The sequence below is a fragment of the Puma concolor genome, chromosome B1 (genome assembly GCF_028749965.1).
Source record: "Puma concolor isolate L17-30 chromosome B1, mPumCon1.1.hap2, whole genome shotgun sequence".
NCBI lineage: Eukaryota > Metazoa > Chordata > Mammalia > Carnivora > Felidae > Puma > Puma concolor.
Window position 1 is genome coordinate 187,545,129 of NC_141670.1, and position 122,501 is coordinate 187,667,629.

Sequence of the window (122,501 nt, forward strand, 5' to 3'; positions counted from 1 at the left end):
AATTCTGACCAATAGGTGTGAGAGAAGTGATGTGCGTCACTTCCTTTGCAGAGCATTTCAAACCCAGCGTGTGACTCTCCAGCTTTTTGCTGCCTCTTCTTCAGAAAGCTCTGAAGCCATGTATCGAGACAGGGCAACAACTGCAACCTCTAACGGCCCGAGTCTTTGCGTGGCCAAGTGGAGTAGAGCCTCCTGTTTACTTACAAGAACTGAGCAAGAAATGAGTCATTGTTGGTTAAGCCACTGAGATGTGGGTTTTTAAATGTCACTGCACCATTGCCTAGTTTATGCTCACTAATAGAGCCGCTGATCTACCGTCGATCAAGAGTTCTTCTCCCGGGACTCAGAGTCTTGAGCGGGTGCCTCTATGCATGAGTAAATGCTTGGAGAACATTCGCCATCCCCACAGTTTGTTCATTAGACTGTTCCTGCAACAAAACTGGACTCCACAGTACTCCCTGTCCGGCCACCCAGGGTTCTCTTTATTCCCGTGCATTTCCTCGTCAAATTCCCCAGAGTTTTGTCAACTCTGCGGGTCTCTTCATATTCCTTGAATAAGTTCCCCTTTGCTTAATTTAGCCAAGGTCTGTTTCTTTTGTACTCGGCAAGGCTCCTCCCCTTGGCCTCGGCACCACTGATAATGGGACTTTGAAAACACCCACCCGTGCCCCTGATGACACCACTCCTGCCATAGACACTGCCCACTGCATCCCAGAAATTATCTCGGGGACCAGGCCCAAGCAGGGGGTTATAATTAGACCTGCTTATCTTCTTCCCCTGGGAGACCATCAGGACCAATCTCATTACCTCAGACACCCCCCCAAAAGTGCCAGCCTCCCAGACCATTCCTGACTCATCTGATGCCCACACAGCCCTGGGTATTTCTTAGTGTTGCTCATGCTGCCCACCCTTCCCAACCCTCAGGTTCTTCCAGTGCACCTCTAAAACTCATGTTTGATCAGCAGCAAAATCCCCACTGTCCCCAGCCATTTCTCTTGTTACAGCCTGCCTTTCCCTGTGAATGTGGTTTCCCTAAAGCCCTCTCCAATCATCACTGGCTTTCTCCTGGAGGCGCAGGGCATTGCCCTCAATTCTCCTTCTAGACCACTACGTCCTATCCCACCCCTGCCTCCCCATCCTGCACACGATCCAGCTCAGTGGGAGCGCACAGACCCACTCCTTTCCTATTGTGCCTATCTACCAGCCTCCAAGACATGTCTCCTTATTCAGGGAAGAGGAGAACTAGGTTGGCCCGTGGTGTTTTTGTTCCAGCACTCCTTGTCAGCGTTCTTGGAGGCTTCAGTACCTATGTAGATGGCGCATCCCAACACTCTGGCCTCTCGGTTCCTATCCTCCATTTGTCTTTTTTCTCATCTCATCTCAGCTACCCATTCCCAGAATCATGTTCTAGACTCCTACATGATCAATAACTCCACCTTCTCCAAAATCTCTATTTCAAAAAGCATCCCACTTTCTAATTACATCCTCCCATCTTTCCAGCTCATTCTTTCTATTAGTCTAACTCCAACCAGACCCTTCAGTTCCCTTGACCCTACACAGTCTTCACTGTCCATCACTTGCTTTCTGTTTCTACGTCCCTCCTTACCCATCCCTATAGCCCCTCTGGAGAAGCATTGCAGAGGTTAGCAGCACAGGCTCAGACTCAGACTGCCAAGGTCAAATCCTGGCTCCGTCACTTATTAGCTATGTGTCCTTAGATAAGTTACTCAATCTTCTGTGTCTCAATTCATCATCTATAAAATGGGGGATGGGGGTGCAAACAATAGTATCTATCTTTCTAATAGGGTTGTTGTAAAGATTAAATGGGTTAATATTTAATATTAATATTTAATATACAGGTGCTTACATGTGTCTGGTATGTAGGAGCCACTATGTAAGTGCATGTGAAATAAATTTGTAATACTCCTCAAGCATTTCTTTTAAATGCATCTCATTCTCTCCGTCTTACCCACTTGGCAAAAACCAAACTCTTGGATAAACCCTATTCCCCCATGTGCTCCATATAACCAGGTACAAATGGCTTGAGAAAAACACACAGCAATAGTTTACTCTAAATTTACAAATGTGTAACCACATACCTCGTGTGGGCTCAGAATTCTGCCTCATTCCCTAAGGCATAAATTCTTCGACTCTATTTTTAAAGCATTCTCCTCTCTCTGTAAGTCTTTAATATCCCTACCTAACCTTTAGCTGATGACCTTCTTTCTCCTTTCATGGAGAAACCAAAACAGTTACAGAACTTTCTCATATTTCAACCACAATATCAACCAATCCATTTGCATTTCTATCTACCTACTCTTCTGTCTCAGGCCAACCCTTCCTCTTGGGCATTGGCACTCATCCCCTCCTCTCTCCTCAAAGACTTGCTCTATGCAAGTATTTTCTTCCTCCACTGGGATATAAATTTCTCCCCATCAATGACGGGCATTCCCATTGTGTAAAAACATGCTCTGCTATTGCTCATCTTTTTAAAAAAACTGAAAACCTCCCTTACCTGAAGCCCCTGCTGACCCATTTCTCTCCTGCCCTTTTAAGCAAAAGTCTTTGCAAGAGTTGTCTATCTCAGCAGCCTCTGCTTTTTCATCAGTTCTCTTCTCCTCTCTACTGCACTGAACTTGCTCTTGTCAAGGTTGCCCAAGACCTCTGCCCTGGCCAAAGTCAGTGCACCCTCATCCTACTTGACCAACAATACCAGCAACTTGGTGAGCACCGCCTTATTCTTGAAACATCTTTTCCCCGGCCTCCAGGACATGCCAGCCTTTCGTGTTTCTTCTCGCACTGGTCAACTCTTTTCTGTCTCTTTTGCGGGTCTCTCTTCTTCCTGACCTCTGCAAGCTGAGAGTCCCAGGTCCCATTCAGTCTCAGGATTCTAAATACCAACTGTGCATTGATGACTCTTAACCTTGTACTTTTACCCCTCTCCCCTGAAATCAAGACTCATATATCCACCAGCTTAACTAAAATCTATATTTTGATTTCTAAATAGTCACTCTGGGCTTGGAATATCTAAAGCATGTTTTTACACGATGGGAATGCCCGTCATTGATGGGGAGAAACTTATATTCCAGTGGAGGAAGAAAATACTTGCATAGAGCAAGTCTTTGAGGAGAGAGGAGGGGATGAGCGCCAGTGCCCAACATAATTCTCTATTTTTACCACCCTACCCCCAAACCTGCTCCTCTTGTATCTTTTCCATTCCAGCAAATGGTAGCATTGTTGACGCAGTTGGCCGGGTCAAAAATCTTGAACTCAGCCTTAATTCTGCTTTTCCTCTCGCTTCGATATCCAGTCCATCAGCAAGTCTTCTGGGACTAACTTTAAAATACATCCAGAATCTAACATATTCTTGCATGCCCCTTGCTTCTACTCCACTCTAAGCCACCATTGTCTCTCACCTGGATAACTGAAGGGGTCTCCCAGCTGGCCCCCCTCCTTCCACCTAAACTGCTTCTTTCCTCTCATTCATTTTTCACACAGCAGCCAGCCTGTGTGATCCTTCTGACACCTGAGCCATTTCATGTTACCCTTCTACAAGAGCTTCTCATCACATTTGGAGTGACGTATAAAGACCTAACCATGACTTTCAAGGCCCCTGGTAATCTGACTGTATCCCTGTTTCCATTAACTGCCTGTTTATTGTTCATTCTTCTTTAGACACATCCCCAGAATCTTTGACCTCTTTGTTAACCTTCAGACAAGACACACTATGTATATTCCATATCGAGGCCTTTGTCCCCATGGTTCTAGGGGTCTGTCTAGAGTGCACCTCCCCCCCCACACACACACACACACTCATCTTTGTCATGGTTCAACCTCTCTCCTCATTCCAGTCTCTGTTTAAATGTCATTTCCTAAGACCATGGCATCTAACACAGCCCGCTCCCTATTCCAGTCACTCTGGGTTGTAGACAGTTTCTGACAATGGCTGCCATCAATTCTGCCCATCAGGAGATGGAGTCTTTTTGCCCACCCTTGAATAGGGGCTGGTCTTGTGACCTGCTTTGGCCAACAGAACACAGAGGAAGTGGCAGTGTGCCAGTTCCAGGACCAGTCTTTAGCAAGCCTGGAAACTTCCAGGCTGTTTTCTCTGGGCAGGCTGGCTGCCATACTATAAAGAAAATCAAGCAAGACTACTGAATGATGAGGCACCCTGTAAAGAGAGAAAGAGAACACATGGAGGGCCATGGAGGCACCAAATACATGAATGAATTCTTGGTTTTCTCAGCTCATTCGGCCAGTGAATGTGGCCAAGCGGTTGACCCCAATGGGTCAAACGAGCTGGCTGAACCATCCCCAAATTTCTGATGCACAGAATCACGAAAAATAATAAATCCTTTAAGACCACTAAACTTGGGGATGGTTTGTTACAAGGCAATAAATAACTGAAAATATTTTCCTTACTCTGTGCTATCTACAGACAAAATGTGTCCTCCCCAAATTCGTATGTTGAAAGCTGTTCTCCATTATGATGGGGAGGTGAGACCTCTGGAAGGTGATTGGGTCATGAAGGCAGAGCTCTCACAAATGGGATTAGCCTCTTATAAAAGAGATCCCACAGAGCTCTCTTGTTCTTCCAGCGAGTAAGGACACAGCAAGAAGGCTGCTGTTACAAACCAGCAAGTGGGCTCTCACCAGACATCGAATCACCAAGCACCTTGATCTTGGACTTCCCAGCCTCCAGAACTGTAAGAAATAAATTTCTGTTGTTTATGAGCCACTCCAGCAATGGTATTTTGCTACTCCATATTATGGTGTTTTGTTAAAGTAGCTTGAACAGACTAAGACACCGCTTAGTTTTCTTCATAGTAATTATCTCAGTAAGAAATTACACAATTATTAGTTTTTCTATCTACTGTTTATCATCTGTCTGCCTCCAGAATATAAACCTATAAGGAAAAGGACTTTGTCTTGTTCACCACAGCATTTCCAGTGTTTGGAAAAATCTCTGGCCTATTTTAGGACTCAATAGATATTTGTTGATAAATTAATATACCAAGAACCCTAACTGATACATGAGGCTTACTTTTCTACAAGAATCATATCTATCCTCATGGAAACATTTTCCTTCAAATCTTAACATCCAATGACATTGGCCTTTTATTTTTATTTTATTTTTAATGTTTATTTTTATTTTTGAGAGAGAGAGACAGAGACAGAGTGCAAGCAGAGAGAGAGAAGGAGACACAGAATCTGAAGCAGGCTCCAGGCTCCAAGCTGTCAGCACAGAGCCTGATGTGGGGCTCAAACTCACGAACTGTGAGATCATGACCTGAGCCCAAGTGGAACGCTTAAACGACTGAGCCACCCAGGTGTCCCTGCATTTGTCTTTTTTTTTTTTTTTTTAACGTTTATTTATTTTTGAGAGACAGGGAGAGACAGAAAATGAGCAGGGGAGGGGCAGAGGGAGAGGGAGACACAGAATCGGAAACAGGCTCCAGGCTCTGAGAGTCAGCACAGAGCCTGATGCGGGGCTTGAACTCGTGAACTGTGAGATCATGACCTGAGCCGAAGTTGGACGCTTAACCGACTGAGCCATCCAGGCGCCCCTACGTTTGTCTTTTAAATCCGAGATCTCTATTAGGTTGCTAGGGAAACATCAGGTTGTTTTTTTTTTTTTTTTTTAATTCCAGAAAATACTTTGGGCCAAGATCTGCACTGCATTTTAAGCTGACTTGGGCATTGTTACCACTCACTGGATAGTGCAGAGCAATCCTGTGGGTTGGTTAATGACAAAGTACCACTTTGTCCCCTTATCTTCTCAGGACAGACTTCTTGTGCTACCCAGCCCCTCCCATTTAAATACATACATGTCACCATTTTAGGACAGAATATCCAAGCAGGGCTGATAGTTCTTATTAATTCCTGCAATCCCACCAATTTTTCCATCAGGGCAACATGAGAACAGCCCCTTCTGTGTTAGTCATCGAAGATCATTTTCTGGTATGTTTCCTCCCTGACTCACTGGCCCTCACCCCACATAAGATAGCGGACATCGCCACATTGGGCAATGCCTTTCTCAGAAATAGGTTTACTGTGACTTCCTTCATGCCTGGTTGGAATACGGAGTCATAATTAGAATGAGGCTCGTCTCCCAGGTCATTGTTCTGATGGTTCTAAATTGGTTCCCACTATGCCATTTCTTTCTACATGAATAGGACCTTTGCCTTTCTGATTGCAGACATGTAAGACTGACCACCAGGTCCCTGACACGTCCCTGTGACTACCATTTTCCCTGGTGTTTTTGGGTACTCTGCCCTATACATTTCATTTGGGGAGCCACATTGCTAGGTTGTAATTTAAGTTTTCTAAATTTAGTCTGTAGAAGGCTCACGGCCAATGGAAGGGGATTATAGCTTACTAGGAATCTACATTTAAGCAGGAGAAAGTCCTCTCTGGGGATCTGGATTTATTTACAGAGTTTGGGGACTCAAGTGAAGACCAAATAGACTTAGCAGCCACACTTCCCCAATGCAATTTAACAGTCTCTTAAGCACAAAATCAAACACAATATAAATAAAGTGGCTTGAGTCTTTCCTGAGTGTCTTACCTTAACTTCCGCTGCCTTCTGTCTTGCTATCCCCTAGATGTCCCCAAAGACCCCCGTCTATCTTCTTGAAGAACTGTAGCTTTTTAAGGAGAAACAATCACATCTCCTGAAATGTTTTCTGATACCTCAGGAGCCATGCAGCAACACAGAAAGAATTATTAAAAGATCAGATCTGTTGAAGATCTTAATTAGAAAAGGGACACGTTGTGTGCAATACGTTTCAGAAAACATGTTATGTGCCTAAACCTGTACTTGGCATTATGGGAAATAAAGAAATGAATCAGTTTTATATCTTACTCTCGGCTAATAAGGAAGTTAAAAAGACAAGCCATAATATAGTAGAGTAGTTCAGAGCCGATACTGTGGAAGTAAATTGGCCGTGTTAGAAGCCTGGCTAGAATCCTGTTAGGATACTTAGCCTTTCTGTGCCTCAATTTCCTCACCCGTAAGTTGGAGACAATAAGAGGAGGTACCTCATAGGGTTATTATGAGGATTTAAACAAGTTGATAAAAATTGAAATGGGCAAGCGTCTCACATGCAGTAAGTGATTTCTCTCGATAGATGATAGATAGATATAGATAGATAGATAGATAGATGATAGATAGATAGATATGGGTGTGTGTGTGTGCGCGCGCATGTGTGTAATCTTCATACAATGTGAAAATACCTATTGCAAAGGAAGGGCACATAGAGCACCGTCAGAATCCAGAGGCAGGAGACATCATTTGCAGCTGGAAAGAACCAGGGAGGCTTCCTGGAAGAAGGGCAAAGATGATCGTGCTCACCAAATAGTACATTTGCTTCCCCCACTTCCCAGCTCTTTGTCAGGGTCCAACGACAAGTTTGGGCCAGTGGGATGCGTGTGAAATTAGTTCTGGCCTTAACTGGCCCTTCCCCTCCTGCTGCAGCACATGAGAAGGCTTTGCATCCCGGATTTTGCAGCTACAGATGGTGGAAAGTCTATCACCCTGGGTTCCTGGATGGCAGTATCGAGGAGAGACACCTCCTCTGACCGAAACACACATTCAACCCCCAGAACGGATGTATAGCATGGCCAAAGAGAAGTCTTTCGTATGAAAAGGCACTGGGAGTGTAGGCTTCATTTGTCACTGTAGGGTAACCTAGCCTGTCTTGACTACGTATATGTCTCTCTGTGTGTATAATATATGGGCCTTATATGAGTAGACAGAAACAATTATTATATATACAAATATATAATTAAAATTATGTAAAATTCAAATCTATATACATAACATGGCAGTGGAAGAACCCAGGGAAAGATGGGAAGGATGACAAAATTTACAACATAGTGAACAAATGTTTGTTTGATTGGAAAGAAAAACCAGGGTCAGATCATGGAGGGCCTTACAGTCCGGACCAAGAGTTTAGACTCTATTCCAGAAGGCAACAGGGCACCATTCAGCATGTTTCCTGGGATAATCACACCAAGCAGGCAGCACCAGTGAGAGCTCTTTGAAGAGCAAGAGACTTCCATGAGGTCCGATAGTCTCAGGTGGTACCTGCTTCAGCCAGAGAATCCCTCCCTTCCCCAAACAGCTCAGAACACTACAAGTTTGTTCTCTACGTCAACACCAAGAAGAACGGGGGGCTATGATCGCTAAGACGGAAGTTTTTTTTTAATCATGATTCTTAACCCATCTCCATAAACTCTCCCCATCCAGGGTAGCAGGATGCCCCCTCTGCACTGGCTGTTGGAACTGGAGGAATATCTCTGACAGCTTCTGGAAAGAACCAAAACTCTTATGCTCCCCTTCATTTATGGAAGTGGAATGGTTTGAAATACCTTGGCAACCAAACTTAAAAGAGGGTATGTTTGTGCCCAAAGTGGAAAAAAGCCAATTGCCTAAGAAAACCAAGAATTATAGTTTTTTCGCTTTTTCTGAGAAACCCTAAAACCTATGATATTGGTTAAGGTAATCATAGCTACTATAACAAATAAACCCCTCACTGTGTAATGACTCCAACATGGTGGACATTGGTTTCTTACATAAAATCCTAAATGGCGTTTCTGATTGGTGGGTGGCTTCTCTCCACGTGAAGATTCAAGGATCATGGCTCCTTCTATCTTGTGGCTTCGTCATTTGCCAGATGTAGTGCCCAAGGATACCGTGCCAACCAGCACCAAGCTGGCAGAAGGGGAAAGAGAATGGAGGGTCAGGCATGGAGGTTTCACAGACCAGGTGTTGAAGCGGCATGCGTCATTTCTGCTCCCTTTCCACTGGCCAGACCTCAGTGATAGGGTCTCCCCTAACGGCAAAATAGGCAGGTGTCACCCACCTGTCCGTCCAGCAAAAAGAGAAAAGGTGTTTGCAGAATAATAGCCATACCTGGTATTGTTGCCCTGGGCACCTTTCCTCCTGGTCCATGTCTATTAAAAGAATGAGTTAGTGAATTAAACTTCTGGCTTCTCATTCTTTCAACAGATATTTATTGAACACTCATTGCGTCCAAAGCACATGCTTGGTGGCTGGGGTTCCGGGGGATGCAGAAAATGTGACAAAAAGCCTCCATGGGGGAGTGTATGAGGCGGAAAATGACAAAGTATCCAGGAGAGGTTCAGAAGGGCTTTTTGTACGCTCGGCAGAGGGGACAGGTGGAGGCTTCTGCGATGGGAGTGGGTGTCGCAGGCTAACGCGAGCAGAGGCACAGAGGTAGGTGATCATACAGTCCTCACCGGCAGGAAGGGGGAGTTCAATCCGACCAGAGCGAAGGGTATAGGAAGGGGAGAGAACAAGTGTAGTTTGGACAAGTTTGCCAGGGTCCACGGCCCTCAGACGCTCTCTGATCACAGGTGATGATGTGCATTCCCGAGAAAGGCCATTCAATCACCTCTCTGTTTTTCATTAAGCAGGTACCCCGCTCTCTTTCCACTTGAAATAATTATAAAGATGATTATGGAAATGATAGTGGTGGGGGTGCTTATGATTAGGAGGGAGAAGAGATTTTGTAAAAATGTCCTAACCTACTCAGAAATCTCTGTCTCCCTCAGAAGAATCCCTGAGATCATCATTCATGAGCTGTCGTGGGCCGATTTCCACTCCCTGGGAGCTCACACGAGAAGAAGTCCAGCGGATTCGGGACTGAGAATCAGCCCGATTCTCAGATTCTCTGATTCTCTGATTTTGAGAATCAGCAGAGCAGGGCATCTTGGCAATCACTTTGGAGAACAGAGAAGTCACAGAGCAGCACAGGCCACCTCTGAATGGGCCCCAACAGCTTCCCCAGACCATGGGACTGAAAACCATGGGCGTCGTGACTAGCTTTCCCCACCCTCAGCCTTTCAGAAAAACACCCATGGATAGAGGTAGAGTACTGTGCTAATCAGGGTGCTTATTCTTCCTGTAGGCAGACGGACCAGCTAAGTGCATGACACGGGAGCAACCTGGCCGATAGAGTTGAGCAATAATTCAAATCATTTCAGTGGATCACAGATGTCAACGAAAATAAAAGGGGGGTGTGTACTTCCCAGCCTGTTCTGTGGAGTGCAGCCTGCCCCTCTTGCCCCCCCCCCTGCCTGCCTTCCTTTCTGGACTCAAGGCAGCTCCCAGATACATTAGGGGATGACAAGAAAATGGCTCTATTCGACGCAGACCACGGGACACCTGTCTGCTAGTTTGCTAGGTCAGGCTGCCACAACAATGTTCCGCAAACTTGGGGGCTGAAAACAAAAGCAACTTATTCTCTCGCCGTCTTGGAAGGGCGTTCAAAATGGAAGACACAAGAATTGCTAAGGCTGCGGGGTGGGAAGGTGCATAGGCGGTACGATGGCCACTCAGAAAGTAGGAGAAATACGGGAGGTCAGTGCCAAGCCTTCTTCCACTGAGTCCACCATGCACTCTGTTGGCATTCCTAGGCATCCTTCAAAATCAACCTGTACCCACTTCCTTTGGTTCGTCCTCCACCACTGCCTCCTCCTTCCTGGGCATCTACTGCGTCGAGGCACACACTCCTAATCTTGACCTCTTTGATGCCAAAACATCCAACGCACATATCTCCAGGAAAGCACCTAGCATGCTGCTTTGGACACAGCAAGCACTGAGTGGCGTTTCCCCTTTATCTCTTAAAATCCTTACCACAACGTTAGGGGTTTCCATTGCAAATCAAATTTGAACTGAGTTTTTAGAGAAGATCTGGTTTATGTGCAAAGACACAAAGGTACAATAGAATCCTTTCAAAGAGCTCTCTTGCTAATGCTAAATCGTGGGGAACGATGCATTTCCTGACATTTTTGGACTCCCAGACGAGAGATAGAATATGATAAAGCGGGGAATAGGGGTGAGCGGTTTTATAAAGGTTCTTTTGTCCCATCTTTCTTCCAGACTATATTTTTATTTGTGATGCAAAAGGAAGGAATTCACTTACAGCTCATGGATGTGCACAGGTGTGCGTGCCCTGACTTTTGTCCAAGTCAAGTCTTACCTAAGGAAAACATACCTGCCCTGAAAAGAATGTAAGGAACTCTAAAGAACTCCAGGGAGATACAGGATAGTCTGTGTGTGCATGTGTGTGTGACTGTGAGTGTGCGGTGAGAGAGAGAGACAGAGAGAGAGAGAGAGAGAAAGAGAGCACAAGTGTGAACAAACTTGAATTTGGGTATGTTGAAGAGGGGAGGGTGTGGTGGATCAAGTTAACATAAGGAAATTTAATCCGCATTTGACTGCTTAGCCAAACATATAAGTAGTACCTAGAGAATGACATCATTATAGGGGAAGGGGGTTGTCTGTGAGTGGAATACTTGAGGCTTGGAGAAGATTTCAGCACCTGCTTTAATCAACCTTAAAACTATTTTTATGAAGATTTATACTTATAGAAGTTTGAGTAGTTTTCCTGAGTTCCTTCCTTTTGCTTATAGTTTGGAACTTTTCCATGCTTTTGGACGCAAATAAATGCAGCTGTTTGCTCTGTGAGAGCAAGGGAAAACATATATTTATGCTGCATTTGTAATACAGAGAATGTTCAATTGAGAGTGGATGCGGCTTCTTGCCTTATGTTTCAACTTTGCTTTTTAATAACATAAGATCCTTTCTTCATGCCAATGATGCTGTTGACTCATCAGCATGGCAGAGCGAAAAGAAGAGGGGCCTGCGCATAAAAGCAACTGAGTTTCAGTCCTGCTGTATCCGGAATGACCTTCCTGAATGTGGCACGTTATATTTTCCAAAGCTGGCCCCTAAGTCTCACATCTGTGGGTCTGTGTCCCTGTCTCTACGGTCCAAATGGGCTTGCCATTTCCCTGTAACCAAAAGAATGCCACGGAAGTGACCATCACGTGTCCCTTCCGAGGCTGGGTCATAAAAGACAGCGCAGCCTCTGCCTCATTTCTAGAACAGGAGCATGAGGAGCTGGGCGGCCAGGGGAGAAGTTGGCCTCTCCTGAGGTCACTATGCTGTGGAGAAGGCAAGCAATGTGTAGTGACCACGGACAGGCACTCCAGCCAAAAGTCCTGGTCGTCGATGGGCGATATTTGGAAGCGTGGAATCACTACATTGTACCCCTGAAACTAATATAACACCATATGTTAACTAACTGGAGTTAAAATAAAAACTTAAGGGGCGCCTGGGTGCCTCAGTTGGTTAAGCGTCCAACTTTGGCTCAGGTCATGATCTCGCAGTTCGTGAGTTTGAGCCTGGCATCCGGATCTCTGCTGTCAGCCCGGAGTGTGCTTCAGATCCTGTGTCCCTCTCTCCCTGCCCCTCCCCCACTCGTGCTCTGTCTGTCCCTCTGTCAAAAATGAATAAACATTAAAAAAAAAAAAAAAAAACTTGAACAGAGTCCTGGTCTTTGAGAAAGAGAAACACCGTATAATTTCACTCGAGTATAGAATGTAAAAAACAAAACAAATGAAGAAACAAACAGAGGGTGGCATCAGACCAATAAGTAAAGAGAATAAACAGATGGTCACCAGAGGAGAGGGAAGTGGGGGGGATGGGCAAAATGGGTGAAGGGGAGCAGGAGACACAGGCTTCCGTTACGAAATGCACAAAGCATGGGGCTAAAAGGCACAGCATAGGGACTATAGTCAATGATATTGTGAGAGTGTTGGATAGTGACAGAGGGTAGGTACGCTTGGGGTGAGCGTAGTGGAATGCACAGAGAAGTTGGATCACTCTGTTGTACCCCTGAAACTAATGTGACATTGTCTGTCAACTATACTCCCATAAAACATTTTTTTTTCGAAGTCCTGGTCTTTGAGTTCTTGAAGCCCAGGTGCCGGACAGATGATTGAAGAAGCCTTCGGATGATTCAAACTCTCAGTCATGAAACTTCTCCAGACCTTCCAGTATTTCCAGCTGGGGAACCAGACCTGCCAGAAACCAGCTACCCCCATCATGCCCTTTCTGCCCAGCCAGCCTGCCACGGAAAGGAGGAATTCAATTCCTTCTTATTTGAGTCCCCGTATATTTGGCTCTCGATTACTCAAGCTCAGCTTTAATCCTAATACACCCTTCAAAGGCTGCCGGTACTTGTATGATAAATTCCCGCTTCCAGAATGTGGCTAAGGCTCTGGGCCTCCTTCAAGCCTGATCTCCTGTCACACTCTTTTTCCTTCCTCTCTGTGCTCGGGTTCAGCCAGTCTCCATGAAGTTTCTTTGTTTTCGTGCAGTTCTTTCTACCCGGGTGGCCTGGCTTCTCAGCTTGTCCTCTTGGCTAGTTCACCAAGTCTTTGATGTTAAATGACACTTAACATGGATTCCCCTACAATGTACTCTTATAGCGACCCTGTATTTTTCTTTCGTGGTGCTTATCACTTTGGTGATGAAATAATCATTTGCGTAACTGACACCTGCTGCACCACTCCACTGGAGATATTATGGGGACAAGGCTCCTGTCCCTGTTTCCGGCTCTGTTCCCAGTACCCAAACAGTGCCTGGCACACAGTCGCTACTCAAAGAGTATTTATTGAATTTTACTGAATGAACTTGTCAGACAGCTGACCAAAGTTTACAGGATAGGCTTGTGGCCGTAGAAGTAAGCAAAAGATGAACCTGCCCATATTGGGAGCAACCTACAACCTTGACTTCACAGTTATTATGCTCACAAATCAGCTGAGCTCACCCCATCGGGCTGCGGGCCTCCTGAGTGTGTTCCCTATAGGCTATCTTGAGTGTCATCGGGGACACTTCGGATAATAGAATCTCTCTCTTTAAAAAATTGGTTTATGGATGAAAAAGTCCCAAGTATATAGGATGCTGAGTTTAGCAGAATCTGTATGTAAATTGGTATTTTGCTGGTGATCAATCTTGTGCTAAAAATGGAAAATCAATAAAAAAAAGAAAATCTAAGGGGAAAAATAAGTTGTAGACATTTTTGGTCCAATGAGTTTCCAAGTCCGAGGACACCGCATCTGAGACCAAGGTTACTGTCTATTTCGAAGGGGTGTGCAAGAACACTGGACACCCATCTCGTATACACAGAATATGGCTGAAGCTCTCAGTGAGAGAAAAGTTCAAAGGCAATGCTTCCCAACACACTTCCTGGGAAAGGCCCCGGCAGTATCTCCTTGAGACTGAGAAGGAATTCATCACACGTGAACAGCGGTTCCGGAATCTCTTGAGCTGTAGAGTTCACACAACTGTTGAAGGACAAGAGTTGACTTCACGTGCCACGTAGTGGCGACAGGACCAGCAGTGAACTTAAGGACGCTGAAGTCGCACAAAAAAATAATAAAAATCTGTAAAAAAACCATTTCTTCTCAGATCTTTCAACTATATGGTAAAATGGATTGGCACAATGGAAAGATACAGGTGGCACTGAGCAAGGGCAAACGTTGCCAATTGGCACCAATTCAACCCACTTCTGACTGAAGTAAGGGGGGAAAGCCTCGGGGCTGGTTAAGCATTAATGGGAGAGCTGGTAGACCTATATACATCATGAACTTTCTCCAGATAATTTATGTAGACACCTAATTAACTTTGTTCTACATGAGGGAAGAACATGGGGGAAAGAACATGGGGGAAGACATGGGGGAAGTCTCAACAACAACAAAAATAGTTGTTATGAGCTGAACTGCACCCCGCCCCCCAAAGCATAAGGCAGGAGTCCTAACTGTCAGTATCTCAGAATGGGACCTTATTTGGAAATAGGGTCATTGCAGAAGTCATTAGTTAAAATGAGGTCATTCTGGAGCAGGGTGGGTCCCTAATCCAATATGACTGGTGTCCTGTTGAAAGGAGAAACTTGGACGTAGTGACAGATACGTGTAGAAGGAGACACAGAGAGAAGCTGGTCACCTACAAGCCCCAGAGAGAAGTCTGGAACAGATCCTTCACGGTCAATTCTGATTTCATACCTCCAGCCTCTACAACTGTGAGGCAGTAAATTTCTGTCATTAAGACCACCCGTTCTGTGGTCCTTGGTTACAGCATCCCTGGCTAATGTAGCAGCAAAGCTCCATAGCAGAGTGCGCAGAGCTCAGAGAAGGTCCTGCATCCACCCTTACTAGCTATATGGCCTTGGTCAATCATTTAAAAACTCTTTAAAATTCTCAGCTTCCTCTTTCACATGTACATAATCGGGAATGATAGTCAAAACATCCAACAACCCAGAAGGTACAATACAGAGGCTACCACTCACGCAGGCAGCCACGGGAGAGCCACTGCGGATGCATTCACTCTTGAAGACTCGTTACAGCCTTGGACAGCTAGATGGGCACCAAGCACTTAGCGCCACCCGGGCTCTGTCTACCCATGGTCAACTCTGGCCAGGAAAACCCACGGGGATCGAGCCACTGTGGGGAACCACACAGGGCTCTCAGAACACGATAACAGCTCCCTGGAAGTGCCCACCTGGGTCTCTGCTGGGCTGGGTTATCAGGTGAGGGAGAGGTGTAAGGTATGAGGTTCATCCCAGGGGCACAAGGCATCTGTTATTTACCCACCTGCATGGAAGTATTTTACAATTTCAGGAACCTCCCTGGCTTTTACCTGCTGCGTATCAGGTCGAGGATAATTACAGATATTACATGGTTTTGTGAACGTTAGGCGAAGTGACACACATCAAGTGCTCAGCAAAGTGCCTGGCATATGGCAAATGCTCAATAAATGCTAGTTTACATTATTATTGAGAAGGATGGCATTTAAGTAGAACTCAAGGAACGTTTACTTAGCACCTACTATGTGCTGTGTTCTGTTCTGGGCACTAGAAATACAGAGATGAATGTGGTCCAGTCCCTGTCCTCAAGGAATTTATTTTTATTTTTCTAAAGGGTTTAAAACACGTTTGTTAACTTATTTTGAGAGAGTGGAAGAGAGCATGAGCAGGGGAGGGGCAAAGAGAGAGAGGGAGAGGATCCCAAGCTGGCTTCACACAGTCAGCACAGTCAAGCCTGATGCGGGGCTTGAACTCGCAAACCGTGGGATCATGGTTCGAAGAGGTGGATGCTGAGCCGAGACAAAGAGATGGAGGCTGAACTCACTGAGCCACCCAGGTGCCTCTCAAGGAATTTTATTTTATTCTTTGCTACTTCCCCTGCTCTTCATAATGAAGGGAAATGGAGTCTTTCAACGTTTTAGTACCTGTCTTCGTAGGTTCCACTGCCCTTTCCGCACAAGATGTACGCATACCTTCATCATTAGAGTATTTCCTTAGGGACTCTCCTATGCCATGGTTTGGCTTATGGGATTCCTGAACTGATAGAATCTAAACAAAACAAAACAAAAAATTTATACTGAGGTGCCGGAACTCAATTGATTTCATTTCCATTAAGGTAAAAAAGAAAAACGTCAAGCTTGGTTGATATGTGCCCAGTATTGTTTTTTCAAAGAGGGCATCAAAGGATCATTTGTGATAAAAATCAGAATTGCTCCTGTGGTAGTTTGTTTCCAAAGACGATGGAATTCTTTGGAATCCTTCCGTCCCATTAGGCACATGGATGGCTCCATCCCGTCTTTATCTAGAGGTGAGGTCTATGACTCTCCTCTCTTGAAACTGGGCTGATTTGTGACTCCTTTGACCAAAAGGTTGTGGGGGAAGTGATGCTCTGCCAGTTCCAGGACTGGCCTTTAGAGGACCAGCAGTTTCCACTTTGCTATGGTCTGGATGCTTCTGCCTCCTCAAAAGTCACCCCAAGGTGATGGTATTAGGAGGTGGGGCCATTTGGGAGGTGATTAGATCATGAACACTCGGCCCTAATGACTGGGATTAATGTTCTTATACAAGAGACCCCAGAGACCCAATGCCCCATGGCATTAAGATAACAGTGAAAAGATGGCCATCTAAGAGGTGGCCCGGTCCAGACACTGAATCTGTCTGCACCATGGCCTTGGACTTCCCAGCTTCCAGAAGTGTGAGAAATAAATGTCTGTGGTTTTTAAGCTACTCAGTTTATGGTATTCCATTATAGCCTCCTAGATGAACTAAGACATAGTTCTTCCTTGAAGCACCTGCTCTTGAGAAGCTCCTTCTGGGAACCTGGCTTCCATGTAATGAAAAGCCCAACATGGAGAGACAGGAGTAGGTGTTCAACTTCCCAGCTTCAGCTGAGTTCTCGGCTGACAGGCAGCATTGACTGCCAACATCGACTGCCGGCCATGTTAATGAGCTGTCTTGGACGTCCAATCCTGTTGAGCCTTCAGGGAACCACAGTCCCAGCCTCCATCTGACCTCCACACAGGAGACTCCACATGAGAACGACCCAGATGAGCCCAGTCAACCCACAAAACCCCAGGAGACAATAATAAATCAATGTTGGAACCACTGGGTTTGGGGTGTTTTGTTGCAAGGCCATAGATGACTAGAATTTCAGTCTTCATGAACTTCAAATATTCTCAACTTCAAAGCATTGTGAAGAAGTCGGAGCATTGGAACCGGAAGCTGGGCTGCGGGCATGGCTCTGTCCCTAACAAGCTCTGTTACCTTGGACAAGGTGCTTTATCACTTTGGGTCTCTATTTCTTCCCCTGTAAAATAAAGGGTCCAGATCTCTGAGATTCCTCATATCTCTAACACTCTATGGTGCTGTGATCTTTCTGGAATGATGCTTAACAGCACCTTCACTAACCTTTTGGACAGAGTTCCACCCAAATGTAAAATTCTGCTTCATCTCATAGAACTATAGACCCTCAAGGTCGTCTGGCTCAATCTGCTCATTGTATAGATGAGGACACCAGTTCACAGAATGGTGAAAGTGTTCCAGCTCCCACACTCACTGCTTCCGTTCTCCTGCTTTTGTCCAATTACTACTTCCTTCACCTTGAAAAGGAGTCATCGCTTTATCTTTTTCAAAACGATCTGGGATTTGGTGAGTCAACTCACCCACTCATGTTTTCTGTATTTTTGTAGTCTTTGATCCTGCCCTCTCACAGCTTTCCAAATGGACCTACTTTTTCTTTTTTGTGTGTTTTTAGTCTTTTTTTTCCCACTTTTTTTTTTATTATGGTAGAATATATAGAACATAAAATTTGCTGTATTAACCATTTTTAAGTGTACCAAATGGATCTAGTTTTCACGATTCATTCCCGATTCCTGAAAAGGGTGACTATGTGACATAACATAGCCGTGAAGGACGATTCTGGAACATTCCTCCATGGTTCTGCAGTGTTCAGCTGCTTGGGGGACTTGGCCACTAGACTAAGAGCCTTGAGGACAGAAGACAGGGTCTTAACCTGGCTGTTAGAAGACCCTCCTCAGATCTCTTATACTACCTTAAGATTGCTTTTCCTGTCTCATGGGAACAAACAGGTTAATAAATGGCAACTGTCGTGTCACATGTGTGCATGCATGTGCCTTTTCCCCCAAAGGTAAGCTACTCAATGGAATAGCAGGGACATGGTAAGCTCATAAATACCCTTGTTGACAGTCTCGCTTTAGAAATCGCGTCTCCTTGCCAAGTTGTGTTTCTGCTAGAGAACAAAGAGAAATCTGCCCTTTGGTGACTGAATGAGGTCAAAGCATTATAATCAGTGTCACCAAGGGCTGACAGCTTCTGCCCCGCGGATGTAATAAAAGTGAGCAGATCGCTGCCATTCTTGGAAACATTTGCTCAAGTACACCCACACACCATGGCTGTGGGACTGCAGGCAAACACCTCTTTGTCTGCCCCCAGACCAGGGAGGTGCAGCAGCTCAACCGTTTGGACTCTGAAAAGAATCACAGCTTTGGTGGAAAGCAGGAAGCAGGGCTGGTACTATCTGTCTCTGACGGGAATGAAACGGCAGTAAAACCCTTTGGTTGGCCTTGTATCTTGGGGTCTTGAATCTCCTTGTCTCACTGCCGCTGCAAGTTGCAGAGGAAGGCCGGGCTCAGAGAAGCTATTCTCACACTGGGAAGGGTTCTCTTTGCGGTCACGGTCATGGCCAGGCTGGAGAGGCTGCTACCAACCGGGAGAAGGCACATCATTAGATAAATGTCATGACCCCGTATGAAGGGAAAAGATAAAAATCAACATCCAGGGTTCTGAAGGACAGCCTAATGGGCAATAAATATTTTACTAGCTCCGGCCATTTATAGGGAAGGCCACCTTTTCACCCTGTCAAATTGTTTCCTTTGTGGGTTTTTACCCCCCTCCCCCAAGTCCCATTACTTTTCCAGAGTGGGGAAGGAAAAACAACATTGTTGTCACTTCACTAGTGAATTCTGTACACACAGTAGGTCCTAGATAATGTTAGTTCTCTTCCTTTGGTGTCCCTTTTCATTGAAATAAGCCTGCCCATCTCTACTGGGTAAAAACTGTCCCCCCCCTCCCCGAACCCTAAGAGAAAAATCGGACCCGAGGACAATGTAGGTGATCCTATTTTAGACCATCATCAGACTTTTTTTTTTTCTTTTTTTTTTTTTTTAATAAGCCTTGCAGAGCGACAAGGTCAGTGCCTGTCTTGGCCTGCAGGAGAGGCCAGTGGCCCCCAAATCAGACGTTTCTATTTTCAGATCCCCAAGTCCGGAGAGCGCTAACCTCCAGTGTGCTGAGGGCCACGCAGCCAACCCGCCCGTGGCTCAGGCCCGCAGCCTCTCTGCATTTATATTTCCATAAATTTACATCAAATTTGTGCTGAATCATATCCCCCCACGCAGAAGAAATGAACTACATTATCAATAAGTAAAACAAATTTGAATAATCTGAGAGCAGAGTGCCTCTCCCTGTATCTTTTCTATTTAACTCCTTCCTTGGGCCACCTCTCACACCACTTCCCCCACCAGCCCGGGGCGTTTTTCTCCCTACTCAGCCCTGCCCCACGGTTTTCCACCCTTCTCTCCCCCACCGTCCTGATTTTCTGGCCTCCCATCAGGAGCCCCACTGGGCCCTGCATCTCCCTTTGTCCCTCCTTTCCTCCTCCAGCCCTCCTTGGCCCCTTCCCTGGACCGACTTCTCAGTCCCCCTTCTCAGAACTCCTCCCTTGAAGGAGCTGCCCCTCTGTCTCGGCTCACCCCACCGCCTGCCCCGCAGCGCCCCAGCCAATCACGCCCGCGCCCGCGTCCCTCCAGGATGGCAATTGCGGGTCCCGGCCTGCCAGGCCATCATCAGCCCCACTCAGTCATTTGAGCACCTCAGCGGTGGTTCAGCACGGAGTGGAACTTCCTTCCACCCCCTGCTGCCCGGCTGATTGGCAGCCAGCGGGGCTGGAAGGGGGAGGGGAGCAGGAGCATCTGATTGTTTGCTGCTGGGCGAGCAGGGCTTAGTGGTGGCAGAGAGAGGGCCCAGGAACTCAGGAGGCTAACAGACAGAGGATGCTCTGAGTCAGGAACCCCTGGACATTGTCCAGGTCTGTCTGTTGTCTGGCTCCCGGCCCTGGTAGGGAAATGATGGATGAGGGGCTTTGCAGAGCATCCCCAGGTAGGGGGAAGAGAGGAGGCTTATCTTTTATAGAATTGAGGCCAGTGGCCCAGGGGACCTCGGGTCTCAAGGCTCCGTAGGAGGCCTGACTGCTGTAGGCACCAGGACCTGCAGACCTCTGTCCTCTCCCACGAAAATCAAGAACAAAGGAATGCACTTAGCAACCAGGCCAGGGGGACTCCTGGCAGGATCTGTCTAAACGGCCCTCCTTTGACAAAGGTGAGAATCGGGGACCCTGGCTCATATGGAGTTAATTTTTAAAAATGATATAAATATATAATGCATATATATATATATGTATATGTATATGTCAAATATGTCACTGTAAATCACTATCGTTCTGAATCATTTTCTTCCCAGGCTCATCAGACTGGGTTTCCTAACTCAGGCCAGAGAAGAGTAACTGGGGGAAAGGAGTGGTCGTGAATGTTGCCCCAGTTGTGTGGTTCAGAGAAAAGCTGAGCCAAAAATCTCAACTGGAGATTTGCTGCTAAGTTTCCTTTAATGAGAACACTGACATTTTTGCTTGGGCAGCCAGAATTTGAATTGGAAATACTGTCTGGAGAAGTTGGATCAAAAGCTTTAGGGCCTTCCCATGTGTCTGGGGCTGTTGGGACTTGGCCAAAGTCATCTTGCAAGTCAGTAGAGATGCTGTGACAAGAGGCTAGGTTTCTAACAATAAGTTCCAGTCGTCCTTTCTTTCCAGGTCTCTCCAGAGATTTTTTTTGTTTTGTTTGCATCAGAATCTGCTGGCTCCGTTTCTCAGATGAAGCTATTCTGGATTGCCACATCTAAATCCCTCTCAAACTTTTGAAAGTGAGAAGCATCACTCAAAAGCATCCAAAGCATGCTCTTCTAACACTCCACGTACATATAAATAAATAAATACAACTGGCCCTGGGGCTATGAATAAATATGGAAAAATTGAGACCCTGGAGACTTTTCAGAGCGCTAGGGGTGGATGTGGAAATAGAGGCTAAAGCCATCATTTCATCACTTAGTGCCAGGGTGGCAAATTTAAGACAAGGGCACCTGGTTTTAAATTGGTCCCGTGCAAATGGACTGTGGGGCGGAACATTTAATGTACCGCTTTTTATCAGATATGAGGATCGTTGGTGAGCGGTCTTATTTTTTTCTTTGAAAAAAGTTAACCACAATATAATTAGCTTTGTTTTTGTCAGCCTGGGCTGCTGTTGATGAGGTATCTAGAGGCCTTCTGGAATAGGTGCCTAACAGCTTAAACTGCATTTAATTATTATTATTACTCAATGTCAGGCTACATAAATGAAAAGAGATAAAAAAGAATCGCTTGCAGCTACATTGCCTTGGTTGGTGATTTCATCACATCTCACAAGCTAAGCAGGTTCGAGCTGGCACTTGGGGCATAAAACCTCTAAGGAAAAGCCAGGCAACTGTAGATGCCATTTCAATGGGGTCGGAAGTTTCTCCACGCGCTGGGGACGGTAGAGGCTTGCCACTCTTTGATTTTCCTCCCCAATACCTCAATACCTCAATAACTGGCTGACTTTCTGCAGGGAAGGAAAGCACATAGGGGAAACAGAGTCACACGGAGACTTGTCTTAAAGGTACCTGGTCTCTCCTGTGAAGATCCCTGGGCTCCCAACTGCTCACTGATTACCCTGCCGCCTGAAATACCAGCTGAGTCTCCAAAGCAGCAGGGGTACCGTGAACCTCAGCTATACATGGTAACTGGAAAGGAAGGGCTGCTTTCCTACCTGAATGCACAGACCAGGAAGCAGTGGAAGGCAGATGGACCACGTTCTGCCTGCTCTTCCTACAGTTTGTTTCATCGACAGGTCGGATGAAGCCCAGATGGTTTGCCAGAGGGCAATATATTGGCAGACGGTACCTTGATTCGTAGCGTAAGGCATTGATCGAGGCTGTTAGGAACAAGTGTCTGGCACCGAGCTAACCCTAGACATTCAGCTCAGGGACGAACCTTCTTTCTATCCCTTTGGATTAAAAAGAGAGTGGGTGGGGCGCCTGGGTGGCGCAGTCGGTTAAGCGTCCGACTTCAGCCAGGTCACGATCTCGCGGTCCGCGGTCCGTGAGTTCGAGCCCCGCGTCAGGCTCTGGGCTGATGGCTCGGAGCCTGGAGCCTGTTTTCGATTCTGTGTCTCCCTCTCTCTCTGCCCCTCCCCCGTTCATGCTCTGTCTCTCTCTGTCCCAAAAATAAATAAAAAACGTTGAAAAAAAAAATTAAAAAAAAAAAAAAAAAAAGAGAGTGGGTTAGGTGGTCCCAGCATGGTCAGAAAACCGGAAGCCTTAGGCTGCCTTCCAGCCTCTATTTTCTCTTCTTGTTCCCTAGAACATCCGCTTGCAAAGCCTTGATGGTAAGGCTTGCAAACCCTCCAGGACAGGGCCCATGGTCTACGATGTCGTTGAACATTCCCAGGATGTGTACGGTATTTGTACATAAAAGGCACTGGATAAATGTGCGACCTGGCAGACTGGCTCCTTGTCATAGCCCCTGGCCTGCCAGAATCTATTGCAGAATCTTTTCTAGATGAAGGCCCAACAGGTCCTGATGCCAGAGGCTGTTGCCTTCTACGGGGCCACCAGGGAGAGTTCAGACCATCCAGGCTCCTCGTCAGGAGTATCACCATCCACGTCAGTTATCTGCTGATGCGTGGGTTGCAGACCACCCCAAACCCTAGTGGCTTCACACGCAACAGCCATGTGTTTCACCATGTGGTCTGTGGGTCAGCAAATTGGGCAAGGCTCAGCTGGGTAGTTCCTCCGCTGGTTTCAGCTGGGCTCCTGCGTGAACCTCTCATCTGTGGCACCTGGGGGTCACTGGCTTCACTCACAGCTGTGGCAGCTGGCCAGTTGTTGGTCGTTGAGTCCATCATCCAGCAAGCTCTTCCGGGCTCGTTTCCACGGTAGTGATCACAGGTTCCCAAGAGCTTAAGCAAGGAGCCCCACTACACAAGCGCTTCTTCACAAGCTTCTTTGTGTGCACAGTTGGAAACACTGCAGTAGCTAAAGCAGGTCATGTAACTGAGCCTGGAGTCAGAGTTATAGACAGTGGCTGGGACACCGGCAGGGAATTATTAATGCCGTTTTCTGAACAATGTACCGTGCCAACAAAACAAGGCCGACAATAAAACGCAGTATTTCCATCTCCCAGGTGTGGTACTTCTTTTTCAGGCTTCCAAGATGCTGAAGAGGCCCTCTGGGAGCCAGAAGTCCTAGTTGAGTCTCTGTTTCTCCACGTTTCAGATCTCGGTAGCCACATCTGATAAATGAAGAAGACAGCCATCTCACAGGGTTGATCCAGGATCCACAGGGGGCTAGAAATCATAAAGCAATGTTGGCAGTCAGGCTTCCACAACCGTGCAATAGGTTCACAACTCCTTCTCAACCTACCTGATCATTTGCACAGGTCGCGCTTCCGCGACTGGAAAGCTCACCATTGGTGGTGGTCCGTGAGAGGAGTTTAGGAGACCTCGGGAAACAATCTTGAATAATAATGATTCATATGTTGAAGATTTCCTGCCCTCTGTAACTCTCTTCGGTCCTTCCTCTCAGGGGAAAGTCTCGTTTGATGCCAGTAGGGTTTGTTTGTTTGTTTGTTTTTTAAGCTTATTTATTTTGAGAGAGAACGAGAGAAAGTGACTGCAGGAGGGGCAGAGAGAGAGGGAGAAAGAGAGAATCCCAAGCAGGCTCTGCACTGTCAGCGCAGAGCCCCTCGTGGGGCTCGAACCCACCAACTGTGAGAGATCATGACCTGAGCCAAAAACGGAGTCTGAGGCTTAAGTGACAGAGCCACCCAGGCACCCCATGATGCCTCTAGGTCTTAAATACCTCTCCTGACACATGTGCAGCATCGTGCTCAGAGCATTTAGTCCTATTTAGAATTCAATAGTGTTTTATTTTCAATATTTTCGTTTGCTTCCTATTTATGACAGCTGATAATTTGAGAAATAAATATAAGTAAACACTGGAAGCTTTAAAAACAATGTTAACTATATAATAACAGGAGGTTCGCTCATTCATGTGACCAACACATATTTGTAGAGCACCTACTATGTGCCAGGCCCTACACCTAACATTCATTAGAGAACAAGGCCACCACCCTGTCCCGGTGACGCTTACTTTCTGGAAGTGGGTCAGGGGCTGGTTAGACAGTTGGGGGGGGGGGGGCTTGGTTCTTGCAGGGGACACGCAGGAGTCTGTTGAGCCCGCCTCCGGCCCAGGGAGAGCAGGCATCCAGGACACAGGAGTCACCTGCAGGTTGAGACCACCCGCTGCCGTCCATCCCTTCCCTTTGAGGCCCCGCACGAGGGTCGAGGGTCGAGGGTCGAGGGTCGGGGGCCGGGGGCCGGGGCAGGGGTCAGGAGTCCCGGCGCGGAGGTGGGGGGTGGGGGGGTCAGGAGGCCCGGCGGCGCGGGGCGGGCCGGGGCCGGCGGGGCCCTGGCTGCGGGCCGGGAGGCCGCGGCTCCTCCTCCCCTTCCTCCCGCGGAGGCGGACGTTGAGTCAACAGCGCGGGCGGCCGCAGGCGGCGTAGCGGCGGCTCGGAGGCGCCCGGCCCTCTCGGGGCCGCGCGGGGCGCGGGTGGCGGCGGCGGCGGCGCGGCGGGAGGAGGCGGAGGCGGAGGCGGGCGGCGTCCACGAGGCCGGCCCGCGCCCGCAGGAGGAGGCCATGAACGGCGACCGGACCGAGAGCGACTGGCAGGGGCTGGTGAGCGAGGTGAGGCCGAGGCGCCGGCCAGGCGGGAAAGGCCGGACCGCGCGTCCCCGCCCCGCGCCCGCAGCACGTCCCCCCTCCCCCGGCCCGCGCCCCCCTGGGTGGCCGAGCGCGGCGGGGACGCGCGGGGGGCGGGGGACGCGCTGCTTCCCGCCCCCGCCAGGTGCGCCGCTCCTCGCGCGCCTCCAGGGCCGGCCGGGCGCCGCTTCCACGCCATCTGGTGCCGGCTTCAGGGGAGGGGCCTTCCCCCTCCCGCGGGGCTCGGCCCTGGATTGGAGAGCGGAGCGCGGGGGACCCGGCAGGAGAGGAGCCAAGCCCCACCTGCCTTCCCGGTCACCACCGTTGTGGAGCCCAGCGATTGGACGGCCCGCGCTGAAGCGGAAAGGTGGTGCCCGGTGGGGGGGGGGGGGGAGATCCGGGACCTGGGGTTCCCCCCCGGGCCAGGTGGAATTACCTGCGGTGGAGGTTAGGGTGGGGGGAGTTCGGGGTCCTCCGTAGCCTTCATTCAGTCACTTACTTCTGTCAACACGTGTGTCTTGCGGGCCTACTCTGGGTAAGGTGGAGAGCCATTTATCAAAGGAGTGAACGACAGGTGCGGAAGGCACTCGATTCGTGCAAGCAGAAAACACCAGCCCTCTTCCCCCCAAACCCCTTTGTCACAACCACCCCGGGGTTGGCTTTTAGTCTCCTGAGCTATTGCCTCTTCAGCCCAGCCTGAGTTTTTTGGCCTGGGAGGGGCTGTCCGGCTTCTGCAGGTGACAATGAGGGCTGATGTCTCCCTGTCACAGGTAGGTCACTCGTCCTGACTTACCGCCATATGTGATGGCAGTTCCCGGTGCTACCTAGCCTTGCTGAGCACCCCCCCCCCCCCCCCCCCCCCCCCAGTTTTCCATTCTCTCCGTCCCGAGAACCATCCCTTTGCCCAAAGCCAACTTGGGGCCTCTTTGACTTTACTCCTGTGCACATAATGCAGGGTGTAGTGATTTGCTCTCTTCCTTCCCCTGTGGGATGTTAGAAGGGAAACCCTTATATTTTCTCCTGTAATCATTTCCAGGGCCTCCAGGTCAGGCGTACTTAACGTCTGGTGTGTGCAAAGCGTTGTATTTCTGAAGAGGGATAAGATGTCTTAAGTTCTTCCTGGTTTAGTTTGTTTACTCTTGGTCTAGTAGCTGAAAACTCCTAACTAGACAGCGTTTGGACGCATTGTTTTGCGGCCTGCGCCCTCCCGTCTCCTCTAACTCTCTGGCTGTACGTCAAGGGACAGATCCTCCAGGGAACTTTCAGGAATCAAGAATCATACCCAGTAGTCAAGGAGGCTGGGGGTGCGTCTTCATAAGAGTCCAGGGTTAGGCTCTGAAATGGCAGCAGAATGTTCTCTGCTCCAACAAATATGTATCGAAGGTCTATTAGCAGCCAGGTACCTCGCTAGGTGCTTGGGATTCAGCGGCAAAGAAGGCAGACAACCCCTTCTGCTCTCAAAGAATTTCTGGAACCTATGCTACAGTTTGGGAGAGTTACGCGATAAACATGAAGAGAATGCTAAAGGGTGGAAAACCAGAGGAAGGAAGTGCTTCATTGCATCCGAATATGCCTCCCTGAGGTGGCCTTCCTTCTGCCTTGCGCTGACCACACTAGTGTGGCCTGGTGGCCTCCCCACCGGGATGTATGTTTTACTTGGCTTTGATCCAGGGGCCTACACACCGAGCTCCATACACAGCGGGTGCTCAAAAAATGCTTATAGAATAAATCAAGATCCTGACATGTGCCTTTTAGGAGTTGCCTTGCCTATCCCAGCTGGATTTCTTCAGGGTAGTGCATTCGTGCCTTCCACAAACACTCAGTAAAGGCTCTAGGGCGTGGAAGGCACACAGCAAGGAGCTATGCTTGCCCCTCTCCTAATACCTCATGGCTGTTTCTTGAGTCCTTCATCAGTGTTAAGTATTTTACATAGCCTCATTCTCATAATGTTATAAAGTAGGAATTATTTCTCATTTTGCAAGTAAGGACACTATGGCTCAGATAGGTTAAGGAGCTTACCAGAGCCTTACAGCTGGAGTGGGCAGAATTTGAACCCTCGTCTGACTCCAGAGCTTGGAATCATTAGGCCATACTTTGTATGTTAATCATTGGTTTATCTCTGTGTATCTTCAGCTAGACAGCAGGTTCTCCAAGAGAGAGGACCATGTTTTATTCACCTTTGAATCCCCAGTGACTAAATCAGTGTTCCTCAGAGTACGATCTACAGATCACCTGCACCCCAGTCATTTGGGGAACAAAGAGCACAAAGAGTCACTCTGCATTTTGGGGAAAAGTGCAAGTTTTAAAGTCTCTCCCCAGATCCGTTGTGCATTTCCCCCTCTTCACCGTGGATCCATCTAAGTCTTAACCCCCCAGTAGCTGTGAATGGGACCTTATTTTGAGATCGGGTCTTTGCAGATGTAATTACGTTAAAGACTGTGAGATGAAATCATCCTGGATTTAGGGTGAGCCCTGAATCTAATGACTGGTGTCCTTACAAAAGAAAGTAAAGATAGATTTCAGACACAGAGATACAAGGGAGAAGACAATGGGAAGGCACAGAGAGGGAGGCCATATGAAGATGGAGATCGAGATCAGAGTTGCACATCGAAAGTCCTGGAATGTCAAGGTTTGCCAGCTGCCACCAGAAGCTGGAAGAGGCATGGAACAGATTCTCCCTTAGAGCCTCCAGAAGGAATCAGTTCTTCTGACACCTCTTGACTGTGGACATCTGGTCTCCACAGCTGTGAGAGAATACATTTCTGTGTTTTAAGCCACACAGTTTGCGGTAATTGGTTATGGCAGCCACAAGAAACTGATACCCCGATGGCATGAAAATGCCCAGGGGTATAGCCTAAAATCTGCTCTTCTCAGACACTGAGCTGCCCAGGGGATTCCCCTGCCCCACTCAAGTTTAGCTGGCCGGGTGCGGACTGGGCCTGGCGTGGAGATGCCTGCTACGTAGCCAATAGGATCCAAGGGAGAGAGTGGTCAGTGGCTGGTGGTGTTTCAAAGTGATTTTGGAATCCAGCCAGAAGAACTGGGGAAGACAGTCACCAGGCATCTGACCTGAGCTGAGTGGGCCTTTTGACGGCTCACGTCGATTTCTGCAGAGGACCTTGTTTCTGCCTCCCGCCCTGGACACGCACTCCATTGCCCTTCCTGCCCAGAGCCCTGTGCTGCCTTCCCATCAGTCTGCTTCCGCGGCTCGCCTCTACCAAGCCGTCTTCACTTAAAATGATCCTACAGAGATCAGTTTTATTTTCATATTTTTAGTATAACTAGCTGAAGTTACAGCCCACTCGTAGCCCCCAAAGTAAACACGGCCATGCATGTGAAAGAAGCCTGGCTGATGTTCTCTTTTAGAAATTGAATGTCTGGGGAGGGGGAAATGTTCTTCCTAGCACCACCTGAAGTGATCTTCCAAAAGATCTCTCTCTCTCAGGGAGAGATCTTGAAATGCAGCCATGCAGACAGTCAGTAGTTTTTTATTTCTAAAATAAAAATGCTGGCCACCTCTTGGCCTGCTGCCTTATGATAACCCATGCCTAGTTCAATTTCACTATTTTCACCATTTGACGTTTGGTTAATTAATTAGATAGCAGTCAGCGTCGTATTCTTTGAGTGTGTTGTGTAACCCTGCACCTCTAGTCAGTCAGAATAAAGCCACTGACATTGGAAAGACAGAGATTGAATAGGCCCTATGGTTAATGGTGTGGCTTTGGGTCTCCGTTGTTGACTGAGCTCTGGCGGGTGAATCTTGGCTCTACTTCCCTCTGGGTGCGAATGATCAAAAACCCAACCCAAAGCGGTTCAGCTCAGGGAATTTATCGGCTGATATTGTGGCTTGAATTGTGCTTCCCAAAAACATATGTTCAAATCCTAACCTCCCAAAGCTGTGAACGCAACCTTGTTTGGAAATAGGATCTTTGAAGATGTAATCAAGTTAAGGCAAAGTCATTAGAGTGGGTTCTTAATCCAATGACTAGTGTCCTTACAAGGAGAGGAAAATTTGGATGTAGGGATGCACAGGGAGAAGACACTGGGTGAAGTCACAGAGGAAAGAAGGCCATGTGATGACAGAGGCAGAGACCAGGAGTTATGCAGCTAAGGAGTTCCAGAGATTACTGGAAACTACCAGAAGCTAGGAAGAGGCAAGGAACAGTCCTCCCCTGGAGCCTTATTAGGGAGCATGGCCCTGCTGACACGTTAATTTTGGACTTTCAACCCCCAGGAGTAGAAGAGAATTAATTTCTGTTGTTTCAAGCTGCCCAGTTTATGGCAATTTGTGACAGCAGCTGCAACAAACCAATACAGCTGACCTGTCTAGTAATTCCAAGAGAGGAGTGGTTTGGGCCCCAGCTGGATCCCACACTCAAATGGGCACTTTCTCTCTATCCGTGAGTCTCCTTGCTGTTTGTCTTAAGTCTCAGCCTCCCGTCCTTTTCAAGTTCCGAGAGGAAGACAGCAACTCTTATGTAGTACGTCCCATACAACCGCAGGCGTCCCTCCATTTGAACCCACTTAGATCACTCACCTGGCCTGGAAGACAGTGGCTCAGGAGTGTGGTAATCTGGTTGTGGGCCCTGCCCAGGAAGGCCACGTGGCCTGAGAGCGGGCAGGCAGCAGGGGCTATTTGCCCGAAGCAGAATGGACTGGGAAAGTCCCTGCACTGTGCAGCTTCTCTGAGCCTCGTTTTCCTAATCTTCAGATGGGTCATGAGTACGTACCCCGTAGGTGTGTGAGGGGCTTGTTAGTCCTTGGCCCTCTGCCTGGCCGGTGGTGCTTAGTGAACGTTAGTACAATGAGCATGAACCTCAGGACAGAAACTTGGGCATTCATGAAATGAAAACGTCTGTATTTTGCTACAGCATGTGAATTCTGATTACACATTCCCAGGGATGGAAATGTACTTTGGGTCGGAGTCCTGTGTCTCCCTTTCCCCCAGCCTGTGTTTAAGTTGTAGGGGGCTTAAGTGGTTCTCAGCCGCTGGCAGGGGTGACGGGGTAGGGGTTACGCATCCCGTCTGGGCTACTTTCATATAGTCACAATCTCCTCATGTTTCGTCTAGTATCTAGTCATAGGTCACGGTTGTGTGTCTCCTTGTCCCCCTCTCAGCAATGGCTTGTACCCCACCCGCGCTACTTTGGGTGAACGAAGAACAGGTTGATCATTTGTTCCTTCGTGGCTCTGAGCCTTGCTCAGAGGACCTTGCTGAGCAAGGGGGACCTTGCTCTCTTGCCCAGGGTAAAGGCAAGGGATTCATATTCCACTGCCCCCAAATCACTCCTGAGCTGACGGAAACTTTTGGAAATTATTGTGCAGTTGTCTGCACACATACACCACATGACACCGGGTGGGTCCAAGACCCTTGAGGTTATTGTCTACTTCCCCAGAAAGAAGGGTGAATTTTTTGGGTTAAGTTTAAGCTACTTTAACAAAGATACCTACCCTCAAAATATGTTGTTTTAAATAAGGTGGATATGTTGGTCTCTTTCATGTTACAGTGTGTGGTGGTCCAATCTGGGAGGCCCTGCTCCGTGAGTCATCTAAGAACTCAAATTTTTTTATACCTTCTTACTCCAGTGTGTCTTAGGGGGTGGTCCCCAACTGTATGTATGAAGCTGGTTGTTGCCATGTTTTTGTCCCAACCCATGAGAATGAGGGGAAAAAAGGGGCAGGGAGAGTCCAGGGTGAGGGGCTTTTTAAAATTAGGGATGACTTCTGCTCACATCCCATTAGTCTGAGCATAGTCACGTGGCCACACCTAGCCATGGAGGCTAGGGAGGCTAGGGAATGGAACCTTATCTGTGCCCAGCTTGTACTTGGGAAGGTTCTCTTATCACCACTGAGATGGTTTTTCACAGTTTGGGAGCTTCAAGAGTAAGAAGGGTACATAGGACATGAAAACATAACCACAAAAGGAAAAAAGAATAAATTGTATTTCGTCAAAACTTAAAACTTCTGCTCTTTGAAAAACTCCTTTAGGAAAACGAAAAGATAAGCCACAGACTGGGAGAAAATTTGTGCAGAACAGAAGTCTTATATCTAGAATATATAAAGGACTCTCACAACTGAATAATAAAAAAACAAGCGGCCTAATTTTTAAAATGGCAAAAGAGGGGTGCCTGGGTGGCTCAGTCAGTTAAGCATCAGACTCTAGATTTTGGCTCAAGTCAAGTTCATGGTTCATTAGTTTGAGCCTCGCATCGGGCTCCACGCTGGCAGTGTGGGATTCTCTCTCTCAAAGTAAACAAACTTTTTTTAAAAAAGAAAATGGCAAAAGAGTTAAATAGATTCTACACTCAAGAGATTTGGATGGTGGGGCACCTGGGTGGCTCAGTCGGTTAAGCATCCAACTGTTGGTTTCAGCTCAGATCATGATCTCATGGTTTCATGAGTTCGAGCCCCACATCGGGCTCAGAGCCTGCTTGGGATTCTCTCCCTCTCCCTTTCTCTGCACCCCCCCCCCCACTCACACTATCTCTGTCTCTTTCAAAATAAATAAAATAAACTTTAAAAAATTAAAAAAAGATTTGGATGGAAAGTAAGCACATGAATATATACTAAACAGTGTCAGTCATTAGAGAAATGTACATTGAGATCGCAATAAGGTTCCACAACACAACCTGTCAGGAGGGAAAAACAAACAGATAAAAAATGGATAAACCGAATGCCGCCAAGGATGCAGAGCACTGGAAGCCCCATGCGTTGCTGGAGGAATAGAAAGTGGTTTGAAAACAGTTGTGCAATTTCTCATACAGTCAAACATACGCTTAACCGAACAACCCAGCCGCCCTGCCCCTGGGTGTTTACCCAAGAGAAGTGAGGATGCACGTCAACACCAAAGCCTGTATGTGAATGTTTATAGCCCTTTTTTTTTTTTATAATCACTGAGAATGGAAACAGCCCCAGTGTCCGTGAACTGACGAGCGGATAACTGTCGTGCGTCCATGTAATGAAATCCTGCTCAGCGTTACGAGGGGACAGGTTACTGATCCGTGCAGAAACATGAATGAGCCTCCAAAACATTTGGTACACCTGAAGCTAGCGTAACATTGTGTGCCAACTATACTAAAAAAAGAAAAAAAAATTGGCAAGTGATGGAAACCAGAGGCTCGAGCCAAGCGTACCTACTGTAAGATTCCATTAATACAAAATTTCTGGGGAGGCGCAGCTAGAAGGACAGGAAACAGATCAGTGGTTGCCAGAGCTTGGGAACAGGGTGAGCAGATTGACGGCAGGAGGGCACAAGGGAACTTTGTGGAGTGATGGACGTATTCTGTGCCTCAGCCGTGGTGACGGCTATGTGATTGTACAAGTGTAGTGAAATTCATAGAGCGGTACACCCAAAAAAGATGAACCTTTCTCTGTGTGAATTGTGCCTCAAGAAATCGAATTTTTTCAAGATCTTTTTTAATATTTATTTTTGAGAGACAGAGAGAGACAGAGCGTGAGTGGGGGGGAAGGAGACAGAGAGAGAGAGAGGGAGACACAGACTCCGAAGCAGGCTCCGGGCTCTGAGCTGTCAGCACAGAGTCAGACGCAGGGCTTGAACTCATGAACCGCAAGATCATGACCCAAGCAGAAGTTGGACGTGTAACTGACTGAACCACCTGGGTACCCCGAAATCTAATTTTTTTAAAGGGGAGAGATGGATATTTGAGATAGACATTGCTCTGGAGAGCTTTATTCCTTACCTCTTCACATCCCACTTCATCAGGTTTCCAGCACGACTAGCCGTGCTCCCCACCCTGGTCCCGGGGTTCCCCCTCCACTGCCCTCACCCAGGCAGATTAGGCAGAGGCTCCGTGCTCATTCTTAGAGACTCACTGATAGCCAAACTCTCTTTCTTTGCCCTCTGATTCTGCCCTTTCCTCAACTTTGGAGATCTTTCTAGTCTTTTGGGAAGCCATGGGGGAGGGAGCTACTGGGGAGACTGTTCCATGCCCTGATGTCTTAAGGACCAGACTTCCAACACTGAAGAGCCAATCGCTTTGTTACCTGTGTTTTGCTGGATGCTCCCTTCCTTGGAACACAAAGGCAGAATGTCTGGTTTCTTAAAAAGGCAGAGGGATGTGTAGGGAGAAACAGGGTAGGAATTATAGGAAATGGAGGCAAGGTGGGTAGATAGGACATCAGTTAATATTTCAAAGTATTATTCGTATTAATAATAGTATTAAATGAAAAAACCAGTACAGAATAGCGGGCATATATATAGACACTTGGTCAGGCTTGAGAGGTGGGAAAAAGCTTCCTAGAGGCAGTGGAACTTGAACTGGGTCCCTCCCCTTTGGTTGAAGAGGCCATGGGTGATCATGATAGAAGCAGGCATGAACGCTGGGCTGGCAGCTGACCTTTGAGGAAATGCTTCTGACCTTTGAGGAAAGGCTGGAACTAGTGGGTTGAGGTATAATAGACATGAAGGTTGGAAGAGCCAGGGTGGACCAGATGGTGAATGACCTCAAAAGCAAGACAGAGGGCGTGCTCTAACATAGCTGGTAATGGAGAGGTGCTGGACACTTTTTTAGCTGGGGTACAAGTCGAAACTATCTGGGATAGATCGGTTTCCACCGAACTCAGTGATCACTGAGCCTCTAATAGAGTCTGCGAGGCACTATGCCAGGCAGCGGGGATGTGCAGACAAATTTGGTAACTTTGCCAGGAATCGGGGAAAGACAAGATGAGGGACTAGCAATCTAGTGTTTTCTGTCACCATCAGCATTTCCGATTACTCCTTTGGCACCGAAGCCATGCCACTTACATGGTTTTCTAACTAACCTATAACGTGTCTATCTCTCCGCTGAACCCAAATGATCTTGAACTCCTTGAGAGCAGGGACCATGTGTTGTTAATTTGTGGCCTTAGCTCTCTTTGCACTGTGCTTTGCCCTGTATAGGAATTAAGTAATTGTAGGATATATGAATCTGGATGTTTGAATAAATGAAGTGGTAAGGAGATAACAGCGTCCGTGGGAATAGAGGAGAAGGGATGGCTAAGAGAAAGATTTTGTTTTTAATGACCCCGACAGGATTTCATAGCCAACTGGATTGGGAAGATGAAATGGAATGGGTCCAAGATGACCCGTGATGGGTGGCTAGAGAGAGGCCGGGCTGGGCATGATAGAGGATTGGGAGTGGCCAAGTCTGGTGAGAAGAGATGAGTTCCATTTAGAACTCTGCATTGTTCAGAGTTTCCTGGGAGTACTTGAACTCTTGCAAGGCAAGCTTAGTGCTTACTGGGAGCATTTTGGATGAGCAGCTATCTGCATAGTGGCAGGCTAATTTCAGAGTAAGTTTATTAAAATTAGCATGTGGGGGAAAGTGAGCACAACTGCTATTTTTAACTAATAGGATTCATGTTCTCTCCTGTGCAGGGAAATTCGCATATGCGCTTCTAAAATTGACAATTTCTACTCTTATTATGTTAAAAAATTAATTTAGTGACTTTCACATTGAATAAAATACATTGACTGAAGATTAGAAGAGGACTTTGGCTAGTCCCTGAATGAAAATGACCAGAGTGAATGACATTTCTTACTCACCGCCTGGTTTTCCACTAATAGAACCACACTGGGGCTTTGGGTACCTCATGGTGGAGATCTTTGCTTAGTGGAGAGTCTGCATCTCTCTGTGGCCCATCAGGTGACATGGTGCCCGTGGGAGGGGATAACTGGTTCCCAAGGAACGTAAACCTTGGTTGGTTTTTGTTTTGAAGTCTTCCCATTTTCATTTTCTGTATAAGTTTGTTCAATAATCTACTCTATCACCTTGTGCTGTTTTATTGTGACATCTCATTTATGTCCAGGATATCAGATCTCCTTCAAGACAGTCTATCCTCTGTACAACTAATCTATTATGCCACCTTAAGAAGAAAAGCACTTTTCACTAAGTCTTCTTACTCAGAAACCTTTTTGGCTCCCCATTATCTGGTATTCAAAGGCTCCCCTCAAACTGGCCTTGAGCTTTCCAACTTTATGTCTCACTGGTCCCCTCAGAAACTGAGTGTTCCAGACAAACTGATCCATCCTGCATTCTGGTTCCTACCTCATTCCCACATCCTGATCTCATCTGGGTGGGCCTTCTACTTCCTCCCAGACCACCGCCTTTACTAGTCCTCCAAAGTGGAATAGAAGCCCGCATCCCTCATAAAATCGTCCATGACCACCCAAGCTTGATGTGAACTCTTCAGCCTGTTGCATTACATAGCTTAGACTCCAAGCCACTCATATAGCACTAAAATGCTCCCAGAGAAATATAGGGACCTTCTCTGTGTGTGGATCTCAACTCCTACACAAGTTAGTGAGCTCCTAAGAGAAGGGACTGTGACCAGCTCTGTTGGGTGGGTAGGAGATAGGAATGAATTTCATGCTATGACTCAAGAGGAGCAGAACTGAGTGGGGATACTGAATAATACCCAAGAACCAACCCAGTTCTGACCCATATACAGGACCTCTACTTTGAGGTCTTCACTCATGGAAAAGTGACTCATCAATGTGCCTGCCCACCTATAGCTTTATTAATGGTCGACACACAGGTAGAATGTTACTGATGACATGATTATACCCTCTGAGCAGGGGAGAAATTACCTGGGTGCGGTGGGAAGGTAGCTGATCTGCCAGGAGTCAATGTGATAGGGGTGAGGGTCGAGAAGGACACAGGAGCCCACCTGAGGCTCTTCCTTGTCCCCTTGCTCTCATCCACTCTCGATCCACCTGAGTCTGCCTTCTGCCCCTTCTTTTCTCCTGCAGTGCCCTTGCCACGCCCATCCAAGACCAGACTCCTCTCTGCCATGCACAGTGGTCTGTCCTCAGGTTTCAGCCTATGTGGTCCTGGCTGTGCAGCCTCTGACACTCCACTCTTCCTTCCCCACCTGCTGGGCTTCTGAATCCCTGCACGTGGCCGCTGGACATGTCTCCAGGCACCCTACACTCAATGTGCCCTAACCCGAATCCATCCTCCCTCTGGCTTCCGCCTTTCCTATCTGTCTTCCCTTCTTCCATCCCATCTCGATTGATGATGTCGCTACAGAGTCATCTTTGATCGTTCTTCCCAGCTGCACCCAATCTGATTATTAATCAAGGCCCATATTTTCTGCTCTTGAACAAGTCTTTAATAAGGGCTCTGTGTCGCCATTTCCACCGTCCCACCATGGCTCAGATTCTCATTCACTGTCCTCAGAATTATCTGCTACATCCTGTAAGACCTTTCTTCTGTGTCCTGTCATCCAGCTGGAGTTGTCCTTATAAGCACTGAAATGCTTTACCACTCCTTTGTCTCAAGCTCTCTGATGGCCCTCAGGGGCCTGCAGAGTCAAGGCCAGTCCCTCAGTTGGCCTCCAGGGGCCCTGCTCCTTCCTCACCTCCAATGACTCCCCTGGGCCCCTTCTGCCTATCCACTCCCCCACTCTCCACAGAACTCCTAACAGATACCAGATCGTTCCAGGCCCTGAGGCATCTCTAGGTTTTTGCTTGTGTCCAAGGTGACCTCCTTTGCATACTTAAAGGCCATGGTCAAATGTCACATCACATGAGTGTCCTACCTCCCCTGGGCCTGGTATGTTTTACTTGGGAAGTTGATGGTACGTTTCAGTTGGGAAGATGGTGTGGAGAATTGTTGGCAGCATAATAAGGCAAGGTAATGGGGTTCCTGACAGTGGGGGCCCTCAGAGAGGTGGGGGGGGGCAATAATATCTAGTACAATTCCAGGCACATGGTCCTTGGCAGGTACTCATGGAAGGAAGGAAAGAAGGGAGGAAGGAAGGGAATAACGGGAAGGAAAGAAGGAAGGAAAGAGTTCACGTTGCCATTTCTGATACTGTCTTTGAAGCCAGCCCTGCTCAGCTGCTGGTGTGCCCCACTTCCAGCCTCTCCCCCAGACTGCTCATGGCCCCAAAGAAGCTGGGAGTGAGTGTCCACGTGGTGCAAGCCCATGACCGGTATCCTCACCAGCTGGGTCACGTAAGTCTTCAAGCTCCATCGGTAGGTAGCTACTTAGTGTTGGGCGAATCTCATGACTTCCCCAAGACCTCAAGTTTCTCTGGACTTTATGCAACGAGGATAACAATATCCATCTTGTATCCCTCACCTGAGATGAGGCTAGAGTGAGGTGATATATATGAAAGTATGTTTCCAAGTCCCCGACCCTCTGCAGCCGAGGTGGTGGTCCTGTGCCTTAGGAAATGGTGCTCTGGTCTTCGGAGCCATTGCTAACTCCTTCCCATGTTTGGTGGGGTCCTGAATAAGCCCCTTAGTAGGCCGACATCAGTTCTCAGGACACAGCACTTGCTCACAAAGAACTAACAGTAACCTCTTCCCTGGAGGACATGGCTCCCTGCCTCCTGCACCCGTTTCTGCCCTCCCGCCCTCTCCTCACTGCCTGGTCAAGTGCCTGGAAGCAAAATTGGGATCTGACCCTTCCTTGGTCAAAAGCCTCCATAGCTCCTGCTGGCTCTCACTTTGTCTCAGACTTTATTGTCGTTTAAGGCCTTTCTTACTTTCATCCAAACCAAATGATCCGGCCTTACTTTGCACATCTCCGTTTCACATGTCCTGTGTTCTCGGTAAACAGAAGCACGCTGAGTGTTTGCAGGAAGCCAGCGTTTCCACCCACCTGGGGTTTGCTCAGGCTGTGCCCTCTGGCAGGAACCCTGGTTCTCTTACTTCTTCTCACTCCTCCTTCGAGGCTCAGTCATAACCACCTTAACCTCCAACTGGAAGGTCTTTGGCCTCCTGCGATCGCATAGCATCCAGGTGCACCTCTGTGACCAGGTCGGAATTATTTACGTACGTGCCTTGTCTCCAGCCTGGAGTTACTTGGAGTGGGAAGGGGTGGATGTTTTTTGAATCTGCCATTATACCCAGCACAAAGTCCTGCTTGTAGACAAATCTGAAAGAGATGACAAGCCTATCCGGCTCTCAGTTAATACTTGCATTGAAAACCTGCTGAATTAAAACAAGGACATCCATTTGTTTGCTCGTCAGAACAACATTCTCGTGTGTTTCTCTCCCCAAAGCCCCCTTGTATCCATTTGGTCTCACAGACCTTCTGACTTTCCAAATACAGACTGTGATCTGTAAAAGGTAGTAAGTCAAATCTCCTTTTAATAAGCTCCAAGGGATTTATGAATTCACTAAAAGTCGTTTCCTCTCTCTCTCTCTCCATCCCAACCTCCCCTTCTTTCCTTTCTTTTCTTCCAAACTGAAATTTTATCGTATCAGATATATTGCTTGACAAGAGGCAGAAGCTGCGGGTGGGAAATCATTTGGTTATAAAGAGCTACTTTCTGTAACGGGCTCTGACCTGTGTTATCGTGCGTCGTACCCAGCCTCTGCCTTCGCGCTGGACTAGAAGGGTTTGTGCCAAGGTTGTTTGCACCCACCTTTGACTCTCATGCAAAGAAGCTATGCAATTGCTTTGGCCTCTGCGGTCACCTCATCACAGGACATAATACATAAAAACGGTACCTTACATCTGTCTTTCTTCTACTGATGCTTAAGAGGATTAACCCAGCCTCAGGCACCTTGCTGAAAGTTAGGGTGCAGAAGCCAATGGGATGCTGTCACCTTCTTCTCCATTCCCTTATCCTCATAACCACCTCGTCAGTTAGAATGAGCAGGGGGTAGTGTGAAGAAATGGAAATTCGGAGTCCTTATTGATGGTCACTTGGCAAGAAGCAAGTATGTGGAGGCAGGCCTTTTAACTTCAAGTCAGATGTTTCTCCCACCAGAAGGCTTGGGTTCCTATCCTCTGCATGCTCGTGCCAGCTGACCTAGATCTGAGTCCAAGAACTTGAGCTGAGATAGAGACTTCTGGGGTCGGGTTCCAAATCCCTGCCCAGACTTCAGTAGAGGCTGGAAGTTGAGCAAAAGTGGCGTCGGGGACACCTGCAGATGTGGCCATAACTGGAGGACGGTCAGGATGCCACCTCTGCTGTGGAGGCTGCAGGCAGGTGCTCCAGGTGACCCAGTGCTGTCTGAGCAGGGGCTCCGCAGAAGTACTAGAATCTAATAATGCCACGGATCCACCTCCCCTGGATCCTACCTGCCCCCATCACAGAGAGTTTCCTTGGGCAGCTGTGGGGGCCCTACCCTTGTCGGCCTGAATCTGTGAATGGAGAAAGGGTGGGGAAGAGAGGTGAGTGACTGAAGGTATTACCTAGAGATGGTAAAACTTTGGATCATGATGGATTTGACTTTAAATATCTGAATAAACTTAAGCGGTCCCCAAATTTAGAAAATATATGTATGTTTATTCATTTTTTAAAGTTTATTTATTTTTATTTTCACGGAGAGAGAGAGAGCAGGGGAAAGGGAGAGAGAATCCCAAGTAGGCTCCGTGCTGTCAGCACAGAGCCTAATGCAGGACTCGATCCCATGAACCATGAGATCATGACCTGAGCCAAAATCAAGAGTCAGACGCTCAACCAACTGTCCCTAGAAAATATACATATGTTTAAAAGAAAATAACTATAATTCTAGTACCCAGAGATGACTATTGTTAATATTTTAGTGTTTAATCATTCAGATATTTTTCCAGGCCTTTATTTCTAAAAATGAGTTTATATCACATGCTACACACATACAGTGAATGCACACGGTGAATGCTCAACGCATTTTTGCATGTGCACCACCTAGGTCAAGATATAGAACATTCTCAGCTCCCCAGAAGGCTCTGCATGCCTTTCCTAGTCGACTCTACCCACCCCCCCCTCCTGCACCCATTAAGCATTTTTTTGAATTCTGTCACTGTATGCTGTTTTATAAGGTGTTCTTTTTCTTGCTCAGCAATAAGTCGTGAACAGTTTCCACGTCACTAACTCATCTCCATCGACATCAGTCTCTGTGGCAGCACGGGACTACACCGTGTCGACAAACCAAACATTTGCTGGACTTTGAGCCTATGTCTTAGAAATTCTTAACTGCATTGTTTCCCACTGTCGGAACACCCAGATGTCTGCCATCAGAGTTCTGTTAAACTCTCGAATAGGCTGCAGGGACAGTGACTTTAGGGTTTTCCCGTGGTTTTTTGCACAGCCGGCTTATATCTTCCCTTGCTTACTTAGTTTCTGTGAATGCACATGAGTTAGGCTGAATGACGTAATAACTACCCCTGTGCGCTGGGGCAAGGGTATCTGGCATCTTACCACTCGGTGTAAAGGTTTGTACAGGAGAGCAGATTCTAGGGTGTTCGTTCTTCCTGTCCATCAACTTCTTTTTAAAAATTCATTTTTGAAAAAGGAGAGGAATTCATTGGACAATTTAAACACCTGGGTTTTAGAGAGACGTTCTTTTAAGATTATAAGATTGCTTGGTGAGCAAGGAAAATCACTGCTTTGATTACTGGAAACATTGGTGAGGATTCATGAGAAAAATTCCACACTTCGCCAGAAACAGTCTCCGACCTCGTGCTGAACAGTTAAGTTTTGATCATGTAGGTATTAACCGCACACATTTGGGGACCTTCCTTATTTTCACCCTCTCTGTTTAGCTTTTGATTATTTTACTACCGCTGTTTCTACGACCACTCCTGTGATTGCTACTACTCTCTCAGTATCATTATTATTGTTAACTGCAGTAAAGCTATTCTTTTCATTCTGTTTTGCTTTTAAGTAGGCTCCATACCCAGCAGGGAGCCCAACGCGGGGCTTGAACTCTCGATCTTAAGATCACGACCTAAGCTGAGATCAGGAGTCAGATGTTTCACTGATTGAGCCACCCAGGCGCCCCAGTGAAGTTATTCTTAACAAATATGTCCATTTATTAAGCCCTGTGTGCCGTACATATAAGGTTCATCTAAGGTTTGGTGCAGGCACATATTTGAAGGAAAAAGGATACGTTTATTGGGTGCTATTTAATGTGCCCAGTCCTGAACGCTTTATATATGCATTTCATTTATACCTCACAACAGCCTTGAGAGGCAGCTAGAGTTACCACCATTTCATTTGCTGTGACCAATATGGCTAAGAGTTGATAAGTAAACATAAGAGAATATGCTGGCAATACAAGAGCTGGGATTTGAACTCGGGTTCTTTTTATTCCAAAGTCTATGTTTCCCCTGGTCTACCGTAGCCTCACCAAATGGATGAGTGAGTGAACGAATGAAAAAACATTCTAGTGTGGTGCTCACTTTTAGGAGGTGTGTATTTTGAATTATCAAGCCAAGAAGGAAGTATTCTTTCATTTAAACTCTATGAAAACCTCAGTATAGTACTTACACAGTTTTGTATCATGGATATCCAGTGACACCTGTCAGGGGTGACATAGGGCTCTCTTATGAACTCAGTTACATATCTTACATTAAAAGGTGCCAAATTTCCTCAGTATCAGTTGCTTGGGTGTGTTGGCATATTATTTAGGATTAGTTTTAACGTAATACCAGAAACAGCAGTGGTTTGGATAAGATAGAGTTATCTGTATTTCTCTCTCAAGTACAGTGACTGTAGAGGAAGACCGTTTAAGGCTGATATGGCAGCTTACAGTTTTTCAGGGACCCAGGCACCTTCTGTTTCTTTTATCCACCGTTCCAACAGTGGAGCTTTCCATTTTCGGGATGAATATTTTGCAGGAGGAAGAAAACATGAAGAAGAATATGCTCCTTCCTTTAAGGAAACTTCCCAGAAGTCTCCTGGAACACTTCTGCTTCCCTCTTCTTGGCCAGCACTTTATAGGAGATGTAGGGGATCATAGTAACTCCTACCTCCTAGGGCCTCATTGTGAGGACCAAATGAACTAATGTGTGTGAAGTGCCCAGAACAGTACCTGGCACACGGTCAGTGGTGGAGGAGGGTCTGCCCTTAGTGTTTTGTCTGATGCCTCCATGGCCATATCTGGGGTCTAGGCCCATCAGGCTTGATAGGTCTTTCCCAAAGACTTGTTTTAATTACTTTGGTCTTTGCACCCTCCTACACAGTACGGACAGCAACAGTCCTAATGATATAGCATGAACATGATGATGGTTGATGATGAGGAGGATGATGATGATGATTATAAAGATAAAAAAAATAATAACCTCTTAGCAAATGCCAGCTTCACACCAGTGACTGGACTAGATACCTTGTTCCATTGCCTCCTTTATGTCGCAGACCCTACGAAGGACACACTATCATGGTCCCCCTTTTACAAGTAAGGGGTCTTTGGCTCAGCAAGAGATGGATTAACTTGTTCAAGGTCATTCAGCTACAGGTGCAGGGCAGGGACTGGAATCCAAGAAAGTCTGACCCCCCGCCCCCAAAAAAAACATACTTGGGATATCCACTGCCTTCCATGAGCTTTTAGGTCTCTCTGCCTCTAAAATTTCATCTCCTTTTAGAATGGTTAACCTGGTCACATATTTAGTCAGTCCTATTGACGCTGCTGTCTGTAGTGACCTTGATTATCAGTGACTTTCCTTACTGAAAGAGAAATGCCCACGCCTTGATGCTACCTGCATCAGTGATGTCTTCTCCAAAGGAATCCTTTAAGCGCCAGGTCTTGTGTCTGTACTTGCAGAGGAACAAACTGAAGCAACCCATGTTACTGTCGTTCAGTGCTCTTCTGATGAACCGTGATTGTGGTGGACAAATGGGCTGTCAAGAGAAGCCATAAAATTATGCCCAGTGTTGGCTGTTGGCTTGTTGGTGATGTGGAGACAATGAAGACTTTGCCATCCTCCCTGAAAGCCATACTAAATTGAGATCATCCATAGGAGCCCTTTGCTAGCATGATCGACCCAGTTGCACCATTACCAGCCAGGGAAACAGACCTGGACAGAGCCCTCGCCTTAATTAGTGTTTATAGTTTAGTCTGCCCTCTGAATAAGCCTGCGATTTGAATCAGCAGAACTGCACATCCACCCATGTTCCAGAATGAATCTCCACCTAACTTGTTGCCGTGGGGCCGAGTTCTGAACTGACAGTTCTTGTTGAGGAACATTTCTCACTAATCAGTACTGCCTGGAGGTGGTGGTAAGAAACTGACAATGACAAGCTCAGGAGCAAATTAACAGTGCTCAGGAAAATATGAGCTAGGCATAGAGAGAAGGCAAAAACAGCTCCCACTCACAAGCTTCAGCTGGGGACGCCTTCATCCTGTAGGCGGAAATTGGGGCCCAAGTGGCCCTTTAATGATGACTCCGTGATTCTCATGCAGAGAGAACCGCTGGGGGGAGCCGTGATGATCACGATTGGCTGGCATCTTGGCAGATGGTGGTAAGAGCTCTACTTCCTTGGATAATTAAAATAGTGATGGATTTGCATGTCTGATTTCAAGATCTCTAGTCTGCAGATGACTGCCTTTCGGGGGCAGACAGGGACGGAACACCTCCTTGCCTTGGAGTATCTGCACCTGACTCTAGTATGGAAGAGATGGAAGCCAGGGAATACTGCAAATGCTCCATCTTTTTTTTTTTTTTTTTTTTTTTTTTTTTTTTTTTTTTACAAATGCTCCATCTTGAGTTGAGTCTTCATCTGGAGCACTCTGACACTCTTCTGGAACACTTCATCCCAGCAGGGAGATGATATTTTTCACAAAGGCAAGGTCTGCTGACAAACTTAGGAATGGAGATTGGTTTTCTTTCTTTGAATAGGATGAACGCAGTTCTTTGGATTATTGTGATTATTAATAAGATTGGTGCCTTTAGAATTTATTGAGTGCTTTTTTTTTTAAAAAAACAAAACATGCATTGTCTTATAGAGCCCTTATGACTCTCCTGTGAGAGAGGTGGGGCAGGCCTGGGTTTAAATCCCACCATTTCCAGGGTGCCTGGGTAGCTCAGTCAGTTAAGCGTCCAACTCTTGATTTCAGCTCATGTCGTGTTCTCACGTTTCATGGGTTTGAGCCCTGCATTGGGCTCTGCACTGAGATCGCAGAGCCTGCTTGGGATTCTCTCTCCCTCTCTCTCTGCCCCTGCCCTGCTCTCTCTCTCTCTCTTTCTCAAAATAAATAAACATTAAAAAAAATAAATCCCACCGTTGCCACCGGCAAGTTGCGAGACTTTGTTCTTAAGTTTATTTATTTATTTTGAGAGAAACAGAGACAGCACGAGTTGGGCAGGGGCAGAGAGACAGGGAGAGAGAGAATTCCAAGCAGGCTCCGTCCTCTCAGCACAGAGCCCGACACAGGACTTGAACCCACAAAATGTGAGATCCTGACATGAGCTGACATCAAGAGTTGGACGCTTAACAGACTGATCCACCCAGATGCCCCACAAGTTGTGTGACTTAAAAAAAGAAAAATCTCCTAGGTCCTCAGTTTCTTCATCTGTAAAAGGGGAGAATGTCTACTTTTTGGGGTTGTGATAAGGATTAATGACTTATATATGGGAAATACTGAATCACCTTTGGGCACTGAGTAGAGTCCACTATGGTGATGGTCGTTCACCCAGCATTTATGTAAGAGGAAACTGAGATACAGAGGGGGTGAGTGGTAGGTGATGGCCATGGAAGCCACATAATTTCACTCTAAATCCCAGGTGCCATGTTGTGTCTATCAATAGTGCCTTTGTCTCTGTGCCTCCCAAATTCCCTTTTGTTAAAGGATAGTCCTGGAATCAGTTGGAGTTCTGCAAACGAGTTGAGCCTCATCTGGGAAGTGGAGGCACTGCCTCACGGTGTTTGAGGGCAGATCTGAGAAGTCAGGGGCAGATAGATATACAGCGGCCACTGTGGCTCAACAGTAGTAAGGATTTTAGGGTTTTTTATTATTATTTTTTTTAATGTTTATTTTTGAGAGAGAGAGACAGAGTGTGAGCAGGGGAGGGGCAGAGAGAGAGGGAGACACAGAATCCGAAGCAGGCTTCAGTCTCCGAGCCATTAGCACAGACCCCCAACGCGGGGCTCGAACTCATGAACCACGGGATCATGACCTGAGCTAAAGTGGGAAGCTTAACCGATGGAGCCACCCAAGTGCCCCAGGGTTGGTTGGTTTTTTTTTTTTGTTTTTTTGTTGTTTTTTTTTTTGTTTTTTTTTTTTATGATTTCTTTTTGAGACAGGGGGAAGATGAGCCACAGCAATTTTATAGCTTTCAAAGACAGTTTGACCAAAATGTTGTCCATGCTTTGTTGGCTTTTTATTGCTACCCAGCCCACAAGAAAGGCTTTCTGCAATGGAATTGAATTATTATCCCATAATGAAGTGCCTAGTGAATCTCTCATTACATTCCATGTGTGACTGTTACATGTTTTAATATGTCATTGTATATGTGAGTGTTTGTGATGTGGGCTGTCAGCTACAGCTAGTGTACCCCAGGCCCCTGGCAGCCTGGATGGAAAAGGGTGAACCTCAGATGCGTGGGCGATTTTAGTGCCCCATCCCGAATCCTGGATCTCTGTGAAACAAACCTGAATTGCACGCCTTGCCATCAGCATCTCAGCCGGAGGCAAGGTCAGATCAGCCTAGCGCTGGGGAGAGAGCAAAGTCGCTCTAGGCAAGCAATGGTCTTTAAAAATATATGCCGTCTTCAGCAAATGAGAGGGATTTCCTAGCCCATTTATGGCCAACTAGAAGGAAAGCAGTCTTTTTTCCTTGCATTTCCTCCTAATTTTTATTGGCCTGAAAAGAACAGGGGTGCACTCAGACGTTACAGAGACTGAGAAGGTGGGGACAGGGAGTAAGGAAGGAATAACAGGAGGGAAGGATTGAAATAGATATTCAGGCAAACCCTCGTTATTCCTAACTTCACTTAACCAAGACTGTCAGTGAATTTCATATACCCCCCAGCTACCATAGTTCACATTATAAACTCTTCCAATTACCTGAAATCTCACTTAACTTAAATTTCCAGCACATCCCCTGGGGCATTCAAATCATCAAAGTTTGCCTGTCGAAAGTAATACTGAAGAGGGGGAAGCCGCCATGGTGACTCAGAGAAAGCTAGATCATAAAAAAAAAAAAAAGTCATCTTAGAGAATGGCATTAGAATCATTGTTACCAACCTGAAATTGCTGAAGTGTTATCTAAAAATTACACAGGCGAACACAGATTTGGAACAGGGCTGTGGACGTGCTTAGGAGACTGGGGTGTGATCGTGGCTGGCAAAGGCTGCTCCCACGGGTGAGTCAGTGTGGTGTGGTCACGATGGCCGCAGGCTGGAGGACCTCCGTGAGATGACTGTCCACGTGGGGTTGGCCCCACTTAGCATCTTACTCCATAGATGCCCAAACTCTGCCTGGCAAGGTTCAGTGTGTCCCTAAGTGACAGTCCTGTATATCTGGAGTGGTCAGTCTGCAAGATTTCAGAGAATGAAGGTGTAAAGGAAGTTTATGCCCCTGTGATATGGGGAAGCGCTCATTTTAAGGAATAAAAATGAGGTGAAATTACAAATGCCATTATGGCAATTCTATAGGAACTGTCTTGTGACCTCTCCATACATATCAAGTTTTTGCAACCAGATTTCTTTCTCTACATTTTTTTTTAAAAACGTTTATTTTTTATTTTTGAGAGAGAGAGAGACAGACAGAGTGCAAGTAGGGGAGGGGCAGAGAGAGAGGGAGACACAGAATCTGAAGCAGACTCCAGGCTCTGAGCTGTCAGCACAGAGCCTGACGCAGGGTTCAAACCCACAATCTGTGAGACCATGACCTGAGCTAAAGTTGGACGCTTAACTGACTGAGCCACCCCGGCGCCCCACCAGATTTCTTTTTCTAAATGATGCTAAAAATGGACTTTCGAGAGTTAAGCTTAATAATAAATAATAATTGATTAGCTTCCTAAAAAATATATTACAAATAGGTAAATATATTTCAGCTTAGCGGGAATCAAAATTCATTTACATCTCAAATGTAAAGTGTATTGAGCACTCAACTCTTGGTCAGGAGCTTGGCTCTGGAGATGCAAAGGTGAATGAGTTGGACCTTGGCTGCAGGGAGGCCTCAGTCGGTGGGGAGGCAGATGGGTGGGCTGGTGGCTGTGATGCCCTACTTCAGGTGTACCTGGAATGTCACATGGTTACCAGGAGTCAGGAAGAGGGCAGGAGGAGTCCGAAGCAGACTGCAGCCAGGTACCGCAGAGCTCTTGTTTGCCAATCTCCGTAACAGGGATATTTTTAAAAGTGAGTGAGTGGCAGGACCTGATGTATGGTTTTCAAAGGGATTCATACCTGGGCCAGACAGGTAAGGAGGCAAGAGGAGGCTGTCGTGATGGTCCCGGCCAGACATCACTGGGCAGGGCAGAGTAGGGCTTCTGAGAATGGAGGGAGTGGCTTATTGGAAGTTGAAGTTATGTCGATTGTCGGATACTGTTTGCCCGAAGCCGCATGTTGGGTGAGAAAGGAGGTATTCCTGGGTGGAGGACGGAGAATAGGGTAAGAAGAGGGCAGTGAGAAAGTAGGAAGTAGAGGAGGACCAGAGGGGGAAATACCTCTCAGAAAAGAGGGAGCCTACAGTTGAGAAGTTTCTAAATCATTCCTGAACACGAACCCTTCAGCCACACGAGTTTATCAGCACATTGTGAAGCCTTTGGGGATTAGCAGGTAATATTCTCGAAGCGGCTAACGAGAGCTAGCCTGACCCCATCCGTAAAAATCGCCAAGGACCACGAGTCACTGTTCGAGGGAGAGAGTCACTCGGTGGAGAGGCTCCCTCCCTGACAGCCTGGCCACCTTTATCTCTCATCGCATTTGTCTAGCTGTAAAGCCATCTAAACAGTAATGTGGTATTTCAGATAGTCGTTTAATTATTATGATCTTCCTTATAGCAAATTATGATTTGCTTTATTGCAGATAACAGTAAGTGGGTAGATAAAAGCCACTCAGTGGTGAAAACTGTAGGTCTCGGTTCTTAGGATGAGAGCACAAGGCTACCTACGCGGCGTTTGTATGCAGGTAGGGATTGACATCGACAAATGACTTGTGAGTTGTGCTTTAAAAAATACAATTGAAATGCAGTTCAAAAGAAGTCTATCTTGGAGAGGATAATAAAAGTGTTTCACGAGGTCTAGCACACGTGCTGAAAACCGGGCATGTTTTACCGTTTATTGCATTCATGTTCACTGATTACCCCGTGTACTTGGTGTGTGGTTTTCTCCTTTCTCCAGGTGGTTTTCTCCTTTCTCCAGGTGTTTCTGGGTGTGATTGATAGAGTCTCAGAGGTTAATCAGAATAAAAGGAATTGTTATTAAATGTGCACTGTTTCTTTTTCAACCTTTATTCATAAGCCCCCAGAAGGAGGACCTTGGCAAAGTTGAGGAATAAGCTCAATAGAATGGATCTACCCAGGTTAGTGTGTGAACAGTCGTTGTTTTCTCACTCCCCAGCATTCATTTCTCTTTGCACCAACACCCCGGGTGGGAGGGCATTACCCCTGGATATAATCTGCAGGGACAGAGCACAAGATTATAGTGTGGGTGTCCTGTGCTCCCCCAGGCAAAGGATGGCACATGATCTACTTTAGGCCACCCCTTGAGGTGAGAGATGAAGAAGCTGAAACTTTACCCCGTTCTGCCCCGATCGGTGGCCTCTAACCTCATCTTTCCTGCACTGAGACCTGGTGGTTCCTCGTCCTGCCTGCAGCCACCAGAGTCACCTCGCTGCTTACTTGTTTCCAAGTCGACTTCTCTGTCCTTCTGCCAATTCTATGAGTGCCAATATCCTTCCAGTACATTCCTGCGTTAGAGTATCAGTTACTGTCACTTACAGCTAAAGGGTCCTGTTGCTTAGAACCCAACGCAGGGAACAGTCTGGCTTTGCTACTGACTACTACTTTAGGAATGAAGGATAAATTGACCTCATTGGGCTTCAGTGTTCTCCTGCCTAAAATGGGGCTAATCATACAACCTATGTCATAGAGCAGCTGTATGGATTGAATCTAATGTTTCAAGTTGATCATTGCGTACAGTTTGGAACAAAATGTTCACTAAATAGTGGTCACTATGCCACTAATTACTATTGTTAATGAAATGAAAGTCTACACTTCTCATCGTTATTACTCCTAACAGTGCCTGACACATAGTAGACGTTCAAAAAATACTAATTTGTTTTCTCCTTCTCCTTTACTGAAAACAAACCCAAACCCTCCTTTTCTTGGGCCGAGAAGAGAGCAAATATCCCCCACGCCACACATGAAGAGGGGGCGTGGCCCCCACGCCACACATGAACTTAACAGGCAGAACTACGCCTTGACTGGGGAGCAATGATGGAAGACAGGGAGAACCAAGTGTGTATCCCCTGGCCAGAGCGGGCCGGTTTCGTGAGGTTTGCCCTGCTCGTCTCCGCCCTTTGACCTGCGGTTGGGCAGCCACGTGACCCGTCCGCCCACTGATAAGATTCTGATAGCAGCCGCCGTGGCTGAGGCTAACCCTGTGCCTGCAGCCGGTTGCCTGGGTAGCACCCCGCCTAACAGAACTGTGTTAGACAAGGTGATAACAGAATCCACATTAAGAAACAGCAAAGCCAGTGTGTTCTTTGTCGGCCTGACAGATCAGATCAAACTGCAGGATCCAAAGGTGTGTCGGCAAAGCGGGGCCCTGAACCCCAGCTGCCTTCCCCTCCCCCTGCGAGCTTGGCAGCAAATTTTACCCAAGCTGTATAGTCAAAGATAATTTACACCGCATTGATGTCAGGCCGAAATTGTCTTCCTCAAAGGATTCTTAATGTCACTCCCCTATTCAGAGACCCTCGGGGCTCCTGCTTGCTGGAAGAATCAAATCTGAACTCCTCAACACCACTTCCAGGCCCTTTCTGACCTGACCACCCATCTGTCTCTCTTTCCAGCTTTATCTTAGGTAGCTTTCGTTCCCACTCCTCCCCCCAAGACAGCCCAGCATGCTGCTTGCCATGCGGACAGCCTGTCTTCCGGCATCTCACCTCTGAGCTTTGCTGGGACCGTTTCCCTGCCAGGAGTATGGTTTTCCCATCACCACTACCTGTCACAACCGCAGCTACCCCCCCAGCAAAACAATCCTTCCACATGTCCTTTGGGATCCGTTTCAAACATTCACATCTTCCTCTGACTCTCTGAGCACCTTCTTTGCCGAGCTGTGATCCTCTCCTTGTGATGAAAAATAGAATAGCAATGCACATACGGCACTTACTATTGTAAATGTTTCACACATACTAATTCTTTTAATTCTCACACTAGCCCTATGAAGATACTATAATCATACCCACTGAACGGACGGAGAGACTGAGGCACGGAGAAGCTAAGTAATTGATCACATAGCTAGTGAGCGGTAAAGTCAAGATCTGACTGCAGTGTCCCAGTTCCTTCTGCCATGCTCTCAACCATTGCTTTAAGCTGCCTTTCCTGTGTTTCTGGGAACTTTGTATGTCTTTATAACATTTAGCATACTATAGTTCGTGACTATTAATGAATGATTATCAGGCTACTTATTATCATCTGTTACTCTCTCTTTTATTTTATTAATAATTTTTATTGCTATAAAAAGTACCAGGCACCATTCTACATTTATAGGCACTTATGTCTCGCCAGGGATGCGTGCCTTAATTTGGTGTGTGGAGAGAAACGCACTGGGCTGAGAGGAGCCCTCAGCTTAGGTCCAGCTCTGGGTCCTACTAGTCAGCCCTGGGTAAGTCAGTGCACGGTCTGGGTTCCAGTTTCCACACCTGTATGATTAGGGGTCTGGTTTAGGTGATTCTTGTGGTCTTTACCAGCTGCGAGTTTGAGAATCCGTAAAATGGGGATAAAACCACATGTGTCACACAGACCGTTGAGGCTATAGTGAGATATGGTAAGATAATGCATGACATTTTCTCATTCGTTGTATGTATGTATTGAGCACCAGCTATATACCGTGCATCATTCTGAATGTGGGGCACCTAGAATGAAAAAGCAAAGCACTCGTGGCCATGGAGAGGGAGATGTTGAAAATAAACCAATAGTCATCAGTTACATAACTCAAGATCAAGTATTAAGTGCAATGAAGGAACGTAACACCGTGTAAGAGGATTGAGAGTCTGGGTATTTGCAGACAGGGACGAACTTCCTGAGAAGGAGACGTTAACAACAGATCTGAAGGAAGCCAGGGAACAAGCCTGCAATCCAAGCAGAGGAAGCAGCAAGGCCAAGGCCCTGAGGTTGGAGTGGGCTTGATGTGGTCATAGACCAGCAAGGAGGCCAGTGAGGTTGGAGAGCAGTGAGCAAGGGTAAGTGGGAGGACTTTGGGTTTTGTTTTAAATGTGACGGGAGGCCGTGGGGGACTTTGAGTCACTACATGTCACCATCTGCTTTCCGTTAAGAAGCATCATTCTCATTATGACACGGAGCAGGGACTGTAGGTGGGTAGAAGCAGACAGTGTGAAGCAAGAGGCTGGGGCCACGGTCTAATCAAGAGATGATGGCGGGGGCGCCTGGGTGACTCGGTCGGTTAAGTGTCTGGCTCTTGATTTTGGCTCAGGTCATGATCTCATGGCTCATGAGTTTGAGCCCCACATGGGGCTCCGTGCGGACAGTGCAGAGTCTGCTTGGGATTCTCTCTTTCTCCTCTCTATTCCCTTCCCCCACTTGCGTGCTCTCTCTCTCTCTCTCTCTCTCTCTCTCTCTCTCTCAAAATAAATAAACTTAAAGATGATGGTGGATGGAACAAGAGTGAGAGTGGGGGAAGTGGGTAAGCAGTACCTGATTCAATATACCCTGTGAAGGTAGAGCCCATGGCATTAGCTGATGAAGCAAATGAGGGCTTCGAGCAAAAGAAAAGAGGCAAGGAGGACTCCAAGGTTTAATGGAAAACCAAACATGGTTTGTACCACTTCCCAATGGGGAAGATTCAGGGCAGGGCAAGTTCAAGGGGATAGTGAGGGTTCAGTTGAAGCTGCCTCTCAGATGTTCAGATGGAGACACAGAGTTAGAGACGAGAGTGAACGCAGGTGAGAGGCTGAGCTGGTGACACCAACTTGGATGAAACCAGCAAGAGATGACGGGAAAGCCCATTGGACTGAAGGCAATCCCCTTGGTTGAGGGGGGTAAGGTTTTGAGTGAATGAAGAGAAGAGGGTCCGGGGCCTGAGTCACAGCTTACGTAACCGTGTGCAAGTGCCCTTTGAAAAACTATGCGTCTCATCCACGTGACTCAGCCGGCAAAGAGCCCAGTGTGTTCATCAGTACACAGGCGGCGAGAACTCTCCGGGACCGAGTTGGTTGGTGACCGAGCAGATGGCTAGGTGGCCTCTTGCGCCTCAGTCCTTCCCCGTGGAATATGATTGAAAAGGGTCCCAGGAGGGCCACCTGTCTTCCAAACGAGGCCTCAACACACTATGAGTCAAAATGCACCACTCCGAGTACACAGTTATCTCTGAGAGCGTTTGGTTAAAAATGTAGTTAGACCCTGGGACGCCTGGGTGGCTCAGTCGGTTGAGGGTCCGACTCCTGTTTTAACTCAGGTGAAGATCTCACAGTTCATGAGTTCGAGCCCTACGCTGGGCTCTGCACTGTCAGTGTAGAAGATTCTCTGTCTCCCTCTCTCTCTCTCTCTCTCTCTCTCTGCTGCCCCTCCCCTGCTCTCTCTCTCTCTCTCTCAAAAATAAATAAATAGACATTTTTTTAAATATGGTTAGATCTAAGAGAGGTAATATGTGGACCTGCTACTAATGTATTTGGGACCAATATAGCATACTAAAAAGAGCCTGGAATTTGTACTTCAGACTCCTGGTTTGAGCTGACAGTAGTTAGTTCTGTTACTCTGGGGAAGACAATCTCAGCTCTTTTTTAAAATGAGGAAAACAGTTTTTGTCCCACTTGTCATACAATGTTGACCATCAAATGAGAGAATGTCTGTGAAAGTGTTTCGTTCGCTTTAAGTGCCATGGACGTAGTACCTTGAATTTTGAAAAAGTTTACAAAGTCCAATTTTAGCATAGCACCTTCCGTTTGAAGCCCAGTGAGGGGGGCAGAGCGGGTATTAATTAATCAGGGTTGTGCCTCAGTCCCAAAGAACTAATAATCTCCATGACATAATGGCCTTTATTTGGGCGCCATGATGCCCACTCAACTCTCAAAATGCATCAAGTGCCATCTCCTGTCTGTAGCTTTCCTCCCCTGCCCATAAAGCCAACCTCCATCCCACTCTTGCCTCCCTTGGAGGCCTTCATGAAACATCCATCGAATGAACGAATACATGTGCAGGGTGGCCTTTTACAGAATAGTGGTTTATAGGCTTTTAGAGTGGCAGTCCACGCTCAATGTGTGAAGATATGCAGATACGTGTGTTTATTCCTACACACATGCTCCAAAAGAAAAGCTTGGTGAAACAATGCTTACCTTCATGGGATGCACACGGATATCTTCTGTTCTGTATCTTTTTTTTTTTCTTTTTGAAGAAAATGACATTTCAGGTGAATTAATTTCACTACCCAGACTAATGTGTCGTGACCCACCACTTGGAAAACACTATTAGGCCAGAAACCTTGTTCTTTGCAGTCGGGCAAGTCGCTTGGGTTACCTGTGAGGTTTATCCCAGCTCCAGCATTCAATGCTAATTCTAAATAATAAACAAAATAGGAGGCTATGGGAATAGACACATAGCATTTAAGGCAGCTTGAAGATTTTCTGCATGTAATGTACTTTTAGTTTTTCCTGGCCTATGTGAGGAAGTCAATATCCAATAAATGCTTAGGTGTGGGACAATTATTGTCCAAGAAAGATCGGACTTTAGTCACACACATGTCATCAAGACTACGTAGAGATTTGCAAGGGTGACTTTCAAATAAAAGTCAGGTTCCCTGTGTCTAAACTCCTTGGGCCCCAGAGGCGTTTCAGTTCCTGAAGTTATTGGAATCTGAGAGGAAATGCCTTAAGCATATGGTACATTGTGTATTGGCCCCAGCAGACTCCAGGGCAGTGACTAGTCAATAATCAAACACATTGATTTGTCTTCAGCAAATGTATGAATATTGACATTTAGTGGCATAGAGACCATAAACACCTTCACATCTAGGGTACGTGGGTGGCTCAGTCGATTAAGCATCCAACTCTTAATTTTGGCTCAGGTCATGATCTCACGGTTCATGAGTTTGAGCCCCACATCAGGTCCCACGCTGACAGTGTGGAGCCTGCTTTGGATTTTCTCTCTCTCCCTCTCTCTCTCCCCCTCTCCCTCTCCCTCTCCCTCTCCCTCTCCCCTCCCCCCATCTCTTGTATACATGTGCTCTCTCTCTCCCTCTCAAAATAAATAAAACTAAAAAAAAAAGAATAAACACCCTCACGTCAGCTGAGGTCACTAATGGGATGTGAACATGTCTTCAGTTTTCCGAACGTCGGGAGATTCAGAAAAACCCATAAGGGATTGTGGAAATAAGATTTGTTATCCAGGTATCATGTTTTTCATTTTCAAAATCAACAGGACCATTTATCCCTTGGGGAGACCGGTGTTTGGCTCAGTGCCTCCCACAGAGAAGCCGCCTAGAAAATATTTGTTGAATGAGTGGCTGAGACCAGCTACAGCTTACACAAGACTGTTCCGACCAAGCCTCTTTGGAGGAAACAGCCCTCTGGTTCTTTTCTGACACCCTTAGTTTATCCCATTTCTTGTAAGTGGATAGAAAACTTACTGCTTCCACTTGGCTCCCTCCCAAAAAGCACAGGGGAGAGATGCTTGTGGATCCTCTTGGTTTGGGTTTTTGTTTTTTTTTCCTCCTTCCTTCAGGCCTACAATCTGAGGAAAGAAGAGGCAGGCCCCCTAGATCTAGAGGGGAGGGGGCGAAGAGATAAAGGTTTCACTCATTTGTTCTAGGTCTAAAACGTAGCCAAATTCAGAATTGCCCTCCCATAGCTCCTTGTGCTGGGAATACTGACTCAACGTAGTGACCAACTCCATGAATATTCTGAGGATTTCTTTCTTTCTTTCTTTCTTTCTTTCTTTCTTTCTTTCTTTCTTTCTTTCTTTCTTTCTCTCTCTCTCTTTCTTTTCTTTCTTTTTCTTTCTTTCTTTCTTTCTTTCTTTCTTTCTTTCTTTCTTTCTCTTTCTCTCTCTCTCTTTCTTTCTTTTTCTCTTTCTTTCTTTTTCACAGAATGCTTAGTTTTTCAGGATTTGGGGTTTCAAGGGGTTGGCCCTACAAAGATCTAAGTTCAAATTCTGACTCTGTCCATCCCTGGGCACATTACATGAACTCTTTTATTTCAAGTTCATTTCCTCGTTAGACAATGAATGTCATGATAGCAGAGTAACCTCACGGGATTGCTGTGAGGATTAAAGGCACACATACATGGAAAGCATTTGTCACAAAAACTTTGGTTTTTGTTAATAGTGATGATAATAATACTTGTGTGTCTTCATCGTTGTGGTGATTCAGCAGCAGCACAGTGAGGGGTGGGGTGCACAAATATAATCTCCACCAGGCTCCCTGTGCTCCTTTTCTTTGACATGGACTGTATGAGCCAGGATGGGCTAAGTTATGCTGCGGTAACAACACCTCCCCCAAATCTCTGTACTTTAACAACCACCGAGTTTTACTTCTGGATCATGTAAATTTCTCCGTGGACCCAGATGACTCATCAGGGCAGTTGTCTGCCATGTGGGTACCACACTGCAGGCTCTTTTGTTCTTGTGACGTCTCCATAGCAATATGTGTTGTGGCAGGGGAGGAGAAGGCTTGGGGATTCTTACCTTGGCTCTTCAGTGCTTTCACCCTGGGAGTCCCTCGTGTCCCTTCCAGGCCCACTTTACTGGATAAAGCAAGTAACATGGCTCTGTCTCACTCCAGAGCATGACGAGGGACAGTCCCGCCATGTGCCTGGAAGGAAAGGAGAACTGGACATGTCAGAGGGAGGCACTAACGTCGACCACATAGACATTGGCCTTTTCTCATTTTATCGTACATCGTTATTGCAAACACAGCTTCAGCCCAGCACCCTTTGCAACCAGGTAGTGTCCTTAGCCTCTGCTACCTAGAGATTCTGGAACTGCCACTGTCCTGGCCTGTCTCTGGAAATCGTTGAGCCAGCTCCATCCTAGAGAAGGCAGAAGAAGAGATTTCTGGGTGCTTGAAGTGAGTCATACTTCCTGGACGGGAGCCCCTCACCCCCAGTGTTTTCTCAGACACCCTTTACCCCCATTGCTATTGGATGGTGGTGTTAAAATCGTGGGTTGCTCAAGTTATAGGGCACCTGGGAACCCCTCTCATTTTCCAAGGGAGGAAACCGAGGACCAGGCAGTGTGTGTTTGTTCTGTGGCTCTCCTAGGGTCCCCAAAGTTCATGATTAGCTCCTCACTAGACCTGCTTCTGGATGGAGGCCTTCTGGCTCTGCCTGGTGATTTTCTGCTGTCCACCTCCTCCATCATCCTCCTTTAGGAGCTGAAATGTCTCAAGTACGGTAACTTGGCTTGTCTGGCTTTCTGTTCTATTTTTGCCCCCCCCCCTTCCCTCTGCCCTCCCCTCACACCGCCCCACCACCAGGGCTGGGGCTGGAGTCATGCTCTTGCTGGTTGTTCACAGCTGCCAACAAGGAGGCTCTTGGGGACCTTTTCCTTTCCTTGCAGTTTTTGTTGTTGTTGTTGTTGTTTGTTTCCAATTGGAGGGATACGAAATGGGTCATGTTAACAGCTACCATAGGGACTAAACTATCACCATTTTAGAACGAGTACAAGAAATTCCATCCCATTCCCCAGTATCATCCCCTCCACACACATAACCCTTCCAGAGTTTTCTGTTGTTATTTTTTCTTAAGTGTTTATTTATTTTTGAGAGAGACAGAGCGCAAGTGGCAGGGGGGTCAGAGAGAGAGAGAGAGACAGAATCCTAAGCGGGCTGCGGGCTCTGAGCTGTCAGCACAGAGCTGGATGTGGGGCCCGAACTCAGGAAAGGCAGGATCATGACCTGAGCCGAAGTCGAAGTCGGATGCTTCACCAGCCAAGCCACCCAGGCGCTCCTCTATTGTTATTTTAATAATACATGTAAGCTCTTTGATCAGATGCAATAAAACATAGTCCATGCTTGTACTTATTCAGAACCCTTCTCTTCTACACAAAGTGGCTCAGATATCCCCGGAACAGTCCTGAGAGCCTGCCTCGCCCTTGGACCCGTGGGCTGCCGCTGGCTTCTCAGGTTCTCCAGACTACTGTAGTTGGGGTTCTAACTTCCAAGATGCCACGAGGCTGGAGGTCCCCGGAGCCTGTGTTTTCCAAGTGTAGATGAAGTCAGAATCACCCGTGCCGGTGTGCTAACGATGCATATTCCTGAGCCGGTTCCAGATTCCAAGTCAGTGGGTTCCCTGAGCTGGGGCCGGGAACCCGCATTTTCATGAGCATCCCAGGGGGACACAGAGCAGCGTTTACTAGTGTTCCTTCTTGGTGCTGCCACACCGGGGTCAGGGCGCTGTGGGGGAGGTGTCCCCACCTTCGCCAGGGCAGCACCGCTTTGAGCTGCTGCAGCAATGAGGCTTCAGCCTGAGGGTTCTACTGATAAAAATAAGTGACACAATGCAGTTTTTGCAGTTGGCTGTTCTAGACCATAGTAGAAGGAAGAGCAGTCCAGCAGTGGTTTCCTCGAGACCAGCCTTTTGTTGCTGGGGCTCTAGGTTCCGTACAGAATGAGTTTGCTTTCTTCCCCTTTGGTGAAGGAATAACTGTCCTGTTTTCCATGCCCTGAAGGGACTAGAACTGCAGGACTGCACTCATCAAATCCCAGGTCACGGGGCCTTGGCAAAGGCCTCTGTGCCTATTTCCTGCAGGGCACCTTAGACCCAAGGGAAGGGAGTCCTCTTACTCACAGCTTCGGAGGCCTGATTTGGACCTTGCCTTGGGAGAGAAACAGCTTCTCTCTCTGATCCCATCAGACTGCAGTTCGAGGTCAGGAAACTTGAATTTCCACTTTGCCCTTAGGTGGTGGCCCTTCCCTGTTCTCCTTCAGTAGACCGGCTGTTACAGCCAATCTTGCCTACAGCACCTTACGGCGTCTCCATGCAGCTGGGGTTTTCTTCCCCAAAGTTGGGAGACTGAGTATCTTTGGGGCCTCAGATTTGGATCTGATCAATTGGAGGGACAAGGGTGGCCATCTTCCTGCCACCAGGACTAACAGCACTGACAACCCAGGCCTCTGATCTCGGCCGCAGAACCGGAGGCACAAGGGCAGAACCGGAGGCACAAGGGCAGATCGGCTAAATTGTGTGTAAATGGGATTTTTCCTGTGAAATCCAATACCTCTTTTAGGATGTTGCAGTTTAGGGTTTTTGAGCCACTCTCCTCTGATATTTACTCACTGGGGATTTTACTCTTGAAAAATCACAGTGGCAACACAACCATTTTGCTTCCATGAAGTCGATGTCAAAGTCTTAAAAATCCAGGATGTTTTAAGGCGGGATTCCAACCTCATTACTGCCAGGAATAAGATTCACCCAAGGTGGAAGTGTCCTCCCTTAGAACGCAAATCCGTCTCAGAATGGCTTTTCTTTCCCCTTTGTTTTTAAAGCTAAGCAATTACTTTTTTTTTTTTAAGGAAAAAAAAAAATCGTGCTAATGCACAAAACTCTCTTTTTCCCCTTTCATTTATTTGAAATTGAACTTAACAAAGTCAGTTCCAAGCAAGCACTATATATGAGTAATGCTTTTTGTCCATAAAAGAGCATTGACTCCAATGGTACGGGAGCGCTGATTCTCTCTCTGCTTTGTGTGAGCGTCCATAATGACAAAGTGCTCATGTCAGAGTGTATAATGAAACTATAAATTGTTTTCATGAATGCTCTGAATTTGGTCTTTTACGGGGCAAATTCAAAAGGTATTTAATGCCACATTTCACATATGTGAATAACGCCAGACGGTGCAATATATCCAATAAAAGTAAAAGAGTCCCAGTCAGGCTCACAGTGGCCCAGGTGGTGGATGATTATCAGGTGAGGGTAGTTCATGGTCAGGGGTGGGGGGCGGGGTGGGGGGTGGTGATGGGGAGAAGGAGGGACAAAGATATCCTGTATCTCTGAAGAAGAGTTTCAGCTAGGTACACTCAACTGTTTGGGGGTAATTCAAAGTGTGGCTAAAATACTTAGCTCACAGAGTGGGTCTCTGGGGAGTGGGTCTCTGGGGGTGGGTGCCTGCATTGGAACCACGGAAGTTGTACATATCTTGGTGGAGTTAGTGAACAAATGTTCTCAGGTGAGAAAATGTCTGCTGGGCTGAATGGACAAGTGAAATCTATTGCAGTGATATATAGTTCAATTAAGTTATTTTTAATAACCATTTTTGTATTTTTTAATTATAGAATAGTCATAAGGGCTTATTCTAGAGAACACAGAAAAGCATAAAGAATAAAATCTTTAAAAACACATGCAAATACTTTTGTTACCAAGAGTTGTTAATAACATTTTTTTTTTCAAAATTTGTATTGAATAGTCTTTCTGTGTATATCATTCCATTACATTTTAATACGATTTTACATAATCTTATCTGGATATATACATCCTTTTAAAACAAAATTTGGTTCCAACTATCTATCTGTGTCATTTTTTAAAAAAATATTTTGCTTTTTCCATTATACGTCGGTTAAATGATTTTATCTATTTATCCCAGTTTGCCAAAGTTCACAAACATATAAGGCTTTTTGGTTCTGTCACGAAAGGAATACATCATGTACCGTAGCCATCTTTACGTGCACATGTCATTCACTGATGTCTCTGGGTATATGACCTCTAAAAATAAAAAAGGCCACAAAACGCAACCAGCCCCACGGGGTCTATTAAATACGGCGTATGGCAAACGGAGGTCCATTGATGTTTTTGACCAACGGCTTGGATTTGTTTGTTTTGCAGTACCTAGTGTGTAAAAGAAAGCTGGAGAGTAAAAAGGAAGCTCTGCTGATCCTCTCCAAGGAGCTGGACACATGCCAGCAAGAAAGGGACCAGTACAAACTCATGGCCAATCAGCTTCGAGAGCGCCACCAATCCCTGAAGAAGAAATACCGAGAGTTGATCGTACGTGTTACGTCACGGTGACGTCCTTGTCCCCTTATGACACAAAGTGGGTTACACTGGAATTAAAATTTTAAAAAATAAATAAAGCAGGGATTTTGACATGCCATTTCTTTAAAAAAAAAAAGAAAAAAAAAAAAAAAGGATTGCATTCAAATAGTTCCAAAGTGGAAATATTAAGATGTGAAAGTTGTCACCCGTTTCCTCCACAGCCCAGCCCTAGTCGCTAGCTGATGTATATGTGGTTCCAGGCCACCTGCTTTGGCACCCGTGAAATAGGCATATATACCTATGTGTTTATGTGTGTTTATATGTGCTTACTTATTAATTTATTTGTATTGTACTTTTTATCTTTGTTTTTGTTTTTTTTTCTTCAGTAATCTCTATACCCAAGGTAAGGCTTAAACTCACCAACTGGAGATCAATAGTTGCATGCTCTACCGACTGAGCCAGCCAGGAACCCTTTTATGGGGCTTTTAAAATAGGATTCATATTATAAATCTGCACTAGAAGCCACTAGTAACATGAGATTATTTAAATCTCATTTCACATTAATTAGAATCCAATAGAATTGAAAACTCCCTTCATCAGGCTCAGTCATCACACTTCATGGGGCCAGTCACCATAGGTGGCTGGCGGATGGCTGCCATATTGGATAATGTTGGTATAGATTTCCATGGTGGCCACTGTATTGGACAGTTAGATCTGGGACATTTCCATCATTGCAGAGCGCTGTTGAACAGCGTTGTGTGAATATTGTTCCAACATTTGCCCTTTTCACTCAGTACTTTATTTGGAACATCTCTCTAGGCCACACGTACAGATTCAATTCATTTTTAAAAAACAGTTGCAGAGTAAGTTTCCCATAATTTCTTTAACCTTTCCTTTATCCTGAGCATTTAGATTCTCTCTGGGTCTTCACGTGGCAGGATTTTTAAGGATACAGATCACACTGAAATGGAAGATACCAACTGCAGAGCCCTATTTTGCTTCCTACTTTCTTCTCTCACAGATACAGTCTCTGTTTTGGGGTGCTAACGCTATGGCTAACGTTTAGCTGTCTGCACTGGGATCATTGTCCTGGAACAGAAATAGAATAGAAAGATTCTGCAGGTTAAAATACTGTCGACTTACACACGGGCAGCATCAGATAGAAGAGTTTACTGAACATTTACACATTCACCTGAACCTGAATTCTCTTTATTCCCAGGTGGCACAAGAGAGAGAGGAATCAGATCCTCTTAAGACAGAAAGCCTGTGGACTGGAAGAGCTCAGTTAATTCTTGCTTATTTTGAGCATATCCCTTCTTCCCTACCCGCTAAAAGTGTTCTGCCAGTAGAGAAAACTCAAGCATGTGTGGGTCCACTATTATTCCTTTTGGATCTAACAATTTAAAAGACGAATTCAACTCAACCCAAATGAAATATTATCTCATTTTGGGCTCTGTTCAAAAATAATTGTGATAAATCCAGTTTATTTGTTTGTTTCACATAGTTTTAGAAAGTATAGGGATGGCTGGATGGCTTAGTCGGTTGAATGTCTGACTTCAGCTCAGGTCGTGATCTCACAGGTCATGAGTTTGAGCCCCATGTTGGGTTCTGTGCTGACAGCTCAGAGCCTAGAGCCTGGTTTGTATTCTTTCTCTCTCTCTCTCTCTCTGCCTGTCCCCTGATTATGCTCTGTCTCTCTCTCTCTCTCTCTCTCTCTCTGTGAAAAATAAAAATAATAAAAACATTAAAAAAAAAAGTATATATGTTTCGTTGGAACTATTTCCTAGAGGTTTTTCCAAAATAACTGGTTCAGTTTATACTTTTTTCTTAAACTATATTTGAATTTGGCTCGGGACACTATTGACTGCAGGTGGGTGGGTCTGAATTTAGTTCATAGTTTGGTTTGGTTTTTTGAATCCAAGCACATATATTGTTTTTAAGTAAAATGTAATATTTGTTTCTTTGTAGGATGGAGATCCATCACTTCCCCCTGAAAAAAGGAAACAGGTAAGACTTATTCCTGAAGCTTGGTAACTCTTGGATTATTCACACTGACGCCTTACAATGACTGGGGGATCAGGGAATCCCAAAATGTGTAGAGAGCTTCCTTACCAGCAAAACTCCCACGCCATTTATGTTTTTTTCTCCTAAATGGTAGTCAATGTTGTTTAGTGATGAATCCATTCCCCCGCCCCCCACACATTTTAGGTGCTTACTTTTGTCACTGAACAAATCCTTAGATATTTGTGGATCTGTTTATGAACTTTCTGTTCTGTTCTCTTGAGCTTCCTGGGTAGTTCCGGGGTTGTACCACACTGTTCTAGTTGTTTTGGCTTTATAATACTTGAGACATCTGTTTAGGTTAGTCTCCTTCCCTTTGCTTTTGCTTTTCACAACTTTCTTGTTACTTTTTCCAGATAAAACTTACATTTTATCACACCTTCCTCTGATCCCACCCAAATAAACAGACCTATGGGTGTTTTGATTGGGGCTTTGTTAAATTTATAGATTAATTTGGGGACAGCTAAGATATTCATAACGTTAGGGGCGCCTGGGTGGCTCAGTCGGTTAAGCGTCCGACTTCGGCTTGGGTCAGGATCTCGCGGTTTGTAGGTTCAAGCCCCACGTTGGGCTCTGTGCTGATGGTGCAGAGCCTGGAGTCTGCTTCAGATTCTGTCTCCCTCTCTCTCTGCCCCTCCCTCGCTCACACTCTGTCTCTCTCTCAAAAGTAAACGTTAAAAAAAAAAATGTAAAAAAAAGGATTTTCATAACATTATGTTCAGGAATATTATAAATCACATTTCTTTTAATCCAGTTGTATACACCCATATATATATATATATATATATATATATATATATATATATATATGTTGTTGTTTCCCAAACGTCCTGTTTTGTTCATTGGTGATATACCTGGCATCACATATAAATGTGTTGGGTCCATTTCCCTGAGATTTTTGTTTTTAATTTTTTTTAATGTTTATTTACTTTTGACAGAGAGAGACAGAGCAAGAGCGGGGGAGGGGCAGAGAGAGAGGGGGACACAAAATCCGAAGCAGGCTCCAGGCTCCAAGCTGTCAGCACAGAGTCCGACTCAGGGCTCGAACTCACAGACCGCGAGATCATGACCTGAGCTGAAGTCGGACGCTCAACCGACTGAGCCACCAAGGCGCCCCCCCACCCTGAGATTTTTGATGCTGAGTAAATAGTATGCCCAAGGCGCGCGCGCGCGCACACACACGCACACATACGGGGCATTTACCCTTAAACACCAGCTCAGTCCTATGGTTACCCATTTGGTTATTCGGTTCTGCTCATTCCTATACTCTCTTCCTACTTTAATTTGATTATTCTGCAATGCTCCAGGTTTGATCTAAAGGCAAATTTTGCTATGGAGCTAATTGACTTTTTTTCCCAAACAAAATTACAAGGAGATTTGTCATGAACGGTTTAAATTTGGGATCCTCAGTCTGGAATTGCTACATGTGTTTGTGTTTTTGGTGTCTGCGAACAGTTATCTTTGTTGAAATTTTAAGAGTTTGTTAGTATTCATGAAGGGGTTTTACAGTTTAAGTGAATTCGCGTTCCGTGACTTTATAATACAAAATTTACATTGACTGAGGAGAATCTGATGAATTCCAGTAAGTCTGTCAAGCTGCATTCTTACGGCTCTGAAAAAAAACCAGTTCAGGTCCTAAGCACTGGCTTTTTTAGATTTGCATATGGCGTTCAGTTTCTGTCCCTTTAGGATTTGTGTGATGGTGTGACTGGCTCTGCGTCCTTCCCGCCTGGCTTAGAACCTCTGACTTGCTGCGTGGGATAGAATGCGTGGGGGCACAGGTGACAGAAATTCCAAAGTGTTCAGACAGTGAAGAAATCAATGACCTCACATAACCAGAAGCTCAGAGGTAGCACGTGCTGTTTCTTCTCCATCGCGTGGACACCTTCTCTCCATTGTGCCACACTTAGCAAACAAAAATACAAATAAAAGTACAGGACACCTGGGAAATTTGAATTTCAGATAGACAATTGGTACTTTTTTAGTATAAAAGTATGACCGATGCGGTATTTGGGACAAATTTATACCAAACATTATTCATCATTTATCTAAAATTCAAATCGAACAGGGCTCCTGTGTTTTATCTGATCACTCTACCACTGTGCCGATTTTAACATCAGCTTTCTCTTGATCTGAGTATCAGCTTTCTTCTCAGGCAGGTTTCCCTAAGCAAGAGAGGTAGAAACCCCAGGCATGGAATAGAAGTCCTTCTCTCCAGTCTGACTGGGCGAGTGTAGGACATGCTACCATTTCTGGTCTACTAACATTCACTAGGAGAGTCTCGTATGGTTTTTTTGGTTCGTTAGTTTGTTTAATTTTTTTTTAATTTATTTTTTGAGAGAGAGAGACAGAGAATGCAAGCAGGGGAGGGGCAGAGAGAGAGGGAGAAACAGAATCCCAAGCAGGCTCCACACTGTCAGCACAGAGCCCGATGCGGGGCTCCAGTTCACGAACCGTGAGACCAGGACCTGAGCTGAAACCAAGAGTCAGACGCTTAACGGGCTGAGCCACCCAGTTGCCCTGAGAATATCATATGTTAATTGGCTTAGATTAATCACCCAGGATAGAAGGGCTGCTAGGAAGCCGGCCGTAACACCCACGAAACTAATTGTGTGGCCTCGGGAAGGTTCCTTTCAGTGTCCAATTCTCAGCTTTCTCATCCATAAAATGGGAATCCACATGGTACCCACCATACAGTGTGGCTGTAAGGAACAAATGAGAGAGTGCAGGCAGAGTCCTCACCATGGTGCCTGGCACTGGGTGAGCACCAATAAATATTTATCATCCTTTCCTCCACCTTATCCTCTTTTTTAATCAATTGTATATTAGTGTGTCGAATCTGTCTACCACTGCCCTTGTCGGGACCCTTTTGTTTGCCTTTGACAGCTTGAAGTAGCTCGGGCCACAGAGGAGGTTCCTGGCTCATAGGGCCTCAGAGGGGTTGGTAATTAACTGGTGTTGGAGCAGAGTTTGAACCCCTGCAGTTTACTCAGAGCAGGTGCTCAGAGCCACCGTGACTCAGTACCTATTTATTGAGCATCTCATGGGTGTCTTGTGCTAATTTAGACAGTGGAGACACAGGTGTGAAAAAGTCAGAGCCAACTCCCTGAGCTTATAGAACTTGCATTGTAGTTAGAGTGACCATACCTTCGTTTTTCCAGGAACGTTTCCAGTTTTTCATGGCATAATCTCTATTAGTGCTCCTTTCCTCTCTCCAAAATCTCTTGGTTTAGACAATAAGTAATATCATCACCCTAATTCTAGTACAGATGCTTTGAACAAACAATACAGAAAATAATTAAAATATATTGGATGTCAGTGGCCACTGGTGGCAATGGGGAGAAATGTAGAACCCGATGCAAGAGAGAGAATTCTGGCTTAGTATTGCCAGGAAACGTCTTGATAAATATTGGGGGGGGGGGGGGGTGATGGAGAATAGTTCCATTATTTGGAAAAATAAAGAATTTTACCCATTCAAAATATATTTTGTCAATTTTATTTACTTTTGGTTATTTTATTTATGAAAGCATGTGACTGGTCTTTGGGGAGTTGGTGTTAAGATGCCTTCTTCCTTAGCTCCTTGTGGGGAAGAAAATGCACCATTAAATGCTTAGTCACTGGTGACAATGAAACTTTCCATTCAGCCAGAAGCAAACAGCTTTGGCATACATGTGACAGGATTGGAAGGGAGAAGCACAATGATTTCCTTAACTTTTTCCTCTGGCAAGAAGGGGTTAGAAGCCTGCACTCTGACCTAATGCCTCCTATGTCACATTACATGCTTATCCCAAAGGCAAACCAGTGGGTGACGTATTTACCCCTCTCCCTGCAAAGCAAGTACATCTTATATAAGCAGAAGGTACTGGAACAAGAACGAGCTGTCGGGTTAATGGATGGGACATGGAGGTCAAGAGATCCACCTCTTGGAAAAGGAGGAGAGGCCACATTGAGCATCTCATCGCCCATCAGCCTTGTTTCTTGATTTAGGAGGAAGAATCTCTCTGGTCTCTACTTACTGGCCCCTTCCCCCATTGATTGCTCAACTCAGAGGGACAGATGGCTTGATCATTCTGTTACGGACTGGATGTTTGTATCCCCCCCCTTTCATATATTGAAATGCTCCTCCCCAGTGTGACAGTATTAGAAGCTGGAGCCCCTGAAAGGTAGTTGGGATGAGATGAGGTCCTGGAGGTGGAGGCGTCACAAACGGGATTAGTGCCCTTACGGGAGTCATGACAAAGCTCGCTCTCTCTGCTCTGCTCCCCGCGCTGCGAGGATACAATAAGGAGTCACAACCGAAGCGGGCCCTCACCAGAACCTGACCATGCTGGCACCCCAGCGTCAGCTTGTCAGCCTGTGGAACTCTGCAAAACTAAATTTCTGTTATTTGCAAGCCACCCAGACTGTGGCACTTTGTTATCGCATCTTGAGCTGACTATAAACGTATTTGAGGGTTCTTCTCGAATGTAGGTGGAACCAGTACCACATCCCTAGCCTTTGTAGTGCTTTGTGCTCTTCACAGACCGTAGAGGCACACGCGTTTGTACACACGTGACCTCCCAACTCTCTCCTGAAGTCACACGGGCAAGTTCGGTCTTCTGCAAAGTCGCAAGGTCGCATCGTTGGGTAGCAGTAGGTGGTAAGAGGCTGGGTTCTGGTGTCCAGTCGTACTGATTCGAATTTCACCCTTCCTTCCACTTGCAGCCTGGGGGAGTACAGGGGAGCTGCCTGACCTTTCTGAGACTCAAATTCCTCCTGTCCAAGGTGAACATCGTAACGAGGCGTATTCACAAAGCTCTTATGAGGCATTGGTACGATAATGCTTGTAATGCTCATTGCCTGGTACTTAGTGAGTGCTTGGTGAATGTTTTTCATGTTTCCTGTGACTCGTCCAAGGTCACACAACCAGTTAACAGAGCAGAACTAAAATCCACGTCAGCTGACCCGTAGTTCAGTGCTCTCGTTCAGGTTTTTTTGTTCTAGATTCGACTCTTAGACTGAGTGGGGAGGAAGCATAGTCAACATTGAATCCAACCCATTTTGGAAGTCCAGACATTCAGGTGCTTTAATCAAAGCCCTCTCCTTAGAAGTGGTGGAGAACCAGAAGCAGCTAGGAATTTCTACCTGGGAAGCCAGTGTTCTTTCTTGTGGCAACCAGCATGTGGCCATAGATAACTTTCCTGCTTCGTCTCCTCCACAGAGGACAGACCAGAACTTTCGTGTTTGTAGTTCTAGAAATATAGTTGTCGAGGCTAAAGAAAGCCTTAGAACTTAGCCTCCTTTTTAAAACAACTCAATTTCCAATGTCGAGCCATCCATTCCAGAAGCTGTGAAGAAATCGTGACAACAGCGATGGCCTAATCGCTTCTCCTGGGATGTCGAAATGAAAATTTGTTCTTGGTGCCCCCAGCACATCCGCACACAGGGTACCTCTCTGCACTGCACTGAGACATCACCAGAAGATCTCAAACAACCTTTGAAATCTTTTTCTTCTGTTAAGCAAGCAGTTCCTCCAAAGGAGACAAAGGGAATTTAAATTATCTTGGGTTAATATTCTTAGAAGATGGGACTCTTTGGGGTCACAGCAGCACATTTTCCCCATTCAAACTCCTCCTTGAGTAAACAATCAAACGCATCTTTGTTTTCCCCTGTTTTGATTTTGAGCTGACACATCACGGGAGATAATTCCTCCCGGCTTAAGCGGGAGTCTCTGCTTTCTTCCCTTGTAGAGTGATGGCTTCTTTAGACGGTGACATGTGCCAGAATGCTGACCCTGGAGAAATCAGAGCATGCAGGGGCCCTTTGGGGGATGGGAGGGAGCCTTTTATTTCAGTAGAAAAGTCTTCTTGGTCAACCTTTTTTTCTTCCCCAGTGACTGCAAATCAGAGCAACTTTGTATACGCGCCCTGGTTTGATGCTCAGAACCTAAAACTTCCTTCAAAGATCTTGAGTGCTTTGAGATGTTTCTTTTCATGACTCTTTGAATAGCACGACTTTCCTGTCCCACCAGGGACACTGGGAAGAAGTGCAGGCCCAGCCTGTGGGAGCCCTCCCACATCTCCGTGACAGCAACTCTGTTCTGAGCACCCGTGCATCTTGCTATCGGTTCTGTGAATCCTTGCGAGGGGTTTGGGAGGAAGGTGAGAGCACCCCACCCCCATCCCCCAGTTTATAGATGAGGAAATGTAGGCTCGACAAGTCCAGACAACTTGAGAGTTACTAAGGGGGGCGGGGGACACTAAGGGGCAGGCACAGAATCCTAATGGCCAAGATGAAGCGAACGTTCATCGTAACAGCAGCCTCCCAGATCTATTGAAGAGTGTTGTTTGCCTGCGGGCCTGGAAATGGTTCCTTAGCAAGTGTGTGCTTTGAGATGATGAGGTCGGAGTAGGCTGCTGAGGGCCCCTTGCACAGCCAAAAACTATGTATGGAGTGAGCTTTGGCTGGGTGGGTTTTTTTTGGGTTTTTTTGTTGTTGTTGTTTTTTTTGTAAATAAGAAAACTGTCACTGTAGCAGAGGTCATCATCTTGGCAGTTGCTATGAATAGGGGGTTCCTTGCTCAGCAAAGCGAGCTTCAGTCTGTTACTATTAACACAGGAGCCACCATAGACCAAAGCAGCAGAGTAGAAATTGCCATTAAATTTGCTATCAATCACACCGCTCAAGTATACTTGATGTTTCATCAAACTTTTTTTTTTTTTTAACATTCTTGTTTAACCTAGCATTTTCCCCTATCAAAGGTGTGGGTGTAAGGAGTCCAGAGACTCGGACTTTTTAACACCTTGTCGAGCAGCCTGTTCTAAGTCTGGTCTCTGTCTCTTTCCCACTCACCCTCTCTTTTCCTTACTGTTCTCCCGGAAGTGCATAGGTCAAGGTTTTACTTCTCTGACTTTTACTTATTTTTTTTCCCTCCCGCTTTTAAATTGTCGTTTTGATATGTCAGTCAACTGAGAAGTAAGTTTTCGGAGTTTTTGGTATACATCATTTCTACACTATGATGGAGACTAACTTTTCCATGGCTAGGTTATTGCAACACCGTATAGCTAACAAATTACCGAGATTGAGGATGGTGTGAGAGATTGTTCCTGGAATGTTGCCCCTGCCCCCTTGTTGCTGATCTGAATCATTTAAGGACTTCGTTGGAAACATGTGGCTCCTCCCCTTTTTCTGCTCTCCCCAGCGTCTGAGCTAGTGCAAGGTTAGAAGGTTAACCTTAAGCTTTTTATCGCTTTCTTTTATTTTGTGTTGCCTTTCCTCTATCCTGTTAGGTTCAGTACACAAGGGCCTGCAAATTTAATCGACAAAAGACAGAAGAACAAAAGTATACAATTTTGTGAATATTTTACATGAATGGGAAGGTTCGCAGATGAAGTGAGACTCAAAGAAGTTGTTGACTCGGGGCTTATATACCGTTTTAATAAAAGAAAGAACGTCTGGGCTTCAAGGGATGATAAACTGTGGGAAAGTAACTAGGAAATGTACGAGGAAACTAATGGAAGCTAAGGGTTATTTTAGTAAGGTTTGTTTATGCAGACTCATCGGTGTCAGGGGCTGCTCTCTGGTGATGAGTCTCTTGCTTCTTCCTGGTATGGAAGAAGATGGAACACTTCACAAAGGGAAATTTATGCCCTGCATTTAGGCAGACATGGGGAGGACGGAAGGAAACTGTCTCTATCTATGGACTCTCAATTGCCTTCAGCTCAAAATATCCTTATGGCCAAGTGGAATATTTTGGAATGGCATATTCTGATCCCCTTCATATCCATCTTTTCTTACGTCAAGAAGAATGGTATGTAGTGGATCCTTTTTTTTCCCTCCCATATAAAAGATCCAGGGCTGTTTCTTACAACTAGTGTCCTGAAAACCTCCCTTGTGCATGAGTGTCGATCACTTGATCATTGAAAGCAAGAGTCCTTAACAGTAATTGTCATTGCCAACTTATATATCATTTACTTTTTAAAAAATCTCCCTCCCATCACTTCTGGTAAGTTAAAAAAAAAAAAAAACTGTATTGCATCTAGAATGTAAACTTTTCTGACATATTTTATGGCACGTAGAGGGGAATGGAGACCTAGTGGCAGAGGCACTAAGCTAAGCTAGAGCTTAGGATACAGTGGGACTTGAAGAAAGCCGGAAAAATGACGCCCCCTGCCCATGGGACTCTGCCTCGGTGAGAATTTCTGCCCCCAAAGGCGGAAAGGTTGGGGTGTGAGATCCACACTGCTCTCTCAACTTCCAGATCTTTGCCTTCACATAACTATCGGGATCTGTGGCCCTCACCTCTGTGCAGAGAGAATTTCCATGAGCGCCATGGTGCCCACACCAAGGACTGGCTTTGGAAGCACGCTTCTGCAGACATCGCTTATAATCGGGGGTTGAATTGTTCGTTGCTGAAGGTGTGCCAGAATGTTCCAGCTATGTCCTCATCAAATCTCCCTCTCCTCTCTTCCCCATCACAATTTTACTGAACTTCCAGCCAGAAAGAGTGATTGCGATATATGGGTCCTATGATACATTCCACTGTATTCATTCCCCTATTATCAGAGCTAAAATGTCACCCTTTCACATCGGCCCTGGCTAGATCTGCATATTTAAAAGAGGCTTCTCTTTAAACCTTTTTATGTTTTGCTGTTTAAGCTACCTCCTGCCCCAGAGACTTAGAGGAAATAATTTCTCAGTTTGGTTTTCCTTCCCAGTGTTAGCCTGTCTGCCACGCTTTCTCTGACATTTCCTTTCTATAGTGCTGCTGTTGCAAACTGATGGTCACAGAGTCCTTCTCAATAACACAGAGACAGAATGCTCTGCATAGCTGATAAATTATAAGCAGGAGCCACGTGTTAGCTTGATGGATTGTTATAGTGAGTGTGTGTGAGTCATGGGTGTTATTTTTGGTCAAAAGAATTGTGTGAACTTTTCTCCTCTATTTTGAGTGCTTTGATGAAATGTACTACTTTCTTTTCTCTATTTCGCCCACCCCCCTTTAAGGTATACAGCAAGGGATTAGGTACCATATCAGAACAGTCATGTTCTGGTTCCCAAAGTTACTGTTTTGGAGTTGAAGAGGCGGAAGGACTAAACAGACTGAACAGGAAAAAAGAAATGTGTTGACAGGAAACCCAGCCTGTGAAATGTAAAATTTCAGTCTCCCTGCTTTGAAGCAGGGTGCCTCCCCCACCTGGCCCTCCCAGAGAGGTCAGTTTCAAAGCTGGGGGAGATTTACTAGAACCTAGCTTGGGGGCGCCTGGGTGGCTCAGTCACTTGAGCTTCCCACTCTTGATTTCCCATCAGGTCACGATCCCAGGGTTGTGAGATTGAGCAGCGTCAGGCTCCATGGTGGGCACAGAGATTGCTTGAGATTTTCTCGCTCTCGCTCTCTCTGTCTCTCTCCCTTCCTCCCCCTCTCCCTCCGCCCCTCTCCCCTGCTTTCTCTCTCTGTCTCTCTGTCTCTCAAAAATAAAAAAATAAATTAAAACTTAAAAACCTAGCTTGGAGGCTGTGTGCTCCTAATTCTGCAGCTACCATAGAAATGCCTGACTTCGCTTTAGTAGATTTCTTTTCGGCTGCCTGCAGAGTAAATAACTGTCCCATCACCGGTTCTGCAAGTCACTATTTGCTAAAGCAGCCCTGTCCTCTGCTTCGTGTGGCACTGGAACCTCTGACGGGGGTAGGGGGTCCCTGCCCTGTGCTAGGGAGAGCTCGTTAAGCTCAGTGCTTTCCAAAGTGAGGCCCAGGGACCATGCCAGGGGGCGGGATAAGCACAGAGGTGGAGAAAGTGTTCAGAAACTCTTAGGGCAATTTGCCAGCATGATTTTATGTCCGTTGAATCTAACGAACACTTGGGGTTTTATCCTTTCGTGTTAAGTTCATTTTTCTAGTAATCGATTGTCGTACTTTACAAAAGTTCTGGTCTGGGTCAGGTTGGAGGCTGAGAGCAGGCGGTTCGCCACTGACAGATGGACTTGTATCCGTGTAGCTGCTACGTCAGGCTTCCGAGTGAACACCAGGCTGCCCCCTACCGGGGGCTCTCAAGCCACTGTTGATCCAAAAAGGAAAGGGGTTTTTTTGTTTGTTTGTTTTGTTGTTTGGGTTTTATTTATTTATTTATTTATTTATTTATTTATTTATTTATTTATTTATTTAGGAGGGGTGCGGGTAGCCTTTTATTAAGTTTCCACTGGCACTTTTATTTTAATTTTAATTTTTAAAACTTTTAACGCCAGTATAATTAACACGGACTGTGACATTACTTTCGGGCGTACAGTGGTGATTCAACCATTCCATACATTACAACCTGTTCGTCGTGATAACAGTTGGCGTCCTGATCTCCCCCACCGGTCCTCTTACAAGCGTTTCTCTCCGAGAACCTCTTCCGCCGCCTAAGAGGAGGCAGGTCCCGGGAAGGTGAATTTTGCTGTGTCTCCTGCAGAGGGGGTGTGAGACGCCACTTCCCCGCCCCTCCTCGGGCGGCTCCCCTGCCTGTGGCAGAGGGATCATGCTTGCTGAGCTAATGTCTGGAAGACGTTCTGGGGTTCCGTGGAGGGGAAGTGGGGGCGGCCCCCTCGGGGATAGCTTCGCTAAGGAAGGAGAGCTGCGGCCGGAGGGGAGGGGCGGGGAAAGGAAAAGCAACCACTGAATCATCACTTCACCGCCCGTCCCTGGGGTCAGCCTGCTCTGGTGGCCTTGAACTGCCTAGCAAAATGGGAATCTTTGGGGCACCTGGGTGGCTCAGTCGATTTAAGCATGCAACTTCAGCTCAGGTCATGATCTCACGGTTGGTGAGTTCGAGCCCGGCGTCGGGCTCCGTGCTGACAGCTCAGAGCCTGGAGCCTGCTTCGGATTCTGTGTGTCCCTCTCTCCCTCTGTCCCTCCCCCAGTCGCTCTCACTCTGTCTTTCTCAAAACTAAACATTAAAAAAAATTTTTTTAATGGAGATCTTTGATGTAACGGGAGAGGGAGAGAGGGAAGCCAGTGCCATTCCCCCCTATCTGAGACTTTTCCCTTCCCACCCACAAGGCTCACACTTACTCTTTTTGCTCTTTTAGTCTTGATTTAAATGTGGCCCTTTCCTCGGACACAGTCTGTTCCGTCTGCCTACCTCATTTTTCTCCATAGCACTCATCATCCAACCCCTGGGTCATTATGTATTTTATGGCAAGATAATATAATTAATTTAACATCATCTATTCAAATGTATGTTTACAGGGGCAAGGGGTCTTGTCGCTCCTGCTCACTGCTGTATCCCCAGAGTCCAAAACATTGCGTGATGCATGCTAGGTGCTCAATAAATACTTGCTGTATAAGTAAATGGACGAACAGGGAACAGTGAAGGGGCAGGATCGCAAAGGAGCCAGTTGTGTCCAAGGTCGCATTCGGCCACGTCTATCCAACTGTCCGCCCAGCGGTTGAGTTGGAGCCACTGGACAGGCGCAGTCAAGGGGAGCTAACCACCCTTTAACCAGCACCTACTTTACCAAGCACTGCGGTAGGTGCCCTGTGTTCATTATTCACCTTAGGGATCACATGAAGCATGTATGGTTAGCCTCATTTACAGACAGGGAAACCCCAGAGGTTGAAGAATTCCCACACGGCCACCCAGCCCGGTAAGTGGCAGAAGGTGCGATTCAGCTTAATCCATCCGGTTTCCACAAATTTCCCAGAATAGTCAATTGGCCGTAGTATCTCTTGTCTTTTTGCTTTTTTACCTGTAAGATGGGAATTAATTTTCCTGGTAAGAACAGCGAGCTGGGAAAATCAGAATGCAGTTAGTGTAAAATACGAACTTTGCACGCAAGCGGTTGAAAATTAGATCGCGTTGTTGAGTCACACGGACTTGGTTAAATCCAGCCAGTGGGGATGAGTCCAGTTTTCACGTAGGACTCTGTGCTTAGCACTGGCTTCAGTGTTGGTACGTATTGTTGTTATTCCAAATTCCCCGCTAGGCTGAGACCACAAACTCCAGACTCAGCATATTGTCTCTCATTTAGAAAATATTGATGGAGCACCTACTAGGTGCTCAGGGTAGATCCATCGAGAGGACCAAGTTCCCTGCCCTTCATGGAACTTCTATTTTTGTAGGGAGAAAGAGGCAGGAAATAAGTAGTCAGCAACAATCCATGAACTAAATTACATGGTGTGTTAAAAGGTAGCATGGGCTATGAATGAAAAAATTAGTGTAGGAGAGGGGGCTTGGAAGATCAGGGTGGAGGCAGGCAGGTTGCACTGTTAGATCGAGTGGTCCAGGTGGCTTTTGAACAAAGGCCTGAAGAAGGTGAGAGAGGGAGGGAACCAAGAGGTGTTCTGGAGGGAAGGCATTCCCATCAGAGAGTACAGAGCAACAGTGCAGGGATGGGAGCATGCCTGATATGCTTGGGGAACAACGAGGAGGGAAACTTGGTGGGAGCTGAATTGGAGTGGGGGAGACCCTGAGGGTAGGGACAACCTGATACCCCAACAGATGGGACATGGGAGATGAGCTAGAGTGCGGGGTCAGGGGTGAGCCAAGCCAGGGCTTAATCTTCCTACTCTCTCACCTTCATTCCCTTTTTATAAAAGTACCTGATGTAATTGAGTATTCTCAGAAGTATTAACATTTTTTTAAAATTTTTTTTTCAACGTTTATTTATTTTTGGGACAGAGAGAGACAGAGCATGAACGGGGGAGGGGCAGAGAGAGAGGGAGACACAGAATCGGAAACAGGCTCCAGGCTCTGAGCCATCAGCCCAGAGCCCGACGCGGGGCTCGAACTCACGGACCGTGAGATCGTGACCTGGCTGAAGTCGGACGCTTAACCGACTGCGCCACCCAGGCGCCCCATGAAGTATTAACATTTTTTTAAAGCAACCTTCCTTCTTTCCTCTTTCTTTCCTTTTCTTTCTTTCTTTCTTTCTTTCTTTCTTTCTTTCTTTCTTTCTTCTTTCTTTCTCTTTCTATCTTTCTTCTTTCTTTCTCTTTCTTTCTTTCTTTCTTTCTTTCTTTCTTTCTTTCTTTCTTTCCTTTTCCCTTTTCCCTTTTCCCTTTTCTCTCTCTCTCTCTCTCTCTCCCCCCACCCCACTTTCTTTCTTTTTTAAGTAGGCTCCATACCCAATGTGGGTCTTGAACTCCCGACCCTGAGATCAAGTTGCATGTACTGGCTGAGCCAGCCAGACGCCCCTCAAAAGTATTAGCACTGAGCTTTTTGGAGATTTGGCCACTGCAGTTGTACTAGTCCCCTAATGTCTCTGGATGTGGGTTTCATCAGCTATAATATGAAAGGAATCTTCTAGATAATCTTTAGAAGCCCCTGTACGACTATTGCTGAGTGATTCCTTTCCAGGAGTCATGTTCTCATTGCTTGCTTCTTTCCCTCCTTACTTTATTCATTTACTCATCGTGAGTATTTAAAACATTTGCTGGAACACGAGCCCTCCCTGGATGCTGAGGAAGTGGAGAACAAAATCTCTCGTTCAAAATAGCCTGAGGTCTCCTTGCTGAGCTTAGGTAAGAAGCTATAAGCAAGGCGAGAATCAGAGCAAGTTGCAACCAGCAAAATACAAACCGTGCTGTAGGACGAGCAGCCATGTGACGGCATCTCCAGGTTCGGGCCACCCGTGAAAGGGGGGTGGGCCCGGTAAGAGGTGCTCACGTGCTCCGGGAAAGCAGGCAGTGATGGTGTGACAGGAAGCTAGCTTGAGAGAGGGAGGCTGGTGAATGGAGAGCCATCCACATGGGCCAGAGGGATTTGAGTCTGAGCTGGAGACACATCCTAGGGAAGAGGTGACATCCTCATGCTGGTACTGCAGGACTAGAAGAGGAGAATAAGGAGGTGAGAAAACCAGCCCAGGAGACTGGTGGATTGCCTCTGGACCCCGATTTTGGAAGTGGTCGCTCACCCCTCGTCCCCTCTCTGGCTGCCTCATTTTGTGACTGAAATTCTAGACCCTGAGGTAGCACAGAAAAGCTCTTTAAACCAGTTCTCTTTGAAGGGGAAGAAAACTACCTAAACAAGGAAATAAAGCTTTTCCTGTATCGTTGGCTCAACATTTAGAACTGACCTCTATGGCCATTGCAAGATTTTTAGTGCAGAGCTCTTAAAATTGTTTTCTAAAAAGTCGAATGTGGCAGACTCCCCCCGTTGCTTGTCTGTGAAGCTCTCCTGGAGACCGAGCACGTCCCCGCACCGAGGTTCACGGCCAACGTCGTTTGCCTCCATGCAGCTGTAGAGGCGTGATTTGCACACTTGCTACATTCGTGTATGCGTTTACTCTAATGGGCTTTGTGTGGTTGTGCTGGGCCTGGACGCCAGCCTCAGTGAGCCTCGCAGAGCCCCACTTTTTATCCACTCCTGTGTTTCTGAACGTATTTCATAATATGTTGATATTTCCAGGCTAATCTTGCACAGCTACTGAGAGATTCTCAGGACCGAAATACACATCTGGGAGAAGAAATTAAAGAACTTCAGCAAAGGCTTGCAGAAGTCCAGGGTGACAATAAGGTACCGTGAATATTTAAAGGGAAAAAGCTCTGCCGTGTAATTGTGCACTAGAGGTTTATGTAGAGCACATCAGAAAAATGTAATGCAGCATTTGCTGAAAAATTTGTTATAGATTTTTACATTTGCAATGAAAATTCACAGTTTAGCATTTCTTATCTTTATTACATTGCCTTTGTGTGTGCACGCACGCGTATGTGCGTGCTTCTGGGTTGCTCTAAAATATTGCCACAACCCATTATAGAAGTTTCATTATGTTCAGCTTGGTGGTGAATAACATTGCAGTTGAGGGCAAAATAAAACCCCAAACGCTATACTTTCCCCCTTCTATACAAATAATGGATTTGTGGCTCAGATGATTTGGAATTATTCACATTCAGTTTTGAATTTTAAGTAGTCATCCTACTAATTATGTTCACATAACCAATTTATTTTATTGCTAAATTTGGCAATTTGTATGGAACATTGCTCAAAATCCGCTGCGTGGTATTAATCAAACTCCCCTGTTGGCAACGTTAATTATAAAATATGAACTCATAAACTCCAAACTGAATGTGTGCGCTCTCTCTCCCAGCTGAAGCTATGAACAAAAGTACAATTGAGAGAAAGGAAGAGAAACTATCAAAGTTTAATTCTGTCCCCCCAAATAATTTTCTGTTTGGCCACGATAGATTGATGTTCAGCTCCTTGCCAGAGCAGCTCTCCTGATAGAGATGGCCACTGGAGTTTCACGCAAGAAAACTGCATGGCAGGGAGGAGGTCCTTCCTTGGGAAATGCCTTTTAAATGTTACCAAATTTCCTTGACAAGTGGTGGTGGCATTCACTGTTTCTGGGAGCTGTTGGTTATTGGAAGGCGCCATTTTGAAAGACGCTGGCTCATAAAAAAAAAAAAAAAAAAAAAAAAAATGCACGAAGTGTCTTGAGTTTTCCAGAGACTTCTTCGTAACAAAGCAGAGAGGGTTTTATGCTCCTGCTGGCTTGAGAGGCTCAGTCTGAGGGCCAAGTGGGAAGTCTTCCTCTGTAGCGTCTTCTCCACTTAACCTGCCTTTGAGTGTTGTTTGAAACCTCTTGGATTTAACATACGTATTTGAAAAATTAGGCTTTACTATTCCGGGTCATGAAATTGGGGGTGGGAGAGAATGCCTAAAGAAGGGTTCTAATTAACACTGGACAAGCTAATCAGGCCTCTGGTATGGCTTTATTCACCACTAAAAGGATTTAAGTTCTGTAACCTAGGTGTTTGGTCCATAATTAAGGGCCAGACCTTCTTAGTCACTTCCTCAAGTGGTAACAGGAGGACAAGGTTTTCTAGAGAATAAAATGAGATGTGTTTAACGGTTTCCTTTAAACGCATGAAAATACTACAGGAATTTTGGAGACATAATAAATCCACGGAATACTAAAACATTTTGAAGATGGTATTTTTGGATTTATAGCCCTTCCTGATTGATTTTTTTTTCTTACTTTATTTCTTTCCCCTGCCCTTACATTAGCTACCCCCACCCCCCAACGTTCCTAAATATACCTTCTGCTTCTTGTTTTGGTCACTTTTAATTCTGTCACCTTTTAGACACGTGGTATTTTAGGGATCGATGTTTACAACTGGTATTTCAAGGGAAAGGAAGGTGTGTGTGAACGTGACCGTGTATGCATGCATGTGTGAGTAGGTGCAGGACTCAGCGTGGGGATGTGCGTGCATGTGCACCACTAAGCACAGGTCCGGGCCTCCTTTTGCATTGGCACAGTCTGAACTTCGTGATTTGTTTGCACTCTGGGTCTTTATGCCAGTAGCTGGACACATTTATCAGACTTTGTTTTCTTGCTCAAGGTTTGGAATCTAGTGACTCATATTCATGGCCTATGAAGTAATTCGCTTGCCAAAAGGTACAGGAAAGATGTCACAATGTTCAGCAGACCCCCTGTCTCAGTATCCAGCCTCTCTCCTCAAAAAAACACCAGCTTCAGTGAGCCCCAGAGGTTCCATTTATTCTCATTTGCATCTAAAGTTATAGGGCTGATTTGTTTCAGATCCCCGTGAATCATAGCCACCCTCCCCCCACCTCCACCCCCAGTTGTCAACACGAAAGCCAGATTACTCATTCGATAATGACACCAGGCATCTTGGGAAACTCAGAGGCCCCTGTTCCGAGGTGTGCGGTGTAGAATGGTTAGCCCTTCATTTATTTTTTTCTAATTCATCATGTCGCTAGCTGCTCCAACCTTTCCATTGCCTTCCAAATCCAGTCTAACCTCCTTGCCATGGCGGGCTAGGCCCTCCTGTATTTGGCCCCTACTGATTTCTCCAGCCACATCTCTCGCCACTGGTCACCTCATGCTTCAGCTCAGCAGCACTAATTTCAGCCCCTTTGTTGAGCTATACTGCCTTGTGCCTCAGGGCCTTTGCACCTGCTGTTTGCTCCGTCTGGGACTCTCTTCCCTTTTACTCTGCTCGCAAACTCCTGCTCATCGTTTAAGTCTTAGGTCAAATGGAGCCTTCTTCAACTCTTAGGAGCCCACGCTGCTCTGCTCTTTCCCCTCTGCTTACACTTGTGTGGCACCCTCACCCAAGAGTAAGCTCTTTGCAGGCTGAATTCCTGACTGGTATACTGCAGTATTGCTAAGAATTGGCACTCTTAGTTCCCGATACGTGAACATTATTTAATAAATCTTTATTGAAGACATGGAGTGGAATAAATGAACGAGTGAAGGAATAAAACAAATGAAGGGAATGAAAAGGAGAGCAAAAACGTTCAAGGAAGAGGAAAAGGGAGATGAAAAGGAAAAAGCATACAAGAAAATATGCAGACTGAGAAAACAAGCCCTGGTCGTCATCAGTAACTCTGTTTGTGGGGTGAGAAAAGTTAGAAATTTGGAGAAAAGCAAACCGCTTCACCCAAGTAAAAGCAAAAGCAAACCAAACCCCAGGTAGGAGACCTTGGGAAGCCCTTGTGGAGAGAGCAGAGGGTCTGAGGCTGAGCCATGGTGGGCTCAGGGTGAGACCCCTGCTCAGAGGTTGGCTCAAGCCTGTCAAAATCAAGAACACTCAATAACTGTTGTTGTTGGGCTCCTGACTCCTCCCCCCGCCCCCTCATTCCAAACAGAAGCGCCGATGGCATCATTTTATGAGCAACCGTTAAAGTACAGGATTTTTATCTCCAAGTTGCCATTTTAACTGATGACCCTTATCCGTATTTTGGGAAGCCCAGATTCTAGATGTTAAGTACATTTAAGAAACAAGGTGATAGGAAATTACTTGCCTTGGATATTTTAAGGTAGACTAATTTTTCCATTTGTTCAGCTAGAGCCTTGTAACCCTATGTGCCATAAAGCATTTTCAAACAGCCTCTTGAAAGATTTGTTGCCACCCTGGCTTATAAGCAGCTTAGCCCTCCCATGGGGTGGAGAGGGTGGGGGTTTCCGTGATAGGGTGGGGGGGGGGGTCCCATGATCAGATACCACCTGCCATCTCTCTGAACTGTGCCCAAGAATTTCTCGGGGCTCCTGGAGGGATGCAAACCCCTCATCCGAGCTTGAAGAGAGGTGTGAAAAGGGAAGCCCAGTGGACACTCTCCGTTTCCCTGATAATTCTAGTTCTGAAAGGTTAATGAGGAAAGAGGAGGCACGTGGCGAAGCAAGGACTCACACTTTTACAGATCACCCTGGGAAAAGCTTTTCATGGGTGGTAGATTGCCCTGGGCTCTCAGTGAGTCAGTCTGTGAGGCATAAGGACCAATGATGAGGAAAGACCCAGATGAGGCCGGGGCCTCCAGTCTCAAAAAGCAGCCCGCTGAGAGAGAACCGTAGCTTTCCTTCTTACCTCCGAGGTCTGCCTGCTCCGAATCTTCTGGCCACTAAGAAAAGAGTGGATTCAGGCAGAGGGGACCGGGAGGAAGAAGGGGTTCTCCGAGAAATTTAAGGAGTGGTAAGAGGCAGTCAAGAAAACTAGCAGAGCGCATTTGGATCCGATAGCCAGAGGTCAGCTGGTAGACCAGCTCTCTAAAAGAGGAAGCCGGGCTGATAGTGCCTTGCCAACTTCCATGACAAACAAGGAGGCCACCGAAGTGAAGGCACTGACCTGGGAGTTGGAAAGATTGGCACTCCTGGAGAGGCCAGCTGCAGCCTTGCCCCTGTCAAGTGGCGTCAGGAAATACAGTCCAAGGGGTCCAACTTTGGAAATCAGGAGGCCCCAGGTTTATATTCTGGGTCCACCAGTTACTGTTTTATGGGCACGAGCAAGTTGGCTTTCTCTCCTGGCCTCAGGTGCCTCATCTGGAAAATGGGAGTAACCACGCCTCTCCTAGATTTGTTGTTAAGTTTTATCAGGTATTCATGAGTGCATGGTTGGGGAATGGCTACATCCCGCTTAATGCTCTAGCAGCCGTGGATACATCCAGGAATAAGAAAGACAAGGTGCTCATTCTCAAAGAGCGTATATTCTAGTTGGGGAGACACACGGTAAGAAAACAAAATACGTAAGATCCTCAGACAGTGGTTAGTGCTGGGAAGAAAGCAGGACGATGAGATTTAACATGTGTGCGTGCGCGCACGTGTTTGTAAGGGTGTGGCACCCAGTAAGTGTTCCATAAAGGGTTAAGTGTTGCTGGTATTTTGCCATGACCTGGGGCCAGATTGGCTTACAGTCTTTTTGTGCAGGTATGCCACCAGGAAGCTCAAGGTCTTTCTTTCTGTTGATCAACTGTTTCCAGCGCGCTGGGTACGTGCCTCCCAATAGAGACAGAAACTGTGGTAAAGAGCGTGGCACCTACAGGATGGATCCCCCAAACTCAGCACTCCTTGTGGCCACCCCAGACTTTGCCAGCACCAAGCATTACTGCTTTGGTACAGAGCTTCTGGAAGCTTCCTTGCATTTTGTGTGCCCCTTGCAGGGTAACCACCTAACAGAATGTGCCAGGAACAGGAACTCAGGTTCCCATTGAGAACTTGGTTTTCTTGTCCACTTGCTTTTATTGTTCTTCATTTTATAGATTTTGGCACTTGGGTGCAGAAGAACAGTCACAAAATGCAAGTATTCAAAAGCAAGGAAGTTCAGGTGGACAGCTGCTCCCAGCAGTGTTCCACGTCCACATATCCCGGGCCCCCGCTGGCCACTTTAAACGTAGCTGTTTGTCATATTGCGTAGACACGAGGTTTTGCCCTTAATAATGAGCTTTATGTTACACCAGCTGACGGTCTTTAAGCACCTCTGTTTTATCTGGCGTTGGCACCATAAAACGATGGAGCCCTTCTGTGAACATACCTCTATTGACGTGGGACTTGTGGATGGATTCGGAGCGCAAACCAATTAAGTCAAAGCCACGAGCCAATAAAGACAGACCAATGAGCATGCAGGTGACTAATTAAAGTATACTTTGTTTCAAAAAAAAAAGATAACAACAAATGAGTGCTCAGCTGTGGCTGTTTGTAATGGTCCAGGGTGAGGAATCAGAGAGCTCTTTGTAAACAGTTCCTCTTTATGCTTCAGAGGAACAGAGATGTCCTAGTCTGTAGGAAACCCAAATGAAGAGAGCGCACTAATGAAAAGCTCTTACCTTGGGGCATTATAGAAATTAATTACAAAGAATTAAAATGAAGGATAAGAGCCCCTCACCTGCTTCAGCCCCAGCGTATCCTGCTCTAACTGGGATCTTGATTGTGAACTAGAGGCAACGCTCAGTTCAGCCAGCAGCTGATTCCCTAATGTTCAGGATTCCCTAATGTTTTGCTGTCAGATGAATTGGACACATTCGGTCTCAGAGACTGTATTTGAGTCCATGCTGCCTTATTTAAGCGTGTAGCTTGGGTGGCCCATGAGACCGGTGGTTTTGAACAGTCATCCCATAGACCATGAGCTTGTAGTTACTTTTTAGTAGAGAGCAGGCTCTGAAAGTGATCTCATTTTACAGCCCACCATATCCAAACTACACTAAACTACCAAGAAATTGAAGCAGCCTTAAAACTGCTCGGTGGGACCCTATAAAGATTGTGGCTCCATGGTCAATGTGTACCGAACTGTCCGAAGGTGATTCGGGGGCTTCCTGACTGTGTGATCTTGGGCCAGTCGCTTGACTTCTCTGTGTCACCGCTATTCTCATCGGTACAGTGGAGATGTCAGCAGTACAGCAGATGGTTCGGTTCACATCATTTCGACACATCGTTATTGAGGACCCAACCACGTGCTCTCTGGATAGGGCAGGAAATAGTGAGTCCCTGCCTTCACAGGGCTTCCACTCTAGTAAGGGGAGATGAACAGTAACCAAATAAATAAATACATTGTATTTCACAGATCCAGAGATGCAGTTTTTCACATTTAAACATCTCTGACCTACAGTCAGTGGTATCATGTTGTTACGATTGCCGATTTTTATTCTTTTTAGAGACACGTCATGGTGGGTCTTCAACGTTGACGGAGTTTTATATTTGATGAAGCACAGCATGAGATGTCGGAGGGTGTTTTAGCGCTACAGGAGAAAATTACTCAGAGCACTGTGGAGTGCAGCCCGGGCAGACGGGTTGGTGGGGGGGGGGGGGGAGCACCATTTATATCGGGTGGTCGGGGAAGGCGTGTCTGTTCATGTGCCCTTTGCCCTGAAGCTGAAGGGCGTGTGGTGGGAGGTGGTCAGGTAACCGAGGGACGAGGTGCAGAACCCCGAGGCAGGAACAAGCTTGGGATGATAAAGTCGTGGCAGGGAGGCCATTGGACCTCTTAGGAGAATCACATATGAAAAGTTATACAAACGGTTAACACACAACTCGCTCCGTGGGGGGAATGCTGTGCAATGGCTGTCATAGTCGTCGTGGAGAGAGCCAGCACCGCATAAACTCCAGAACCCTAGACTGCCAGTCAGGGTCGACCTCCCAGCCCTGCCATTTACGAGGTTGGCAACGTGGGCAGATCGCTTCACCTTCTCTGAAGATGGGGATATCACAGTACCTCCCCAGGCGCTTGTTAGAATTACCTGGGTTCATGTGTGTAAGCACCTAGGCCACGGCTCCAGCAGTGGTATCCATGGAAGACTTCACAGAGGGGAGTGACCTTTGATCTGAGACCTGAAAGAGTTGAAAGAAGTGGGTTCTGGACAGACCAAGAGGATGTGCGAAGGCCCAGAGGCAGGCACAAGCCTGTGTGTCTGAGGCTTTGAAAGGAAGCCGGCCAGGCCAGAGAACAGAGGAAACGCAAGCGGCTGGAGATGGAATCAGGAGGCAGATGGGAGCAGCTCACGTCCTCATGTTTTGCCTCATCAGCCCCGCTGAAAACTTGGGCATTGACTCCAGTGCAATGAAAAGCCACTGACGATATGGGTAAGAAGAGCTTCTAGCACGTTTTTGGGTGCTCAAGTTGGGTGCTGGTTAACTGGGAGAGGCTGATATACATTGACCCCAAAGAGCTCTTTTGCCTCTTCTGCCTCGTGTGGATACAGCAAGAAGATGGTTGTCTGTGAATGAGGAAGTAGGCTCCCACCAGAAACTAAATCCTCTGGAACCTTGAGCTTGGACTTCCTAGCCTCCAGAATGATGAGAAATGCATTTCTGTTGTTCAGAAGCCACCCAGACGATGGCATCCTGTTATAGCATCCCAAACAGACCAAGGCAGGAATTGGTACCAAGAAGTAGGAAGTTGCTATAACAAATACCTAGAAATGTGGAAGTGAATTTGGAACTGTGTAATTGGTAGGGCTGGGAGAGTTCGAAGGTGCGTGTTAGATAAAACCTATGTTGCTGTGAATGGACCATCATGGGCGATTCTGGTGAGGGCTCAGGAAGAAAAGAGGCGAGCTGCAGAGAAAGCCTACGTCTTCTTGGAGAATACCAAAGTAATCCTGAGCAGAATATCGGTGGAAATGTAGACAGTGAAGGTCATGGATGATGTATCGGAAACTGGAGGGGGGGGGAGGGCCTTCTTTGTTATGAAGTAGCCAAGAACTTGGCTGAACTGTGTTCAAATCCATTGTTTTATGAAAGGTAGAACTTGCGAGCAATAAAATTGATATTTAGCTGAGGCGATCTCTAAGCAAAGTGTTGGAGACATGGCTTGGTTCCTCCTGATAGCTTATCAATTACAAGAAGAGAGAAATGATTTGAAGATGGAATTGTTAAGCAAAAAGGAACCAGAACTTAAGGATATGGATAGTCCTCAGGCTATCTGTATTGCAAAAAAAAAAAAAAAAAAAAAAAAAATCATCAAGCATATGGCCAGGTGACCATTTGATAAGGAGATTTGTCCTGATCAACCGTCTCAGACAGAAGCCAGGTGCTGTTTTTCACGACAGTGGAAGAATGCCCATGAAGGCACATCTGAGGTCACCAAGTCTGCCTGGTGCGCATGGGCCTGGAGGTCACGGCAGCCTACACCTGGTTATAGAGGTTGGGGCCTCCCAGAACTGCAAGGCCAGCAGAGAGCCACTGTGGGGCTGTCCTGCCAAGTCATGGGGTCACAGAAGTGACATTGCCATCCCAGTGAGTCCAAAGGCAGAGCATCAAGCCAGAGAGGATTATCCTTGAGCCTTAAGGTTTAACATTGTTTGCTCTGTTAGGTCACCTGGGACCTGTCACCTCTTTCTTCTTTCCTAGTTCTCCTTTTTGGAATGGGAATGTCTATCCTGTGCCTGTCCCTCCTTTGTATGGTGGAAGCACATAGCTTGTCTGGTTTCATGGGTTCAGAGCTGGAGGAGTTTACCTTAGGTCAAATCATACCTAGAGTCTCACCCATATCTGATTTAGATGCTATTTCAGTGAGGCTTTGGACTTTAGAGTTCATGCCAGAATGGGTTAAGACTTTGGGGGCTGTTGACATGGAATGAATGTATTATGTATGTGAGAAGACTGTGAATTTTAAGGGGTCAGGGGTGGAATATTGTGTCCCCTCCCCCTCCTAAATTTATGTGTTGAGATTCTAACCCCCAACGGGATGGTATTGGGAGGTGGAGCCTTTGCAACATTATTGGGTCATGAGGATGGAGCCCTCATGCCTGGGATCAGTGTCCTTATAAAAGAGGCCCAGCAGCTCTGTCTTCGCCACCACCATGTGAGGACACAGCAAGAAGATGGCCCTCTGGGAACCAGGAAGCAGACACCAAGCCTGCCATCACCTTGATCTAGGACTCGTGATCTCTAGAACCGCAAGAAATCAATGTTGCTTATAAGCCACCAGTGCATGGCAGTCTGTTACAGCAGCCTGGGTGCCCTAAGACAATCCCCATTTCCAAAAGGACGGATGTCCCCTGGGGCCCAGCAAGGGCTGGGTGACTTTCCCAGGATGCATGACAGGCAATAGCAGCATCAGGGTCTGAACAGGTGACACCCGGGGAACAGCAGCCACTCCTGCCTCTGGCTTCCTCTTCCTGTCTCGTGGGGAAAACGGATTCGGGCAAGTGGAAGCCAGGTGAGGAGAGGATATGGCTGGCCATGACGGCAGAAGCCTGAGAGGAGATGGTGGAAAGGAGTGAGTCATTCCGACTGGGGGAAGGAGGACCAGAGTTTGCAGGGGCCCTCGGGGGAGGAATCGACTCAGGGGGCAGGGTGGGGGAAGGGCACCCAAGAGTCATTTAGCCGCATGGTTTTGTGGCCACATCCCCCAGCCACATCCCAGCTGCAGCCGTTCCTCGTCCATAAGCTGACGACTCACACCCGTAATTCATTCATAAACGTTTATTTCCATCTAAATCAGCAAATGAATACATCCATTGGTGGCAGGCAAGTGCCTCGCGGGGCAATGATCCACTTCTGGGGCTGGCGCAGGGAGGCTGGCCGCGGAGTTTTGCCCGCCCTGTTTGGGGGAATTAAGTGCCCGGAGCAGTTGTAGCAATAGCCATTTCCAAGGTGGGAAATCAACATCATCGCCTGCAGTCTGCAGATAAGGTTGGCCCTGGAGCCCTGCTTCCTCCAGCTTGAAGGAAAGATTGGACTTCCGCAGCGGGCGAGTGTGGGGGGAAACTCACGTGGAGGACGACAATGATGACACTCGTAACAATAATCGTAATAGCAGCTAACACTTCTTGCACACTTCTGTTGTTCCGGGGGCTGTGCTAAGGATCACAGAGAAACCCATCTGCTCTTAGGATTACGTTCTGAAGTCAGCATGTGAGCAGCAAAAACTTGTGTCTAGCCACAGGTCCCCCCCAACCCCCCCACCCCACCGCCCCCACGATGGTCCCTGAAATTGTCCATCAAGTTCAGGGTACATGGCATTTATGTTCCCGAACACGGCATGATGCATTCGTATGAACAATGCGATCGTGCCTGAATGTGTTACCAGCCACGCCCCCACACCCCTCTGTCCGGGGCATTGAACGCAGGAAGTGGGTAGTCACCCAACTTAAAAAACTTTCTCTCACCCTCTCTTCCTCCTCTTTTTTTTTTCTTTCCCTCATCTTTTCGCCAAGCACGTATGCTTGAGCCCCTAAGTGAAATGTTCACTTAGAGCAACCCCATTCCTTCTCACTGCATGCTTACAGCAACCCTCCAAGGAAGCTATACCATTACCCTTGTGTTGTTTCAGTGCAAGATACTGCAGCCCAGGGAAGTTCCGGCGTGTGCCAAGGTTGCACAGCTAGCAGACTGTGGAGCCAGGACACAGATCCCAGCCAAGACAGGCTCCAGAGCCTGCGAGGCTGGTGCCCTGGAAGGCGGGTGAACTCTGCCTTCGGCATCCCTGTCGCAACCCCCTCCTTGGCCCCTTACACTTGACTTGACTTGCACTTGACTTGACTTGCACTTGGGCTGCTTGCACTTGAATTTCAGACCAAATAATGATCCAGCTATTACCAGTTTGGACCTCACTTTAAAAAAAAAAAACAAATGTTTCAACCAGTCCAGCCCTGCAATTTAATAGACAATATTGTATGCATATTAAACACCAAATGATTGTTAACATATTTATTGAGGCTTAACAGGCATCCGGCATATAAAAGATGACTCTCTTATATGGCTGTCAGACCTCAATAAACATGTTTAATAATTAATTGGCATTAAGCAAACATAATTGCGTGATTCTAAATTAGGTGTTCAGTGAAGCGTACTTCGAATGGAAAACCACCGTAGTGTTTTATTACTTAAAGTTCAGGCTGTCAGTCTGGCTTTTCACAGATCAAGAGAAGTGCCCTCCGTTCAAAGCCGGGTCAAAGGCCGCCTGTTGCCTCGTGCCAAAAAAAGGCACAAGCCTTCTTGCTCCTAGACCCTTTGCTCCGAGAAATGTTTCTCATTTGGTTAGCTGTTTGTCTTTCTGTATGCCCTCTTGGGGTTCTAAAAGTTCTGAACCGAGAAGCTGTGTGATGTAAAAGATGGTTTCACGTGTCAGCTTTCAGCTGAATTAGCCAGTTCTGCCACAAACTCCTGCTTCCCCTAATACAGACGATTCTCATTATTTGCTGTAGTTCTGCTCTCTCAATTCTCTACGAACAGTGAGTTAGCAAATACTGACCCATCGCTCCTAGGAGAAGCCCAAGACCAGGTTCCTTGGAGCCTCTGGCCACAACGTTTTTATCAATTAACACATAACTTTGCTTTATGTGTGATTCTGGTTAAAGCCACCTTATTTAATTTATAGTGTTGGTTCTGTGACATTGAACTCAGGGCCTGTCGTGCTGTAACTCATGCCCGACATGTATTCTCTGTAAGGCACCTCACAGCCTATCTAGGAAGACTAGATAGCACTTCAGCACTAGGTATTTTACGTAGCAAAACACCAACAAAAAACACGAAAGGATGAACAGCCATGGCACTAAATAGATCACGAAAGGGGTATTTATTCACGGTACCAGAACTGAAATAAGGCAACACGCGTTGCCTTGTTCTACCTCAACTGGGAATGCGCCTGTTGGATGATTCACACTTTTTGCACCTCTGTACTTCTCTGCACATGTCTGCCCATGATGCAAAAGCACCATGCATGTTGATTTTGAGATTACAAACACATTGGCAGTAGGCAAATTCACAAATACAGAATCCTCCAGTAACGAGGATCAACCGGAAGTGGGTTCCATTAAGCACAGCCATCTGGATACCTACGTGCCATACGTCCCCTGCCAGCTCTGTGTGCAGACTTCCTGGAACATTGTCTGCTCAGTATCAGTGATGCTTTGGCTCATAGTAGGTGCACAATAAATGTCTGTCACATTCAATTGAGTGGTTTTCAAATAAGGACCCCAAATAGATGTCACCTGAAAATGCTCTTTGCGGGGCACCTGGGTGGCTCAGTGGATTCAGCGTCCGACTTCGGCTCGGGTCATGATCTCATGGTTCATGGGTTGAAGCCCCATGCTGGGCTTTGCACTGACAGTGCAGAGCCTGCTTTGGATTCTCTGTCTCCCTCTCTCTCTGCCCCTCCCCTGCTTATGTTCTCTCTCTGAAAAATAAATAAACATTAAAAACAAAAAAGAAAATGCTCTTTGCTTTTCTTTGGGCATCATTACTTTCAGCGTTCACTGCTGGTATATCTTGTTTCAGTCTTGTTAATATTCTACCTTGGCTTTTAACTTTCTATCTCTCACCTGCCCCCAAATCCTTTAGAGACTTGAAAATCCATTTCTTTACCAGCAGTGAAGCCCTTAAGATCCGTGCTGGAACAACGAAGAGCATGCCCCAAGCAGACCCTAATGGCTGGGTTGTGAAAACCTGTCTCCAGGATCTCATCCATCTACGAAGCCCACCCACTCATACCCTACAGGGAGGTGGGGGAATCAGGCTTACAACCTTTTTAGAAGAAGCATCAGGAAGAAGTGCCATAACTTGAAAAATTCACTCTAATGGCAACCTGTTTGGCACTGAGATAGGCACTTAAGGGATGTTCTGGCACCGTGGGATCATCCTGGGGTCACAGTTCCCATCGCGGCTCCACCAGAAGGTTTGCGGCTGTGCGTAGAGCTAGGTTCCAGAGTCTGGGGCAGCTCTAGATTCTCCAGGGACCCTTTGGAAAAAGACGTTTTGAAGACTGGAATTTTATCTATAGGGATTTTTATTTTTATTTTTTTTAATTTTTTTTTTTCCAACGTTTTTTATTTATTTTTGGGACAGAGAGAGACAGAGCATGAACGGGGGAGGGGCAGAGAGAGAGGGAGACACAGAATCGGAAACAGGCTCCAGGCTCCGAGCCATCAGCCCAGAGCCCGACGCGGGGCTCGAACTCACGGACCGCGAGATCGTGACCTGGCTGAAGTCAGACGCTTAACCGACTGCGCCACCCAGGCGCCCCTATAGGGATTTTTAAAGAAAAGCCTGTTATGAAAGTTGTGTGTGCTTACTTGAAAAGTTGGAAAACAGAGATCCAAACAGAGACCATGCAAGCTTCACCATTACCTAAACGTGCACATTTAAAAATGTTGATGTATTTGGTCATTTTTTCCTTTGTGCCTGGGTTCTTAGTGTAATTTCAATCATGCTGCAAATGGAAGTTAGTCGTCTGCTTTTGGTTCCCCGCTTAGCATGCTATCATAAGCATGTTCTGCGTTATTACACAGTTCATCACCCTTGTGTCAAACAGCTGCAAACTAGCCCATTGATTGATTGCTAGCCATTCCACTCTTGTTAGACTCTGTTTCTCATTTTTTAGCTCTTTCTGTGAAGGACAGTGCCATCTACTTTTTCTCTTTTCCTAAAGCATGTCTGGGATTGCTGTTAGCCCAGGTTTTCAGAAGCAGGGTTACTGGGTCATTAGTGGGGGCATCCTTAAGGCCCTTGATGATGTAGCTTCAGTGTTCAGAGCATGGGAGTATGCCCGACTCACCAGACCCTTCTTAACCTTGTGTTACCATTTTTTAATCTTTGATCTCTGACCCAGAGTTTTTTCCTCGCTGTGGCAGTGCTGTAAAGGACATTCACCTTCAAATGCCCAGGACTGTGTTCCTGTTAGACTTATACTGTATATGCATGCACATGCATGTGTGTACAAAGTATAATATATATTATATTTGGTTTTTTAAATTCATGATACTGTCAAGAAGTTTCTTTGTCTTGTGCCCTTCCTTAGTATATCTTGAAAAGTCTTACCTTCCAAAATTTTCTGCCCAATATGCTTGAGTATTTGTTTGGATCTATTCATTTTAACACACATACACCCATTCTCTCTCTCTCTGTCTCCCTCTCTCTCTCTCCTTTCCTTTGCTATCAATGGAAAATGCAGCTCTTGAGAATGACAATTGCCAAACAGAGGCTCGGAGACGAAGAAATTGGCGTGCGACACTTCGCAGCTCATGAGCGTGAAGACTTGGTTCAGCAGCTGGAGAGAGCCAAGGAGCAGGTTATTGCTAACATCTGTTACGAGTGGGGGATGTGTTTGTACGGTCGGACTCTGTCCCCTGTTCCTCAGAGAGGGTGACGTGCCTGGGATGCTAGTCAGAGGCAGAAGAGGGTGTAATGCATGCTTTCACTTCCTCTGTGCTCTGCGAGTTCCAAGCCTCCCTCTTGGGGTCCGGGCTTCCTGCACGTGTGCCCTCCTACTTTGGATGCCATTGTTCTGAACGAAAGAAACGCACCCCCCCCACACACACACACACACTCAGTATAGACAAGGACAAAACGTGACCCCCTGACCTTAATCTGCAAGTTTCCTGAAATGCCGAGCGATGCTTTTCAGGTAGAATCTCAAAGGGTACAGAGCCCTATTTAGGGAACGAGGAAGAGAGCCTAGACTTCCCTTCCTTCTTTTGCTCATTGGTTTCGAAGAACAGGACAAGATTTCTGCGTCTCGAGAAGCTTGAAAAAGTATGCGTGTGTAAGACACCGGCTGCCCTTCTCAGCGTCTGGATTTGCCCTCTCGGAGCCTCCGGCTTGGGGGCGAGCTGCCGCTGGGAGGGGGTGGGTTCTGCTTCCAGGTGGCACTCATCCTATCTCAGACATCATGAGTGTCGGGCAGGAAGTCTGTCCCTTCCCTTAAGCTTTTATTGGTTTCAGATTGAGTCTCTGGAGCATGACCTACAGGCCTCTGTGGATGAGCTTCAGGATGTGAAAGAGGAGCGGTCTTCCTACCAGGACAAAGTGGAGAGGCTCAACCAGGAGCTAAACCGTATCCTGGGCGGGCACGAGAACCGTCTCATCGACGTGGATGCCCTCTGCATGGAGAATAGGCAAGTGGCCATGCCCCCGCGGGTGCTCAGGGGGCCATCTGCAGCCCTAGTGAAGTTTGAGGGAATTGCCTTACAATGGAAGGGAAGTCTCAGCGCTAAAATGGTGACGTCAGGGTCATGGATGAGTTCTGAAAGTCAGAAAGGAAGCACCACATACCTATATGCCTACATACGAACCCCCTTCTCTCTCTCCTCTCTCTCCCCCTGCCCTCCCCACTCCCCAGTTGGGCAGGAGGGGTAGGGAGCCAGCAAGAGCTGCTCGGTATTGCTATCAAGGAGGGGCAAACGAATAAGAAAATAAATTGAGAAATTCCCGTAGCTGTTTCTCTTCCCCGAGGCAAGTTTCAGTGCGCGCGCGCGTGTGTGTGTGTGTGTGTGTGTGTGTGTTTGTGCGTGTGCGTGTGTGTGTCTAACTTCATGTTATGTCTTGTGTCGCCTCTTCCTGCCTGCCTTCCCAGTGGAATCATCTTAATGAGAATTATGTGGAAACTGTGTTGATATCCCGTAGGGGATCTCTGCAGAAGGCTGTTCTAAAGTGGGGTTTCTGTGATTTGGGCATATTTGACCTTGATCGCATCCATTTAAGAAGAGGTCACAAAGATGCATTTTTCTCCTCCTTTTGGTGGTGAGAAGGCATTATATGTAAAAGATGGCTCTTGGGATGTGTCCTTTTCTTTTTTTTCCCCTCTCCTACTTGAGTGTATTTTTTTTATCTTGTCCCCAAACACTCCCTAGTTGAATGTTTTCTTTTCTAGGTACCTTCAAGAGAGACTAAAGCAACTTCATGAAGAGGTCAACCTCTTGAAATCAAACATTGCCAAGTACAAGGTAGAAAGTCATGGTGACACTAGTGATGATTCATTATCGCGCATCTAAATGCCATTCTATTTTAATTCCCTTTTATGTGCCAAAGACGTTTGAGTACTTGCCTCCCCTCCCAGACAGAATAAGAGCTTTAACTGAGGTAACCAGGAAGAATTATACCCCAAACGACAAACACAACAGAAACAGCTCTTGCAAGAGTCCCTTCTGTTGCCGTTACTGGGACAGGGCACACAGAGACCACCCGAATCTGGACACGGCCACGTTACGGCCTCGGTGCACGTAGAATTAGCGCTTTTTCCGCAGCTTTTCTGTGCAATATGCTGCCATCAGACGCTATTTGTCGCATAATCATCCCTAAGAAAATGGTTTCTGAGCGAGAAAGAAACAGAGATTGGGAAATCACGATCCGAGAGACAATGTTCACGTCACACTAAAAGGACAGAATGTTTAAATTCTCCCACTGTTGTTTAGACTAATTCCGGCACCATTAGCTTGATAATATCTATTTCTGCAGATGTTCGTTGTGAGCGTTATAATTAGAAACGTCTCCTGGGCTTCTCTGCTTTGAAAATAGATTGATTTCTCTTCCTGAGGGTGAAGTTTTACAGCAGTCTCGATGCTTGGGAGAACCTTCTCGTTTTCCTGGCTTTTGACGTTAGCTTTTTTCCTCAGAAGTCTCTACACTGTTCGTCCTCTTCCATGCGGTGGGGGCCACACTTTACGTCAGTCTATATATACGCATGGAGCCAAAGAAGAATACAGCTTTTAAAGTTGTATAATTAATACATACATTTAAAAAATGTGTGTATGCATTCATTTAACAGCCTTTATTCGGTTCTTCTACGTGCTAAGCATTGGCTAGACAGTGCATATCAATTTTAACGTAAGGGTCTGTTGTCAGAATGGCACTCTGGTTCACATTCACACTTCCTAATCTTGTGTCCGTGACCGATGTCATTCTTTGACCGTGTCTTCTTCCAGCCCAGCCACGGAAGCCTTCCAAATACTAATAACGATCTTTTGGCATTGGTGTATGGAAGTAAACCTGTTCTCCATCTCATGTCTATTCAGAAGGGGTTTCCATAACTAGTGACTTCACACATTAGATGGAATTCTTGCTTCAGATTTGATTTAATTTAACAAATATGCACGGAGTGCCTTTTATATATAGGAGAAGGTAATGACTGTCATTCTGCTGGGCACCAACTTAAAAAAAAACAAAAAAACAAAAAAAAAAACCTCTTTACCAGATGCATACATTTCATAACTCTTCGGCAGGGACTCAGAATTTTAAAAGTTGAGTCCGCATCTGGAGTTTGCCAGGGTTCTTGCGTGCCAGATGGGAGGATGCATCTACTATAAGGAGGTATTTTTCTATTATTTGGCGTTTTTGATAGAGATTTATATTTTTTCCTAATGCTTTAGAATGCTCTCGAGAGACGGAAAAACTCAAAAGGCCAGAGTAAATCCAGCAGCAGTGCGCTAACTGGAGTCTTGTCTGCAAAGCAAGGTATGATTCGACCTCTGATGACAATCCGGTGCTGGGGCTGTGGGTCTACATCTCGGTTTATGGGTTGGGAACCAAGCGGTTCTTAAGACAACCTTCCCAAACCTGTCTCTGCATCAGCATTGCCTGGAAGGCTTGTGAAATCACAGATTACTGTCCCCTCCACACACAGAGTTTTTGGTTTAGTAGGTCTGGAGGGGGGGCAGTGCAGAGAATATGCATTTCTTAAGTGTTCCCAGGTGATGCTGATGGCCTGTTCCGGGATCCTGCTTTGAGAACCTCTACATTAGATGTTTTTCTAATGACGGGACCCCATTTGCATCTGTTCCCCTCCACTGGGCTCTTCTTTCAAGAATGCTTCCCCCTACCCTCTCATCACCAGTTTAGCATCACTGAGTACATGTTCCAGCCTCATCGAGTTTCTCCTTTTCCTGGCCTCTGTGACCAGAATAGAAAAGTCTCATAGCTGCTGAAATCATTTTATCATGGAACATGTGCCTTTTTCAAAGAAGCTTTTATTGATTGCAATTTTGTTCCTCCTCCTTGTCGATTCTGATGAAAAATAATGATCTTCCAGGAACAGTCCAGGGGAATAAATAGCAGAGAGCTTGCTTCTGACACTTAATATTTGGGAATTCAGTTCTCAACGTGAGCCTCAGGTTGAACACGCTCGACTGGCCCACTCTCGGGCTGCCGGCCGTGCAGACCAGAACAATCAGGCGGCAGTCTTAATCAGAGCTACAGTGGCTGGGGAAAAAAAAAGAAAGAAAAAAGTGCTGAATCTCCAGCCCACCTAATAACCAAGACACTTGTCCAAGCAACTTTTGTTTTTCCACTTGACTGAAAAAAGGAAACCCTAGAATTGTTTTTAAACAGAAAACCACAATACTCCACAGAAATATGGAGTGGCTCATGTGAGGTTAGCCCTGGGTACCCCTGACAGCCAAACATGTTTGAATGGTGAGATCCAGCCTTGCGCTGACGTGGGGAATGCCAGCCATGGCCAAGCAGTAAACCTGGCACGGCCTTTCTAGATAACCCTTTGGCCACCTATATCAAAAAGCCTTGAACTCATCTCCTTTGAGCAGCAAGAAATAATGACAGATGTATGAAAAACTTATTGCTTGAAGAAAGCTCTTCCTGCATTACTTAAAATAAAAACAAACCCCCCCCAAAAAAACCCACATAGAAATAACATAAATGTCCAACAGTAATTAAAGAAGTTACTCTATATTTTATATATGGGCTAGCAAGCAGCCACTCTATTTTATGTTTTAAAAAATATTAATGATGAGGAATAGGCTTAAGTGCAAAAAGAAGAGCTTTTTCCCATTTTCAAAGAAAAATGTATGAATTTGTGTACCTGCATAAAAGCATATAGGAAGTGATGCTCAAAGGTAGACAGTGAGATTTATTTGTTTCTGTCTGGTAAGCAAGTCCAAGTGGTATCTCTTTTGTGGTGACTCTTAGTTCCTAAAAACATGCGTGCCCAAAATATATTTTGTATTTTAAGTAATGCCCTATATGATCTTCCCACCCACCGAGCATACCACATCGTAGGAAACTTTGCCACAAAGCGAGGAGCTCAGGACCAGACTCATGACCATTTGCGAGGCTGTGTGACCTTTAGCTAATATTTTTAACCCATTACCACCTTGCATTCCTGTCTGTGAAATGGGAATACATAATACTTCCCAGGTGAGTTTTTTTTTCTTTTTTTTGTTTTTAATTTTCAGCCTCAAATGAGTTAGTATGAAAATGTTTTGAAAGGGCAAAAGATTGGACAAATACAGAAGATTATTATTATCCTTTTAAAACGTTGTTGGTAAAAGTCCACGAGAACTTCCTCCTTTTTCTTTCCGTTTACCCCTCATGCTGAATTTTGTTTTGTTTTACTTTTGACACTTGATGCGGATTCTTCAGTACAACATCGTAGCATTTAGGAGCTGGGAACGTATCCCAGCTTTGTTATCCAGGAAGAATGGACATTGGTTTGCATTCCAGCGTTTCAGAAGGACTTAACACTGAGTTGTAAACTTTAATCCCACCTAGTTCAGGATCTGTTGTCTGAGGATCATGGGTGCAGTCTCCCAGCTACTCCACAGTCCATTTCTGATCTGAAATCTCTGGCAACGGCCCTACTAGAGACAATCCACGAGAAAAACATGGTCATCCAGCACCAGAGGCAGACCAGCAAGTATGTAGATAAACCCTTGGGTGGGCGGTGGGTGGGAGAGAGGTGGGACACTGTCTACCTACCAGCAGTGGGTGGCGGCCGGGTGGGTCTGCAGGCCTTTGGGGGAAGCAGGGGAGCCCTCACGTTAAGGAAACTTAACTAAACTGGAATGGTCCATCTGCATTATGACAACATCTTGGCCATTCGCCAGATTTGGGTGAGGAAATACTACCTGTCATTACATATTGAACACTTACTCTGAGCCACTCACTGAGAAATGCATATTACACGGGTGATTTGGGTAGTGCCATTGCCTGGGGAATGTAACCTACCTCTCCTGCAAGGTTTCCTTCAGGGGAGGCACCTCCTCAGTGCCATCGTAGCCTCCAGCATGACTTTGAGAGGTTCGGACAGAGAGGAACATCAAGCGTCAATTTCCACAGGCAGCCAGCCGGGCCCAGAAGGGAGTGTTGCGTCACTCTTCCAGATAAGCAGAAACGGTGGTGGGACAGAACTACAGTCAAAACACAGTGTGTTGGTTTTTACAAACATATTGACTACGAGGGGCAACATCAAGCAAGTTAAAATAGCAATTAGAGACGCATGAGGAATTGGAGGTGTTCAGACGATGGTGAATATACAATAAGTTAAAGCAATAAACACTGCAAACAGAGCTGGTTCCAAGGGCGGGCGGCCATGCTCAAGAAAGGCCCCACACTTGGTCCAGGGCCCCCCTGTCGCCATCTTGAAATCCTTCATCACTGTCTAACGAAGAGGCCTGCGTTTCCATCTTTCACGTAGCGGGTCCTGCTTATAAAACCTACTCACAGAACCGAAATGAAGGCGTGGAACGAGTGAGCAGGCTTCCAGCAAGGAGGAGAGGGATGAGGGAATCAGGGTCCTGGCGAGGGCGGGGGGGCACAGGGAGAGAGGCAACCGGAAAGTGATTGAGAGTATTGTAAAAACAAAATAGAAAAAAAAAAAGAGAGAGAGAGAGAGGGAAGCAAGGAGTGAAGGGAAGATCACACAGGAGATGAAGATATATGTAAAAGAAGGCAGAGAGCAGTGGAGGGAGTCTGGGCAATCTCAGAGGGATGACAAGGGTAATTTATTGACAGAGGAAGTTTTTAAAATTCTCTTAAAAGAAATCTTAACCAAGGAATGAAACAGTCAGGTGCTAAAATTCAGATACTTCTCAGGGGAGGGAGAAGAAACGGAAATCTCCCCAGAATAGGTACCAGGTCTATTTTATTCAGGAAGAATCCCCTGCAGCTACCCGTGTTCCACACGAGCCTTCTTTGTCCTCACTGACTCCTATAAAGCACCCGCTGGGGCTCTTTCAAAACTTGTCAGGTCTTCTAAACCCTAGACTATTCTCAGCAGGCAGCCTCGGCTTCTCTTTGACCGAGAACATAGATGCTACTCACCATGAAGCCCAAGACTTACTCTCGGATGGAACCAGCGCCTTCCACCCTCTCCCCCATCTCTGGGAAACACACTGGCCCGCCCTCCTGTTGGTCCACACCAAAAAGTCTCCTGTGCACTCCTCCTCCCACCTGTTCAACGTCTGCCCCTCCTCTGGCTCCTGCCTCTTCACCCAGAAACCACACAGAGCTCCCTGAACCCCCAAAGCCTTTCCGCACTCTGCAGCTCCCCTCAAATTCCGCTTACCTAGTGTACTTGTGAATAAGGACACTTTTAGTTCTTCAACAGCCACCCCCTCAAAGTGTGTGTGTGTGGGGGGGGGGCACCTCTGTCAGAATTACCTGGAGGCACTTGTTTAGAAATGCAGATTCGGCCGGGGGGGGGGGGGGGCGGGGGGGGTCATTCTGGAGGGAGAGGAGGGGGTGTCAGGGTTCTGGATCTTCGCACACACTGCCTAGGGGGGAGGGGCTGCCGTGCAAGGGAAATAAAGACCACCTACGCTTCAACACCTCCCAAGACTTCTTCCCAAATTTTCCACAGCAGGGTCTCCAGTCCCCGCCAAGCCCCACTTTCTGAGTCTGTTTCTTTTCCAGTTTCTCTGCATCCCAGTTCCCGTCTTGCACTGCTCTCTCAGAATTCCTCTGACTTTCTCCACTGCCTCTTCCCCTCGATTCGCTCCGCGTTCCTCCCCTTCCACCCCAGGCCTCTGCCAGGACTTCTTTTCTTTTCTTTTCTTTTCTTTTCTTTTCTTTTCTTTTCTTTTCTTTTTTTTTTATGTGTATTCATTTTTGACAGAGAGAGAGAGACAGAGACAGAGCATGAGCGGGGGGAGGGGGCAGAGAGCGAGGGAGACACAGAATCCGAAGCAGGCTCCAGGCTCTGAGTTGTCAGCACAGAGCCTGACGCGGGGCTCGACACTCACAAACCGCGAGATCATGACCTGAGCCGAAGTCGGTCGCTCAACCGACTGAGCCGCCCAGGCATCCCCTCTGCAGGTCTTCTGCTCTTCTTCCCTACCTGGGAGGGGGGGGCAATCCTTCCCCCCCCCCACCCCCCCCCCCCCGCCAATCTTTACCTCTGGCTCTCTTCAGGCTCTTCTCAGAAGTCATGTCCCCACTTCACCATCAAGAGCAAGACCCACATGGCCAGCTGCTAGGTTGACAGCTTCCCCCTGATACCCTTCAGCTCTTCACATTCACAGTCTCGACCTTGTCCTCGACTTGGGCCATCATTCCTTAGTTCGCTTTAAGACCCTTCAGGGGGTGCCTGGGTGGCTCAGTCAGTCAAGCGTCTGACTCTTGATTTCCGCTCAGATCATGATCTCGGTTCATGAGCGTGAGCCCCGTGTGGGGCTCTGTGCCGACAATGCAGAGCCTGCTTGGGATTCTCTCTCTCCTCTCTCTCTCTCTGCCCCTCCGCTGCTCTCTCCGTCTCTCTCTCTCAAAAAAAAAAAAAAAAAAAAAAAACCTTCAAAGTGCTTGTGCCCTTTGACCTACATGGTCTGCATCTAGGAATTTATCCAAAGGCAAAAAAGATCGGAATGATTCCCTAAGATGCATACATAAGATGTTCACCATAGATTTGTTTATAAGAGGGAAAAAAAACAGAAACAACCCAAGTATTTTTATGTTGGAGACTGGTTAGGCCTAAGAGAGGATATTATGCAGCCATTTAAAGCATGATTGGAAGAATATTTAATGGAGTCTTCCCCCCATCCTGACATCCCGGCTCCACAAACCTCCACATCATGCAGGTTGAAGCTGTTCCAAGACCAGAATGTTTATCCATTAGAATCACTGGTCTCTCCCAGGACGTAGAATAGTGCTGGGCCCATAGCAGGTACTTATGATTATTTAATGAATGGATGACGAAACTATCTTCTAATCCTTTGTACCTATTCCCCCCCACCTTTTTAAAATCATTTTTAAGGGTTTATTTTTATTCTTCTTTTTTTTTTTTTTTTTTTGAGACAGAGAGACAGAGTATGAGCAGGGGAAGGACAGAGAGAGAGGGAGACACAGAATCCGAAGCAGGCTCCAGGCTCTGAGCTGTCAGCCCAGAGGCTGACACGGGGCTCAAACTCATAAACTGAGATCGTGACCTAAGCTGAAGTCGGACGCCCAGCTGACTGAGCCACCCAGGCGCCCCTGTTCCTACTCCCTTAATACTCTTCATGGTTTTCATGCATTCAGTATGTATTTCAAGTCCTTGCCATGGGCCTTCAGTGCACATGTCACCCCTGCCCCCCTGCTTTGTCCCCACCAGACTATCACTTGTTCCTTGGGAAGACCTTCCCATCTATCCTCCAGCCTCAGACCCCAGTTCCTCCTGCACAGCCTCCAGCCCCAGCGCTCTCATACCTGCCCTCCAGCTGAACACATCACAAGCCTCCACTTAAGCTGGACTTTTATTTTTTTGCTTGTTTGTTGCAAGTTTTTATTTAAATTCTAGTTCGTTAACATATAGTGTGATATTGGTTTCAGGAGAAGGCTGGACTTTTAAAGCAGAGTCCCGCTGCCTGCCAAACTCAGGGACCCCAAGCCATCAGCCTGACACTCCCACCTGTTGGAACACACTGATTCCCTAACGCGTTCCTACCATAACCCGCACAGCCAGCACACCCCCCCCCCAGGCTGCGTGGGCTCTCACCCTCTGTTGAGAAACAGACATGTTCCTTTTGCCAGGTTTGATTTTGTTGTAATGCACCTTTTCATTTTCAACTATTGTTTAATAATTTTGTGCCATCTCGTGGTGCAAATTTTAAAAGGTTAAATAACAATATGTCCATTGGTTACTACTATCACTCAGCCACCCAACTCCTTTCCTGGAAGAAACCACCATTTCTTATTTCTTACGTATCCTTTCCAAGGATGCATATGTAAGTAAGTGTATAATATATTTACATAGACGCATATAAATACTCATGTATATTTATATAGAGATATTCTTTCTTTTCTGTTCTTTCTTTCCGTCCTTCTTTCTTTTTACAAATGGTAGCTAGTATTCACCAAAAAACATTTTTTTCACTGTTTTGCACCTTGCCTTTTTTTCCCCCCGTAACAATAGATCTTGAAGATTGCTTCATATCAGTACATAAAGTACCTAATGTGCCATTTTTAATACTTAGAAGGTCTTAAGTTTCATACTTTCAATAAATGTTTTATTTGGGAGCATGTAAAGGAACTAATTAGACAACAAATGGAGTGGGAACTAGGAATAGAATCTGAACTTGGTCTGCTTGCTGTTATCCCTGTTGAGTGGGCCCCTTGTGACTAAAGTAATAAAATAGTTTTGGGTTGGTGGAGCATTGTGAGAATATTCTGTTCTGTAAGCGTGTGCTCCCCCTACTGGCCTTCTGCTGCCCGACAGTTTCCCCCCACTTGGAGAAGGCCCAGTGGGAGCCATCTTGAAGAACTGATGAATCCAGTTTGGCTTGAGGTGCTTATCACCAAAGAGCTGGCAGTTGTCTGACGCTTGCCAAAGAAGGGATGAGGTTCATGTGACCTAACAACAGGTAGCAAAGCAGTCGTGGAAGGGGCAGGTGTTGAAGTCCTATTTTCCTGAACGCCACATTCAGTTTTCCAGGCAGCGCTTTGCCGGTGGTTGGGTGCTGGTGGTGGTGGTGGTGGTGAATAAATAAGGACACGCTGGTCTCTCACTACCCTTCCTGCTGTGCTCACACTGTTTTTACTGCGCCGCCCCTTCCCTGGCCAATGGCAAGTAGCTTGGAAGTTCAAGATATTGATAGCAGGGTGAGCTCTCATGGGTCAGAGTGGAGATTCAAAAGGAGGCTCCCTGAGGTGGAGGTGGGGGTAGGGTTATTGCCAGGCGTGTGTAGAGCCATAGTCCCTTCTTCCTCTTTGGACCAGGTTCTCCCCGGGGGCCCTCACTCTGGAATTTCTGCTCCCTGTGTTGTCTGCAGAGCAAGAGCAGACGTACCGTGGTGGTCAGCTCCTGAGTTAGTTCTGTCTTTGCAGATCTCCTGTGAGGTTGTCACTATCAGAAACTACTACTGAAAATCTGTCTAGAGGCCTGGCATCTTGGGGAATTTCCTAGACCACTAGGCAAACATATGCCGAAATCCCTCCCCCCAAAACAAACCATAGCTAAATAAAAACCTTATTTTAAAATCTCCCCCATCCTACAAAAAAAAAAAAAAAACCCAAAAAACAAAAACACCTCTCTCAAACCTGTTTATGCCTCAAGCTACTGCCCTAGCTGTCTCCTTCCATTCCCTGCTAAACTACTCGAAGAGTCATCTGTATTCACCGCCTAAAGTTTCTCCTAGTCTGCTTCTCTCAACCCTGTCACTTGGATTCTGGGTTTCACCCTCTCCACCATCCTAAAACATCTCTCTCAAGGGTCAGGCACATGTTCTCGGTGGACTTTTTCAGCCAGTGTGACCGCTTTCTAGAATGAGGCAATATTGACCACACCGTCCCACCTGGAACACTCTCTCCTCTTGGCTTGTAGGTCCCACCTTGCCTGGTTCTCCTCTTCCCGGTCTACCTGTGCCTCTCGAGTCCCTTCTTCCCTCATGTGGGAGGTACTCGAGACTCCTATTCCTCTGGCTTCTCACACTCTGCTGGTGAGCAGACCTACTCCCCAGCCTACGTGCTCCTCTCTGCACTCCCAGACTTTGCTTCTCCCACGTGGCCAGCTGTCTACATGGATATCCTGTCGGCACTTCAAATTCCTCACCCACCTCCATGTTATTACTCCTTTTGGTTGACTTCCCACATCCCCAGTGGCTTGTTTGGGGCCCCCACCATCGCTGACTTGGGCACCACCCTTCTGACTGGTCTTTCTGTTCCTGCTCATACTTGGTGCAGTTCATTCTCAACTCCACATCAAGAATACTTTCCCTAAACGCCATTATGCTGCTTCTCTGCTTAAAACCTTCCAGTCTTTCCCTGTTGCCAGTGTATAAAAGTCTCACCATTCTCAACATGGCAACAAGATCATTCATGAGCCGAGTCCCTAAAAACCACTCTGGATCCATCTTTCCTTGACTCCACTTCTTGTCTGCAGTTCTCCGTAAGTGCTTGTGTACGTTCAGGGCCAGGTTCTGATTCTGGACCTTCCACTTACCAGCTGCGTCACCCTGGACAAGCTAGCTGGCCTCTTTGAATCTCAGTTCCCTCACATACAAACTAAACTTACTAAGGGCTGCCTCACTGGTTGTTGCAAAGGGCTAAGGGAGATAATATCTGTGCAGTGCTTAGAGGAGTACCTAGAAGAGGATAAGTGATTGATAGATGTGATTCAGACCTTGCACAGGCTCTGTGTATGTATCTCTGTGTGGACACGTCTGTCTCCCACCAGACTTTTAGTCCCTCCAATACAGGGACCCAGGCTGCTTGCCTTCATCATCCCCTACCGCCTCAATAATTGTGCGTTGAATCGGTCTAATTGAATTCAAGGGACCCTGTTCCTACTTTGCTGTCTTCATCTCTGCATACCGCCGCCTGTCTCCCTGCACCGCACCACATTCAGTGGACGCCCTGCCATATTTGTTAAATGGGAAGCCAACAAGGAAAAGCCTTTTTTGTCATTTGAGGAATCTTGGGTTATATTGTTCGGGTCAGCCCGGCTGCATCCATATTTCAATTACGAACAGTGTTCAAGACTTGTTTTTTTAATGTTCGTTTATTTTTGAGAGAGAGGGCGAGAGAGAGGGAGGGAGTGGGGGATGGGTAGAGAGAATGGGAGACGGAGAATCCCAAGCAGGCTCCGCACTGTTAGCACAGAGCCTGATGCAGGGCTTGATCTCACCATCCATGAGATCATGACCTGAGCTGAGACCAAGAGTCAGATGCTTAACCAACTGAGCCACCCAGGTGCCCCGTGAACAGTTTTTAAAGAGTACTAGTTCCTGACGCAAGAGTGCTTGTTTTTTTTTGTTTGTTTTTTTTTTTAATTTTTTTTTTTCAACGTTTATTTTTTTTGGGACAGAGAGAGACAGAGCATGAACGGGGGAGGGGCAGAGAGAGAGGGAGACACAGAATCGGAAACAGGCTCCAGGCTCCGAGCCATCGGCCCAGAGCCCGACGCGGGGCTCGAACTCACGGACCGCGAGATCGTGACCTGGCTGAAGTCGGACGCTTAACCGACTGCGCCACCCAGGCGCCCCAAGAGTGCTTGTTTTAAAGTGCCATTGTTAGGTGTTGGCTAAGAGCCTGCACTTTGGCAACAAACCGAGCTGTGACTTCAAATCCTTATTCATCACCAGCCGAGTCTTGCTTGTGCTTTCAGGCACGTTAACTAACTTCTGCGCCTCTGCTTCCCAATGGGCGTAATCGAGTGGGATGGGCTGGAAGAGAGCGCTGGGGGTGGGCAAAAGATACACCTTGAAGATAAACTGCGTGTCCTTGAGCAAGTTCCTTAGGGTCCATGTGTAAAAAGAAGATAATAATACAGTGTACCCCGCAGGGTTTTTGTCAGGTCAGCTGAGATCACGTAAGTTCAATAAGTGTTCAGCACGGGCTCTGGCTCATACCCAGGACTCGGGAAAGATTAGTTCTGCTGTTCATGTTAACAGTGGTGTGGTTGCTATTGTTATTGATGACGTTATTGCTACCATTGCTACCAGTACAGTTTCCACTTGGTCCATTTTATTACCTCCAGCTCTGTATCAGATGCCTATGTCAGGCCAAAGAGAACAGTCACTGCTGACAAAGAAGCAGGGTCCCTCAAAGTAGGGGACACCAGCAAATTCGCCTCAGCCCATTTCTGGGAGACAGGTCTGTGTTATCCGGGAACATCAGTAAAAAAAAAGAACCAAATGTCTCTTCACCACGCCTTCAGATGTTGTTCTGATGGCATCCTTCAGTATACACAGAAGAGTTAAGCCTTATCTTCTGTTTTCCAAGAGGCAGCCACACACAGATGATCTGATCTCGTTAAGAAACAGGCATCAACTTGAACTCTGCCGTGATTGCATCTCAAACCCATCAACTGGTGAAAAGGGAGCTTGGATCAGAAGGTCTGAGCAAAATATTGAAAGCGAGATTACGAAGAATGGTGTTTATTGAAGGGTCGGTGACACAAAAGCAGAATAGACCCAACAAATAGGGTGAAAATGAAAAGTAATTGATAAAGACCTCGCAGAATTTAAGACTTAAGGAAAAGAAGAAAAGCTCCAGGTACCTAGATGAAGAAAACCACATCTAGTAACGTCAGAGTTTTCTGTGAACTCAAAGAGAATATTAATTAAGATGCTGCAAGTCAATTCAGGTAAAATAAAGACGGATCCAAAGCCATATATATACGTGCAGATATATACATATTCATGCCTCTGTATGTATGTGGGTGTGTGCAGCTATCTCTGGAATGTAAAGAGAGGTAGGAGAACAATTCTGGCATTCTGATTTCTCCTGCTGAAAGGAATCGAAACTTGACCTTGAAGGTGATTTCCGCATCATGTTAGCACAGCAGGGTCAAGAAAATCCCCCAAATAATATAAAGACTGGTTTTTCAATTTCCAGGCCAATGGGAAGTGATTGAAGTTTTAGATGACTATGGCATCATTTCGCAACTATATTTAATGTCACGTAGAGTGAAACATGGGAAATATATGCCCACATTTATGTCTTTCCATGCATGTAGACCAAGTTTGGCTTCCAAGTAAACAGCATAATCTTTTAGATATACATTCTAGAACCTATATGTCACAATGAGCCAGAATGGTCACCTTGGAAAGCAATATAATTAATTATTCTAGTGATTCTGCAATTGCTAGAAGTTCTTTTGCAATGCCTCTTTCTTAATTCCGTCCACAGATAATTACAGGCCTTGAAAAAAGGAAGGCATTTTGTGTAATCAAATATGTTTATCGAACACCTACCATCAACCAGGCATTACGCTACGTAATAAGGGTGGGGACGTCAGTAGGACGTAGGTTAGGTATAAGAAGGCAGATCTTATTGTTTTATTGACTCAAAGCAACTTTACCGAGCATGTTCACCCACCTTATTTGTTAGAGTTGGTTGTTTCCAGAACTCAGATCCACTCTCAGAGAATCAGCTGTGATACTACTAAGGGTATTCAAAATGAATTGTAATCTCTAGCAGTGAGAAAGTCCCGTATAGAAATTGTGTAAAATATTTGGGCAATGATGGAATAATCGACGTGGGAGAGGACTCGCATGGCAACATTTTAGTATTTTTTTAATCGTTTGTATATGTTTTCATATGTACTTTCAATAGAATGTATATGAATATAATATATATTCTTTACACACACACACACTTTTTTTGCATATACCTTAAATATCAAAACATTTTCTATCAGGACACCACGGCGTTTTCCCAAGTAGCTTGCTCACAGCCCTGAGAGCTGATAAGATACTCATTAATCTGTCTGTTGCCATTTTCTCTCATTTTCCAGAATCCTAGGGAATCGGGTGGCTGAATTGGAGAAAAAGTTAAGAACTCTGGAAGTTTCTGGTTTGTGGAGTCTTCCAGGTAAGCAGATCTTCATGAAAATTCTTTTCTTTCCTTTTTTTTTAAGGAAGCCCTCACATAATTTGCAAGGAAGATTCTACTTTTTAAATGTCCTTTTATTTGAAGATCGTTGTGGAGAAATCTACAAGCACTTTAAACTTAGAAGCCATCAATTTTGGAAAACAATCGGGAAAACTCAATAAAAATATACAAATTCCCATCTATGGACTTACCAAGTTTCGCTGACCTAAATTCAGAAATTGTCATTGTATGTGTCTGTGTATGCTTTATTTTTCACCTTTGTGAGTGTAGTAAATTGTTTCTTTTCTTTTTTTTTACCCATAGGTATCTTATAAAGATTTGTTCATTTTATTCTATGTTTTTAAGTTTATTTATTTTGAGAGAGAGCACACATGAGAGCAAGCAGAGGAGGGGCAGAGAGAGAGAGAGGGAGAGAGAGAATCCCAAGCAGGCTCCACGCTGTCAGCGCAGAGCCCGACATGGCGCTCGATCTCACGAACTGTGAGGTCATGACCCGAGCGGAAGTCAAGAGTCGGATGCTTAACCACCTGAGCCACCCAGATGCCCCAAGATTTGTTCGTTTTAAGTATGATCCCTAAAAGGAATATAAGAATGTACAAAGGTTTGTACAATTTAATCATCAATCTAAAACTGAATATAAGAACTGACAAAAATTTATTCTATTTATCATTCCTAAAAATGCATATAAGAGCTAACAGTTCCACCTTCTTCCCTTCTCTTCCCCTATCCTATTTGTGCAGCTTGAAAATCAGAATTTCCTGGGGCCCCTGGGTGGCTCAGTCGGTTAAGTGTCCGACTTCGGCTCAGGTCATGATCTCGCGGTTCGTGAGTTCGAGCCCCGCGTCAGGCTCTGTGCTGACAGCTCAAAGCCTGGAGCCTGTTTCAGATTCTGTGTCTCCCTCTCTCTCTGCCCCTCCCCCACTTGCACTCTGTCTCTGTCTCAAAAATAAATAAACATTAAAAAAAATTAAAAAAAAAAAGAAAATCAGAATTTCCTTTGGAGATTTTTTCCCACAACTGTACTCTGTGTGAGGAAACTCTGATGCCTCACTTTAATTAGCTATATTTATCCTCTTTGTCTTGATAAAATACCCCCTTCGTGAGACCCCCGTCAGCTATTCCCCTTTGCTTTAAACTCTCCAGAAACTTGTATTTATCATTTTCCACCACCCACTCTTTCCCTAGAAGCAACATTGTACACATATTTTTAGTTACTTAACCTTTCTGCACGAACCAGCCTCCTGTACCCTTGAATCATATCAGTTGCTTCCCGGTAACGTGTGAGAAATGAAAATTGCCATAGGGACGTGGACAGCACGTTTGCCTAATGTAAACCTGAATAGCTGCCTTAGTTTGTCTGCAAGTGCGTTTCATACATTGGAATTTTTAGCAGAGATTCCTTGAACTTGATGTCAAAAGACCTAACAGAACTAATTAGTGGCAAGTGCCATTCTGGGGATTTGAATGATCCATTTTGCACAAGAACCTTTTGATGCAGTTAAAACCTTATCTTCTCTGAAGGCCTTTCTTTCATTGCATTGAATTTCAACACAGGCAAATTTATCGTTTATTTTGTGCAGTCAGATTGCTATTTCTGTGCCTGTACTGGAGTTTTGACTTTTTTTTTTTTCTCCAAGTGATTTAGTGAAATTTCACAATGTTTTATTTCTACGATTTATGTAAAAAGATGGAAGTTGAATAAGTAAAGGAATGCTGAGAATTCTCTCTCTCTCTCTCTCTCTCTCTCTCTCTCTCTCTCTCTGGTGATGTTTGGTCTGGGTTAGAATGGCTGTATTATGCACTAACAATTCTTTCTTTCCTCTTTTTTGCTGCCTGAAGGCCTGAGCTACAATGTTTCAATAGGATTCGGGAGTATGTTCTATTTAAAATATCTGTGTTTGGGTCTGGTATCAGCAGTGCATTAATAACACCCCTGCATGTAAATAAATAGGAATGCATTCTCTCTGTATCATTGCACTTTTCTGATTAGAGCAGTCAATTGAAATAGAGAATTCAATTAGTACAAAGCAAATATTGAATGGTAAAATTAGCTTTCAGGGACCCAGCTAAATGGATTTTATGCCATGGCTGTGTTGGTTCTAGTATCTGGCCCCCACATAGACACAAAGTGAGAGGACAGGAAAAAAAAAAAAAAAAAACGGTGGGGATTCCCCAGATCTGATACAGTTTTTTTTTTTTTTTTTTTTAATTTTTTTTTTCAACGTTTATTTATTTTTGGGACAGAGAGAGACAGAGCGTGAACGGGGGAGGGGCAGAGAGAGAGGGAGACACAGAATCGGAAACAGGCTCCAGGCTCTGAGCCATCAGCCCAGAGCCTGACGCGGGGCTCAAACTCACGGACCGCGAGATCGTGACCTGGCTGAAGTCGGACGCTTAACCGACTGCGCCACCCAGGCACCCCAGATACAGTTTAATGTAAGGGAAAGAGCTGCTCTGGTACACTTGTGAAGGATGTTACAATGAGGCATGGCTTGCGATCATTTCTAAACGCTGGTGAGAAATACAAGGGAAGGGCCTCTTGCAATATGAATCCAATCAGGCCCTTCTATCTGCTCATTGCTGACGGTGTGCTTTTAACACACCAAATAGTGGAGCAAGGGTCACTCTCCTCCTTCCTCTCTCCTTCTCTCCTCTTCCCACCCCCCCCCCCCACCTCCTTCTCTTCCTTTCGTCTTCTCCACCTCTTCCTCCTCTTCCCCTCCCCAGGGTGAAGCCATATCAGTGTTTCAGCCACCTGGAGGGGACTGAGTCCCCGTAGTTTCAGAGAATTGCTAGCTCTCTCTTATTTGCTACCATCTTGAAAGGATCAGTGTCTTCTCCAATATATCAGCCCATCAGCATGTTGATACCTTTTTGAGCAGCACCTCTGTGGATTCAGTTCTGTACGGGGCATTCTAGACATGCCCCTTGCCCCCTTCCAAGAACCCATAGTCCCATTAGGGCAGCAAGATGCATACACATGTGGCAATGAGAAGAAAGCACGAAGTGATATATAACTAAGTGCTGAGTGACAAAGGTGTTAGTGTGTGTGAGTGAACGACGTGAAGAGTCATCAAATGTCAGATCTGGAAGGACGGCTGAGAGCAAAGGGTTCAAGGATGGCAAATCCTTGGGGTATATTAGAACACACCCATTCCCACATCAGCGGCAGACATTGCTAATCAATCACATGACTCTTCCATACTGATCTCATATGTGGCCTTCAGAACAGACATCCCCACTGGCTTCCCAGGAAGCCACCTCTTGGTTCGAGTTGCCATGTGAGAGAAAACATTTCCCTTTCCTGATCTAGTCCAACCCCCTCCATTTTTGATGAGGAAACAAAGGCTCAGGAATTACAAGGCAACCTACAGCCACCGAGGCCGGTATTGGAACTCAGGTGTTTCCGCCTGTCCTGGGGACCTGCAGTTCAGAGAAGAGAAGAATGGGGTGAGTCAGATCACCCGGGGACTGGATTTCAAAGCAAAGTGGATTGGAGAAGAGGCGTTCAGAGCCAGAAGAGTCTGCCCTGAGACTCCGAAGGACTGTGGTGAATTCCGCCTCGCTCCACGCCAGGATCACCGCTGGGCTTTGAGCAAGCAATGAGTTTTCTGAGTGTCTTCTCCCTCCTCACTCTCTGCGCCCACAATATGTAGCTCTTGATGTCGTTTGATAGAACTGGGGAAGGTTTGGGATCTTGCTGGGAAGGCAAGTTCGACAACAGCCACAGCCTGCATGGAGAAATCATCTGGATAGGAGAGGGCACTCCAGACTATTTAATCGGTTCCTATGAGGCAGAAAGGCATGGGGCTCCTGCGAGAAGGAGGGGATGCTGACCTGGTCCCCCAGGAGGGAATGACACCCCCCAGCCTCAGCCCTCCAGCCCTTTGCTGGCCTCTGCAGGGAGGGGGGGGTGCTTGGGGGCTCTGAGGGGAGGTTTCCTGGACGAGCTCCTGCTCTGAAGAGAAACACTGAAAGCCAGAAAAAAACCTGGCAAGAGCAGAGCCTGGCTCCTTGAGTTTTTCATTTTACTTCCCTCTTCTCCACTCTAAGCATCAGCCTGAGGAGGGAAGTGTGCATTTTGAAAGTACTTGGCACACTTTGGAGAAGGGAGAGAGGGATGTTGTGTTACAGGGAATCAAGAGCGCTCCCAGACATTCACACGCCCAGCAAACGGAGGTGCCTCTGTGGCCTCCCACACCGCCTGTGGTCTGACTCCTTGTGGGTCACCTGGCCTCACCCCTCCTCCTCCGGGTAGAGGCATCAAAATGAAACAATGAGACAGCAGACCATCAGATTAGAGCTCACATTCATCAGCATAGATGGAATCCAGACTTAGAAACGATAGGACTGCCTTCTGATTGGCCTTTGAATCCTTCAAACGCTGCAGGAATGACAAAATCTTGTCATTTTACCTCCAGATCAGGAAATGATCTCTCCAGGGAGGAATTTCAGGAAGTATTATTTATCTTCTCCCCAACCCCCACCTTGGTTGGCCATGGAGAGTGATGGCTTCAGTTTCCCTTTGCTAATGCTTGTTGCTCAGACTCTTGGAGAGGTTTCATGGTGCTGGCTCCAGCATTTTTGAGGAGCCACTGTGGAAAGGATGATGTTCTGTGGCTGGAGAGGGCCACAGAGACATTGCACCCTAGAGAATTCCTCATGCCAGGAGGAGGTGGCCCTCAGGCCACCTTAGTCACTCGGCTGCACCCAGCTCCCAGCTCAGTCGGTAATTCTGATTCTTCGGCCGCCAGGGCAGAGGGGACTTGGAAGACTGGTTGGGACACAGAGTGGCAGAGTGTGTCTCTTCCTGCAAGAACAAGTCTACCTGCTAGAGAAAGCTCCAGAAACGCAGTCCTGCTCCTAACTTGAAGACAGTAACTGTTGCCTTGATGGAGAGAAGCAAAAGAAGTTCACCCTGAGGCATCTGCTATGGGTTCATAGTAACCACTAATCCCTCAAAGTGTTCCCAGATTGGATCTTTGCAGCACAAAGGGAGACCTGATGGTGTTTATTTCATCTGAGGGCCTCTTAATAATATCCCAACCTGTACATCTACAGTTCTCTTTGGGACACTTCTCCAGACTGTGTCCCTGAAGATTCTGGAGCTTTTTCCACATCAGACACTAGCTGTGCTGGTGGGGAGCTTCAGGATCAGCTTCTATCAGATTTCTGTTCTCCTGGGATGACCCTCAGCAGACACCAGAGTGCTGTGGCTGCTAACAACATATGCCATCTGCCCGAGGCAGCAGCAGGCACCTGTGCCCACCAAGACATCAGAAGTCCCAAGAACCCATCACCCATTTATCCAGACACTTATCAGCTATTTATTAAGCACCTCCCATATGCCGGACTCTCTACTACAGTCTTGGAAATGAAGTTCCCTACTGGGAAGCCAGTATTGTAAACAAACTGAGGGCTCAGGGGTGCAGTCCAAGGTTCATCTGGTTCTCTAAGGGAGGGAACGTCTTTATAGAAATACCATTCTAGATCTGCTGAGGCTGAAGCAGAGTAAAATCACAGAGCTTTAGGGCCCCTGATGTGAGCCCCAGAGAGACTGAGTAGCTTGGAGTTAGAAAAGGTCTTGCTTAGAGTGTGACGCTAAGTGAAATAGGCCACACAGAGAAAGACAGCTACCATATGTGTTCACTCTTATGTGGATCCTGAGAGACTTAACAGGAACCCATGGGGGAGGGGAAGGAAAAAAAAAAAAAAGAGGTTAGAGTGGGAGACAGCCAAAGCATAAGAGACTCTTAAAAACTGAGAACAAACTGAGGGTTGATGGGGGGTGGGAGGGAGGGGAGGGTGGGTGATGGGTATTGAGGAGAGCACCTTTTGGGATGAGCACTGGGTGTTGTATGGAAACCAATTTGACAATAAATTTCATATATTTAAAAAATAATAATAAAGTAGCATAAAATTAGCACTGTCCAAAAAAGAAAGAAAGAAAGAAAGAAAGAAAGAAAGAAAGAAAGAAAGAAAGAAAGAAAGAAAGAAAGAAAGAAAAAGAAAAGGTCTTGCTCAAAGTTGGACTGCTAAGCAGGCTGGACCCATAGCCCTGGGGTTTTCATTTTGGGCACTGCAGTTCCCACCCTCAGAATCACAAGGCCTCGTGGACAGAAGTCTGGGATCGGATTCTGCTTGGCGTGCCCTCCTGACCCCTGGGCAGTGTCCCTTTATGTCCACGTGTTTTGTGTCTGTGTGTCTGTGTCCATGAGCCGCACTGTGTCCAAAGCCACACTTCCCTGCTCCTAACTTCCAGAACTTGCCATGGCCTCAACAATAGAGTTGTAATGGTCTTCTTCATTCCTCAAACTTTCTCTATCCACTTAGGGTGTTCATACTACAAGTTCCTAATAGATGAAAGAGTTTGGCCAGTATGGGACTAGATGTTGTAAGTGAAAGTTTAGCTGTGATAATTTGGGGGACCTGACACTATCGTCCACATGACAGAGTTAGTACTCAGCCTACATGATCAAATTGAAATAAATCAAATATAGTGTATATGGCAAGTAGAGTGTGTTTATTTTTTTTAATTAAAAAAAATTTTTGCTTACATTTATTTATTTTTGAGAGACAGAGCGAGACAAAGTGGGGGGGGGAGGGGCAGAGAGAGAGGGAGACACAGAATCCGAAGCAGGCTCCGGGCTCTGAGCCGTCAGCACAGAGCCTGACTTGCGGCTTGAACCCACAAACCGTGAGACCATGACCTGAGCCAAAGTCGAATGTTTAACCGACTGAGCCCCCCAGGCGCCCCTAGTGTAAGGGTTTAGAGTGTATGTAGCTGTCTACACTGCAAAGCAATAATTTCAAGATGTGACATTCACTGAGCGCTAATGAAATGCTTAAGTGCTTCACACGAGTCCGTTCATTTCATCACAACTACCCGGCGAGGTGCGTGCTGTCCTTCCTCATTTTACAGAGGAAGGCTCTGAGGCTTAAGTCCCTTGTCTGAAGTCAGCCATCTAGCAAGTGGTGGGGTCCAGAACACAAACCGTGTAGCAGTCCCAGAGCCTGCACTCCCGAACACCCTGCAGTGGTTATCCGTGCTCTCACCTAACCCAGACCAAAGCCATTCGGTTTGTGGCCAACATAACAAACGGTGGCATTTATTGGCAGCCATGTCCCAGCAGACTCTCAGGACACTGGACAGCTGACCCTGCACCTCCCTGCCTGGTCGTCACGCTACAGAAGGGGCCGGTCAGCCATTCCTCTTCCACGGCATGGCCTGTGATTAAAGAAAGTGCCTTGTTCACCCAAACGGCCAGTCCATTGTGTGGGGTGAATGTAACTATAACCGCACTGGTGACATCCTGTGTCCATTTTCCCCTTTTCCACGACAGGGGGCAAGGACACCATACTGTTCGGCGACCCCGCTGTTCCCACCATACAGAGATCAAGGTCTCCCCTGCTGAAGTTCATCGAGCAGCCTGCTGAGAACAAAACGAATTCCAAGGACGGTCAGTAAGCACACCTTGATTTCTCTGTCTCTACCTGATCACAGAGGAGGGGCTCAGTGGGCATCAGTTCTTCCCCTTCCTACCCCTTCTGTGGCCCCGTGGGGTCATTCCTTGCATTTCCTGTTGTTTCTGTGGGCCTGTCTTGTTTGGAGCTTCCGGCCAAAGAATGCAGGCCTCTGGACTCAGAACAGTGGCATCAAGGTTAAGAGAAAGGGCTCAGGATATGAACAAGTCGGGCTCATATTCCAACCCCATATTGTGTTGGCTCTGAGAAGTGGGACTTCTAACCTCTGCACGTCTCCTTACCCATAGAATGGTGAGATGATGGTGCCAACCTCAGGGAAATCTTGGCCCATTGTCTGGCACAGGTTAAGTGTCCTGGGAATCATTTAAATGGAGAATAAAAGTTTCTCCTCTACCAGACACACTTTCCGGAGGCAGAGTGTTTTGAAGGTACCGTTGAGGGTGCCACAGGGGCCCATCTCACAATGTGAGATACAGCTATCTTCCCATGTGGCAGTCTTGTTTCCCCAGCTAAACTATCTATCCTTCCTATCTTTCCAAGTTTCGTCTGTCTTCTTTTTTATCCCTAGTGTGATCGCCAGCTTCCAGGATGGCCCCCAGTGATCCTCACTTCCTGGTATTCATGCCCTCGCATATTCCCCTCCACATCGTATCAGGGTTAATCTGGGTGACTAATAGAATACAAGGCACAAGTAACCTTATGTGACTTCCTAGGCTGGGTCATAAAAGACATACGGGGTCTTCCTTTCTGTCTCTATCTTGAGTCTTCCTCCCTGGAGGAAGCCGGCTGCCATGTGCTGAGGATACCCAAGCAGTCCTACATGCTGTTCATGCGGTCTGGAACTGAGGCCTTCCAGCCACCAGCCGTGAAGCAGAATCCGCAGCCCCAGTCAAGCGTTCAGATGACAACAACCCCAGTTAACATTTTGGTGACAGCTTCATGAGAGACTGCTAATGAGAGCCACCCCGATCAATTGCTCCCAGGCTCCTGAGTCTCCAGCTGCTACGTTTTGAGTTAACTTGTGGCACAGTAGCACGTAACTCACATACCCAGCTTGCAGGTGCCAAGGGTCTCTCCCCAATTCCGGTATTTTCTCTCCGTCTCCTCTCGCTCTGAGTCATGTCTGCAACCATCAGCGCTATGAAAATATTCTCGAAATATTTTTCCAGCCGGGTCCCATCTGCAGAGTTACAGTCCCTTATTTGCCGAAGTCCAGACTTTACCACCTAAGTATTCTGTGGGCTTCTCAAGTATGCCATCACCAACTCTCCACGCTTCCTCCCTTTTTTTGCCACCTTCTCGGCTCTGCAGCTGCCTTTGGAGTCCTCATCGACCCCTGTCAGCTTTCCTTCCTCATCGCATCTGGTCTGTGGCCACTCTTCTTCAGACCTTCTCCCACCTCCATTCCTCCCACCTCTGGCTTGGCTCAACCCTCTTTTCTTCCTCTGCAGGGCTTCCATCCGGTTTCCCTGTCTTCTGGACCCTCCCTACTTCACTCCCATCCTCCTCCCTTGTGCTGTAGGGTAAAGCTTCTGGAGCACTGCTCTCCTACACCTGCGCACCCTGCTCTGAAATCTTCGGTGGCTCCCCACTGTCTCCCACTTGAAATCGTAACCGGTAAACTGGCCTACCGTGTCTTTCTGACCTGATGATTATCTGACTTGAAAACTGTGCTTTTATCGAGCTGTACTAACCAGTTTGAAACAGTTGTTACCATTGTGTAACAAGCCACCCCAAAACCTAGGGCTGAAAGGAACTACTATGTATTATTAATCATGAGTCTTTGGGTCAGACCAGCAGTTCTGCTAATCTGAGCTGGGCTCGGCAAGGCTCACTGGGTACAGCTGTATTTTGAAGCTTGTCTCAATCACTTATAATAGTGCATGGAATGGGAAGAATTGGACAGGTCTGGGATTTCAACAAAGAGGATCCCCAAGCATACGCAGGGAGAATTCTTGGAGAGAATCCCCAACTCGGGTGGGTTTCATATTGGCCAGAAGGCAAGGCCGGGTCTTTCCAGCCAGCAGCACGTGGCTGTTTGCAGATCTGGCCCGTAACACACCATGGTCCGGTGCAGTCTGGAACGTGCCTTGGCTGATGGTCACCCCGTGCCAGCATCCAGTGTCCACACTGGATCCGAAACCCTCTATCTGCTCTGAGCTTGTTTAGCCCCTGGGTGGGTGGGCCCAGGCCTGCGAAATTGAAATGGAACATGAGACCGGCTTGATTTTCACCAGGGTAGCATAAGTAATGGCCTGATTCAAAATGATAGCTTCCAGAGTTCCATCATTACCTCTCATTGTTCCAACCCCGTCCTTCACCAGTGCGGTAGGAACAAGGAAGCATTTACGTAGCGGCTGTCAGCGTCTGGGAAGGTCTCATCCCCACCGCATCTCTGATTAATTCCAACTGAAAGAAGCCCACACTTGGGAGGACAAAGCTCGGCAGAGATCAGTTAGCAAAAGAAGACGAATGTCCCCTTCGGGCCAATGTGCAAGGGTGACACGGTTTTAGGAGCCTAACAGCCTGTCTACAAAGAGCTACTATTTCTTCATCTTTTTGAGAAAACATTTTTTCTTTCCTTACTATTTACGCCATGAAGCAATTCTACCGGTCGATTGCGTCATCATTATTGACACGTGTTTGTTATTAGTAAGGATTAATGATACTAATTCTGCGTGCTAAAACAGCACAGAATAATTACTGTTATTTTCTAATAATATCTTCCCATGCCGAGCCAGTTCAAAAATCCTTCTTTCATGGAAATGGCAGTGCAACATGTCTGTTCTCAAGGGGAAACCAAAACTCGGCACAGTTTAGGAGTCAACATTCCATAAACCCAGACTTAAGGGCAGGTTTTGCACCTCCAGCAAGGAGCGGAGGTCCTAGTTACATAGATCAGCGTTTGTGGCATTTTCGGGAACTTTTCTTTGTCTCCTGACAATGACTTGCGCATACTTTTTAGACATCTTTTGGATAACAAGGGAGGAGAGGATTGAAAAATCTTGCTGTTGACCTATAATCTAATCCTGGGCGGAGCCTGGCGCCTCTGTTTTCATGGTCCTGAGGCTCTGAAAATCCAGACATTCTCAGGAAAAACAAACAAACAAACAAACAAAATCCCTGACCAGACCAAACGGGAGAACCACAGCCTCGCCCATCCCCCCTCTTGCCGCTGTGTTTTGACCTCTAAGGATGACAGCAATGTCGCTTCCCCCCCCAATCCCCAGCCAAAAAAAAAGGTTGAAAAGTTCTCCCTGGTAATCTCAGAGGTTTGCCATTTTAAAAAAGATTCATGCGTTTGGACATGAGCAGAATGTCATCTAAAGAAATGGCACGAGGCAAAGTACCGGCGACCAAAAGGCCCCCGTGTAATTTAGACCACCCTCACTTAGATGTAAATTAAGGTAGAGAAGATTAACCTGACCCACAGTAAAAACACCGCGAATGGTTTAGGGGTTAGGTTGTTACGGGTAAGGTTAATTAATTTTTCAGGGGCACCAGAATATACTATTAAGTGTCTTGGAAGGAGTAATTTCATAAGAGTAATTTCCAGACGGAGTTTATTCATCTCACGTTGGTGAAAAATTTAACTGCAGAAAGGACCATAATTTACTCCTTTTGAATACAGCTCCTTGCACGATGCTGGAAACTTGCTCGTTTTGACTCGGTGTTTCCCATAACCCCCGTACAACAACCATAAAAATTTTCTTTTCGTTAGTATGGACATTATGTTATTGCTTCCCTGAGCTACCTCAGATGCCACTAAACATTTGCGTGAGTTAGAGATCTTTTTTTCTGAGAGTGCCATTTTAGGAACTTTTAGGGTAGCAACCTGAGTACAGCCTAAACAAATACCATAAATTCAGTGGTTGCTCTCATTTATTTATGTGTGACATTTACATATATGTACTAATATACTCATTTATTCATATATATGTCCACGGATTCAAACATTTAATCAGCTGTCTGGTGAGTACCCACTATAGAACACTGGCAAAGTTTGAGGCCCCTGGGTGGCTCAGTCGGTTAAGCACCCAATTTCGGCTTAGGTCATGATCTCATGGTTCATGGACTCGAGCCCCGCATCAGGCTCTGTGGTGACAGCTCGGAACTTGGAGCTGCTTCAGATTCCGTGTCTCCCTCTCTCTCTGTCCCTCCCCTGCTCACCCTCTGTCTCTGTCTCTCTCTCAAAGGTAAATAAATGCTAATTAAAAAGAAAATTGACAAAGTTTAAAAATTAATCAGGTAGGATTTTATACTTCAGGTGATTTTTTTATGAGCTAATTATACATAAGTAACAAGTTAGGGGTAAAAAAGTAAAAAGTACAAAGATCCCTCAGAGGCGCAGACACAGCTGGGGGAGATGAGGGGCACTGCGGTTGGTCATATTTTGCTTCTTGTCCCGGCCGCTGCTTCCGTGGGCGCATTCACAGTGTAAGCATTCAGTGAACTGTAGACATAATGATTTGCACACTTTTATGTAAGTTATACTTCCATCAAAAGAAAAAAAGGAAAGTGAGGGACTGTTTATAAACATTCTTGAGTGCTTAGCATGTGCCAGGCACTGTGAACAGGTCAGGTGAGGCTCCTGCTTATATTCTAGAATAAGATAAACATGTAAAACGCTGAGCACTCAGCCCAGCACAGAAAATCACCTAAAGGTCATTAGCCAGTACGATTCACTTTAGAGAGGGAGAAACCAAAGGTGCCTGCATAAAATGCACAGAAGTGAAAGAAACGTGGGAACTGAGGCTATGGACTGAAGCAAGAACTCATCAGTTAGGATCCTGCCAAAGACCTAAGTGAAAGGAATGAAAATTTATCCTAAAAGCAGCAAGCCTCTAGTGAAAGGTTCTAAGCAGGAAAGCACATGGTCAGAACAGCTCAACTCTCAGGGCGCCTGGGTGGCTCAGTCGGTTGAGTGTTGGACTCTTGATTTCGGCTCAGGTCATGATCTCACAGTTCATGAGTTGGAGCCCTGAGTTGGCCTCCGAGCTGACAGCGTGGAGCCTGCTTGGGATTCTCTCCGCTCCCCCCCCCCCAGCCCCTCCCCTACTCACTCTCAAAATAAATAAATAAACTTAAAAAAAAAAAAAGGTCAACTCCCTCTAACTGCCCTCATTTGTCCCCCAGTTTCCCCAAATGCCAGCTGTCAGCCTGAAAATATTTGCATGTGTCTGATGCCAGCCCAATCGCAGTAAGACTCCTCTCGGGCCCCCTTATGGGTACCAGGAAGTGTTCCCCCCAGGCCCCTTGCCCCTGAAATCAGCCCTGTGAGACTCTTGCATGCGTTTCACCACTGTTTGGTCTGAGAGCTAAGAAAATCTTGACTTCTGGGGGCCTCAGAGTCTGGCGTGGAGCGCACATGATCGGGTGCTAAGAAGCTACTCCCCAAGTGGGTCTCAGTCCTGCAGTCTGGAAGGGACGTCAGAGTCCCGCCCCCCCCATTTTGTGTCTGAGGAAAGGAGACCAGATGGGTCCTCCTGATCACAAAGCGATGAGTAGGAAAATGGGGCTGGGTACCAGTCCTCAGGACCCCGTTCTCTGCCATCCATCCCCCTCCAGTTGAACTCGACAATCTCTGTTATTTAGAGAAGTTTGGTGGAACAATTTAGTTAGGAGGCGTGGGGAGCTTAAAGCTTCTCTTACACATGGCATGTTATTGAAACTGAGGAAACATCAGCTGTCTGCATCGAAGAATGAGGTGCTGATGGAGAAAGGGTGATGGGGGACCCTAAAACCCTCCCAACTGTTCTCTTTCCTGCCCTGAAGGCAGCCAGCACCTCTTGTCATTACTAAAGGTCCCAGGTCTTTCCTGAGCTGCAGCATCTATAAAACCTGCCTCGATTTAGACATTCAACGGCACACGGAAATGATGGTTATGGACGTGGCCAAGGGCTCCCTTTCCCTCCGTGAATGACACAGAGCGGCTGCTTTCTTTTTTAATGTGGGTCCCATGGCCCCCGCCAGCAGCATGTTCTGAGAGCCCCTGGGACGTGGGCCTGGGGTTGAGAGGAGAGAGGGAGTGAGGGCTGACTTCCTGCCAGAGGTGTGATGCTGTCCCGGGTCTGTTTCAGGGGAGATCCAGACGCAAGAACGAGATGAAAGTCACGCCGCCACCGAGGCATTGACAGCACCCGAGGAGGCGGGAAGGCCCGCCATCAGCTCCCCGGCAAACCAGAGCCACGGGAACCAACGCAACCCCTTTCATCCTTCACTACCGCAGGTACCCTCTGAGGAAGAAGAAATGAACAGGCTTGGAAGGGAAATTGCGAAACTGACAGAAGCACAGGCAGAGGCCGAACCAGAAGGGGCCAGAAGAGCAGGTCCCGGGGAGGCTCAGAGGAACGAGATGGGGACAGCCATGCTGGGCCTGACCTCCAGGGGGGAGGCCCCCAAATCTTGCCAGGGCCCCATTGAGGCCAGCCAGGCAGCGGCCGAAGCCTCCGCCGCGGAGGACAGCAAGGAGACCCTGGAGGGTGCAGGCAGGAGGAGCCCCGTGAAAACATGAAGGGGAAAGGGATCCCCGCGATGTCGCGTCAGAGGCACGGGGGACGGTAAAGAATCAAGCATCAGAGCAGCTTTCGGAGGCGACTCTCTCCTAAAACACTTCCAAGTCTGCAAATGAGAAGGGACACAGGTCCTGTTGCAAACTGAACATGCTGATGATGCCAGCACAGTGCGATTTATTAAATGCCGGTCCTCAAGCTTCCCGGTGTCCTCTCTTTGTGCCGAAGACGCGCTGCGGTGAACACGGCCGGGCGCAGCATCGTGTCCCCCACACGGCTGGGTTTTGGCATCCGTCTTTCTGTCGGCGTTTGTTTTATTAGAGATAAGATGTTTTTCTATTAGCATTTAATGTTGTCGATCAAGATTATGGGAAGAGCTTGAAAGGGATGGGGTTTTTAATCAGGCCCCTGTCTTTGTAATGGTTAGGCGGCTGGAGAGAAAGGTGTAATTGAGCGTAATGGGTCCAGAGGGCCCACGGCTCTGCCTCATCATGTCAGGGCCCCGTAAGGCCTCCCAGCACGGGTGTTCTTGGCACCCTGCCCGCAGCCCTGTCTGTCACAGCCCCGACTGGCAGGTGGAAAGGGGCTTAAGCGGGCTCAGAAGGCTGGGCTTCCGGTTTGAAATCCACAGCCCCTGTTGAGCCCTGTTTGCTGACTGCTAGAGCTGAGTTTTCCAGCCTGTAATTCTGAAGGATTAATCGACCTGGACTGATGGAGTGGGGCTGGGGGGGAGGGGGAGCGGGGGGGGGGGGGGCGGGGATAAGAAGGCAAGGAAGGGGACTCCAGGGGTGTTTTGATTTTTTGTTTCTGAGATGAGATAAGAGCCAGAACCTGGAAATGCTGGTTCTCTCCACTCAACCTGCGCTGCCTATAGGGTTTTATGGCCGTGTAGGGTTAGGGCAAGATAAGCAGTTCCCTGTGCCACCTGAAACCTTGAACCCTTCACCTCGCTTCCTCTGTGCTGCCACGTACTGAGATTTTAAAGACAAGACACAGAGCGAGTGGCCCTAGGGTGGAGAGAGAGAGAGGAAAACAAGATAACTTCATGACAGCCCGTTTAAGGGGGACTGTGGGGCCAAGCACCAAGGGTGGGAACAGGGGAGATACCATCCCTCCTGGTTCTTTCCTTAGGGATCAAATGAGCTCTTGCAGGTGGCATCTGGAGCCACAGGAAAGTAGAGGCTCGTCGAATGATAGACCTTTCTTTCCGCTGAACTCCGTTCATTTCCCCAGAAAGGCCCGATACCAGATCCCAAAGCTCCAAACACCCCCTGAGAACCAGAATCACTCCTTGGGGAGGCTCTCCTGCAGGAAAAAGAGAGGCTCCCCAGCTGGGAAAGTGGAAAATTCCTCCGAAGTATCAGCTGTCAATAGCACGCTTGTGATTCCAGGTGGGGGAGGGGGGAAGGGGGAGGGCGGGGAGGGCCGGCCCACCCAGATACCTCCCTGCCACGTCTCATCTGCGCATCTGCGGCGTTACTCTGCTGTGCCGTGTGCTGCCTTACGCTGCAGGAGAGCGGAGTGTAGGCAAGAAGGTCCAGCGTGGGCGCCTGGGCGGACCTCCCGCTGCTTTCTTCCCGCTCGCTTAGAGGTCACCCCAGTAGTGGGAAAGGTGGCACGGCCGAGTCGGTGCTCTGTTGCCCCTGGACACAGGAGCTGGGATCTGGACACACCACCTGCCCCTGCCCGTCAGGCCCCGATGCCCCTTTCATCCGTCTGCGCTTCAGCGCCTCCCCGCTCTCCAGACCCACCCCCTCAACTCCCTCTCCAGGGAGGTCGCTTCTGCAGCTGCAGACCTTGCACAGGCCAGCAGCCACAGAAATAATTTTCCTGCTGCACGAGGCCTTAACTATCTGCAAATGTTCAGCGCGACCGCATCGTCCGCCAGAGCCACCAAAGGAAAACACAGCCAGATTTAATACAATAATAATAAAAAGAAAGATCTCTCCCCTCGGAAGCTCTGGTTTTGACACACGGTCGGCCAGGTGCACATCTTTAGGGCCCATTGAATCACCTTCTGGAAAGCAGGGCTTACAATAAACTCCGTCCCATTCCGTCAGGGGCAGGGAAACGCTGAGTCCCAGAGAGAGGGGGGTTTGGGGTACGGAGGTCAGAGGGAGTGATAAGCCAAACTGTGTGTGCCGAGGGCCTGGGAGGGTTTTGTGTCAATGGATGGAATCGGAGCCAATGAGTTGATCCTGTCACATGTGTAACCTTGACAATGCCCCATACGCACATGACACTCCCCCAGCCCTGCTGTCCTAGCCCGACATGGTTCTCCTGTTCCACAGACATTAAAGAGCAGGTTTCAGCAATTATTTATGGTTGTCTTCAGTCTTTTTGAGAGTCGTCGTGAAAGCATACAGCATTCTCTCTCCTCCACCAGGTAACCCTGTGTCAGTCAGAGTCCTCTCAGCTACAACTCACACTTTAAGAAACTTAATAGAGAAATGAATTACATTACGTAACACACAGTTCAGAAGTAGGGCATTCCTGGGCTGGTTTATTCAAGAAGTCATCGAGTATCTGGGTTCCCATTTCCTGCTCTGCCGAACCTCAGTGTCAGCTACTCCCTCAAACTGCCAAGATGGCTGCCACAGCTCC

At 46.7% G+C, this 122,501-nt stretch overlaps 1 protein-coding gene across 5 annotated transcripts; it reads left to right on the forward strand.

The window, feature by feature from the left end:
- The first annotated feature begins 24,906 nt into the window (after nucleotides 1-24,906).
- CCDC149 (coiled-coil domain containing 149) lies at nucleotides 24,907-120,095 on the forward strand. 5 transcript variants are annotated; one of them, XM_086705317.1, is made up of 13 exons: nucleotides 24,907-25,070; nucleotides 59,747-59,908; nucleotides 61,865-61,903; nucleotides 76,320-76,427; nucleotides 90,539-90,655; nucleotides 91,309-91,481; nucleotides 92,237-92,309; nucleotides 93,732-93,816; nucleotides 95,866-96,010; nucleotides 105,803-105,879; nucleotides 107,740-107,772; nucleotides 113,244-113,360; nucleotides 119,466-120,095. In XM_086705317.1, exons 1-13 carry the CDS (start codon nucleotides 25,023-25,025, stop codon nucleotides 119,897-119,899), a joined length of 1,611 nt encoding a protein of 536 aa, XP_086561443.1. In that variant the 5' UTR covers nucleotides 24,907-25,022; the 3' UTR covers nucleotides 119,900-120,095. The 5 variants fall into 5 exon arrangements, with proteins under 5 accessions (XP_086561443.1, XP_086561441.1, XP_086561440.1 ...); XM_086705315.1 differs by lacking the exon at nucleotides 24,907-25,070 and adding an exon at nucleotides 25,175-25,452; XM_086705314.1 differs by lacking the exon at nucleotides 24,907-25,070 and adding an exon at nucleotides 42,966-43,271.
- The last annotated feature ends 2,406 nt before the right edge of the window (nucleotides 120,096-122,501 follow it).

Coding starts and splice junctions, on each gene's coding strand:
- CCDC149 (XM_086705317.1), top strand. CDS start 25,023: ATGAACGGCGACCGGACCGAGAGCGACTGGCAGGGGCTGGTGAGCGAG. Junction 61,904..76,319: donor CCCCTGAAAAAAGGAAACAG/GTAAGACTTATT, acceptor TGATATTTCCAG/GCTAATCTTGCACAGCTACT. Junction 93,817..95,865: donor AGTCTTGTCTGCAAAGCAAG/GTATGATTCGAC, acceptor AATCCCACCTAG/TTCAGGATCTGTTGTCTGAG.